General features: G+C 34.7%; 1 protein-coding gene across 3 annotated transcripts; it reads left to right on the top strand.

Moving 5' to 3' along the window:
* The first annotated feature begins 6,904 nt into the window (after positions 1–6,904).
* Positions 6,905–110,238, top strand: LOC138701815 (uncharacterized). 3 transcript variants are annotated; one of them, XM_069829091.1, is made up of 15 exons: positions 6,905–8,132; positions 45,423–45,592; positions 48,027–48,153; positions 66,919–67,151; positions 69,387–69,539; positions 71,355–71,440; positions 73,315–73,534; positions 76,835–77,143; positions 77,306–77,488; positions 80,177–80,329; positions 81,628–81,802; positions 83,481–83,599; positions 84,640–84,799; positions 87,716–89,539; positions 91,754–110,238. In XM_069829091.1, exons 2-15 carry the CDS (start codon positions 45,436–45,438, stop codon positions 92,823–92,825), a joined length of 4,971 nt encoding a protein of 1,656 aa, XP_069685192.1. In that variant the 5' UTR covers positions 6,905–8,132; positions 45,423–45,435; the 3' UTR covers positions 92,826–110,238. The 3 variants fall into 3 exon arrangements, with proteins under 3 accessions (XP_069685192.1, XP_069685193.1, XP_069685194.1); XM_069829092.1 differs by lacking the exon at positions 45,423–45,592; XM_069829093.1 differs by lacking the exons at positions 6,905–8,132; positions 45,423–45,592; positions 48,027–48,153 and adding an exon at positions 62,246–62,408.
* The last annotated feature ends 33,941 nt before the right edge of the window (positions 110,239–144,179 follow it).

Below are 144,179 nucleotides of genomic sequence, written 5' to 3' on the forward strand. Positions count from 1 at the left end.
GTCAGAAGGGATATTGAAACATATCAACATTATACATACGTAGGTCGATAAAGAATACAATTATGTCTACTTGAGTCAGATTTTGAAGTAGAATGTTTGTCTCAATTGTATTACACATCTAAAGAAAGGTAGCCTATTGTATGTATGTAGGACACTGTCCCTGAACTAATATTCGTTTTATAGATTATATTTACACAATACATAATTTCCAGTAAATTTTTTCTCCAGCAAATCTTGAAGTATTGCATTCAACTTCATGTGAATAGAATATTTAAATTCTGTCATCTTAAAAACCGCTCACTAAACTGCACAGCTCCACTGAGGATGTTAGCACGCAATGAAAGTGCTTCTCCACTGTGCATACTGCTGTATTGTAGTTACAAAAGTCATTCATTAACACTTGCTGATGTACTTTTGAGTTGTTATGTGATCAGAGTACAGTATAAACATAAGACAACTAGTGCAATAGAGGCGGCGTGATCTATATGCGTACCTGCACTTAACCTGAAAACTATGCTTTGGTATGAACTTCCTAGCCCTAATAATGACAAAATACCATTATGTTCAGCTCAGTTATTGAAAATTAAACTCCTATATTATGCCACAGGTTATTTTATTGTGCTACTTGATAAGGCGGGATCATTTCTCAAATACAAGTAATAACAGTGATTGAGTTAAAGAATGTTGTTCGTAACAGGATTTTATATACCACAAGATTTATGTTCTGGAGTGGGAATTCAAATTCAGGACGCTTAAACTGACATGCCCTCAAGACGTATAGTATCACGACAATAAGTATAGAACTTTTAGTAAGTGAACGGGGCTGGAACTCGAAGTTGGCCAGAGAAAGCTTCATACATTTATATTTTCATGCCATATAATTCTCGCAGGGAAACACCACAGGAAATGGCTTACATTCTTGTAAGAACGATTACTTGAAAACGTTGGCGTAAGTAGATCATATGTTTGGAAATATGTTGATAGCATCTGCGTAGAAGGGACGTCAGCTACCATGCTGGACCGGGTTCCTTTTTATTACATTAAGGACTTGCCACCGCTACACTGAACCCGTTCTCCCAGAGGAAGTGTCTCCTTTCTCAGAAACTTCAAGTATATTAATCAAATAATTTAATTATGCTTGAAGCTTTCTCGGCGAGAGACGTGTATTTACCTCCTTTCTGTATACTCTGCATGTATGTTCCTTGACTTTTACAAGTCATGTTTTCTCTTATGACGCCATTTCGACATAATAATTAGTATTGATACAGTATAATCCAACGATTACGATGAAATGGGCCAAAATATCAATTTTTACGACAAATTAACAGGCTAATTGTGACATAATGTATCAATTTTATTTGCTTTCTCACAACCAGTTTTCCTGTCTCTCGATGTGAATTCTGCAATGGCTTCTTAAATACTGTATATGTTGGCGGTCCTTCGTTGAGCCCCTTCCAGGTCACCAATTATAACTGGATAAAAGAACAAATATTGAATTCTGGAAAACGCAGTTCAATTCCATTCTCAATAAGAAACCGTATAGGCCTATTGTTATTTCCCACAGTTCACAAAAACACTTTTTTCTACAATCGTTTTGAAAAGTAAATTTTTCGATTGTCATTTTAGTTTCGAAATGACCCTTTCGCATTTCCGTAAAAATCTCGAATTTTTATTTTCAGCGTCAGAATATGTTCTCTTTATATTTCATAATAAAACAGTAAAAATGATTATTATAATACAATGTAGGTGTTAACGTACTATTAAGCTGAAAGTCAGAATTTATAAAACAGTTAGGCCTATATTATCGGTTGTTCTGTATGGTTGTGAAACTAGGACTCTCACTTTGAGAGAGGAACAGAGGTTAAGTGTTTGAGAATAAGATGCTTCGGAAAACATTTGGGGTTAAGAAGGATAAATTTACAGTAAAATGGAGAAAGTTACACAACGCAGAACTGCACGCATTGTATTCTTCACCTGACATTATTAGGAACATTAAATCCAGACGTTTGAGATGAGCAGGGCATGTAGCACGCATGGTCGAATCCAGAAATGCATATAGAGTGTTAGTTGGGAGGCCAGAGGCCGGGACTCTTTGTGGAGGCCGAGATGTAAATGGAAGGATAATATTAAAATGGATTTGATGGAGATGGAATATGATAGTAGGGACTGGATTAATCTTACTCAGGATAGGGACCGATGGCGGGCTTATGTGAGGGCGGCAGTGAACCTCCGGCTCCTCTAAAGCCATAAATATTTAGTATATATTTAGTTATTGTGGTACTGGTGATTTCTCTCCTTATTCTTGTACCTTCAAGAATTGGAGCATAGCCTATAGCTTATTATTGTACACATTCATGGTTGTGAACCAATATTATCAAACACTGATATAAAGGTCTAGGAACTCATGATCATGATATCAATATGGCCGAAGATCATCGCATAAGATAACAAGAGAGCTACTGGCGTAGCTCAGTTGGCTGGCGTGTTTGCCTGTCGATTCGTAGCTGCGCTCGGGCGTGGTTTCGATTCTTCTTTGGGTTTTTTTCCGACATTTTGCCCAACCGTAATGCTAATGCCAGGTATAAAGCTATGGGAATCCTTGACTTCATCTCGCGAAATACCATCTCGCTATCACCAATTTCATCGACGCTAAATAACCTAGTAGTTGATACAGCGTCGTTAAATAACTAACTAAAACGGATAAAATGACAAATTAGATAAAGAACACGCACATAGTAGTCCTCTTGAAAGCAGAATAAATGTCCACTTTCCTGCCAAGAACTGAATCCGGGTCCATAGGTTTTCTAGCCAGAAACTTCAGCAATAGCAAAGATAATAATTTTGGTAATTAATTAATTTTACTATTTTATGAATTAAACAATAGCGTTATATAATTACTTCTCAGTTAAATGGTATATATATTTTTTAATTAAAAAAATTATGGTGTCAATTATAGCATTTACCGAAAAGAACTCAGTGACTAGAGAAGATTTCTATGAAATTATGGTATAAATCTTAAAAATAAAAACAGGAAACTACTGGTTAGGATGTTTACGGACAAGTAGGGGTCTAGTAATAATTTATTTAAAATGCCTAATTGGTTTTGTTCCGGTATAACCATAAAAAATTATATGAGGCGTTTGTTACATTTCCAGGTTAGTCGGCGTCTTTCTCCATCATCCAGTATGTAAATGATGCTACAACATTCCTCTCCTAGGGTCAGCTTGCAATGTAGTCTTCTCTCGATAGAAATGAAAAGAAGTAACATTTAAAATATTAATATTTGGATAACATGGTAACTAGTTAGAATAAGATATTTATACTGGAAATACAAAAAATAAATATTGTTTTTTAAACTAACTTACTCCATAATAACACGCTTATCGTCACTTAGAATTTATGTCACTGAAAAGCTGTATTTGAAGTGCAATGAGTAACGAGTGCGTACATGCGTGTATTTACGTAATAAGGGTTTCGTTATACCTTCACTATTGCTGTTTTACATTAGTCCTTTAATATCTTCTGCTGTAATGTTAACGTTTAAGTTGATGCCAGTCTGTTCGCCGTTGTGAATAGTGTGGTTACGAATATGGTGCAAGCACTGTTGGGAAAAGGACTATTATCTGCCTTATGTAGGAGCTATCTCAAGTGACTACTTATTGTGCTGACATGTGAACAAGAAATTCTGAAACTTTGACGGGCGTCTTTCCCCGCACCGAGTTCCAGATCCGTGGTGAAACAAAAATGGCAGAACTTCAAATGATTACGGTAACAACACTATGAGACGCAGCCGTATGTTAATGCTATTAGCGGTGAGACCAATGTAATATGTGTAACCAAAGGAAGCATTTAATAGAAAAAAGAGCATCTTATGCGGATCTCTAAAAAATACTAAGGAAGAAGTTAGTGTTTTGTGTGGAGTGCAGCATTGTATGGGGAAGAAACATGGATACTACGACGAAGTAAAGAGAAACGACTAGAAGCATTTGAAATATGAATATGGAGAAGAATAGAGCGTATGAAATGGGCAGACAGAATAAGAACTGAAGCTGTGCTAGTAACTGAAACTAATCAGGAAGACAAAAAGAAATTGGCTGGCTCACTGGCTAAGAAGAAACTGCCTACTGAAGGATGCATTGGAAGGAATGGTGAACGGGAAAAAGTTCGGGGCAGAAGAAGACGTCAGATATATGAATCGTATGGGGAGATTAAGGGGAAGGCGGAAAATAGGAAAGATTGGAGAATGTTGTGTTTGCAGTGAAAGACCTGCGGTTGGGTAGAAAACTGTGAATGAATCATAGACCCATACTCTCCATGAAGTAAGTTCGAAATGGGTCAGGTGGCTCATAATTTCAAGGAATGTGAATATCGTCATCAACATCCAGGTATCGAATGCTTTCTTGTAATCAGTAAATAATATTGCGTTGATAGGTTATAATATTATTTATTTAATCTGACAGGATTAAGGCCATAAGGCCTTCTCTTCCATCCTACCTGATAGCACACATAAATACAAAAAATACAAACACTGATGAAAATAAAACAAATTAAATTAAAGCCCTATAGAGGGTCAACAGAGTCAAAAGAACACTATAGAGTCTCATCGAGCTAACACAAGAAAAAACGAACGAAAACAAAGATAGCAATGATGATAGTGATAACTGATGATGATGATGATAATAGTAATAATAATAATAATAATAATAATAATAGTAAATACATTACATACATATTAATTGCCAATTTTATAACAACATAGTTACAATATTTATATGTTATGGGTTAATCCGAAGTTGCGCAACCTGACAGGTGTTTAACAAGCAATTCCATGAACTGGAATGTGATTTTTTAATTTAAATTTGAATTCTGATATTGTCCGACAGTTTCTGACATAGTCAGGGAGAGAATTCCAGAGACGTGGAATCGATATTCCGAAAGATGATGAGTAGAAGGATGTTCTGTGCAGAGAAATAGAGAGAAGGGTACATGTTCCGGGTTCGAGGTAGTGAAAGGTAAACAAAACGAAATGGTAGGTAAGAGGGTGTGGAGGTGTGGATTTTATATTCCCTTCTCTTCTAAATACTATAAGTTCTTCCAAAACAAATATACAATCGGAGCAGGATAGGTTTTTCCTGAAGCCACATTACTCTTAGTTAACTATTGCTCAACAAATTACATTCAATCTTCTTTTATTTTAGAATAAATTTTGTACATTGTACTCAAAAGACTAATAACCCTACAACTATCGAATCATATGTTGTCGTTTCTTCAAAATGGAGTGCATTATTGCCAATTTCCATTTCTTAGGTATAGTTTTTGTTAACGAATACATATTAAATAAATCGACTGATTTTATTTTTATCTTAATGTTTTTTTTTACTTAATGTTTTCTATTTTCAAAACGTGAATGTAGAATTTTTAGTTCTTTAATAACGCTGTACCAACTACAAGATTATTTAGCGCCAATGTAATTGGTGATAGCGAGATGGTATTTGGCGACACGAGACCGAGGATTCACCATGTAATTACATGACATTCACTTTACTGTTGGGAAAAACCTCGGTAAAAACCTAACCAGGTAAACAACCCACGCAGGAATCGAACCCACGCCCGAGCGCAGCTCATGAATATAATGACGACTGTGTGAATTATTTTTTTAATACTTTCCTATTGGTCCTTTTTACTATTCCTACCATTAATGATGGTAAAACTCCGATATTACTGCACTACTACTGCTACTACTATTCTACTAAAACATATAGGCTATACATATCCTCGATACATCTATCCTTCCATTTGTTCGTGTCCATCCACCCACCCACCCACTCACCCGATGAAAGCAGCGGGACTTACTACAGAATGTGTTCAGTACGGTTCTATGTATGTCACTGCTTAATAAAACACAGGACAAACAATACAGGCGTATGCATTTGGTCTCCGTGGGAGAAAAATACTATGTATCTCCATTTTCGTCACGAATCGAAGCTAAGGCTGGATTGTAGATTTTATTTATAGAAGTGTTTCTGCTTGACTTACAGTTGGGAAACTGCCATAATATTTATTGAACGTAATTAATTTGCTGCGATACATAATTGAATTCTAGAAGCAAACATGTGACTATTTAAAGTGTTATTTCTGATTTTTAATGCTAGCTATCTTTCTTATACTTCTATGTTGGTGTTTATTGATACGACGAAGCATGGTGGCAAGCAGGGGAGTGTCTATATCTGGAACGCGTGAAACTACTTTCATATATTCATTTCATACTTCACGTACGCTTTGTGATGAGTTGCGAAAACTCTGTTGACTGACAGTCTCTTTCTATTCCGCAAGAGTTTAACAAATAATTCTCTCGCTGGAAATATTATTGCCATATATATTGTTTACAATGAGTCATCCTTCATCTGAACGTAACGGACAAAAGACGTGACTTTACAACACTCGAAGATTCTCTTTTATTGTAGCTAATAAAAAAGATGTTCATCAATAACGTTTTTTTACTTACCTGATTGGTTAAATCATTGAGGTGCATCGTAATTCCTTCCCCTACCACTTTGAGACCCTGAGAATGACACCCCTACCTCTCCCTTCCTGTTTCCCCTTCCATCTACCTTACTCCACCTCAAAGTTTGGCTTGTATTCATGTCCATTACTTTACCCTACTTTTGTGACCGAGTAACTTAGGATCTACATGGCGGTGGCATGGAGAGCAAGAGAGAGAGGCAATGTCCCACTGACTTACTTCCAGCTCATGCTCGAAGTGGGGAGGTATCACACACACCCCCGTCATAGATGATTACTCCTCCCCTCCAACATCCCTCTCTCTGGAACTTAAGATAGAAAAAATATTAAATGGATATCTCTCGAGGTGTAGAACCTAATATCTGAGTGGTGTATGGTGGGACAGTCGATCTTTAACGTCTCCCCCACTTTGCGTCTCTCTTTTGAAACTTTCCAAGTAGAAGACAGTGTGTTGGCCAATGTGTAGTAACCCAGGTTGTCTCTACCTTTAGTTTAGGGACTGACATCTTTCACATGACTTTACTACAGTGAAGGACCGAGATATAAAGGCCATTTGGAAGATTTGAGCATTTCGACGAAGAGCTGCACGTTGGTGGTTACGTCCATCTACTACGAACGTCAAGACAGGAAGATATATTCACAGAGGACATGGAAAACAGAAGAAATTTAGCTTCCTGAGAAACGGTAAATATAGTGAGGCAGAAAAATATTACAATGGTAAATGTACGCGCCATTAGCGATATATCATATAGTATAACACCACTTGTAAAGCATCATAAATTTGTGTTTTGAACTTTTAGTAAAAGAGACTACATTTTTTAATGGAGCTATAGAACTTTTCGCCAACTTCGAAGGTGCAATTGTGATATAAAAGGTGATGCAAAACCTGATTACGTAATTGATATGCTAAGGTAGCAGTGTTAGTAGAAAACTGAATGTACATGTGTAATATTAAAGTTGATACAAAAAAATTAAAAATCATATTAAAGGGCGTTTAACAGACCCAAAAACCTATGACTTGAAAATAAAATATATAACATAACTACCTGAAATGTTTATAAAAAAGAAAACTAACAAAGTGCCACTTTCATGAAGCCATAAATTTACTGAAACGTAAGTTCTGTGAATCACAAATCTCAGTTTTCTTAACTCTTTTTGCTCCGAATTTGTGCATTAAAGAAGACAAGCAAGTAAGTGAATAAGGAATTTGTTATTGAGAAGAATTTTTAATTTAGAACTTGTGTGCGCATGTGGGACTCACGTAGACCATCTGGTATTTCTTAGAAATACCGACGCAGCCTCTCCATTTCGGTTACACCTCTCGATCATCGTAATCGAAGGACGAGCGAGATGCCGGAAGGTTGCAAATCGTGCTTGTCTAGTGATGCCAATAATAACAGCAGTGGCGGTTCATATGGCCAGGGACAAGGCTTGGGCGGTGGAGGCGGTCAGGGACAGGGCATCTCTTCAGGGTACACCGGCGCCAGTGGCGGTTCGACTACACAGAGACGCGTTCAGGTCACAGCTAAGATCCTGTTCGGCTCAGTCAGCGCCATCTCCAATATGAAGAACGCAGAGAAGGCGAGTCGCAAGAGATCCCAGTAGCAAAGGTATGTGGGCAGAATAAACACAGCAAGTTGTTCCGCATGTACGCCTTGCAGGCACAAAGGGTTAAGGAGGCAGAGTTATCATGCTTCCATAACCTAGGCAATAGAAGGAATTTAAATAATCAGGATTATCCTGAAACTGCTTTACGCCCATAAAAGAATTTCAGCATTCACTAGGAAATTAGTGTTCTTTACAATCACACCGAAATTTAAGGCAAAGAAAATACTACCATTTTTTCTAAACCAGGATACCATCTTTCTTTCTAAATAATAATCAGCCGCTGGATAGAGATAACTCAGCTTGCCGGTTAGCATTATACTGTACCCAGGACCCAACTTTTTTAAAAAATTATGTTTCGTCCTCGTCAGCAAATCCTTGTGTTGCTATAATCTACCAAAACATATTTTTATTTATCTATTTATTTATGAACATAACAGACAAAGCCCAATAGACTTACAATTTACATAATTTATAAACCATAAACAAGGGAAACGAAACATATCCTTATTAAAAATAGAAACAAAATAGAAGAGAGAAAGGAAAAAAGAAATTGAAAATATGATGTGAAAATCCCATATAGAGTGAAAGTATTCAATAACTGAATAACTATTTGTCTTCGAATTTTTTGATTACATACATAGGGTAAAGGTTGGTAATATTGTGATATGAGTAATATTGTGATAGTTATTTTTGAGAATTTATTACAATTTTACTGAGCGAGAGAAAGATCGCTTTTTTTTGCGTCAACGTAGTAAGGGAATGTTCGTGAACAATTTCTGCACAAAACCGATCCTTCTCTCGCTCAGTAAAATTGTAATAAATTCTCAAAAAGAACTATCACAATATTACTCGTATCACAATATTACCAACCTTTACCCTATATGAAGTACGTTTTGTTTATCTCTAGGTATATATATTATTTGAAGATATTTCTTAAAAATATGAACTTGTTATATTTTCAGAACTATTGTACTAATGCCTGAGTAGAATTTTTAAAAAACCGTTAAAGTTGATTTTTAGTAAATTTAAGTCTAAAATAATATCATACTATGAGTTATACTGTCAATTTCCGAGGCCTCAACATTAAATTTTATTTGGGATATAGCCACTAATACTTAAACATAGGCTAAATTGACTCAGTTCAGGAGTATTCGACAAATACAGGTAAACAACATTCCAATGTTGAAAACACTCATGTCGTTCGTCAACAAATTGAGGAAAAATATTTTGATCATTAATAATTTCTCTTAAGTTATGTGAGTTAATAAACATAGTTATTAATAAATACAGCCTTATTGAAAATAAATTTAAATTGATATTTTTCATGTATATTTAAACTTCCGTTAATAGATGTCATTACAAGAACGCTTTACTTCATACAAATTGATAGACACTCGATTATGTTTTAGTGCAACCTTCCACGAATAGGATGCATTATTCTACTCTTCCACATCCACGAAACAAACTTCAAAACGTACAAGAACTGTTCTGCTCTTATAAACATGAATATTAAGTACAGCAATGTCGTAATTGGTTGCTAGCTTCTCAGTTCTCCATTGCAGCGATTTGAAATATGGCTTCACTTCAGTATGTCTCATTCATACAGAAAATGATAGTGTTAATTGCGGTAAAGTTGGTAACAATGTCGTATATTACTATTTATTATTATTATGACTGCAGATAAGATACAAATGAGAAACATTAAATGTATAAAATACGCTTATTAAAATTCACCATCTATATTAGAGAGAAATTGAGATTGGACCAATACTGAATCACATAACATCTCCCGATTAAACCATAATTTCTTTCTCCTGTTTTTTGAAGTAGCAATTTTTAATTTAAATTTATAGTCTATAATATCCAAAACTGAAAGAGATATGATTGACAGCTTACATAACATCACGATGGGGAAGAAATCAGATGAGTAGGCCTGCTGGAATCGACATAAGGTGAGAACTACGTCATTTCCAGTGTAGTCATTCTAGTTACCTCCTCATTAAATTTAATAAGATGAGACATATTAACATCTACACTGTACTGGACCTTGATGAAGAAGACTTCGCATAAGTACCTCGAATTCTGTCATCACAGTTATGACTTCAAGTTGTTTATAAGACAAGACAGCATAGTCATAATGAACAAACATAGATGCTTCAGACAAGATTCAACGAAAAATTAACGCTTGAGCGGCCTCGGAAGGCGGTATTTGAATATTCCACTATCATTTCACCGATTTTCTTTAACTTTTTAGTTCAAAGCGTCGTTAAATAAATTGATTAAAAGTAAATACATTTGAATAATCATATACTGATATTAAAATATGATGTTTGTAAATTACATTTTATCATATTTATATTCATCCTCCTGAGGTAGATAGAAAGCAAAGCATCGAAATTATAATTATAATTATAGACAAAATGACATTTCTTTTGAAACTGACAAACCGCAAAGTATTCAAGTTGAGAATCCAAGCTTTCAATTCTATGTTTAACCGATAATTCACTTCACTCTGTACCCAATTTACGTTCATATACATATAAATCATTAGTGAAAGTAAAACCATTAATTATTGTTCCGACAAGAATTTAACTCCGAATTTCACTAAAAGGAATTTAAGTTACTCAGGTAAAACATAGAGAATAAGTTATATAAAATAAGGTTATAGAAATAAATTACAATCTTCATTTTATTATCAACAAAATATTCACTTTCAGGATCTGTTAATGACCTGTTTATTGATTCAATATACACTGAAGGGGGAGTGTAAACTTTATCTCGAGCTATCATTCATACACAAAAATATCTTAAAATATCATTCAAGTAATAAAATAAGTTTTTATTTCCATGAACTTAGGCCGAAACTAAAGAACATAATTTGAGACATGATTGCATCAGGCAATAAATTTAAACTTGCTATGTTGCAACGCAATCCTCTCCAAGTTATGAGTAGCATAGCAGAGAGAATATGCATAGATCGTGTATAAATATCATCTCTACAGCTTATATTACAGATAATACTAATACTAAAATATGGTACTAAAAGTAAATTACATTAAAAACTCAATAAATTTGTGCTAAGTTTTGTCTTTATGTCCTTAATTATATTACGAGAGGGATACAAAAGCCATGATATCCAAGGCACGTATTATTTTCTACGGAGATTTCAACGCCGGTAACAAACACGAACAGGTAGTTACAAATCGTGGAGAAAGTGACGAAATAGGTTTTCTCAAGCTCTTCATGAGCTTAAATTACTCATCATAAAGACTTCGATGGAAAATAAATTTTTCTCTCAAGGAAGTTTGTTCTGGTATTTGTTACAATTCTCCAGACTTCATTAGAGTTAATTTACTTGGTGTTCACATTAATTTCTGACTTTACGTAAACAAACAACAAAATCTGAAAGTAGATACTGAAAGTTTCACGAGTGTTGAAATTATAGCCTAATATTTTTGGCTTAATGAGTAATATAAGTGTATATATGAATATGATTTATTTCAATATCATAAACAATTAACAACATTATTTTCTAAGTATTTTACCATTTCATTAGAATTGACATAAAGTATTCCAAGATTTATGTACGTGAAAACGCCATTGCGTCTGCTAAATTTTTTTTTTTTTTCAATTTTAACTATATTTGGAATGTTTACAAAGTTAATTTTTCTAAGACATTTCGATATACAAACTCTATGCAATATTGAATACTAATAAAATGAGCGAATATTCAATAGTAACATAAATTTAAACCCAGCAAAGATTCATTCAAATCTTGCGTCAGAAAGCAAAAGGAACTAAGCGCCAAAACATGGATATTCAGGTTATGGTTGATTCATACAAGTATATAGTATTTTGTGCTTGTTTTGATGTTGGTACTCCCGAATTATAGGGATGGAGAATTGCTTACATATATTTAGATATTGAAAGGAAGAAAGTCATGAAGCTGTATTAAAATGGAACATTCATTCAGCATATCTCAAAATGGAAATTTTGGACTTACTTCCTTCTGGCTTCTGAGGTAAGAATTAGTGATCTTTCAGCCTTTCACTAAAATAACAGAGATTTAATCTCTAGTCGGTCCGATGGCATTTGTGATCGTCAAAGAAACTGTGTAAGATAGTTTCACCATACCTATATCACATTTCTAGTACTGTTTCTGAGAAAATAAATTATCAAATTCAAATATATTCCTTAGCAGGAGGGTTGCTAGAATATCTGTGGGTTGTGAAAGAGAAACAATATTTAAAGACAACGCCCAGAAACCGATAAGGAATACAACGACACACATTTTCATGCCATGAATTGAAAGTAAAACAGGAACCTTAAGAAAATCGTAGAACTTATGAGTCACTAGAAACCTTACGAAGTTAAGAATTTTTATTATCTTTATCCAGGATGTAACTTGAATGCAAGTACCGTGTTCCAACGTACACGTCCCCGAAAAGATGAATTGCTCTCCACACAATGATGCGTGGGATATGAACTCTAACAAAGACTACAACCATCAACACACAACATACATTATGATGCCAGGTTAATTCATAGCTTCAACTCGGTGTAAGAAAAATGTGACCTGTTATGACCATGTCCGTACTTCCTGTCGACCTACCAAGCACCTAAACTGCTTGGAAACTACGCAGTAACTTGCGATGGCATGTGACAGACAGAAAAGATGCTGACACAAACAGGATGTTATTAAGCAAAATACTCATAAAAATAATAAGCATTAAATACGAGGGAGGTCAGATAATACTGCTAATAACTTCAATGTCATATTTTTATTTAAATGTATGCGAAAAATGTAACCCTTCCTGATAAGGAATTAAGACTGAAGTAAGACTTACTTAGGTATAACTCCACCATTAACCTACTACTGTAAGTTATACAGCGGTACAAGGAAACTTGTAGCGACTCATAAATATTGTTATGCAACTAATACACACCGGGTAAATGAGATCGAGGATACTCAAATAGAATATGAATTGAGCAATTTAACTCATAATTTCATTATAAGACATATTTAGTATGATCTCAGACTCTCACGATTTTCACCGAGGTTCCAAATTTTTGGATTTTTGCATAGTGTCATAGATGCAGAAACATCCAACTCAACGTTTCGGCGCAACATATATCGGCTTCATCATGTTTAGGACCGGTAATGGCTGCAATAAATAGATTCCCCTTTCCTTTCTTGCCTTCCCTGATAACGGAATTGATAAATAGCTCAAAAATTGAATGCGTCTACATCTATGGCACGGTGCAAAAACTAAAAAATCTCGCACAAAAGGTACGAATTCTTTAAAAATTGTTTGAACCAAAATGCAACACTGCTACAATATTTAATCATAATAGTAATTTAGGCCAAGAATATATAACAAATTTATATTTAAATATTATAATCTTGTCAATTCTAATAGTTCCAGTATTAAATTTAAAAAGTTATGTATGGATTTTATAAATAATGAAAAATTGTAAATTTAAATTTATATATTCTTATTGTGTAGCAGACATAAGACAAATTGTATTATATACTTCTTAATTTCAATTCAGGAATCCGCCTCTACTTTCAGGAATGAGCTAAAGTTTTATCTGTTTATAGCCTTTTATATTTTATGTTACAATTATTAACAAATTAGCAAAATAAATAAAATTAATTCTAAAACTGGAAAACCTATCTTAGAAGTACAATCCTTACATGGCGATAAACACGAAATTATGTTTCAATATAAAATGTTCAATGATGGTTGTAAAAATATATTATTAAAATTAATCATTACAGCAACATTTGTGACGCGCAGTTGCGTCGCGGTTAAGACGTAACACTGTAAGCCGGAAGATCGTAGGCTCGATTCCCATTGAGGTCATAGATTTTCCCCATTAATTCAATACTTCCGGCCTATTATGGCTCTGAGGTCTTGCTGCAAATGAGTGCCCTATTTAGGTCAATAATGTAACACCGTCAAACAGATCTGTGGACTACATCATAGCGAGATACATACGGTAACTAATTTACAAATTGTTTCTTTTGTTTAAGTCGATTGCCATAACCTTGCTCTATTGGTGATATTTTTTCAACTGTTTACGACTCTCTCAATTTAGTAAGTTGTAGACTTTCTATCAGATAAATATTTTCGTAACTCTGTCACATTTTCACAATACAATGAATGTTGAAATGTTTCATCCTGGTAATGGACAAACAATCGCGCTCTATGTAGGATCCGAACGAATGACAGTGCTGGTATTCATGCAGCGTTAGTCTCTGCTCACATGATGGTGAGCATTGTAAGTTCCTTCTGTGCCAAAATACGCTAAAGCATACAACGAATTTCTGCCCTAACACATATTAAATTTAAAGTGAAAAATATCCTACTTTTTATCAGAATCAACTTATCCTCTTCAATTCTGTAGCTTGTCGTTGATCCGACTGAACTCTATTAACTAGGCTACTAATTGTTCACAGTAGTAGGATGACTCTATTTACATTAAATTGTTCCTTTATTATGATTCACCAGAATTCAATATCCTTACGTCTTCATCATCATCATCATCATCATCATCATCATCATCATCATCATCATCATCATCATCATCATTCGGATTTTATAGCTATCGCTGCTTTCCTTCTCTTAAGGATACTGAGTAGTGCTGTTAACAGTATTTTCGCGTATAAATATGAATATATAAAGTATTTTTTCTCTGTTTCTATCAAACACAGACTAATATTCCTAAACAAATGTTGGTGAGTTGTGAGCTGGCCACAAAACAAATTATCTTTCATTGTTTTATTGCAGGAATGATAGAAAAAAAAGTATTAAAACTAATAATTTTTGTTGTTCTAAATTCAGGAACCATTTACTCAGAAACAACTTAAGATAAAGAGCTGAAATTTTATATGTTAATGTAAACTCTATATTTCTTCAAAATAAATGGACTATTATTCTAAAATATTTAATTCTAATAGTGAAAATATGGGGATTTGTCAGATTGTGCTTGTGAAATTGATAAAGTAGTATTTTTATTCTACTCATTTTCTCAAATAATATGTTTTTTTAAATGGAAGGAATGTTTTAAAAGTGTGATATTAAGTTTTTTTTTTTTGTAATAGGTGTACCTAACTGTTGACAATCGCAAATTTTCTTTTTTTCAATATACTCTTCTTTCTGCCATGTCTATATTAAAACAATGAAAGATAATTTGTTTCTGTGGCCAGCTTACAACTCACCAAAATGTGTTTATCACACGGTGCAAAGAACATTAGTCTGTGTTTGATGTAATCAGAGGAAACAAATATTTTATATATTCATATTTATACGCGAAAATACTGTAAACAGCTCTACATAGTGCCCTTAAGCATACTTTCTCATTCCATCCGATTTTCCCACTCTCCGTCTTTTAATCCTCATGTCATCATACTCATAATCTTTAACCCTACATGATCTTCTTTATCGTCCTCTTTTCGTTTTCTCATAGGATTCCACTCAGAGACTTCATTTATCCACCAGTTTCTATCTACTCTTCTGACGTGTCCGTACCACAGTCATCTCTTTTCTTCTATGTAAAATAAAACATTTTATCTGCTTGCATTTGCCTTCGAATTTCCTCGTTTCTCACTCTGTCCATTCTTGTTAGTACACATCTTCTTCCACAATCCATTCTGTCGCATTTATTTTTGGTGTATATTTTTTATAATCCAATTTCTGAACCATGTGTCATCTCATAATGATTCGTACCACCGTATTAAATATAATGGATTTTGTATGTTTGTAATATGCCTAACAAGACGAAGACCATGGTCATAGGAAGAAAAGTAAAGAAGATGAACTTGCAAATTCTAAATGAGGCAGTAGAGCAAGTGGACAGATTCAAATACTTGGGGTGTACTATAAGCAGTAACATGAGCTGCTGCTATGAAGTCAAAAGGAGGATAGCAATGGCAAAGGAAGTTTTTAATAGAAAAAAAGCGTCTTCTTGCGGACCTCTGGAGAAAGAACTAAGGAAGAGACTAGTGAAGTGCTTTGTGTGGAGTGTAGCACTGTACGGAGGCAGAAACATGGACATTACGACGAAGTGAAGAGAAGCTACTAGAAGCATTTGAAATGTGGATATGGAGAAGAATGAAGCGTGTGAAGTGGACAGACAGAATAAGAAATGAAGATGTGTTGGAAAGAGTGGATGAAGAAAGAATGATGCTGAAACTGATCACAAAGAGGAAAAGGAATTGGCTGGGTCACTGGTCGAGAAGAAACTGCCTTCTGAAGGCTGCACTGGAAGGAATGGTGAACGGGAGAAGAGTTCAGGTCAGAAGAAGATACCAGATGATAGACGACATTAAGATATATGGATCATATGAGTAGACAAAGAGGAAGGCAGAAAATAGAAAAGACTGGAGAATGCTGGGTCTACAGTGAAAGCCCTGCCCTTGGCTAGAACACTATGATTGAATGTACAGTAATATGCCTATTCCATAGAACTGAACAAAGTTGTTGGACACATGTTTTAGTTTGAGGATAGGGTTACGTAAAGATAATTTATCTTAATTTGCTTTGTAGTATTTTAGTAATTCATTGGCTGATATGAATATTTAAGGCCAAAATATGTATTTCCTCTTCGCATATGCACAAAACGCTGAGAAATTGTGAGATGCAACAAGCGCATCAAACGTGATAAGTTAAACCTGCTCATAAAGCTAACGAGGGGAGGACTGTTATTAACATGATGCTAATATGGTGAACCGTTCAGAATATACACAATGTCGAATTCCTGCAATGCGGTCAACTGCGGGTTCAAATCCCATTCGGGACACATACAAGTATGTTTGTATATGCGTTCTCCGAGTGTGTGGTGCCTGTTACCGCGACCCGTTCTGATGTTCTTTACTGACAATGAGTGGACTTCAGCATGGTCTCCTCCACACTTAAGAACTCCATTGTGTTGGACTCAGGATAAGGATGTGAACGATAATGGCGGCAATGTACTGAAGAGAACAACACAAAATTAATGTAGTCAAGAAGTGAAGTAATTAGCGAAGCTTCCGTAGACTTGAATAAGTGTGTCACATCGCTATGTCCATTGGAGTACGCAGGTCTACGTAAGTATATCTAGTTGATGGGTTAATATACTGTTGCGTCTACTGTTGATAATCAGATCCAAGATAGCAGTATTAGGCCTATTCTCGCATCATTTTATGAGTGATAATTCATCGTTCTAGGTTCGAAAAATCGAAAGAGAATTGGGAGGAAAAATTTTAAAAGGTACGCAAAACGCGTCCTTGCAAGGGGTTGGGGGCTGCACAAAACTAAATATGTGAGCTCCAAGCCTGTTGGCCACTAGTCTCACTCCGGGTTACGCTGCTCCACTGAAGGAACTCTAGAAAATTTTGAAGGGGAAGCCGAAATTGGACGTAACCTCTTAGGTACCACATACGCGAGGGGGGCTGAGATTCGATCAAGTGATCACGGAACGGGAAGAGGAAGAGCTGGCTGGTGTTTGCCGTTAGGATGGCAAGACGCTGTCATCTGTTGTTCGATGACAAAGCATGTGAAGGCCGTCGGAAGAAGCGCCGTGAAATCTAAATCTGCAATTTGAGAGGTCCCTGTCCTTTCAATTTGCGACTAATTGAGTGACCTCGTATATTTAATAGACAATTTATATGTTCTGAACTAGGGCATACGTCGTTTATAATAAAGGGGAATATATATGGGGAAGGGGATATAGGTCCGTGGCCCATTTCTTATAGGGCTCATCCCGACATTTGTCTTACGCCTGAGGAAAACCACGGAATACCTTCGTTCTAGGTTGTCTAATGCTTACTATATATACTTGTCATTAAAACCGAGGTTAATTCATTCATAATTTTCTATCCAAGGGCAGGTTTTTTACAGCAAACCCAGCGTTCCTCTTAGTCTTCGCATATGATCCATATATCTTAATGTTGTCTATCATCTGATATTTTCTTCTACCCATATATTTTCTCCCGTTCACCATTCCTTCCAGTGCATCCTTCAGTAGACAGTTTCTCCTTAGACAGTGTCTCAGCTAATTTCTTTTTCTCTTCCTGATCAGTTTCTGCATTATTCTTTCTTCACTCTCTCTTTCTAGCACAGTTTCATTTGTTATTTTGTTTCCATTTTACACGCTGAATCTCCTCCATATCCACAATCCACTTCACTTCGTCGTAATGCCCATGTTTCTACTCCATACAATGCCACTCATTAGTCCTTTTCTCAAAGATCTGCAAAAAATGCTCCTCTTTCTATTAAAGGCTTCCTTTCCCATTCCTACCTTTCTTTTGACATCCTGACAGCAGCTCCGAGGACTCTAAAAATCTTCAGCATGTTGTAGGCCTATATTAACGATAAGTATATAAAAGAAACTTGTTCCTAAATGATAGGGCTCGAGAAAAAATTATTGGTCATTTATCACCCATATTGAAAAGTGAAGGTAACCAAAGAAAGCGTACATTTTTCCAGCCTTTATTTACAACCCACACCATCCATAAATGATAATGAAAAAATGGTGGAGTTATAGAGGTCTCACTCAGAAACACTGCGCCGTCACAATCTTTAAGTACCATAAATTCCGTATGGACTCTTCGGGAATTGAACGCCGGATTAGAAAGGCCATGTTCCAGCTGTTCGTCTAACGGCACGTTCTCGAAAACGTACTAACTACATGCGCTTTGCTCTAATGCTGGAACCAGTAGATATATAGTCCCAAAAGTTGGAAATGTTAAATTCCAGCACAGGTGGAATACCCAAAAAGTCTGATTCTGATATACTAGGTCTGTTATTGTTCTATTATATAAATTGTTGTTTAAAGACAGTAGTGTATGCTTGTCTACCTTCTCATTTATAAGACACAGCCTGAGCCTTACTGGCTACTTATTAACAAAGAAAATGATTTCAGAGTAATGTGATGGAAAGCGATTATGAGACACCTTCTACCCGAGAAAATCAAGGTTTTTTCTGAATTCACATTCCACAATTGCATCATTGTTGCCATATTATCAACTCCTCCTCTCTGAAGGACCTGTTCACTTCAAAGAGACGTTACATTATTGATAAATGACCCTTCTAGAATTACGCTGAATATTTTCATATAGGTATTTTCACAACAACAAATAATAGACTTGTGAAATTACAATATAAATTCTCTTTGCACGAGTGTTTGTGCCAAGCGTGGGGTTGAATGGGTCGATTTCAATAATTCTACACTAGATCATTCTTTTATATTTAAACACAATACATCTCAGCAATTCCATACATTCATTCATTCATTCATAAGGGCAGGACCTTCACTGCAAACCAGTATTCTCCAATCTTCCCTATTTTCCGCCTTCCTCTTAATCTCCCATATGATCCCTATACCTTAATATTGTCCATCATCTGATATCTTAGCCACCGGCGTGGCTCAGTCGGTCAGGGCGCTTGCCTGCATGTCTGAAGTTGCGTTCGGGCGCGGGTTCGATCCCCGCTTGGGCTGATTACCTGGTTGGGTTTTTTTCCGAGGTTTTCCCCAACCGTAATGTGAATGCAAGATAATCTATGGCGAATCCTCGGCTTCATCTCGCCAAATATCATCTCGCTATCACCAATTTCATCGACGCTAAATAACCTAGTAGTTAATACAGCGTTGTTAAATAACCAACTAAAAATCTGATATCTTCTTCCGTTTCAAACTTTTCTTCCGTTCACCATTCCTCCCATTGCATCATTCAGTAGGCAGTTTCTTCTTAACTAGTGACTCAACCAATTTCTTCTTCTCTTCCAGATGAGTTTCAGCATCATTCTTTCTTCGCCCACTCTTTCCAGCATAACTTCATTTCTTATTTTATCTGTCCATATCATACGCGCCATTCTTCTCCATATCCACATTTCAAATGCATCCAGTAAATCTCACATAGGGAACATTAAAATGTATACGATCAGTAAAAGTGTACAGTGAAAAAAAAATTCGTTTCGTTTCAAAATATAATGCACCAGAGAAAAGTTTTTGACAGACAACATAGAACATCAGTTCTTTTACGTAAAGAATATTGTAGCAGCAGCAGCAGTACTAGTAGTAGTAGTAGTAGCAGTAGTAGTAGTAGTAGTAGTAGTAGCAATATTTTATGTAACGACAATCCCAATTTCCAATCGCAGAAGCTATTTAGAGTAAAAATCAGGGACAGGGTAGTAAATCTACGACACGGGATTCAAGCTTAAATATCCTCCCGGAGAAACCCTTGCTAAGAATTTTATTGCGCTGTGAACTCCATTACCCTTGGCCGGGTTTGAATCCGGATTCAAAATTGTAACCGCAAGACCACCGAGGAGACTCACCAAGAGTAAGCTATAATGAAATCAGTTTCGGTTTAGCACAAAGACTCTCAAATTCATTTTCCTCGCACAAAATGAAAACGTAGATGCTTTAGGCCTATCTGTGAGTAAAAAGGTCACTGGCGTCACTCAGACGGTAGCGCGTTTGCCTGCTCTTCCGGAGCTGGGTAGGATTTCCGCTTGGGTTCATGACCTGGTTGGGCTTTTCCGAAGTTTCCTCTAACTGTAAGGCGAATGTCAAGTAATCCCATGGCGAATCCTCGGCCAAATCTCGCTAAATGTCATCTCGCTATCACTAATCCCATCGTCGTTAAGTAACTAGTAGTTGGTACAGAGTCTTTAAATAACTGACTAAAAAATCTAGAAGACCTGGGAAGCTCGAATCGTTTTATGACGATTTAATGAAAAATATTTGGTCTTATTGGAACAGAAATTAACTTCCATATAGCGAAATGTGTCAGTTGTAGACTTATAACTAACCTATGTCAACGAGTTTGTAGCTATTGCCTGCAAAAAACGGTGAGAATGCCATCCACTTGACGGTCCTTCTAAATGAAAGGCTTTCAGAATTGCTGAATGGTTGAAATGACGGCAACAGTTCGAAGTCGGAATGAGAATATCAGAGAAAACTGACGTACTCAAAGGAATTTAAGTGAGCTAGGTCTGGGCTTTCAGTGTGGTTATGAAAGAACTCTCTCCATATTTTGTCTTACAAAGCTGCATAAAAGTTTTTAAACAGGTCAGACATAGAAAAGAAACTTGCGCACGTAATGCAAACTGATACAGTGTTTCATAAAATCACGTTTCCATGTATAGACAGCATATCTGAAAATAAAATTAAATCAGCCGCTTCTTACTTTGCTCGTGGGATGTAAGTGGTCACTGGCGACTTCTACCGGTCTGGGGCCCTCCCGGCAGATTCTTGAATGGGGTCGGTTTTATGCAGATAATGTCCTGACTGGTTGCTATCTCGTAATGCTAATCGTGTATTGAAGTTTATATAAAGGAGGTCACCGAGTCTGCTGTGTTGCCACATAACCGGGTCACCTACCACATCTCCCAGCAACCACCCCAGCCACTGCGGCTCCAGACAAAGAACTCAGTTCTAAGAAACTTAGGATGCACCTTTATAAACACATGACCTAGCATTTCTTGTGGATAAGTTCAAGTGAGAAGTAATTTAGACCAGGTTTATGGTTCGTATCTTCTTTTTAATTTCTCTTCAAGTAACTGGACAGATGTGAAACATGTACTTTTCCAAAAAGTATTTTTAAAAACGAAGATTACTTCGAGTCTCTAAAATGATGACATTATGATAATTCAACAGTAATGGAATGTAATAATGCGGGGAAATCAAAACACACGAAAGAAATTTGTCCCAGAACTGCACTAGATTTTTCCAGATATCGAATTCCGGTTCTCTTTATGAGAATTCATTAGCTGAGTGGATTGTGCCTACAATATGAAATCCTGTCATGAACTGGATTGATGTTAGCCAAAAGTCTAAGTCCATGGTGATGTAGATGAAAAATATTTGGTGGCCGGTCTCAGGGAAAACAAAAATGTTTTAAGACCACCTAATATTAAAGACTATTTTAATCCTTCATTTTCCAATGCTGTAACAACTGTGCTGTTATCTTGTCAGTGGAATTGTTGACAGCAAGATGAGACCGAAGATTCGTAATGTACTAGACCTAATTAAAATTTACCTTAGTGGAATAAAATCTAGGAAACCCCAACCGCGACTCGAACCCAAACCCGAAACCAGTCTCGGAACAGAGCTACGCTGTTCCTCTTAAAGATTCTTTCTCCACAGTATGTTCACCAAGACAGTGCCAGTTCCTGTCATTTGTCGGTTGTATATTGATATACAGGACGATCCGTTTGAGAAGATATAAAATAGAAACCCTGTAACATGAGAACTGTTAATCTTCATTTTTCAGTAGAACTTGTAGATAAGTTCTAAAAGGATGAGAGTTTTGTCCACTTTAGACTTCAACGTGTAACTATTGCGTATATAACACGATCTATATGGGTAGACTTTTTTTTAATTGGTTATTTAACGACGCTGTATCAACTACGAGGTTATTTAGCGTCGATGAGATTGGTGATAGCGAGATGGTATTTGGCGAGATGAGGCCGAGGATTCATTACATGGCTTTCACTTTACGGTTGGGGAAAACCTCGGAAAAAACCCAACCAGGTAATCAGCCCAAGCGGGGATCGAACCCGCGTCGGTGAGACTTATTTCTCCCATGTGTGATGTAACATCTCAGGAGTAGTTTTTTCCAAAAGCTGAGATAATCTTTGTTTTGGGAACATCAATATCCCTGGGTCGCAATGCGTAGATATAATTCTTCACAAGTCCCAAACAAAAAAATCGGGTGGCGCCAGGTCTGGAGAATTTGAACGCCATATAATTGACCACCACGACCTCATCAGGTGATGTCGAATGTTATTCACGAATGTCTTTACCTAATTGAGGTGATGCTCCATCCTGCTGGAACATTATGCCATGCTATTTTTTTTTTTTTTTGCAACTGCAATATGAAAAACAAAATACGTGATCCGCTTCTAGAGATCCACATTGCGTAATGCCTGAACACGTTGCAGGAGGTAAAGGCAAAGTTTCAGGTAACGTTGATAAGTTGTGTATGGAATAACTATCTCTGTGGACAGCCGTTAAGACTCTTCCTGGGATTTGCTGTCTACTAGCGCCAACGCAGCTTTGGTTTCGATAATACAGTTATAGCCACCAGTTAGCATGTTAAAAGACATCCACTTTCTTCAGATTATGATAATGCAATAGAGGGGGAAAGGAACTGGCCACCCTACCTTATTATATCCTGGCTTAGTTGCCTCATGAGTGATACCTTATTGGTGTTACTTTTGAGGTTCAAACCTGTTTTCGGACAGTTGACTAAAGCTAAACAACAAAAAATCTTATCGACTTGTAATTCAGAGCTTACCGAACATCATACTCACGGTTAAAACGGCGTTGAACTGATGTTACACTTTCAAATTTCGTAAATCGGAACACATTACCGCTAATCGCTCTGCAGTAAACAGCGTTTTGTTTATTCAGTCGTTGCTAAATGACAATCTGACTTCTATTGTTTATAAAACTAATGATACAAAACTCTCGTGTTTTAACGTTATATTGGACTAAGTAATTTGTGAATATACACAAAAGCCGCCCTAAATAAGGGTTCGATAGATCGGCCTACTAATCAATTCATAAAGAATAATAAGTAAACAAAGCAATTTTGTGACACTTGGAAAGAAAAAAAAACATTAAGATAAATGATAAGAAAACATAGGAAATCGTAGGAAACATAGGAAACTTTTGTGGGGCACTAGTCCATAATAATTTTATTGCTCAGTTTCTCCTTGGATACGATACACAGAGTTGGGCAGATAAAACGACCCGTCTCATCTCATGTGCTTATTCATAAAACAACTCTCTACATTGCAATAACAAACAGAACAGTTTATAAATAATTTGTAAGTTATACATGTAACAAGCAACAATGTAACTAAACATGTGGAAGAAAGGATAGTCAACATAATTTCAAATCAAATTAAATGAGACGGGCCGGTTTTATCTGCACAACTCTGAATGCAAGACAGCCCATTATACCTTTGCGGGCCTAAAATAACGTTTATGCTCGACCGTGCCGAAATGTAGTAATTATACACCTGGTAGCAGCCCTTTAATGGACCTCATTAAAATACACCTATTCATTAAAGTCCACCAATCAGAAAGCAATATGAAAGAGCAAGTATCGATTATTCTCGGATGTGCAATCGAAAGACAACTAGCGAAACGTCACGGAGGCTGGAAATCCAATACTGTCGCAGAAGGTTATGTTCTGTTACTATAATAATTAGCGTTAATTGTAAATAATATTCAAATAAATTCAATTTGTCATATCGTTTTTCAATGTCTAAATCAATTTCCAGGTTATATCAAGATTAATGTTCATTTTACTCTCTAGATTATATCAAGGTCAATGATATTTGTTCCTCGGAAAAAAGCAATACTTTCGCGTCTGCGCACATCTCACAATTTACGAGATTGCACAAGGTCACTTCCGCTCCCCAGTCAGATAAGAATAATATGAATACTTATGAATAATTTCAAGTTAGAAATATGGTCGAGTATAAAAAGTCGCATGAAACTTGCCTATAATGGTAATTAAGACGCTCGTATGAAAATTATGAAACTCGCTTGCGCTCGTTTCATAGACATACTCGCGTCTTAATTACTACCATTATAGGCTCGTTGCATAATGTACTATTATAGACCCTAGGGCCAAAAAATGTTGTTTGTTTACTTATATTTATTTAATTGGCAACAACTTATCTTCTGCTTGTTTGGCTTTAATAACAACTTCAGAAGGAATTTCGGGTTCAACAGGTCCCGACATCATTTCCAACATAACAGAACATTGTTTATTGAATTCAGAGATTGATAACTTAATAGTATCATGCATGGCCTCCCTCACGAATAATTTTTATTCTACGTATTTTTTTTCTAGTATACACAGTTCCTAGATACCAAAACAAAACACGCTAAACAAGTCATACAAACAAAAAGCGAATTTCTAACTTAAAACTCTTATCAAAAAAGTTTTAATGTATTCAACGGGCTAGTGCGCCACAAAATGATGTATGAACTTTTGGCGAAATTTCATGTTTAAACCTTGGGTCACTTGCTCCCTAGGGCCAGAGGCCCTCGGCAGCAACCCCGTAACTCTCGCTATAAACATATTCATTTCTCCCTTTATATATAAATTACTATCGTATCATTCCTGATAAAATTTTATAGGGATTTTATATCATGTTTTCCAAACGGATCAGGCTGTAGGCCTATATAAAATAATAATAAAATACTTTACAACTTTATGTTGTATTGACGTCCGCGAATTATACAACGGATAAGGTGCGTACGATCGTGAGCAGGAATCCCATTTAGTGTGTTAATATACGTTGTCAATATAATATTATGATCTTATAAAAGTAATTAAGAAGAGGTAATTTAATTATGGTGGAATTAATCGTGAGGAAAGTCAATAATAATTTCGGAAAACGTATTATGTGCCTTTCTTGTGTTAAATTTTATATTACCTTGTTAACATGTTTCAGCCTGCTATTGGCCATCTTCAGAGTTCAGAGTATGGCGTACAATTTTGCTTTCGCTATATTTAACTGTTACATTATAGTACATTATGCAACGAGCCTATAATGGTAGTAATTAAGACGCGAGTATGTTTGTTTATGAAACGAGCGCAAGTATTCATGTTATGGTTATCTAAGTGAGGAGCGGAACTGACCTTCTAAATTGTGAGATGTGCGCAGACGCGAAAGTATTGATTTTTTCCGAGGAACGAATATCATTGACCTTGATATAATCTAGAGAATAACATGAACATTAATCTTGATTATAACCTGGAAATTGATTTACAGTTGAAAAACGAGATGACAAATTGAATTTATTTGAATATTATTTACAATTAACGCTAATTATTATAGTAACAGAACATAACCTTCTGCGACAGTATTGGATTTCCAGCTTCCGTGACGTTTCGGTAGTTGTCTTTCGATTGCATATCCGAGAATAATCGATACTTGCGGTTTTATAATGCTACAATGGTGATTTCTCATTGGCTGAACAACTGAACTATAATGAATAGGTGTACTTTAATGAGGTGCATTAAAGGGCTACTACCAGGCGTATAATTACTATTTCGGCATGGTCGAGCATAAATTTATTTACCACATCTATTCTGTACCTTACTTTTCTTGCATGTTGTTTGCCTGGTTTCGGTTCCTGCTGCAATAAACAACAACATTCATTTTCAAAGTGTCAATGAAAATTACCGCCGAGTGTCGGATAGTATAACCAGCGAATAGGGATTATAAAGAATGGACACTTTGCGTCGGTACCTTTGATGTAGCCGGACTGATTTCAATGACCTTCAAGCCAGCTAAAGCGTGAGATTCTGCTTTCTCCCTAGAGTTGGCTCTGACATCACACCAGCTAGCAGTCGACACAGCGGAAATATAACACATATAATTAATACATATAGGTACATTATGTACTCAAATAAAATAAATTGGATCCATAAAATAATAAATCCGTCATTAACTGTAATGTCTAGACTCTAGAGTTCCTTTATAATGACAGTTGAGACGTTGACCCCACCAACAATTAAAATATGTAAAATATGTAATGATGTGATAGCACTGAAAATGGAAAAACAAAAACTCTTACGAGAAGTAAAACCATATGCCTATATTATATTATATACAAATATTAAACGAATTCGATACTTAATTTTATAATATATTATATTATTTTATAATATAATTTATTATATCTGAAATATAAAATATTATTATTACAACTAGTTTGTCACTGAGAAATAAGGAAAAGCCATTAACTAGAATTTATTTGAAGCAAAGCGTTACTGGGTTATGCAGTAAGGTAGGCTATGTTTGGATCCTGTGTCTTAACTCTATTCTCATTTATTATCTTAGCGTATGCTCGATTACACTAACCTCTAGCGCTTGAAAGTGGAACTATACGCTGGCGCACAGAGAAACAAAACACAGGAAATTTCGCTCAGTGTCCATTCTTTATAATCCCTATTCGCTGGTATAACCTTGTAATATGCGGATAAACTGCGTTCTACATCGGCTGAAACCAAGGGCGCACATGCAAAATATTTCACATCATCCATTTCTACATCAAATTTATAACAATCGCATTTGTAATCTGACAAAACTCTTGCAATTTTGCATAATGTATTGAAACCACAGTTTTTTTTGTATTACTGTGTTCATTTTCGCACACACCTTTTTTGCTTATATCGTCATAAGCCATATACGTTTTCGGCATTCCAAAACGAAAAACTCTAAATATAAAAAAAAACATCTTTTCAGACTTATGTTTTACCACATTTGTGACAATTTAAGTATGATTTCCAACAATTACTCCCAACCTTAACATTTTAGACCTTGCCGATGTTAACTCTTATACACAATGATTATATTGTCTTGATTTTATAATACGCAATAATCGTATACAAAACACGGAACGTGCTTGCTTAAATGTGTGTCAAATTCGCTTCCGCTGCCTGTACTTGAAACACGTCGACTACATTCTGTCCGGCGTCGTATGTTCACCTTCAAACTAATACAAATACACCGATGTCACGGCCCTAAAATAAAAAACTATGGTAACCACTAGGCTACCGGTGGTGACAAATGATTTGTGAGTATGGCAACGTAGATGCAAGCGCTTTAAAAATAGGTCGCCACTGCTTTCTATATGTTCTAGGGTTAAGTCACTTCGAGTTAGTGAAACCATGACATTCTATTATCTTTCCGCCGCTGAACAGCAACTGCTGTTGAAAGCGACTCGGAATAGGAAACACAAATAAATTAAATGTAAATGAAATCACTATCTTGTAGTACATAAAGAAACGAGTTACATGCGACGTTATTAACATTAGGCCTATTTTAATGTACATTCGGCACGGTGGGATCTCCATCATTCAAAAATACGTATATTTTCAAACATGTCACGGCACGGATTTTCAAACAACAAGGCGGGTGCCTCTGTGATACATTCCCACGTCAAGACAGCAATTAGTCGAGTTAAATAAACAAAGAAGGAAACAGACAAAGCGGAGGAGAAAGTCATCATACCAACACGGACACAACAAACTTCCCTCACCTCGAGTGTTCCACTTACAAGTGGGACAGTCTCTAATGTTAGTGTAGCAGTACGGACGTGTGTCTGTGGATACATCGCATTAACCCAGACGTGGACTACACAGCTGCGGGCAAATGACCCCACCATTCTTATTATTCTCCTGCCAGATATTGTGACTTCATTGCTGGGAACAGCGGCACAAGTACACAAACGGAACTCGTGGTCTGAGCTACCGAGAAGCGGATCTAAGGAACGACACAAAAAAACTAGTTTAGGTAGCTTTAAAATAATCACAAGCACAACCATCACCATTCCGACGATGTAAATTCCGGCCTCATTTATATAAGGATTTTGAATCAACATTAAACACTGAAAATTAATGACGTTCCAATGCCATGTGATCAGTAGGGCCGTGACATCGGTATATTTGTATTAATCTGAGGTGAACATACGACGCCGGACAGAATGTAATAGGCGTTTCAAGTACAGGCAGCGGAAGCGAATTTGACACACACCTAAGCAAGCACGTTCCGTGTTTTGTATACGATTATTGTCTATTATAAAATCAAGACAATACAATCATTGTATATAAGGGTTAATATCGGAAAGGTCTAAAATGCTAGTGAGGTAGAAAATAATTCTTAGAAATCATATTTATATGTCACAAAGTGGTAAAACGTAAGTCTGAAAAGATGTTTTTATTTTATTTTTTTATATTTAGAGTTTTGCATTACAGTTTTAGAATGCCGGTTATGAGTCCAGAAGTTATACAGGGCGTTCTTGTGTGTGACAAATTTTAAATGTGATAGGAGGTGTCAAATGGAACAATTTTTGCTTATAAACCAATATCCGGTGACACTCCAGTACGAAGCTACAGATCTTTGAAAGCAGCGAGTTTTTCCATGACAGTTTTGACTCATCCATTTTCTGTATTAAATATCTGTAATTACAGCAACCTGTTGAACGTATCTCCTTCTTTGGTTCGTAATACTAAAGAGTTTCAGTACTTTGTGTAAACATTACTGTATTTACTAGTTAGGTTTTACACGTACCATTAGGTTACGCTAAGGAAAAGCAATACGTATGTATTTTTGTATAAACATTCATTCACTTGTCTACAAAGTTGTTAAACTTGCTATTAGTTTTAAATGTTTTCATTTTCCTTTTTGTAAAGATGTACTGACATGTAACCATTTGTAATTTGTATAGTATATTTGTTATATGAAAACATGTACGCACTTGAGAAGTAAATAAAGGAGAGATGAAAAGAGTCACCTCAACAAAACAGTAACCTAGTTATTTCCTCGTTCCACTCATTCCACCCTGCAAACAAGAAAAAACTAATTTAATAATAACAATGGGTGAAACTGTTTTCAAGGTTATGTAGCTTCGTACTGGAGCGACGCAAGATAAGTAAAAGTTGTTTAATTTGACACCACCTATCTTATCTCCATGTTTGTCACACACTCACTTGAACACTCTGTATTTTTCTGTTTATATGGAAGACTAAAGCGCTAACCAAGGAACAACTAGCTTATAATTCGAAAATTATGGTAGGGTGATATTCTAAATTATTATACTGTTATTTTTTCAAATCATTTAAAATTCTTCAAATTACTCTATCAAATCATCAAACTTGATTAGACAACGAAGTTTGAATCACAAGCTAATACGGGTTAATATTGGAAGTACTACAGTTTAATATTAACTGCTTTAAGTTTAAATATACAGAAATTTGCAAGCCGTCAGTCATGTTGTAGATACACAATGTCTAACACGCGGCTTAAGTTCAGCGTGAAAACCACGGTTGGAGATGAGAATTTGTCCAACGTCAATAGAGTGCCTGCATTGTCATCGGTGAAAGTCCAGTGACGCTGTGTCAAGAGAGACCCACCATACGTCTGTTTAAATGTGAGGTAATTCATTCGGAGTAATAAAATACCAAAATCATAGAGAACTAAAATGTCTAAGATTTCAGAAAGGAGTTACATAAACACACACGTGCGCGCACACACATATACATACTGTATGTATGTTCCTCTTCGTACATAAAATTTAATGCAGGTTCGAATAATGTAAAAATGAATATAGGATGTAATTTTAAAATGTTGTCTTCACACGCTGTAGACATGAATATATACTTATAAAATACTAGACTAGTACCTATTACTTGATTTATTTCCAATAATTTTGTATATAATAACATTTTATGATAAAACTAATAATTAAGAAGTTAGAAATATCATTCCACAACTTTTACACTTTTTAAACAGTATGTTAAAATTAACTGCCTAGAGTCTAGAACAAAAGTTTTACATTCGTTAATTGATACAAGTTAAGTAAAGTTTGAACAAACGAATCTCAATGGACGATGCTTTCAGCGTCCAATATATATTCGATCTTATTATTCTGAACTTAAACAGAGTGTAACTTCTATAATTTATTTTTTATTGAAGGGAGTTTTGAAAAAAAGGACCATAGTCCAAAAAAATGCAAATTTGAGATAATAAGCATAAGGTGAGTGTATTGTAGCGGTCATCTACTGAATTAGTTAATGAAAGAAAAGAACACCATATACTTATGTTATAGGAGTGGAAATTTTCAGTGGTTTTCATAAAACAACCATAATCCAAAGACTTTTTTATGAAAAGAGTCATTGTCTAGTCAGGATGATGGTAGCATTTACAAAATAATATCCCATTCGTAACATCTTATGCACGCGGCAAAAGCCACCTAAGAAAACAATACAGTATTTTGGCACGTGAATTGTTGTATTAGTTATGAAGTCATTTTTAGGTGTAGAAGTAATCCCATGCAAGAAACGTAAGCAACGAAATGAGAAGAAACAGGATATAATAAGAAAATAAGATTAAAGGAGAAGCACACTTCAGCCACAACAGAAATTTTTTTCTTAGTAGAAAACCATTGTCCACAGTTACCAGCACTTACACTCGTATTTCTATGAGGCAATTTAAGTTATATAATATGTACTTCAGTTTTCCCACGTTTCTACAATACCTTAAGAAATGGCATGATGAATTTCATATTTGAAATGTCAACAACACCCATGCCAGATAGTTTTTGTTTCACCTGAAAATTTATGTTTTTAGACTATGGTTGTTTTTTCAAAAACCTTTCAATTGTGTAGATTTCTGAAGATTTTCACTGTTTCCTAAATGTAACGCCCGCTGGAGCGCCGTCAATTTACCTGCAAAACTCGAGACAGACGATTTTATACGCTAGCCTTATAATTATGGTTCTACCTGACAAGATTCCAATAAGAGTAATCTGACGAGGAAATCACTTTTAGAACGACCAATCTTCTTAAATTGAATTGTAGTTCGGTTACGATAGATGGATACTAGAAGCTACCTCTAAAGGATGTAATTAATTTATAGGACTAATCTTCTAATAAACTCCAAAATATAGTATAATGAGTGTACAAATAACATAATACACATTTTTCTCATGCAATAAAGGATAGTTCTGTTTAACTCAGTTATAAAAGGAAATGCCTACATTAATGATCAAATTAAGATATTCACAAACAAGTGATCACTTCTAATAGAGCAGAAATTATTGTTGGTTGCAGAAATATCTGGAAGAAACACGTGTCTGGCAGTAATAATACATTTAAATTAAATAAAAGACTAAGTGAAACGTGAGGAAACACAATGAAATGAGGTTTGTCTCAAAGCGATTAGATTAGATAGGCTATTGGTTTCACAAGCTTCTTACATGAACATATTTGTTTATAATATTTTAATTCTTTTTTAAATGTCACCAATCAATATTTCATAAAAGAAACACAAATTAAAGCTATTCAGATTTACTTCTTGAACATCCCTAACATTTTTAAATTTTTAAAACGCCATCAATTAAATTCATTTGCAAGTTGCAAATTAAACAACATAAATTTCAATACTTGTTTTAAAAATACCATAAACGTAAATTGACAATTTAAATTTGTGTTATGTACACAAAGAGAAACAATACTTAAGTTCACATTTTACTTTTAGACTACAGACTTCTATCCCACGGGGAATGTGCATACAGAAAAATAAAAATACATACACGTGTACGTAGATAACGTCTTCCCAATGAAATATATACAGTGCCACCCTTGATACATAATTTCGTGTTTTTCAGCTGCATAGATTATTCGTCGTCAGAGAGATAACATAGAAAGATCATGACGAAGCGTGGGAAGAGGACCTATAATAGGCAACAAACAGAAAATCTAACAACGGCCCATCTTGGGTTTTAAACACGAAACAGCCGAATACAAAATATCTTTCCTATCTCTTCGAAATTTTAGTAGATACATGGGATCAGTTCTATTCAGTTCCATGACTTCTTCTCTCTTAATATTTTACATTTGTTACGGTTCTACACTACTCTAACATAGTTTAGAGAATTCTACGTAAATAAAAACTTTACTTCATATTATTCGTGGTATTAGGACTTTGTCCTGTACCTGCTACATAAATCTGTCCGACCTCCTCTTGTTCTGTCTTCCAGCTCTGATTCTGTTTCTGAATTTGTATCTCGTAACCTCGTTTTGGATTCTTTCTGTTCATTAACTCTTTTAAAATATTGTTCAATTCATTCTTTATTCTATATTTTTCGTTTAGATAAATATTTTAAGTAGTTGTTCTCGGAAGTCCTTATTTATTACCATATCTCTTACAGATGCACAACTTTATTCAGTTGCCAACATTTGTATATCAATTATTTGACAATAAAGGCCTATTTGGTTTAACGTTGATTTCTCCTCAGATATTCGGCTTGATAGTTTTTGATAAACTCTGATACGTATGGCTTGAGTTTCTTTAACAGTAACTGGGAACTGAAGCTTGTATAATGTACTGAGCATAAGAGAAGAGTTAGTAATTTTTAATATAAATAAAAGATTAAAAGATTTTAAACAAAATTGGAAAGAACATGTCGATAGAATGCCAGATACCAGACTTACTAAACAAATAATGCAATATCATCCTAAAGGAAGAAGATCGGTGGGCAGACCCAGGAAACGATGGCTGGAGGACTTTGAAGACGGATCAGGCATTTGATTGCCTATGCCATGAAGAAGAAGAATAAGAAGAAGCATGTACTAAATGCATCATAGCTATTTTATAATTTTAATTTGCTTCTTTAGTTGAATACTGATGCTAGGATTGTTTCCGGAACGGACTGGCTTCGCTTAATGTTCATTTTGAAGTTACGTAGTTATATGAATACTACTTTCTACAATATTTTAACAGTTCTGGAAAAATTCGTCCTCTCTAATTTTTTTTCGAATTATTTAATGTAAAAATAATTTTTCGGCAAAATCGATCTCGCATTATAAAGCAATTTCGCACTATAAATGTTTATAAATGCGTATATGTAGGCCAACACTACATATTTTATAGAGAAATAAATGTGATAATTCCTTTTATTGATGTAAGGCCGTCCTATTTGTAATGCAGTAGGCCTACTGTTAAAAGCCATTTGTAAGTACAGTAAGTATGTATGCATAAATAATCAAAGTTCATGCAAACACACGAACTTTTCATTTAGAGAATACCAAAGTCATGAAAATATTCATTCAAATTAATGCGGCCATGTTATCTTCAGGTACCTTATATAGAAATTTCTTGTAGCTTGAAGGAGATAAGTACGGTATAGAGATAATCAACATGTAGATCTTCATGAAATTCCCTTCATGTAGGCCTATACTAGTCGCAAGGATGTATTATGCGGTGAGCCCGATTTTGCGTTGTTAGTAAGGTGATACGAGGTGCAAAAAGTAAGAGCTGGGGATCGGAATAATGAATAAATGTGAATGGTGCAAGGTGTGGCTTTGGCAGCAGAAGAGATGACTAAAGAATAAACACAAAGATCTAGTCGAAATCTTTGACATGAATGCCATCTAACGTGTACATAGTGAACTATTAGATATTTGTACAATTGTTTACATTTTCCTTTCGCAATTCTTATTTTCTCTTTATTTTCTTACTCCTCTTTATCACCATTATTGTCACCATCGTCGTCATTATCATCATAAACATTTTTATAAACGTCACTTTTATTAATGATTAATAGCTTTTTCCCGTTTCTTTCACGGCACCAATATCAGATATGTACTAATTGAGTTCTCTGATCGTGATGTACTACGTGCAAAGCCATCTTACAAATAATACAGTACGTACAATACTTTCAGTCCCGGTAGTAGGGAAATTAATTTTCTCAGAAATCGAATTACATTGATTGTCCTGATTTGATGGCAACAAGCGCTACGCTTGATATACAGTACAAACCGTAGTGTTCTGCTTGAAAGAATTCAAGGATTATTGATTGCTTTCCATGTTCGATGATATACTTAAGTGATAATTTAAAATGTTCCTCAATAAATAATCACAGTTTAATATTCTGAACAAAATGTCGGATTAAAAAACAGAGATTTACAAGATTTATACTCATACAAGACGAAAACAACTGAATAATTTCTGTAGCAATCTTAGCGCGAATGTTAACTTACTGAACTTTCTGGATAATAAAATTTCAGTGAAATCAGGTGCAAAGTTTGTGATGAACTGACGATACTTTGAAGTTTCATAAAAACTCTAAACATTTATTACGTTTTAATTACGGTTCACTAATTAGCAAAACAGCAGAATTATTGATCTTACTTTTTCCGCAACATGGAAGGGAACAGGTTTGATTCGTCCATGTTTTTTCGGTGTCAGTGAAATGATTTTACGATATTTTTTCGTCTTTCAGCTAATTACGATGCGATTACACTTGTTCCGGCTCCAACACCTCATTTCGGTGACTCACTCAATCTCAGAAAGTATGTCCTCTTGTAATAATCATGGAGTTGTGTATTATAATTTCGTTTTGCGTGTGGCTTTCCCGATAATGGACTTGCGTGTCTCTTGCAGACGACATGTGCGGGTGCGTCATGTGACCGGATGTGCGTTTTCAGTTAATTGTTGTGCTGGTAGCTATAGTAAGAGCAAAAAGTGACACATGTACGAAATGAATAGGGACATATTTCTTTTGGGTCAATGTCCTTAGTCAATGCGAAGAAAGATATTATAGCCTGTAAATATGTAATAACATTGCAAATGAAAGAAAGGTATAGCCTATGAATGTACAATAGTAAAATAAAAATTAACAATAGCTACTTTCACTTTATGCAGATTTTTTCGCGTGCAGTCTCACACAATATGAGCAGCAATAGATCCAATATGTACAGTAATCAAGAGCGCACCGACGGGGGGGAGGGCCCATCGGGTCCGGATTTCATTTCACCGAAATGATACACATACATGTACAGTATTGCCAAAAAACCGGACAGACCCTTATAGCTGATTTCAGAGCCTTGTTCACTCAGAGCACGATAGACTGGTAACTAAGACTTTCGTGGTTCGAATTCTGACTGGGAAGGAAACTTCCTTATTTAAATTTATTCTCAATACTTTTCGATTGGAGCGATATTTTACTACTTAATTAACTAGTGATAATAATAATAATAATAATAATAATAATAATAATAATAATAATAATAATAATAATAATAATAATAGTGCTGTAATGGCTACTGATCACACGAATAGGGGAATTCGTTCCGGTTTTATATTAATTGTTGTAGAAATGAAATTAACAGCTCCTAGAATTGAGGATACACCTGCTATGTGTATTCCCAGAACATGAATTTTACCAGCAATCGAAAATATTGGAAATAAATTTGAATAAGGAACAAAAAACAAGTTTCCTTTCCAGGCAGGATTCCAACCACGAAAGTCTTAGTTACCAGTCTATCGTGCTCTGAGTGAACAAGGCTCTGAAATCAGCTACAAGGGTCGGTCCGGTTTTTTTTTTTTTTTTTTTTTTTTGCCACTACTGTACATAACACTTATGATAAAAGCCAAGAAAACTGGACTTTGTTTTGTAAAAAAAAAATAGAAACATATATTTGTATGTGTGTACATTTATGTAACTTAATATCATTTTATTGAGCCACACTAATGAGAGATTCCTGGGTGCTCCATTGGCAGTAATGAAAATACAACAGAATAAGTGAAAGCAACAGCCGAATGTTAATAAAAATTTACATTAAGTTACTTGATACAGTTACAAAATAAAATAAATATAAACAATTATAGCAGTATTATGTAGAAGTACTGTGAAATAGTAATATGCGTTACAAGAGCGGTATGTTGAAGTTTTCATGTTCGAGGAAAAGTTTGAAAAAGCGAAATGTAGTTGAGCTTTTTTAATTTCCGAGAATTGAAAGAAAACATATCGCTCGTGTATCGTACATTATTTTGTGCGAAGATCGTTTATTACATACCTGAAGAGGAATTTCTAATTAGTTGCAATGAAATCTCCATCTTGGTTTCTGTTCAATGACGGCAAATTTGCAAAACAAAAATATCTATCGTCAACATTGTTGCTTTAAAATGTTTTCAGTGTTTACTATACTCCAGCAGGCTGTGATATACGTCTGTCTTTTTTTCCCCCAGTCTATGATGAGTCTGGAATCTTGTTGATTTTTTCACGGCTTCCTTAATGTTACTTGCATCACGAATGCAGTAACTTTAGTGGAGTTGTAGAGTTTCCTTAATTTTTGCAAATATTTAAAAACAATAATTAACAGTGCAATTTAGGTGAAATTGCAGTGGTAAGTTTCCAATTTATAATTATGACTATATTGAACGTCTATAAAAATGATATGTTAAAAGCCTAAAGCAGTAAAATCAGTATGTCACTTAAGCGGTAAGAAGAGGGAAATTGTTATGTGTGTTAGGTTGGGAATACTGAATGTGGAATTTTAGACTTACCGCGGATTGGTTTTGTGCGGAAACCAAGCAAATACGCACGATCTCGCACAAAATTATTTGTACATAAGTATCTTACAAATTTTTATTCTTTGTTGCCGCATTAAGCATTAGGCCTATCCTCCTGCGAACTGTCTTCTTGACATTTCTCAGCACTGCTGAATATGCCAGTGAAGTATGCTATCAGAATCACCACACTTAAAAAATGTAAACTCCCTATAGACACTAACTCACAAAGTTGGCAACCCTGATCATTGTTAACTCACTATCCAGGCACTCGATTTTTAATTAATGACTATTATATGCAGTTCAAATCTAGAATATTGTTACCGCTATTATTTCCAGAGTCTGGCAGCTCATCTAATCAGTCCCGTGTTCATTACAGTAACAGAGAAAAATGTACCTACTTAAGTTTGAAAAAAATCAACTTACGGAAAACTGCATTTAAAAAAAAAAGGAGGATGCTCGTATGAGTTACAGGCGCCACCTAATTTAAAGAGGCCATTTAAAGGGCTTATCTGCATTATATATATATATATATATATATATATATTGTTTTGTCGCCCTCGGTAGCGCAGTTGCTATAGCGCTGGTCTTCTATGCTCGAGGTTGCGGGTTCGATCCCGGCCAAGGTCGATGGCATTTAAGTGTGCTTAAATGCGACAGGCTCATGTCAGTAGATTTACTGGCATGTAAAATAACTCATGTGGGATAAAAATTCCGGCACACCGGCGACGCTGATATAACCTCTACAGTTGCGAGTGTCGTTAAAGAAACCATTTTTTTCTCCTATATTGTTTTAAAGAGCAAGTTTTATATTTTTTTAAACAAAAAATAAAAATCGGATTTTTGACCCCTAGTCACTACCGGTCCCCTTAAGTGAGACTAAACTTTCAGCCGTTTCAATCAAATACTGAATTAAACGTCTTAATCTTGACAATCGCATGTAACAATAGACTTGCCAACATACTAGAGGAGAAATGCGAATATTGAGAATTTAGTAGGGGTATCCGTTCTAATAATAATAATAATAATAATAATAATAATAATAATAATAATAATAATAGCAATGGTACGAAAACATAACATTAAACACGAAAGTTACGCCATCATCTCTAAATCCGGGTGATTATTGTGTCAATGCGGAATAGATTCAAACTCAGTCAAGGGCGATAGATTGTTAAGGATGATCGAAATCCTTACAACTAGTGTGGCTTTTGGGGAGAGGATATATTTTATGTAGTGGATTTAGTGCACAAAAAAAAACCGGCGTTTGAATGAAAGTGTTCCGGGCAAAATGTACCAGCCACGGCCAGGTATCTCTCACATCCAATTGTAGGTAGCTCAAAGAATCTGTATGACTTAGATTAATCCCTCCCTTCACCTACAATCCATACCATACCATTATAATAATATTTAATATCTCTTTCGTTTTAACATGGCACAGAGTATAAAATATCTTCCACAAATATTAAAGAAAGTAAAGTGGAATGAAAGAGAAGTAAATTACGCTGCTGTTCTATCTATAAGAACTCATACATGATTATTATGTTATGTACCTAGTTATTTGTAAATTGTAAGAAATGCAAAGGCTTCCAAGACATAAGGTGGATGGCCAGATAATTACAAAGCAAAAATCATGTTCTAAATGCCATTAGAATCATGTGTCAGTACCTATACACTCACGACCGCAGTAAAAATAAACATACAATCTGACCACAGTTCACACTGGCGCGAGGTAACAGCTCGATCCAATTAACTAGACTTCACTTTCTTTGCACGCGTAGTTACTTTCAAGAAAAACAGAAGAGAATGCAATTCTGAAACTAATCAAACTTTCTACAGTTACGACGATAGTATTGTTGTATCTTGCTTCAATAATTTAATATAATAGTTTTTATTTAAAATGTTCAAGGTTCCGTAATTTAAACAAGTCTTCAAACGTAGGCCTATATCTAAAAGTAAAAAGTCGCTTTCTACCATTTTTACAACTACTGTAGCTGCAAGAAGTAGGCCTAACCACTAGACAGGAACAAAGGGAAGCAAAAGGCTAGTGATGGCCTTTGTTGATTATTATTATTATTATTATTATTATTATTATTATTATTATTATTATTATTATTATTATTATTATTGGCAATTTAATAGAATTTTAATGTAGTTTCTATTGAGCTCTTTAAATAAATAATGAAGTATTTATCATGCCTGACCGTGAAATGAGCAGACCCGGGTTTAAATCCTGGTTGAGGTTCTTTCCGGGGGTTTCCCTCATCCCATTAAGAGCAAATCCTGGGTAACTTTGGGCTTGTTTCGCTGGCATTATCACCTTCATCTCATTCAGACGCTAGGTAACCACATCAGTTGATAAAGCGTCGTAAATAATCAATAAAAATTGAAGTGTTATAACATGATTTAAAACCGTTATATTCTTAGTTCATCTTGTCAATGCATTAGTGCAGTAGCTTTAAGATTATATTCCCTAAGAAATAAATAATGTCCTGAAATCATCAGAAGTAAGAACACGCAATCCGTCGCAGTATATGCTACGGCTAAGGCTCACATCTTTTCCCTTGCGAGAAAACCATGGACAAGGGTTCGAATTCCGCTTATAATATAGATATTTGTCCGTTGTCAATGTGTTGACCTTGTATTAGGAGTGATTCATTGCTGCTCTTATCTCATGATACTATAGTTTCACTATGTGATCGTGCAGACTAGGCTCAAAAAGGGCCCCAACTTCACTAGACATATGAAGAAGCTTCCATATTTAGAACGCTATCTCTTAGTCACAACGGAGGACTAATCTATGAATCAGAAAACCTCTACGTGGCTCAGTGCTAGCTTATAAGTCAGAGGGCCCGTGTTCAAATCCCGGTTGATCCATCCTGAGTGTAACTTAGCCTATATTGAGCAAGTCTTGGCCCAGGAAGCACAGGAAACTTCGCCGGATATTCCGGTTCTCCTGTGTTATCGCAACAATTCTCCATCACTATTCACTACGAGTGTAGATCCTAATGTAGATCCACTGCCTGTGCTGTATTCCGGATAGTCTCTGACGAAATAAATAGTCTACGTTTCTCGGCATTAACGACATCTATAAGCCATGCTTGCATAGTCGGGGTGAATGACAAGGGCCCTGTCATTGCATAAAAATATACAAGTGAACCGTAAGTAATGTCATTAATTTCAGAAGATTATTTTTTGTAATAATTCAAACATAAAAGTTTAATACAATAAAATGTTGTTCGGTTTGCTTCCTTTTCGAGGTAAAAATAGTTTTATATGAAACATTTCATAACATATTTTGGGAAAGTCATTGATTTAATTCCCAATATGCTCAGCCAGTTTAAGAGAGCAGTGTATTGTGATAATAAATATTTGAAAGAATTTCAGTTTTGTCCTCTAAATGTGCAGAAATTTAACCTGGACAAATGTAACATTGTAAAATTGCTTTGTAAAACGAAAAGTTACATTTGTTCGGATCTAATTTCTGCACATTTAAAGAACAAAATTAAAATTTTTTCAATAATTTATTATCATAATGCACTGTTATCTTAAACTGACTGCGCATATTGGGAATTAAATGAATGGTTTTTCTAGAATACGCTATGAAATGTTTCTAATAAAACAACTTTTATCTCGAACATGAAGAAAAAACGAGAAAAACTGTATCAAACTTTTTGTTTGAAATATATCAAAGAACAACCCCGTAAAATTAATAACATTACTTAGGTTTACCCCGTTTATTAATCGGATAAAATTGCTAAACCTGTTATGAAATGCTTATTGTTTGTTACCAATTATTTTCATGTACATGTACAAAAGTACTCTAGAATCGGCTTAGCTTGTTCATAGTAAGGTTGATTACGAGTCAGAGGATAAGGGCTCGATACTAATGGAGCTTTTTATCAATCCATACTGCATCAACTGAGGGATTGTATAGCTTCAATATAATTGATTATAACGAAGTGATCTGGTGAAATGAGTCCGAGGACTCGACAGAGGATTACATGAGATCGCCTTACACAGTTGTGAAAAACATAGGAAAAAACAATTAGACAGGCAGCTCGTGAGGGATTCGAACCCACACTCGTGTGCTCTTCCCCAGGGAACTAAGCACCCAGAACTGGAAGATGACCATGGAGTTCTATTCACTTTTCCTTTGTACTTCGTGATGTTTACACGCGAAACTTTTGAATTTATACTTCTCAATAATTAATCTCATCTCTCGAAACATTTTATTATAACTCGCAGGATGCTCAATGAGATGTCGGAATTAGAACTGGCATTCGGATTTCAGTAAAGCTGGGTGCAGGTTTCTTCGAGAAGCCACGACTGAAAAATAGTATAAAAGTAATTTAATAATGTGAACAGAGCTTGTATACTACAAATTTTGCCTGCCGGCATTTGTCACGACTAGAGCAAATGCAGTTTCCTATGTAATGCAGAATTCCGTTTTGCAGTCCAAACTCAATTACCACTGGGGTGGGGGGATGGGAGGAACTGATATGCAGTATGCTCAAATCAATATGACTAGAATTACTCTATAGAGGACTGTTTCACAGATTGAGCTCACTTCAAAGGCAAGAAGACGTCAAATCAATCCAACTGATATAAGATATTTGGTTTAAACAACGCAAGTAACATTATGAACAATGACATTGCTGCCACGAATATAATCAAGGACTGAAATCTCATTAAATGTGGTGGTAAAATTTGTCTGAACACCTAGATATAATTTAGTTACTATGGCACTAGATTTGCGTGGATATTGATTCTTACAGTATGTGTCCTTTCACTTAAAAAAATGAATCCGTCTGTAACAAATGTATACATTTTTAGGGCTATATAATACTGATACAAAAATGTCAATTCCCATCCACATAAAAGTTAAAATAAATAAATAACTAAAACTTAAAAAAGCTTCCAAATTCAAAATTTCTTTACTTTATATTATTAGTACGTATATTTTGGGTTGCTGCAAAGATAAAAAATGACTGTCACGAAGATAATACATAGCTTCTCAATATTAGTACATTTTACGTGTTTCATAACAATTCTTTCTCTTTATTATTTGTAAATGCTATTACTGTCTATAAGGAATATTTTCTTGAACCATCATTTCGAAAATCATAAGGACAGAAATGAAAGAATTTATTGTCCATCAAAATAAGAAGATAAGCTTTGGTTTCTTGGATTCTATACACACAAAAGACATTCTTAAAAAAATAAAATATATTTGACTTACTTTATAAACTGTACCGTTTAAGTTCCTATCCTCAGCAAGATTAATCCAGTCCCTAGCATCACATTCCACCTCCCTCAAATCCATTTTAACATTATTATCCCATCTACGTCGAGACCCAAAGGTCCCCCAAAGGTCTTTCTCCCTCAGGTTATCCAACTAATACTCCATATGCATTTCTGGATTCACCCATATGTGCCACATGCCCTGGATTTAATGTTCCTCATTATGTTAGGTGAAGAATACAATGTGTGCAGTTCTGCATTGTGTAGTTTTCTCCATTCTCCTGTAATTTCATCACTCTTAACCTCTGTTCCTCTCAAAGTAAGAGCTCAAGTTTCGAAAACACATAAAACAACCGGTAATATAACTGTTTTATAAATTCTAACTTTCAGTTTTTTGAAAGCAAACTGGATGACAAAAACGTCTCAACCGAATAATAGCAGGCATTTCCCATATTTATTCTGCGTTTAATTCCCTCTCGAGTGTCATTTATATTTGTTACTGTTGCTCCAAGGTACTAACGCTTGAAATTGCATTTCGATTACAACGGAGTAAAAGTAAAATCTATGCACATCAACTTGTCGGTTTTTGTGCGTCTCTGGACACTTTGCACTTTTGACCCAATTCTGCATCTTTCGCAATATTTAGAATTTAATTACATCTCTGATGATTTTTCAACAATGTTAGAATGTCATTTACATTTCCTCGATTGATTTGAGACACAAAGACGGTTACAATGTCAAAGGACTGCAGGAACATATTTGTCAGCAAAAAAGAAGTAGTTAAAGGGACATCCATACATTTGTTAAATGTTAACTGTTGGCTTTACTTATCTTCGTCACCCCTTAAAAATTCATTCTTCTCGGCGAAATTCGGATATAATAGGCAGAATCATGACAACTGCCAGACCAATGAGAGCGACAGTTACAAAGAAGAATGAGGATATACACGAAATTCTGTTTGGCATGAAAGAGTTTCTGCATAACTCTTTCCGCCATTAAGTGTAGAATGAAAACAAGTGCTGAAGTAGATGTGTAAAGAAAAGAATTCCAACATCGAAGGAAGAGGCTGAGCAGAAATTTTAGCAAGAGGATGAAGGCAGAGAGGTCATTATCATCAGGCAGGTCCCATAAGAGAACCCGTCTTGCAGGTACAACACTCGTTATCGTGAGGTGTACCGGGTCAGTCCTCTCTGCATTGAGCACGACGCCATGGCAACAACACAGTAGGTTTCAACAGTGCACTTCAATTTGTTTGTTGACACTGTGTGTGTGAGTTGTGTACAAAGTCTCGGAGTGGACATTACCGGGTGTTTGAAAGTTAGAGTCCATAACCAGCGCAATGTTGCTATAATTGTACTCGATGTTACAATTTTTTATTTTGTAAAGTATAAAAGACTTGTGAGTGGTTATTAAAATACATTCGGCGACATTGACATTATTAATTTCAATTTTTTGTACAAAAGGTAACATGTGGCCGCTATCGAATTTCTTGAATCCGAAGGATGTGGTTTCTGGGTATGTAAGTTTTTCTGTTGTGTCATGTTATATGGAACAAAATGGTGTGGAAAATTTCATTTGTAATAAGAGTTTCTAATATATGTGGCTATCACCATTATAATATGTTAGTTAAAATATATTTAAATATTTTATGTAGTTAATTGATTTAGATGAATACAACAAACAGTAATATATTATGGTAATTATGTGTTCATATTTAATTAATAATTCGTTGACTGACGCTCAAGTAGTGACGTATCCAGCAATAAGTCCAGTGTACCTGGGTTCGATTGTCGGCAGAGGGATGAGACCTATCTTCCTGATCTGAGAATGTGCCTTTATCTGGTGTTTGTTCTGTATTGTTTCAAACGTGGATTTGTATCATGTTGACTACATATAATCAGGGGGTTCCGTTTCTGGTTCAAAATTATCACAGGCGTAAGAAAGAAACAGAAAAAAGAGCTTAATTTTGAATTAGATATTGTGAAGATTTGTTAATTATTTTAATTGCATGTAAGTGCTAACATATGTACGAATTAAATTATTCAGAATATTTAACAAGAATGCAGACTAGATTTATTTTTTATTTTAGCTGGTTATTTAACGACGCTGTATCAACTACTAGGTTATTTAGCGTTGATTAGATTGGTGATAGCGAGATGATATTTGCCGAGATGAGGCCGAGGATTCGCCATAGATTACCTTGCATTCACATTACGGTTGGGGAAAACCTCGGAAAAAACCCAACCAGGTAATCAGCCCAAGCGGGGATCGAACCCGCGCCCGAACGCAACTTCAGACCGGCAGGCAAGCACCTGCCACGCCAGTGGCTTGCAGACTAGATGCGTATAGGCTACTATAATTTTCAGATGAAACTTTTAAAGTTTAGTGCTACGCTTCTTGATATAATAATCTCCATTACCATCCTTATCATCGATATTCAAAGATATGGTTCTTTGTCCCTACTCATCTGAAAACATGAACGAACACCAGGTATTCATAAACGCGTGGTCATCAAGGCACAAGGCCATCTCTTAAGAGAATGAAGGACAAACACAAGACAAGAAACATCTAGTCCGTAGGGGAAGTAGATAAATCTCCACTATTCTTTTACTATGATGTACTGAAGTACATATGATAATTCTGTGCAGGAATTCTCCATTATCATATGGTGAAGAATGGGTAGAACAGAGAAAAATCCTCTCCGGCACCGGGATTCGAACCCGGGGTTTCAGCTCTACGTAGAGACGCTTTATTCACTAAGCCACACCAGATTCAAATTCCGATGCCGGATTGAATCCTTCTCATGAGAGTAGGCCACCAAAGGGGAACAGAGAGGTAGAACTTAAACTGAGAAAAATTCAATCTGGCATCGGAATTTGAACCCGGTGTAGCTTAGTGGATAAAGCGTCAGCACTTAGAGCTGAAAATCCAGGTTCGAATCTAGGTGCCGTTTTACCTTCTCTTCACCACTATTCTGTCGGAAATCAACCCGGATTCGCAGAATTTGTAGAAATAAACACGACTTACTGAATCACAACGGCTCTTAAGGAAGTAAAATATCCTCACTACATGTCTAGTTCTTTTCGAGCAGCAAAGACATGCAACGAAACAATTGAATGGTTTAATGAAAATGAACAATTGACTAATAAGTGGTGGTGCTGTGTGTTTCAGTGCGGTGTTCGCAATGGCACTTCTCTGTACGGTGAAGGTGTGTAGTTCATTACACTGGCACGACGAAGAGCCTCCACTGAAACGAACGTATCTCGTCGAGGCTACGGACTACGGTCTGCAAAAAATGAACGAACTGGTCAACATTCGGGAACCGCACCTATATCAAATTGGTACAATTACGAGTACTAACCATCACACCCTCCTATGACAACGAACAATAGTGTTATTGTCACGACAACTGCTGTCTTTATGATTTTTTCGTCATCTTTGTTGCCTCCTCCACCTCTTCGCTTTTCCTCTTCTTTATTCTCTTCTTGGTTTTCTTTTGTTCATCTCTTGTGCTATCCGTTGCCTTCTTTCTCATCTTTTTCTGGGCCGCCTTCTATTCATTTTTCTTCTTCTTCTTCTTCATTGTCTTCTCCTTCATCCTGTTCTTGTTCATCGTTTTCTTCTTGAACTTCTGCAGCGTCTTATTTTCTTATCGTACTCTTCTTCGTCACCTTCTACATTTTCTTCTCAGCTCTATCTATTCCTTTTATACTTTCTTCGTCATCTTTTCACTCTTCCTTTTATCTGCTTATATTGTCCGCCATCTTTTATATCTTTTTCTTTGTTTTGTTCTCCGTTATTAATTTAGTTTGTAATGTATGATTCTGAATAAATATAAAGTTGTGCACTCTCAAAATGCATCGCAGTAGGCTAAGTACTTTTGAAACTATTGATTTCCTCTTCCTTGCGCTTGAATTTAGTCCTCTTATTATCTGGGTTCAGAAGCATTTACTGCATATACTTATATTCAACTACTAGAAGATTTAAACTTTCTTTTATGCTTTCGAAACATATACTTTTTTTAAAGCTTTTTAACTTTATTTAAGTTACCTTAAATGTTTCTTATTATGTGATTTATAATATTTCTCATCAGAAGTAATGCTAAATTACTATAATTTAGTTTAAGCGATCATTACTTGCTTTCAGTCATCTGAAGTGAAGTAGCTGTTCTTCAATTAAATGTCGTCATCTACAGAGAATCTGTAAGATGATGGTAATCTAACAATTGAGCAAAGACGAAAATAGCAAGTCGAAGATAACTCGACTCGCAATAGCTTTTAAGCACAACAAACCTCAAATTCCTATGTATGGATTAAATTATATTAAGTCGTGGTAATTACTGTATAGTAAGCTGTATGACGTCATCTGCCACGCGGTCGACCTGGTTGGCGAGTTGGTATAGCGCTGGCCTTCTATGCCCAGGGTTCCGGGTTCGATCCCGGGCCAGGTCGATGGCATTTAAGTGTGCTTAAATACGACAGGCTCATGTCAGTAGATTTACTGGCATGTAAAAGAACTCCTGCAGGACAAAATTCCGGCACATCCGGCGACGCTGATATAACATCTGCAGTTGCGAGCGTCGTTAAATAAAACATAACATTTTTTTTTCTGCCATGCGAGCAGTAAAAAATCGAGAAACAAATTTGCTATTAATGTATATATATATATATATATATATATATAGCTACAGAATAGATCTAGTATTTAAAAATAATTGCACAACAGTAGAGTTATCGTCTATTTCTACTGTCACGTACAATAGTTTTCACTTCGCTTTCAATTACGTAGGATATATACTTACAAAATCTAGTGTATAAATTTAATATTGTACATGAGACCTTGTAACATTACAAGTAACACATGTTGTGGAATATCGATTGGTTGTAGAATATGGCACCGAGTTTGTTAGACATTGTGAGAATTATGGTGGAAAAAAAAGAAGCTAAATTCTTTTCCCATTAATATATAACTCCCCTGACGATAAGCATTGTAACATATTTACAGAAGTGTAATTAATTCAATAAGAATTATATTAATAATTAAACAGACAATATCTTAATAGAAAATTCCTTAAAATAAAACAGAAATAAGGAATCAATTCGTATTTTACAATATTAAATCACTTTTCTGTAACTGCAAGTGAAGCAACGAAGTATGGAGGCTGAAAGTAATATGGGATAAAGTTTAAGTTTCAATGTTGGATACAACGTTTCATCATACCTCTTAAACTGCAATAATAAAAAGTAGGGTAACTTAGGGTCTTTTGGACAGTGGGGCTTATTGGACACTTTGTACTGTAAAGTGTTACCTCGCCACTTGAGGGCACCACATTCTGCTAGAAGTCAATGACGGAAGTTGCCACGAGTTGCCCTCAAGTGGCGAGGTAACACGTTAAAGTACAAAATGTCCAACAAGCCCAACTGCCCAAAAGACCCTAAGTTACCCTATATAATAAGTTGTAAAGAAAATTTTGGAAACTAATCGTTCCTAAAAAAAGGGTAAAATATTTGAGCATAAAATAAAATCTCTCTAAAGATACAAGAGTAGATTTTTCTGTGTTAAAGAATCCCAATCTCGGCCCCAAACACAAGAATATATACTTTTTTTTTCTTAATTTCGTATTCTCTCCGTTAAAGATCTTAATCATACTTAAACTGTATTTGGAATATAATACAATGCACAATCCATAAAACAAGAGCATTAGGCCGTGCACAGAAATTAAAATAACGCTGATTGCAAAAGTGTGTTCACACAACATTTCTGCTTGATTCACAGGAATGTGGCTGGAGAGGGACAATCCTGCGAGATACGTGGCCGCCTTCAACAGTCAGAGCGACATGGCGAAGCGCCTGGCCAAGTTTGGATACGCGTCCCTTCAGGCCACTTCCAAACTCGTACAACAGTAAGTCACACCATGGTCAGTGGGCCATGAACGCTTATTTCAAATTTTATGATTGGATCGAAATACACGATAAGTGTCCGTCTCCCAAGCAGTGAGCCAAACATGACCCAGTGACCCGATAATGCCATACAAAGCAAATTCATCTTCGTGTTTTAGCTTTCATTTCTCTCAGATTTAAGCTATGTTGTGCGGGAAGTATAAACCCTGGCGTAAAGCCGTATTCATGATTAATGGGTATTAGCTGAGTGGATGGACTTCTCCTCCCATACCTCACTCCTTACGACGCAATACACAGAGTCTTACAGAAGACTGGAATAATTTAAGCTGAACATATTTAGGACGAAACAGATTTATAGCCCTTTTGTGTATGCCAGACCTCTGATCACCTTTCTTGAAGCCCTTATTTACCAGACCTTTTTCATGTAATTTCATTTTCTTGCGGAAAGTAGCTATATATAAAAATTTGGACACCTCGCGGCGAGTTATTCTGTGCTTATTCGCGAATTCAACAAATAAATAAACACATAAAGAATAAAAGTAAACGATGGAATGAAGAAAGAAAACATCGTATCACAAAGATATCACATACTTTCTCATTAAACGTTTTACGTGTTTTACAATAATTGAGGTATTTTATTCGTATCATGTTGCGAATTACAATTTTATTATCATATATTGTTCATTTCCTTGAGATAATATTCAAAATACAAACATCAGTAATTAAACTATTTACTTTGGAAATCGAGAATTTTTCATCCTTTTTACATGTGATTTATATTTTCTGTCGGTAATAATAGCTTTCTGAAACTATATTTTTAACTTTTAATTTTGATATTATAACTTCATTCCTTTGACAATCTTGTTAATCCTAAGAACTAACGAAATAATTTCATTTGGGTTACCTTTCTTATAATGTAGCCTACATGTTTCGCTTTCGATGCTTTAAATTTGTTTGAGTAGGCCTATTATATTTTGTAGTTTAATTTGGGTCTCATTTAATATGTGTTTTCCAAAATTTCATCTTACTGTGTCATGTAGAAAATTATATTTATAAACATCACGAGTAATAATAACAGTAAACTGCCCCCCCCCCCCATTGAGGGTAGCCCTTACGGACTCAGTATATCCTCAAAAAAATTATTATACATATGTAAACATAGATATTAAATTTTAAAGAAGGGAAACGAAGAAAAGGGTGTGAAAAATTACAATTGTTATTAATGTGGCACCATGTGATTAATTAGGATTTGGCAGGATTTTTTTAACACAATTATCACAATGTCATCCCTCAGAGATGTTGGCAGAGCAAACTGCCGTCGAAATTCTTCGAAAAAAGCTGGTATAGTCCCTCGAGCACCTATGAGCAAGCCGAATACCTCAACGTGAATTAAGGCATACTTCAGCTTGAAATAGTTGACTGTAGGCTCATAGATCGACTACTTCTCAAGGTGGACCTAGGCTGACTGATGACATTCTACTTCAAAATGTATCGTGGGGTCCACAATGATGCCCTGTTTAGTGTCAGCATTGTACGCTAAAATATCTACTCGTCTCGTTGACCCATTTTCAGAAAGACAGGAGATTTCTTCTTCTACTATCCAGCCCTTATTTCTTAATGCGGCAGCAATTTTGGATCTTACAAGATGATGTCTAGAGTTCCTCAAGAGCAATCCCGTTCACAGAATCCCAAGACGTGTGCTAAAGTTTCAATTTCCGGGCAGCCATGTCTGCACCGGGTACCGTCGAGAGATCTGCCGGGAACGGAACGAACAGCTGCTAAATTTGCTGTCATTTTCAGGCTAGATATCCATTACTAGTCGAAAGTCCTTTCTTGTTTGCAATCCAACTGTTGGCGGCTGTTACTTTGCTATACATCTCAACACTTTTTCCCCGTCCTGAAAGGGTCTTCCATGATAATTAATAAATTAAGAATATACGAAATAAATCAAGAAAACAGATATAAAAAAAGAAAAAAGGAAGAATAGACGAAAGACAGAAAATTAAAAAGCAATGAGTGAACGATTTAAATAAAATGTGAAGAACGAAGTACGGCAAGGACAAAAAAGAGAAAGAAAGAACCAGGGAAACAAAGGAAATAAGACAGAATGGAACAAATAAATCATGAACACCAAAGAAAGAATAAAAACAAATAACATTCAAAGAACAAACCGAAAAAGGGAGAACAGAATTAAAGGGGGGGGGGGAAACAAAACAAAACGTAAGAGTTGTTCTAGAAGTAGTAACAAAGAGAAATATAGCCTATCTTGCTTTCCTCAAGGATTGGACACGCTGTCTTCGAATCAGTCACCAGTCACATAACGACTGAGCAAACACGGCTCATGCGTGTAATGATGCACGTAGCATAATTATAAGGTTCCTTTCGAGGAAACATCTGACTGACTGCATTTCAAAACCACTGCTTTAGAATTAAACATATATTACGTGAGTAAACGTAATTCTTTCTATAATATAATTACTCCGCATGGGGGCAAGTTTTTTCCATGATCATTAACCAGAGGGCATTAATAATTACACTCGTGCAAATATAATAGCATGCCAAAACTATGACAAAACACGCCGGGAGGCAAATAAAGATTAAAACTGCACGACTTCTATAAATCTAAAGGGCGGAGACAGTGGCACTTTACACATAGACCTATTATCACTAGATTCATTGAACCAAGGGATAACTATATCTCAATAATGAGTAACGTCATATATGTCGTAGATTATCATATCGTGGGCACATTGTGCGGACTATATGACTTTGCTTATCTATTTTTTTAGATGATGTCAATGAGGAAAAAAGTATAATTTGACAGCAGAAACAGGAGTACCAGTAGAAAATCTGCTTTAACACCTCTTTGTCCACTTAACTTAACTTACTGGCTTTTATGGAGCCCCGAGGTTCATTGCCGCCCTCACATAAGCCCGCCATTGGTCCCTATCCTGAGCAAGATTAATCCAGTCTCTATCATCATATCCCACCTCCCTCAAATCCATTTTAATATTATCTTCCCATCTACGTCTCGGCCTCTCCAAAGGTCTTCTTCCCTCCGGCCTCCCAACTAACACTCTAAATGCGTTTCTAGATTCGCCCATACGTGCTACATGCCCTACCCATCTCAAACGTCTGGATTTAATGTTCCTAATTATGTCAGGTGAAGAATACAATGCGTACAGTTCTGTGTTGTGTAATGTTTTCCATTCTCCTGTAACTTCATCCTTCTTAGCCCCAAATATTTTCTAAGCACCTTATTCTCAAACACTCTTAACCTATGTTCCTCTCTCAAAGTGAGAGGCCAAGTTTCACAACCCTAAAGAACAACCGGTAATATAACTGTTTTATAAATTCTAACTTTCAAATTTTTTTGACAGCAGACTAGATGTTAAAAGCATAAAAGCTTCTCAACCGAATAATAACAGGCATTTCCCATATTTATTCTGTCCACTACAAAGTTTAATTGTATTCGTCAGCATTTCAAGTTGGGTTTTCAGTGTGTAAAATGGATTAATGTCGCAGCTGCATATGATTGTGCGAAGAGGCAAGATTACTTCGTAAATAAGCACTAAATAAACTGCAAAAGAATTCTAGACAAAAGATGAGCTATATGTATCTAACTTTAATGTTTTGTAGCGTCTTCACGTGAAGTCATTTGTTTTCTTTTTTTTTTTGTTTTGTTTTGTTTTTTTTTTTCATAATGGCTAAAGATGTTATAAATATATAGGCTACTATCACGGTATGAGTTTTCTCAGTCATGGTCTTCCAAAGTTTCATCGTCCTTGAAGCATCGTAGGGAGTCTGCCCTTTTCTATGATGTCGCACGATGTCATACCACCATATGTTTCTATAGGCCTAATTACAATTTTTTCATATCTGTATATTTCATTCTGTTTCTAATTACTTCATTATATTGGTGCTCTTGAAGGGTAGCGCTGTCACTTATCAAAATTTCACTCCTACTTTTTAACACTTTTAATCCAGAACCAAATCTTCACCTAAAAGCCTTAAGTTGTAAATTACAGTAATATTGTTTTATAAAATTTCAACTTGGTTCCTTTGGTTGGTTGTCTTTTTTCTAAGATATATTTTAATTCTGCCAAACATTTGACTAAATTAATTTCTGTCACCCATATTTTTATATATTAATATGTTTTGTAGTTAAAGTATTTGACACTATTAATCTTACCTAATATTTTGAAGCCTATTTGTTACCTATTATACTGAGCATCTAAAAAGTCATTGCTTTAATTTCATCTATTTTTATTGTTTGTTGTTTTATATAGTTCATATGCAATTGGTCTTCAGAATTAGCTACAATTATTTGGTTATAAGAGGATAAAAATTACCATTGGAAAATTCTAAAAGTAAGATCATAATGTTTTAGAGGATATACTATGAATAATCTTGCTCTTATCAATAATAATTGAAGACCTTCTCGGAATAAGGGTGTAACCAACAAATCTATAATACACGTTACATGAGAAAGGAAAATAATTTCAGGGGCATATTTCGGTAGGACTACGCCCTAATTTTAGAAATTGCGGGAAGTTCTGAAGATCTTAAATTCCAGGACAAAGTGGAATCTCATCATTAAGGTTGTCATATTAATGGGAAAATAACTTATGTTCCTAAATCATATGATATTTTAGTCATTTCTGAGTCATCAACTCTCCGAAATGTAAACATTAAAGCATCTCTTTATTGCTTTTCTAGCAGTTTATATAGACTAGTGCGTTGATAAAGTGGCTAGAACTCGTCAGGTAATAATAATAATAATAATAATAATAATAATAATAATAATAATAATAATTATTATTATTATTATTATTATTATTATTATTATTATTATTATTATTATTGTCATTAATGAATTAGGCCATGTGATCTGTACTAATTCTGTGATTTCAGAATTGATCCGTGAAGCATTTATTTTTCTGGTCAATTTTTATTTTATATACTGAATTTCAACAACAATGTTATAAAGAATTCTGAATTCCTTGTGCGTATACACAATAATAATAATAATAATAATAATAATAATAATAATAATATACTTAATAAAATAAAACAAAATAAAATTCATATTACAAGAGTAAGATCAGTTCAATAATTGCAATTCAAAATTATTTAATTAAAAATGAGGTCATTTTTCACTCCAGGTCATTTTGCGGTTTTCAGTGACCCGCATCTGTGAAGCGTGTGATTCTAGCTCGTTCTGCATGATGAGGTAGGCCATGACAGATAAAATATATTTAATCGAACGCTCCATTTATCTTATGTTAGAAGCCAAGCGTGAAACCAAATCTGTGTGGTTAGTAGTTTACATGTGCTACATAGCCCTACACCTTCGGAGGTTTGTGAAAATATCAGGTTGTGTTCGACCTTGAATTTCCGATCAATCACAGCTCAAGCTTCCAATTAAAATGCTTGTATCGCTTTGTTATCGTTGGTACTTTAAATTACTGCAATTGGTTCTGTTGAGGTACCATTATATACGGTCAAGTGTACGCAGCGTCCCCAATCATTAATCCGATTTTAATGGAGTTTGCTCATTAAAAAGTGTAGAAAAATCTACAGAGTGTTCGAACAAACTCTAACTTGAATGAAAATCCTTTAGGTACCAAGAGGTTTTTTGCAAATATACAGGGTGATTCAGTAGGAGTTACCGCCACTTATGGAGCTTATATCCGAAGACATTTGAGAAAAAAAGTCACATAAATGTGGGTCCTATTCTCAATATTTTCAGAGATATGTTTGTGAAATACTTTTTTTCTTTAGTTTGAAGAGTAAAAGAATAGTATTACAAATAGAGAATGAACTCTTCAGAACTTCATTTTTTTTCATTGGCTAGCATTCTGACGCTAAAAATTTGTTGTGAATTCCTTAATTGCTTAGTACATATTTTTTTTATTTTTTTCAGTTTTGAATTATGAAATGATGTTATTCTTACGCACTTATCACAACAATTGTTACAAATCACACCGCGTCTAGCGACTTCATTCTTTACAGTTCAATTTTGCATCCTACTGTACAATCTTATAGAGTTTACAAAAGACTTGATTTGTAACAATTGTTGTGATAACTACATAAGAATAATGCAGTTTTGTAGTTAAAATTTTAAGGGTAAAAAAATATTACAAATAGAGAATGACATATTCAGAAGTATCATTTATTTCATTGGCTAGTAGTCTAAAGCTAAAAATTTATTGTGAATTTCTTAGTTACTTCGTACAGATATTTTTTCATTTTAACTACAAAAAACTCTCTGCGGTTCGATAACGTCATTCTCTCTAACAATGACATTTTCCAACAATAGCCATCGCAGCTTACATACAATCTGAAATAAATCATATTAAAATCGGAGTAATCATTTTGGGACACGTTGTACATAGTTACAGATTAAAAGAGAGAAACGGCACGAGTTCAGATGCAGAGAAGAATAAGTTCTGCGTGACTTGCAATAGTTCAATTAGTAAATGAATAATAACCGGCTATTAATCACTCTCGCAGTTGTTTTGTGAAGCTTGACGAACTTCTATTGTAAACAATTTCGTGCGCAACGAGAAGCTCGTAGCATCTTGTTCTGAGGAACGAACCGTGAAATTGTGACGTCGGAGGCTCTTGTCAATACCGCACAAAGCGTGTGAAACATGCAATAGTGAGAGCGCGTCCATCCATCCGTCATCCCATGGTCGGGGAGAGCGCCGGTCGGCACCAAATACACTTCCGGGGCTTTAAGACAGTAAAGGGCATAAGGAACATTCAGTGTTCTGTTTACGAGGATCTGGAACATAGTACCAAACACACTGCTGCAGTCACACAATACGTGTTTGTATAAATGCAAATTTGCTACGTGTAGAAACGCAAATGTCCAACGCGATATTTTGCTGGACTATTGAGATGATTACTGAATTCCAATGGATTAAGATAATACGATAATAAACTACATTCGCGATGAATATTAGATATCAAAATAACATGATCGAAATCTGGTGTTGCATGATAAGTACGTAATATTGATAGTATAATTAAGTAATTATTTTCGCTACTGTCATCACACATTAGAAAATATGAGGAAATCCGCATTCATATACAATACTTATGCATATCGTCGTAAGTCCAATTTTTCTCGAATGTTCAAATCTGTGTAGTATATTTTCAAAATGAGTCTGCAGATAACACCTCGTAAGCCTGGAAATGTTTCTATATATATTTTAAATAACAAGTGCATGACAGTTGTTAGTTAGGGTATAAAAACGATAAGAACCTATTTTGCTCTCCTGTACAATTTTCTTAAATGCAGTTACAAGGTTTTAGAAGTAAGTAAACAATATGCTGTCAATTCTATAGTTGCTTCGTACAGATTTTTTTTTTCGATTTTTAACTACAAAATTACATTTTTCTTACGCATTTATCACAACAATTATTACAAATCATATCACTCTTGTAAGTTATTCAAGACTGTAGCCTACATTAGGATGCATAATTAAACTGTAAAGAATCAACTTCCTAAAGTCGTATGATTTGCAACAATTTTTGTGATAAGTGTGTAAGAATAATGTAATTTTTAGTTAAAAATTGAAAAACAAAATCTGTAAAAGCAATTAACAACACATTTCTAGCTTCAGAACACTGACCAAGGAATGATAGTTTTGAATAGTTCATTCTCTATTTGTAATATTCTTTTATACTTAAAACTAAAGAAAAAAGGTATTTTACTAACGACTTCAAATTAGTGTAATTCTAAAAATACTGAGATTAGGACACATGTTTATTTGACATTTTTTTATCAGAATGTCTTCGGAAATAAGCTCCGTAAGTGGCGGTAAATCCTCGTGAATCACCCTGTATAAATACCAAAAGTAGAAGGTGATAAGCACTAACACAAGTAAAATAAGTCCAACCTAACCTGGGCTGTCTCACTCAAGGATTCTATTATCTCAATCATGCATTGTAATGAAATAATATCAGTCTGCACCTCAAATTATCAGTATTGCTATCACCATGGCGAATTATAAGACATATCACCATCAACGTAAATGTAATTGTTAGCAATCACAGAAAAGAACAATAGAACAAAAAAAAAATAAATGAACATACACAACTTCCTTCCTAGTAGTGTTGTAAAGCTACGGTGGATTACCTTAGAATACGAAATGGTATTGTTAATAGGCCTACGGTAGTTTTCCTAGCAGCATTCGCAGAATAAAATGCAACCTTAGACACACTGAAGTTCTGCTGGTTGCATATATAACAGGCGATCTTATAAATCAATGCTATTAAAAATGGCGATATAATAAACAAATGAACAGATTCTGTAACACACGGCTTCGTGGTCTCACGGTCAGTACTCCCAACTACAAATCATAAGATCCCGGGTTCGGCTCTTGAACTCAGCATGAAAGTTTCGTTTCTAGTTACCTGAGTGACTGAGTTTCTATAGGAAAAACACATTAGTGTTCCCTTAACAGAACTATATTTTGCTGGTATACAATGTTTCTCGAACTCGTAAAGATCTAAAAAGCTAAGTGAGTGTTTATAAAAAGTTTCTGTAGGCAGGAGCACCTCAGTGTTCAAGTAAAGGCCCTCAGAATGCTTCCTTGGTTTGACGTGTGGGAACTGTATAATACAAAAACCATCAACAACAAGAAGGAAGCCAAATGTAAATACGCACTGCGGATCGATTTGCCATAATGCAGTGACTACCCATAGGCCTATGAGAGAACATATTTTAAATATAACATATGTCTGCAATATGTCTAGCGAATGGTTTCGAAAATATTACATAATAATTATTGATAGAAAAATGTCAGTGATTGTTTCAGAGAAGTACCTAATACAAATTCTTTTCACACGTCTGGACTTAAGAGTTAAATATCTGTTTCATAACTTACACATACGCCCATATTACCATTCACACCAATTACAACACTTAATGCATAACCAGCTTTGAGTCCTAAATTACTAAGTTACGCTATTCCGAAAAGGCATTTAATCGGTTGTTATAGCTATGATTCTGTAACCCTTTATTTAAAAATACTTCGAATCCTATATATGCATTCAAGTTTATGTTTCTGACCAATGCTACCAATTTTACGACCATTTCTACCGTAGAATACCTGATTTGCGTATTCCACCAAAACTACCGGACCAGTATTCTACAAGGCCGCAACTCTACTTCCTAGTGAAAATGGGCGCCTGCAGAAACTCCATAATAATGGTACCGTAATAAAATGCTTCAGCTGTTATGTTATCTGAAGAGTAAATCCTGTGACAAGAAAATGAAAAACGCTAGTAACCAATAAGCAAACATCAAATTTAATGTTATTATTTATTGTTAACAATAGTATTTACAATGTTTTTAAGAACTTTCTCATCTTAATACAACAAAATGCATTCTATTCTACATTATTCGAATATAATTAGGTTTAAACATCAATATATGTGGATATTATGTTTAACACATCTTTTTTTAGTTTGTTATTTAACGACGCTGTATCAACTACTAGGTTATTTAGGTCGATGAGATTGGTGATAGCGAGATGGTATTTGGCGAGATGAGGCCGAGGATTCGCCATAGATTACCTGGCATTCACCTTACAGTTGGAGAAAATCTCGGAAAAAATCCAACCAAGTAATCAGCCCAAGCGGGGATCGAACCCGCGCCCGAGCGCAACTTCAGACCGGCAGGCAAGCGCCTTAACCGACTGAGCCACGCCGGCGTCTCACGTCTTCTTTAAAACCATGATTACAATATAACATAATTACCTTTACATTTAAACGAATTTCAATACATTAACTAGAGCATCTGCATATTAGCTCTTTAATATATATTTTGTTTTCTGTCATAGATACAAGATTTTTTTAATGTTATTATTGCAATTTTATGCGTTACGGTTAATTTTATGTTTATTTTGTATAATTGATTAGTTTTATTGAATAACACAGCAATAAACTTCTATGTGTACATTATGATTAGTCTATGGGTTATTTTTATTTCGGTTTACAAATTAATGGAGAGTATGGGTCTATGATAAGAGAAGGGGAAGCAATATAATATTTTCTTTTTATATGAAGCGACATTTCGAAATTAGTTACTGTTCACAACAAATTTTTCAATATGGTTCTCTCAAAGTGTACCATACATGTCTATTTTAACTTTAATATTGCAGAACTCGCGATTACAATTCAAACGAGTGTTTGCACAAGTATGTAGGCCTATCTGCTCTTGATGCCGAGATAGTACTGAGAGATGCCGCGAGGCGCGGCTAATTATACGCAACTTCGGCGACCTTATGTCCTTAGCGAGGGCAGGTGACGTCATTGGTCGTGGTCACACAAGTTATATTGGTTCATGTCTAACCATTAATAACATTAGCATTCGGTTGTGGCTCCTAGTGTTGTTGTACAGTAAGCATTTGAAATTCTTTTCATAATTTCAAAGAAATGTTTTTTTTTCGATATTACTAAATGAGAATGTAATAATATTTTATTCATTAGTAAAAGATAAGTTCATGACGGACTACCTTTATCCATTAATTTGAAATTCTGACCTTTCATCTTTCACTTTGGATATCGAAACGGATGCCCATACTTCGTGAGGGGAAGACATATTCTACATCAAAAATCATAGCCCTCGGCCGGACTTGAACGTGCGAACCTTATGTCCAATGGTAGATACTCGTAATAGGACTTAAAAAAACACTCATCTTTTGAGAGTACATTATAATTCTTGTAATACCTATAGAGACACACACACAACAAAATACGAAAGAAAGGTTTTATTGCTTATAAGTTTAAAGAGGTATCGATCACTTACAATTTGGATAACGACATTTAATTTTAATTGAATTATGGAAACAAAATTTCAATTATTCTCTCAGTCTTATAACTTAATAACAATGAATAAGTTTTTTTTTAACTTTAATGAGTTTACAATACAAAGAATTTAAAGGAAGTTTCGTAGTTATATTTGAAACAGATCAAAGCATGTATTGAGAAGTTGTTTCACTTGGAGTAACATCGCTCTTCCTCGCACAAGACAAATCAGTGAACTGGACAAAAGGCAGTGCGAATTGTGTGTACTGTCGCGCTCAGCTGACGAGAGATAATCGTTTCTTAACGCAATAACAGCAAACGGCTTGAAGGATTTTAGGAAGCATAAAGGCTAAAACTTTCTTGGTTCACAGACTGGCATGCTATAGGCCAGCCAAGTTCCGATTACCGACGGCAGGAGTACGAACTCGTTGCATGTTTCCTGTTTGCAGTGATAGCAGCGACTTCATCTCCAATGGGTAATAAGAAGTGGGTAGGTCTATATACACCAATATTTGAAACATTACACGTTCCATTCTGTTTCGACCTCACGAGTCAAAATTTTACGATATTTCAATTCAGTCTACTATAAAAACTTAGAGTATACTTTTCTTACAGCATTTATACTTTTTCGTGTGTCACAACAAATCAGTTCCTTTATAATGTTGTGGTTGATAACGTTTATATCAGTTCATTTTCTTGAACTACCGATTAAAAGACAAACAAATGAAATTATTTACTATGCACCCAGATAAGAAGACACACTAGTGTTTTGTGGATTGAAAACAAAAGGTATTCTGTAGGCCTATAATCACGAAAAGTAAAATATTTGACTTCTTTTATAACGTATATTGTTTAAATGTCCCGCACCGTGGCGTCGTGGTCTAAGGCATCCTGCCTAAGACTCGCATTACGGAATGCGCGCTGGTTCGAGAAGAAATTTTGTCATGAAGTTTTGGTCAGTGTATGGGACCGGTGTCCATCGAGCACCACGATGCACTTGGGGAGCTATGATAGGAAGCGGAATCCGGTTACGAAATCCAGCTATAATGGCTGGGGAGATCATCGTGCTAACCACAAGATAGGTACCTCCATTCTAGTTGGATGATCGTTCACCTCTGCTTCGGCATGTGAACGCGAGGCTAACAGCCGGCTGGTTGGTCTGGGCCCTTAAAGGACTGTAGTGCCACTGTTTATTTTTATTATTATTATTATTATTATTATTATTATTATTATTATTATTATTATTATTTTAAATAGATTATGTTGTTAGTAAATATCTACTCCTACTTTGTAATATTTTCCAATATTATTTTTGTATTTAGGAAAATCGACATTAAAAGTTATGTAAGTGATTCTAACAATATTTCTTTGTTTTTTTTTTCAAACCTTTGCAAGACTTTGCTTCTGTGAAAATTCATCCACGCATAACAAGAGAGATTTACAGTTAGTGACCATTAATCTTTTAAGAAAGAGGGACTATTCGTTATCGGTGCAGTTATCAGTTAGACTAAAATCATAACAAAGGTATAAATAGTTGTATATGTAAATAATAATTTTATCATTTAAAATCAATAAAACAATTTAAAAAGAAATCTTCTCTATGGGAATTTCAGCAGATACGCTAGCGTATAATTATGTTGCTTAGAATTAAGTTAAGTGACTGTTATTAGAGGATTTTGAGTATTTTGTTCTAAGGAACATTTGTTCACTCCTGTCCAGCGGCCTATCTTATTGATACCTACATCTACGTAGATATTTTTGCAAATATCGTCAAATCCAAACACAATTCTGTTGGCAATATAAAGCAGACCAAATTCTGTTTTAAGTGTTTTAGTTCATGATGAATACAACAATGCTCAGTCTTCCTTTGATATATCGTACATATTCGCTTAAGACTGGAGAATATGAGCTAATTCAAGACTCAACAATAAGAAAGTATGAAAAAAATGTAAAATTAATTTACTCATAATTATGAACTTTCAAAGTTAAGTCGTTCATTAGTAAAGAAATAATTCACTGTAAAACCACGACAGTGTTTGGTCCCGACATACTCATTCGAAACACTGGGACGTATACCTGGAATGCGGTATGATTTCGGAAAATTCGGACCGTATATAAGTCTTAGTATAGGGCCACTTTTCAGATATTTCATTGCCAGAGAAATCTTTTAGTTATTTTATTAAATGATGGAGGTCTGTGTGGAATTAATGACATAGCGTTAGCCAAACGCCTAAGCCCACAACGTCGGCTTTGCATTCTGAAAACCCGAGATAAAATCCTGGTGAGGTAGTAGACATAAACACAGTATTGAAATAGGTTTTCTCGGAGCACTATTTTCTTTCATCAAAATTTTCTCCATAATTCACTATCAGGGGGGAAAAGAACTGGTCACACTATCCCATTATCTCCTGGCCTAGTTGCCTCATTGTGAGGTTCAGATCTGTCTTCGGACAGTTGACTAAACAACAACAATTCACTATCATCTTTATTATCAATGCTGAGAGCAATGGAAACTATTGTACAATGTTCGCGGGATTCTGCGGAAAATTTTCTTTAATCGGTTATTTAACGACACTATATCATCTTCGTGGTTATCTACCGTACATGTAATTAGTAATTGGCGAGATGCTTTCAAGGATTCCCCATTAGGTTACCTGATATTGGACTTAGAGTTTGGAAAAATCTAACCAGGTAATAAGTCTAAGTGGGATTCGAACCCACATTCAAACGTAATTTCGGAGCACGATAGCCGCTCGCTAACCTCTAGACAACATCGGTGGCTGCATAAAATATTCCACAGGACAAGTAACCCTAGAAATTTCTGGAATGGTCCTCAGAGGAAATTTGAATCCCAGCACTTGTGCGGAAAATATCAAGGCAATTTTCTTTCATCCATAGCCACCTGTTCTGCTGAAAGTGAGCTACTTCAGCTTCGTAAGCTAAAGTCGTCATCATTCTGCCATCTATGTGTCATGAAGCATACAGAGGGACTTAACTTTCGTTTCCATGGAAACTGGGTTATATCCTGAACTTGTGTTAATTAATTCTGGGCACAGTTTATAAGAAGGTTTCAAAAACACACATTTAATGTCACCGCCCGTAGCTGTATTCACACGTCAGTTGTAAAACTGAAGATGACACTGTCACGTCTGTCAACAGAACGCAATAGCTGGAAGCAATCAAGCGTCAACGAGCAGCCCAGATGTGAAATGACCCGAGACACCATATAAATGAGACCACGTCACTGCGGTCCATCTCAGTTGTAGACAAGACTTCTCTGCGAGAGTAGAGAAATCATTGTGCAGTGTGCTTTATTTGAACACTATTGTAACGGAACACTGTTGTTACCGCTAGATCACTTTGTAGTTGTCAAACCTGTGGAATTGACAACTCTTTCAGAAGATGTTTGTTCTTGAAAAAAATGGACATTACGGTAAGATGCTAAATCAGTTTCAGTGATAATTAACGTACGATTCCAATTAGCTATGTTCTTAAGAAAGTTTCGGTAAGTTTAAATCAGTTCAACTATAGTTTCGTCTTCAATTAACATTTAATTTTGCATTGTTCCTATGCTTAAAATATTATTTGAACTATAAAGAATAGAAAGTCTACTTCTATTTAACAAATTAACATTCCTTGCACGCCATTAAGTTAATGTACACTGAGAGACAGTAAGAATTAGTCTAAAGATCATGAAATAAACACATGAAGGGTGCAAAGAAGTTCATAATAAAATAATTGTACAGATACTTTTTAGTTGTAAATAACATGTAAAATATATAGACAAACAAGTATTTTCAAATGAGGACGAGACCTAATAACACAGATAAGAAAACACTTAACTGTCAGATGCAGCCTGCGAAGAAGGCTGTTTCAACTCCAGTCACTAGAGCTAACAAAAAGTAACAATGGCTGGCTAGAGAGTCCATATTAGGATAGAGTGGCACATTTCCTTTGAAGTGCATAGAACCGATGTTTAATATCTTCTTACGTTAACGTGTTTAATTATGAGATTATATTGAAATAAATGATTCTACGCTACGGTCACATGAACATCTCTTGTGAAAAGTGAAATGTCATTCCGAAATTCTTATAAAATATTGCCGCGAAGAATTTAAGTGCAGTAAAAACAGTGAGCGATTAGTATATTCTCTCTGTAAAGACTTGCAGATGCTGAAAATGGCAAAAAAATGAGCTACTTAGTTATGTGACAGCAGACGTTTACGAGAATGCTGAGTAAAGGCTGGTTCACAATAAACCGGGAATGGAAACGCCAACGATAACGAGAACGAGAACGGGAATATGGTTAAAATAAATGTATTTAAATGTGAGGATTCACAATTAACTATTGTGTACGTTCACATTTAAATACATTTATTTTAACATTATTTCCGTTCTCGTTGCCGTTTTCGTTCCCGATTTATTGTGAACCAGCCTTAAGTTTCTTACAGACAACGATGTTTAAGTAATTAACAGTTACACTTCCAGCCTACAACATAAACTTATAAAAACTGCATAAAAACCGATTTTATGTCTATTTAATTAAGAATAAAACAACAAATTTAAATAATCAATATAATTATTAAGTTGCCTTTATGCTGTAGATGATACATGTGCATTTTAATTCAGTTTTATGTGTACAGTATGGTCTCCACGATACCCGATATAAGGATATATCAGGTGACGACATAAATTAAGATAGATAATTTTGTCGTAAATAAAGACAGTCGCTTAGATTTCGTAAATTTTCGCTGTTTTTTCTTTTCAGAATACGATGTATTACAAAGATATGTTAGAGTTATAGCAGTAACCCCAAGTAACACTAACTGCTAAGACCTGCAATACTTATCATAGAGTGAGATCCTACTGTACTGTTTACCAGCCATAACAACTGGAAAAGAATGCGAAAACAAGATGTTTATTATTATTATTATTATTATTATTATTATTATTATTATTATTATTATTATTATTATTATTATTATTAAAGAGGAATTGGACTCTGTGCCCCTGTTTCTTTCTTATTTATTAATTTACAAGTAGTGGAACTTTGGTCACGCAATCAGAATGTTGCAAGGCTATCGCTTGTATCAATATAAGACAAACAAAAGACAGTCTACCGAGCCACAGGAGGTGCACATGTGGAGGTTTATTGATCACCATAAAAAATTCGTAAATTTCTCTGTATTTTGCATCAAAAGGCATTTGGATAAATTCAATGGCGTAACCAGATTATGTCTCGTGACCAGAATATTGTACGAAATGGAAATATAAAAATTGGAGATTTATCCTTCGAAGAGGTGGAAAAATTCAAATATCTTGGAGCAACAGTAACAAATATAAATGACACTCGGGAGGAAATTAAACGCAGAATAAATATGGGAAATGCGTGTTATTATTCGGTTGAGAAGCTCTTATCATCCAGTCTGCTGTCCAAAAATCTGAAAGTTAGAATTTATAAAACAGTTATATTACCGGTTGTTCTGTATGGTTGTGAAACTTGGACTCTCACTCTGAGAGAGGAACATAGGTTAAGGGTGTTTGAGAATAAGGTGCTTAGGAAAATATTTGGGGCTAAGCGGGATGAAGTTACAGGAGAATGGAGAAAGTTACACAACACAGAACTGCACGCATTGTATTCTTCACCTGACATAATTAGGAACTTAAAATCCAGATGTTTGAGATGGGCAGGGCATGTAGCACGTATGGGTGAAACCAGAAATGCATATAGAGTGTTAGTTGGGAGACCGGAGGGAAAAAGACCTTTAGGGAGGCCGAGACGTAGATGGGAGGATAATATTAAAATGGATTGAGGGAGGTGGGGTATGATGATAGAGACTGGATTAATCTTGCACAGGATAGGGACCGATGGCGGGCTTATGTGAGGGCGGCAATGAACCTTCGGGTTCCTTAAAAGCCATTTGTAAGTAAGTAAAGTAAGTAACCAGACTAATTATTTTGGGTGGGCCAGATATGCAGAGTTTAGAAAGTATCTGTCTCATCTCATGACAATGCCGCTGCCGTCAACTCTTGAAACTCATTCTCGGAAGACTTATTTAATAACATGCAAAACTATGATAAACAATCATGCAAGGCATACCTATACAAACGCTTCACAAGGTGAACTGGAGCTGTTGAGATTTCCTAGCAAAGAATCTGTCGATCGCTGATGATAGGTCCTTCAACAAATCCCAACTTTTCTCTCTCTCAATGGAGAGAATTGCTAGATTACAAAGCCTTGTGCTTGACATGATTGTCGAATTTTTCTTTATAGACATCATTGTCTTACTGAAGAACGAACATTTACTAATATCCATTTTTGGAGACTGAGGTGCTTCCGATAATGAATTTGCAAGAGCAAGAATATCGTCTAAACATACCAAATACAATTTTTCCAGCCGATGTAACAATTCAATAGCCTCCACAGCTTCCTTCTTTTTGTCACTGCCAGACAATTTTTTTTAGGCCCAACCCAACACAGTTAAATTGGCTCTTGAAGAAATGAACGCATTTTTTACTTCTTACCTTAATACTATCGACTGTAACTATTGCTCTGGATCCATGGTTTAGTTTTAATGTTGAGTATTTTCCAAAAAAAAAAACCGCAAAAATTCGCAAATTTTTTGGGTGGGCCTGGGCCCACCTGGCCCACCCGCTGGCTACGCTACTGGATAAATTTGTTGGTTATTGAATTATAAAACTTTCTTATCAGTAGTGTTCGTCCGGGACACTCTGTAGGGTAAAGTTGCCTAATTCCGTGATACCCCTAATCCCGTGATACTTTTTTAAATTGAATGCCAGTCAAAGTTTGTGCGTTCAATCATAGCGCCAGACATCTTTCTCGAAAGAGTGCATCTTTCGCCTACTTTTGAGATATCGGTAAACTTCCTAGCAAGACACCCAAGCCCGTGACATTCGGTGAAGAATAACTATCACGGGATTAGGAGTGTCACGGAATTAGGTACCTTTACCCTATATAAGGTAGTGATTTCCAGTGGCGTAGCATCAATGTAAGTTAAAAAGCTCAGCTTCCCCAGTTAATAATGATTTCATAATAAACCTGCTGTTTATGAACAAAATTATTTATTAATTTTAATAGAATTTATATTTAATGCGTTAAATATTGTGATGCGGCAGCTCAGGATGATTTGTGATGCAGCAGTAAACAAGAAGCACACACCAGCTTCCAAGCAGACTGGTTTCTTTCACTCATTCTTCTATGTAACCCGCCCCGCAGATTTTCCATCCCTTTCTAATTAAACTACCCTGGTCTCAAGTTTGCAAGAAGCTAGCTTTTGCATTGAAAATAATTTAGTTTCCGAGTTATCCCTTTCGTGAGTTGTGTTCAGTTGAAGTGTTAGTGTGAACTGTGGCTGATATAATAAATAATGAGTGAAATAACAGTTCCTGACACCAATTTACTTGAATTTTTTAGGACAGTTCTATTATCAAGACTGACTTACGAACAAAAGTGTGATTTAGAAAACAAATGACCGACTCCCTTGTTGTCAATGAAGGACACAACCAAAACACAGACGCATACTTACGTAATGATACTGATACTGTATCTATTGACCGTTAATATTGTGATTTCTCTAAGTATGACAGGGACTGAGCTAATGTTATACTATACGTGTCTATTTGTTAGAGATATGAGTAAACCATGAAATCATATTTTACTACGTATCATTTGAGGTCATGCCTTATTGGTGTTACTTACGATGTTCCAACCAATCTTCGACTGCTGACTTGACACTGACTACTATTTATTTTAAGACTATATTTTTGTAATACGTTTTCTCATATGTACATGAAAGACAACTTGAGTTAGCTTCGCCTGCTCAAAATTTCATGCTACGCCACTGGTGATTTCTACATCAAATGTCTATGAGCTTCACAACTCGATAGCAATAAAATGCATTGTAATCATAATCTCATTGCAGACTGTACGCTGGGGCTGAGAGTCGCGCCGCTGTGGAAGGACTCAAACTGCCTACAATATCTCTGCTGCACACAGCCCTACACGACCAGTGTCCCTTGCGAGATCAAGCCCCATCCTGCCCTGAAACTAGCCGCTATCGGACTGCAGACGGCCGCTGTAACAACCCAGCACATCCCTGGTGGGGAGCTTCCATGATGCCCCTACACCGCTTTCTGCCACCAAACTATAGAGATGGTACGTAAGACGCAATCAGTTCGCTACCTTTACATGCCAGCACCAGAGACAACTTTGTAGTGTGAATTGCAAACGAAATTTGAACCTGTAATTGGCCTACATTGTTGATAAAAATGTGAATAACATAGTATAAACTATGAATTGTCTTCATTTATTAATTAATATTTGTTGTCTGTTACCATCAGCAATAATGCCACACCTTTGAGCGTTATATATCTATAAGCGGTAATGAAAATCAATGCTATTCAACCGAGAATGAATGAATGAATGAATGAATGAATGAATGAATGAATGAATGAATGAATGAATGAATGAATGAATGAATGAATGAATGAATGAATGAATGTAGGTCACAATTCGTTCCAGTGCATCATTTAGTAGGCAGTTTCTTTTTAGACAATGGTCCACCCAATTCTTTTTTCTAGTCCTGATCAGTTTCAGCATTATTCTTTCTTTATCCGTTCTTTCTAGCACAACTTCATTTCTTATTCTGCCCGTCCATTTTACACGCTCCATTCTTCTCCACAGCCACGTTTCAAGTTTTGGTTCTGAACTATTTAATTCTCTTGTTAAAAATAATCCTGAATTAACAAGTCTCAATAATAAAATAAAAATAAATAATAAATAAATAATAAAATATTTAAATGGAAAATTAAAGATTTAATATAACATTTAAGTAAAATAATACTTATTTTGTATATTCCTTCCTATTTTGTTTAATTTCACTTTTAAAAATGATTTTACACTAGCCTGTGTTTTTAGTCATACCGTCATTATATTAATATTACTAAATTGCTCCGACCACGAGTCCTGCTCATTAAGGCAGCGGTAGAATATAAGAGTGCTTTCCTTTCTTTATTTTGATTTTCTTTTCCTTTTGTAATTATTTTAAAAGCATTAATAACTAAGCTTCAATATGCCACCACAAGAAATTATACTTTAAAGGCACCGTCACCGACATGCCATTTAAAATCTTTTCCTTTTTTTTTTTCGCAATAAACAAAGCTAATGTTTTTTTTTTACTTGGTTATATAACGACGTTGTATCAATTACTAGATTGTTTAGCGTCGATGGGATTGGTGATAGCGAGATGGTATTTGGCGAGATGAGGCCGTGGATTCGCCGTAGATTACATGACATTTGGCTTACGGTTGGAGAAAACCTCGGAAAAAACCAACCAAGTAATTAGCCCAAGCGGGAATCGAACCCACGCTCGAGCCCAACTCTGGATCGGCAGGCAAGCGCCTCAGCCGACTGAGCTACGCCTGTGGTTACCAAAGTTAACGTTTATGAATGTAAGAAATAGGTACTGGAAGTTGCACTCCTTTTTATAAATGGAAAATAATATAATTTAAGGAGCAATAATGGAGTGTATAACAAATTTAAGAACAAATACTCCTGTAATCTTTTCTTTTTTTTTTAAATGTTTAATGTACGAAACTAGATCTCAAAATGTATTTATAGAATGGATGGCCACTGTAATTGAATACTTTCTAATTAATCTCGGAAACAAATTATTGATATATACTGAATGATACTGAAAATATATTTTGAGGAACTTTCACAGATAAATTGTCTTCTTTCTTAAATTATTGCAATCAAAAATCTTGTTTTTCATAAAACTTACAACAGACTATTATGATGTTATTGGTTTCATATACTGAAATCCTAATCCTGAAATTAGCGATTTTTTTATCATATCAAATTCATACAGTATAATTTTATTCATCATGGCATAGAATATATAAGACAATTTAAATTTCGTGATGAACTATGTGAAAATAGAATAGGCGCGAACCTAAAAATTCAGGGCTTGGTCGTGACCATAGATAACTAAGTATAGATACAATTATGCACACGCACATACGTACTTGTATGTGTATAAATAGCTTCAAAGAATTTACATCCACAAGATAGTGAAAGGTAAAGAAAGAAATATAAATTAAGAAAAATCTTACCACCCAACTGTGTAAACGCAATATACAGTGCATACATTTTATCTTTCGACACTCGAGGAAAGTAGAGTGGAAGAGGCAGTGTACAGCACAGCTAACCACGTGCGAACGTGGAAAGATAAAATGTAGATTACTATAGTGTGAAAACAACCAGTAACATTACTTGAAGTTGTTAAAGTGCGTATGTGGTAAGACTGCTTGCTTGAAATGTGTTAATTCAACAGAGAAATAGACTTTGATCGCTCTCAGGAAACGTACAAAACTGTGCATTAATTTTCAGGTTTGGAGCGTGTGAGAATGTCAGTATCTGGAGGACCATTACCCAGTGCTCGGTCAGTAAGCACGGCAATACACAGTGACAGAGACAATGATCTGAATACTATTACACATATGGTAATGCAGTGGGGGCAATTTCTGGACCATGATCTCACATGTAAGTTCATTTTAATTATTCAATAAACACAGATAAACTTTATTCAAATTCGAAATAAACTTTAAGGAGTAAATGGGAAGAAAAACTTCGAAGATACAAAGAGAACAGAGAGGAATAAATCTCTCTTTTCACTATTTCGATATAAGAGCGTGCATGCTAAGCATGACACTAGGATCACTTTACTTACACAAAAAAAATTCAGTATTCACTAACAGATAACAAACGAAACCCCAGAACTGTTGAAGTTATGGCGAAGAGAAACATGTCTTTTCTTCACCATAAAACAAACTTTCATTCTTCCTTATTATTATTATATTAATATTATTTCTCCTCAAATATTAATTGTTAATATTAATTTCACTCTTCCAGTTCGTAGCTAATCACTGTACCAACACTGAAAACTTACTTTTGTTATTATCAATAAATTTTTTATTTTAATATGAATTATTTAAAATTATGTAAGTTTAAAACACAACATATGATACATTTTTTTTATAATAATAGCTCTTTAAGGGGTTAGGTACAGCTTACAGCAGTAAAATTTTGGAAATATTGAAAAATTTTTCCTCCATAACTGTATCTTGTACAATAATGAAAATTAGTAGGCCAATGTGTAAAACAATGTCCTTCTGCTATATGAAAAAATATTTTTACGATTTAAAAAAATTATTTATATATATATATATATATTTTAATTCAAAATGGTGGCAGTTGACTGTGCAGTGATGAAATGTTTCCCTCATAACTCAAAAACTATCCAACATTCTGTGATGAAATTTTTTGTGTGTATATAGGCATGTCATATCTATAATATGGTGCAAAATCACTTCTCTACCTTTAATAGATTGTGTGATAAAAAATAAATTCATTTAAAAAATGGTCACATATCAGTATTTCCTTCTAACACAAAAAAAATTATTTAATAAGGAATGTAGTTGAAAGAGCATGGTATTGTAAACATGAGTTTCAGCAATAAAATAAAAGAGAGAGAACACGGAAAAGTTAAAAAGTTTATGAGTTATGACTGCACAGTGAAATGTCACCATTTTGAATTTTGAAAAAAATATATAACCAATTTTTTTTAAATCGTAAAAATATATTTTTTTTTTTTCATATAGAGAAGGATAGTGTTTCACACATATCAATTTTCGTTATTGTACAAGATACAGTAATGGAAAAAAATTTTGAATATTTCCAAAAAATTTACTGTTGTAAGCTATGCCTAACCCCTTAAGGACAGTTGGTAGAGACTTTCAGCTGTTTCGTATGCTTTACCTTATCTCGAAGGGAATTTAATTTTCTCAAGAACTGTAGTAGAGTGACAAACAATATTTTCACTAATCACAAAATCGACTCTGTTGAGTTGATTGATACCCACAGTAAGTAACAGGATTATTTTCTTTCAGTTGACAATAATTAAACACTGGAGTGAAAATTTCTGAATTTATTTTTTGTCTGTATCATTTTTTCATAAATTATTTGTCTGAGCGAATGTGAGACATTTTGAGCAACGAATGTGAGCTAAGTAAGTACAAATTCTGCAACTCTTATTGTAAGTTCCGTATCAGTGCCAGGGATATGGGCATGCGCCGCGCAGTAACCAAGCCATAAGTTGGCGGGATCTGGCACCGTCTGTCACCAGATCATGATCCTCACTGTAGATGTAAAGACTAAGGGATAACTCTTAAGAGACGAGGCATTTTCAACTGACTAATCATCCATGTTTAATTTGTTAATCATTGCTTGAAAATGTAAATAATAATTAAAAAAAACACAATATTTTACAAAGTAGTAATAATTTAACTTTCTTTACAGCTTCAGCGCAAACCCGTGGATTTAATGGATCAGTGCCAAAATGTTGTATTGATGGCGGTCGTGATTTCCAGCCAATAGAGCTTACAGTAAGATATCATTATTATTAACAGAATACATCTAAATATATTTATTTACTTAAAAACAATAAAATTAACTTTCTTGAATGATTCTCACTGTTTTCAATATTTATATAAATCTGTATCATATTTTAAGATCTAACAGTTTTATGAGACAAAAATACAATGCCGATTAATTTATTTTAAAACCAACGTAAAAACAAATGCATAATGTGATCATTACTTCCTAAAATATACTGAAATACCTTCGATTTAATTGTAAACAAGGGTAGGATTTACTGTAGTCTTTGATGATAAAATATTATAGTTTATTACTGATTCGCAGATGCAGACCACTAATTGAAACATTAATCTTACACGTTTCTCTTTAAAAAATTATATTTTGCAAATGAATATACTGCAGCATAGGCTCGAACTAGGTGATTCACGTAGTGACATAACATAATCAAAATAGAACTTGAAAACAACAACTCCGTAAATTTCCTAGACATCACCATAACAAAATTCGACATCAAACACACCTACAAAATATACAGAAAACCAACCACCACCACCACACACATACACAACACATCTAACCACCCCATACAACACAAACATGCTGCATTCAGGACAATGGTACACAGATTACTCAACATACCCATGAGCCAACAACACTATAATGAAGAAGTGAACACAATCAAATACATAGCACAAGAAAACGGATACAATCCAAACATAATAGACAACAACATAAGGAAGACAAAACAAAAACTTAACAAACACAAAAACACGCAAAACACAACACAAACACAAGAACACAAGAAATACATCACACTAACATATGAAAACAAAAGCACACATAAGATCGCATCTTCATTCAGAAAACAGAAATACAACATAACATACAGAACAGAAAACACACTACAAAGACATCTCAACACACAAAAAACACAAACAAATAAATACGACCACACAGGTGTATACAAACTCACATGTAATAGTTGCGATAAGTTCTACATAGGACAGACAGGCAGATCATTCCAAACACGCTACAAAGAACACATTAAAGCAATAACCAGAGAACACAATACATCCACATACGCAGATCACATAACCAATACTAACCATACATACAATAACATAAATACAGACATGGAAATCCTACACATACAACCCAAGAACCAAAAACTCAACACACTAGAACAATATGAAATATACAAACACACTAAAACACACCCTGATCAAATTCTCAACACACAGATCAACTTCAGTACACACACACTATTCAACTCCACTCTTCAACACATTTCAACAATAAAACACACTCACTTAACAGGCAGAGAAGTTCGAGATGACGCCGTGATCTAGTAGGCTCTGAGGATGGTGCGTGAAGCACTGAAACAGCTGTAAGCCGGACAAATCTTACATAATTAACACGAGTAAGTCCACTAGTAATCAATTAATTATAATCAAAATATCATGATGGATTAAAAATTAAATTATGTTTCATTTAACGACGCTCACAACTGCTGAGGTTATATCAGCATCACAAGTATGCTGGAATTTTGTCCCGCAGAAGTTCTTTCACATGCTAGTAAATCTACTGATATGAGCCTGTTGCATTTAAGCACCGATTTCACGAGGGACTGCTATTCCATAAATTTATTGTTTGTTTGCCACAAAATAAACTCATATTGCATTGTGACTATGACACATACAACCTGGAGAAATAATAAATTATATTACGGCGGGAAAAAAACTGTTGAGGCATTTGCTCTGGATTTTACTAAGATAAAAAGTTACTTTAACATCACTGTTACTGTACCATATTAACTCACGTTGTATGAGTCGGATCACTTGTCAATACATTTACTTGTATAATTTCTATGATTCTACTTCAGCATCCAGACTGCATGGCGATTCCTGTCCCACCTGATGACTGGTTCTATAAACACTATGGAATCCGCTGTCTAGAATTTGTTCGGAGTAGTCCAACTTCCAGAGTTGGATGTTCACTAGGACCACGTGATCAAATAAACCAAGTTACCGTCTTCATTGACGCTTCTGCAGTGTATGGCAGTTCACAGGATGAAGAGGATAATCTCAGAATGTTCAGGAATGGTATGGTATGGTAATGAAGTCAAAACATTCATTTACTTTTCTTAAGATTGTTATTTTTAACAATTATAAACGACTTTCTAAAGAATAACAAAATAATTCTTTCATGCAAGTTATTTCTATGTGAATCTGCTTAATATATTCTTCTGCAGTGAATAAATCATATGCTGAATGACATAAAACAAAACTTTGTAGCAGATATGTTCAGTCCACATAGGCCTATTTATGTGTCAATTTCGTAGAGAGAATGGAAAGCAGAAACAAAATTGATGCGCACTTAAGAATGCCAGTAGATCAGATATACAGTACCGTACTCTATAAAATAATATTGATTTAAAAACTAAAAAAAAGACATACATCAGATATCCCCTGGCTATATAAGAGAACGGATATACCTGAAGTTGGAAACAGGCTAATAATCCTAAATTCATGAAGTGGATAGCCTAATGATGATGATGATGATGATGATGATGATGATGATGATAGCATCACTTTATTTTGAACCATAACTGGACAGTCAGCCAATATCTATTTAAATTGTTATGATCAAGAAGATAGTTAAGCTACTGTAATTAATTATAATACTTTGTAAATACCGGTACATGTTCTACTAAGTTCCCCTCCCCTCTTCATAATTCCAAAGCTCACTTCAGATAATAAAATACGATCGTGGTATCATGAATCTGGCCCTTAAACAAGAACAGAAAGGAAGTGGCAAAGGAGTGACGTATTTAAGTTAAATAATAAATATCTTGGCATTCTACTATCAATTTTTGCAAAGAGGTTACATAATGTAGAACAATTAGTTGACATGATAAATAAGAATGTCATATTTCTAATACACTGTCATAAATATGAATTAACACACATGAATATTCTCTCACTCTTGCCTTATATATGGGACAAATTATCAATACAGATGGAACAAAAGTCACATAAGAAATTATTATTAAAACATATTACTTCCTACAAAGATTACAGAAATATGTTGCTTTGTACTCTTCATTGAAATCAGTATGTACAATCTGATGTGTCCACCTGTTCCACTTCTGACATCCAACCATTGTTAATACTCGTATCTCATTAGAAACAGTACATAAATAATAGTCTTTGCGATCGTCTTGCAATGAGTGTTTCTTCAATATTAAATTTCGTTCGATTATATAGACTTTTTGAAAAGTAAGAGGTAATTTTTTTCCAATTCACTGTGGGCTAAAGCAAGGAGATGCACATCACCTTTACTTCTTAACTTTGCTATAGAGTATGCCATTAGGAAAGTCCAGGGTAACAGAGAGGATTTGGAATTGAACGGATTACATCAGCTGCTTGTCTATGCAGATGACATGAATATGTTAGGAGAAAATCCACAAATTATTAGGGAAAACACGGGTATGTTACTTGAAGCAAGTAAGGAGATAGCCTAAGTTTGGAAGTCAATCCCGAAAAAACAAAGTATATGATTATGTCTCGTGACCAGAATATTGTACGAAATGGAAATATAAAAATTGAAAATTCATCCTTTGAAGAGATGGAAAAATTCAAATACCTTGGAGCAACAGTACAAACATAAATTACACTCGGGAGGAAATTAAACGCAGAATAAATATTGGAAATGTCTATTATTATTCGGTTGAGCAGTTTTGTCATCCAGTCTGCTCTCAAAAATGCTGAACATTAGAATTTATAAAACAGTTATATTACCAGTTGTTCTGTATGGTTGTGAAACTTGGACTCTCACTTTGAGAGAGGAACAGGGGTTAAGGATTTTCGAAAATAAGGTGCTTAGGAAAATATTTGGGGCTAAGAGGAATAAAGTTACAGGAGAATGGAGAAAGTTACACAACGCAGAAATGTAGGCATTGTATTCTTCACCTGACATAATTAGGAACATTAAGTCCAGCGACGTTGTAAAGCACCTCGACATTTCCCCTGTTAAAGTAAGTATACAGTGCATATCCCTCTTCAGTAAAAAAATCTTGGCATTCACATGGATAATAATCTCATCTGGGACTTGCAAATCACAGAAACCTGCAGAAAAGTATATTCTATTATCCATGTGCTAGAAAGGATAAATGTTCATCTCCCCTCTTGCTTAAAAAAAGTCCCTTGTGCAAACACTTGTATTTCCCTATTTTGACTATGCTGACATCTTACTGACTGACCTCTCCAGCGACAACAAAACGAAACTTCAACGTGCTCATAATTTGTGTGTACGTTTTGTAAGCAATGTTCGTAAATATGATCATATTACCCCATCCCTGGAAGCAATAGGTTGGCTTAAACTAGATAAGAAAAGAAATTTATATTCACTTCTCTTTCTCTTCGAAATCTTGAACTCTTTCATTCCTTCGTACCTGTCGTCTCACTTCACTTACCTTTCTTCCCACCATAATCTGAACACACGCTCTCGTCATGAAACAATACTAACAATACCATCCCATCGCACCTCCTCACACTCATCCTCTTTCACAATAGCCCTGCCAAGACTCTGGAATTCGCTACCTGCTAGCATCAGGGACTGTCGAAATAAAATTGAATTCAAATGCAACCTTACTAGGCATTTGGTCAGTAATTGATTTCTTGTAATTAGTTTCCTTAATCTATCACAAAATATTTCAATATCCAGTAATTTCATCACTATACAATTGTGTTATTCTAGGTTTAATTTGTAATTCAGTAAATATAAAATATTCTTTGTTTTTCTATGATAAATTAGCTAGCTTTAATTAGTCAAGTAATCTTTTCGTATTTTGATTTTTATTGTAATTGTAATTGTAAATTTAATACCTGACGGCCTTATCTCTACCAGGTTAAATAAATAAATAGGCCTACTAATAGTAAATACTTTTGAGATGAGCAAGGCATGTAGTATGTATGGTCGAGTCCAGAAATGCATATAATGTGTTAGTTGGGAGGCCAGAGGGAAAAAGACCTTTGGGGAGTACGAGGCATTGATGGGAAGATAACATTAAAATGGATTTAAGGGAGGTGGGATATGATAGTAGAGACTGGATTAATCTTGCTCAAGATACAGACCGATGGCGGACTTATGTGAGGGTGGTAATGAACCTCTTAGTTCCTTAAAACCCATAAGTAAATAAGTAAGTAAGAGGTAGCTTTTAATTGCTCATATTTTCTTAATTTTCTACTTAATCTTAAAATGTTTGATACTGGCTTATTATACAAGATGTGGCATTTTTTGCATCACCATGACGAGTTTATTTTCTCTGATTAACTTTTTCCATATGTTACTCAGTACTTCTAAAACGAACCTCATAGTAACAGAAAACTACCTACTTACAGGTCTACTAAAATACAGTCGTGTGCAATATAGACTGCCTTTGCTACCGGCTGCAACACACAAGGCAGATTTGTGCCGTGGTCAAGCAGGTCATCTTAGATGCTTTCACGCAGGAGACAAGCGCGTGAATGAGCAACCTGGACTCATAGCTCTTCATACCATCTGGCTGCGAGCCCATAACAAAATCGCTACTGAACTCAGTCACATCAACCCCCACTGGCGAGATGAGAAGCTGTACCAAGAAACTCGTAGAATCATAGGGGCCTTCATGCAACACATTACCTTCAAAGAGTTCCTACCCATTGTTCTTGGTGAGTCTAATTTGATTCTATCGAAATCAACAAAGTTATTTTAATTAATCTTAAAATTTGTTGGGCTCTGTCAACTGTAAAAGGCGCAAAGGAGACTTAATTAAAGTACATTTTTTGCTGAAGAATGTCACAGTTATTAACTGGATTTAACTTAATTTCCAGGACATGATGTAATGAAACTATTTGACCTGGAGCTCATGAGAAAAGGATATTTCAAAGGGTATGACATAAAAACAAATCCAACTGCAGCTAATGCCTTTGGAACAGCAGCATTTAGATTCGGGCACAGCCTTGTGCAGCACAGCCTCATGAGGTGTGATAGAAGTCATCGCAAGCTCCATACAAGTGAGTATAAAGTAATATATATTATTTAAATTAATTATTTTTATTAATAAACTTTACGGGATTAATTTTGTAGTTCCAGTGAAAAATAGAGTATGATGAATATGGCCTACATTAGGCAATAAAATTCTTACATGGGATTACATGATAGTGTAAAAAAAGTGCTCTATTTCTGTAAAAGTTAAGTAGAAAATATGTTTATTATAATAATTAGTACTGGTAAGTTCAAAAAAGTAATTTCTAACACACTAGTTAGAATCATCAGATCGAAATGATTTCATTCTTATCACATACTGTTACTGGTTACCGTACTTAAAGTGAAAATTTGTCTGTTGGAAGTTGATAGTATATTATACCTCAACATATTTAGAAATTTTACACAGACAAGTTTAAAATTACTATATATAGCTCTGAGAATTTTACATACTGTACATATCATTTGCTTGTGTAAGACACCACTGAAATGACACCATAACACCATTTCTGATAAAATTTTCACTTTCAAAAGTTACAGACATTAAATACCTTGTTATATTGTTTCATATATTTATATTCATACTTATTATTTGTGTTAAACTTAAGATTGGAATTGGTCCTCCGAGTCTATTAATTAACAATTTATAGTCAGCATCGTGAAGAAAAATATTTATTAATTAAAATATTGTTGGCAATCATCACTAACAAATAAACTGATGTGAACAACAAGTAAACACTTCAAAACAACTGACATATATTCAGTTCACGTTAACAAATAAACTGACATAAACATGTAAGACATTTACATGTTCAGTTTATACTAATATAATAAAAGTATATTAAGAACAGTTCCATACATCAACAAATCAAGTTATATGAACAGTATGAATGCTTCTACATATCAACTAATCGATTGTTGTTATATAATAATAATTAGATGGGTAACTTTCTAAGATGAAACTGCCTATACTGATGGATGTGCTCAAAGGAATGGTCAAAGGGAAAAAATTCGGGGCAGAAGAAGACCGTAGATGATAGATAACATTAAGATATACATGGAATGTATGCGGAGACTAAGAGGAAGGGAGAAAATAGGGAAGATTGGAGAATGCTGGATTTGGTGGACGATCTGCCCTTGGACAGAAAACTATGAATGAATAAATAATAATGACGACGTTCCTATGTAATTCACATCTACACTTCATACAAACTACTAACCTCAGAGCAATAGCAGTAGCACATTAGATCAGAGTTTGGAAAAGGGAATGAGTAGAACCATGACATACTTATTAATCCATGTTGAATCTTTCGTACACTACTTTTAACACTTGACTATAAATAAATGATTAAATGGCGATCTTACTCGTGGTAATTGTGTAAGCATGTGCGGCTTACAGCTATTTCCGTGCTTCTTCACACCATCCTCAGAGCCTACTAGATCTCGGCGTCATCTCGAACTTCGCTGCCTGTTGTGCGGGTGCGTTCGATTGTTGAAAAGTGTTGAAATGTGGAGTCAAATAATGTGTGTGTTCTGAAATTGATCTGTGTGTTGAGAATTTGATCAGGGTGTGTTTTAGTGTGTCTGTATATTTCATATAAAGAACACATTAAAGCAATAACCAGAGGACACAATACATCTACAAATGCCGAACACATAACTAATGCTAACCACACATACAATAACATAAATACAGACATGGAAATCCTACACATACAACCCAAAAACCAGAAACTCAACACACTAGAACAATATGAAATACACAGACACACTAAAACACACCCTGATCAAATTCTCAACACACAGATCATTTTCAGAACACACACACTATTTGACACCACATTTCAACACTTTTCAACAATTGAACGCACCCACACAACAGGCAGCGAAGTTCGAGATGACGCCGAGATCTAGTAGGCTCTGAGGAAGGTGTGAAGAAGCACCAAAACAGCTGTAAGCCGCACATGCTTACACAATTAACACGAATAAGATCGCCACTTAATCAATTATTTATACTTTAAATTAAAATAATATAATTTGCTATATTAGCATATTGTATAAGACAATAAAAGAAAATGTCTGAAGTGTTTGATACAGTAAAGTAAAAGTTTCTCATAGCTAAGTTAGAGGAGGCACTAGGCAACACATGGATACTTAGACTTGTCTCTAACATCTTAGCGAAAAACCACTTACAGATATCCAACAATACAGACCGATCAAAATAGAATAGCCAAGAAAACGGAGTGATGCAAGGGGACCCCCTTAGTTCCTCCTTTGCAACATATTGATCCATGTTGTTATTTGGTCAATGTCCGAAGACAGGTTTGAACCTCATTTTAAGCTACAGAAACTATTCAGAGTAGAAAATATGTACCGGTACATCAAGCTTAAGAGAGCTGTGACAGTATGGGACTACCAAGGAAGCCCAAGTATTTGGAGGAAACATGACTTCATGCCACAAATTTTACATACTTTGGCGAGAATTTAACTTCGGTCTCTGGTACTGGTAATCAGAGGCCATTTGAAGAACGATGTGGGCCATAGTGGAATGGTGCATGTGGCTCTGTGTGCACAATAGTTAACTGTGAATGCTCACATTTAAATACATTTATTTTAACAATATTTTCGTTCTCGTTCTCGTTGTGGTTTCCGTTCCCGGTTTATTGTGAACCAGCCTTTACTGGTTCAGTTCAACATTGTATTAAATTCTTTTGCAGATGTGTCTCTACATGAAGAACTGACAAATCCATCTAATCTATACAACATTGGATCTGTTGATCGACTGCTACTAGGACTGTGCCAACAACCAGCACAAAAACGAGATGAATTCATCACTATAGAACTTACAAACCGCCTGTTTCAAACTCCTAGTAAGTATTCAGTACAATTTCAAAAGTATTCAATTCATACCTATTGTATTGATTATTATCTTTATCTAGTTCTATCGTATTTCTCTTTTAACCGTCTAATACATAGAGAATGCTTTGATATACAAAGAAAATTAATTTGATTATATTAATAATACAGAAATGTTCGCATAGGATAATTCAGTTCTATGCCTTAAAATTAATTTCTCTTTTAACCATCTAAAATAGAGAGAATGCTTTGATATACAAAGAAAATTTATTTGATTATATAATAGAGAGTGTTCGCATAGGGTAAATTAGTTCTATACCATAAAATTAATTACCTATACACAGTGCTTTTTTTCTGGCAGAACAAGCCAGAATGGTGTTCTGGCCCCTTTTTGTTGTATTTTTCATCATGAAACCAAGAAATGTGTTAATAATTAATTTTTCTTTGAATTCGGCTTAGGCCTTGAAAGTCTTAAAGTTTGGCAAAAAGAAGGTTAAAAATGACAAAATTTCCGTGTGCTGGACATAAGCATCTCCCAGCCATTATCATATATTCTACACACAGTTCCACCACCTTTTTTCCCCCAGAAGAAAAGCACTGCCTATACATATTTACTGGTTTCTATGAATCATTACTCCATGATTCTGCTGTTCTTCTACATTGACCTTCTTCGTAAAATCATATCTTGTTCTTTTCTGACTTCATTTAGACTTCATGCCCACACATTACAATGTTGTTTTAAAACATTTCTGTGTCTTTTTTTTTTTATTTTTCTATTTATTGTTCCAAACTTAAAAACTTTGAACAAACTGTAATAAGATCAATTTCCTGCAGCAAACCTTATTTGTTATTCATTTATTTAATTTTTATTCGTTATCATGCTTCGCAGATGTTTAAACTTGCTGACATCGAATAAAATCTCTCAGAGTGAAGAAGAGTCTACCACAAAATATTTACTGCGTTCGGAAGTACAACATTTACACTGCGATAAAATTGTACTTTTTTCATTGCCCTTTCATTTCAAATTGTGCGCTTAGGTAGACAGACAGACAGATATTTTATTAACCGTTGGAATACAATTATTCATGGCATCATCAGTGTACATTCATCTAACACTGATACAATGGTTTTACAGTCATCTTAATCTATGGTAAGATAGAGTGGTTGATGGTTAGGACCAAAATCTTATAACGGTAACTGCCACTAGAGTACGGTTCATGTTCAATTTATGCTTTCAACAGTTACAAGTACTGGTACCATTAACAAAATCATAATTATAGTACTTTTTTTTTCTTTTTCTTACATATATCAGGTTATAGGTATGGAATGGATCTGGCAGCTTTGAATATTCAACGTGGACGTGATCATGGACTGGCCCCTTACAATGCTTGGCGTGAGCCTTGTGGTCTTGAACCATTTACCGATTGGCCACAGTTGCTTAAAGTGATGTCTGCAGAGACGCAGCGAAGACTCAAACGTGTGTACAGGTTAGAAAATCTGAATTTAAAAAAATTATCTTCTTTCGTGACCGAGTAGCATGAAAACTATGATGATTATAATGAAATATATTATGTTCTGGAAGATTTTCCAATTTAGATGCTAATTACACACATTGAGGTTGAATGACTGAGTAGGCCTAAATAAATGATTGTATGACTGGGTGTAGATTTCAAAAAGGCATATGACTCGGTTAAGAGAGAAGTTTTATATGATATTCTTATTGAATTTGGTATTCCCAAGAAACTAGTTTTATTAATTAAAATGTGTCTCAGTGGAATGTACAGCAGAGTTCGTATAGGTCAGTTTCTGTCAGATGCGTTTCCAATTCACTGTGGGCTGAAGCAAGGATATGCACTATCACCTTTACTTTTTAACTTTGCTCTAGAGTATGCCATTAGGAAAGTCTAGGATAACAGAGAGGGTTTGGAATTGAACTGGTTACATTAGCTGCTTGTCTATGCGGATGACGTGAATATGTTAGGAGAAAATCCACAAACAATTAGGGAAAACACGGAAATTTTACTGGAAGCAAGTAAAGAGATAGGTTTGGAAGTAAATCCCGAAAAGACTAAGTATATGATTATGTCTCGTGACCAGAATATTGTACGAAATGGAAATATAAAAATTGGAGATTTATCCTTCGAAGAGGTGGAAAAATTCAAATATCTTCGAGCAACAGTAACAAATATAAATGACACTCGGGAGGAAATTAAACGCAGAATAAATATGGGAAATGCGTGTTATTATTCGGTTGAGAAGCTCTTATCATCCAGTCTGCTGTCCAAAAATCTGAAAGTTAGAATTTATAAAACAGTTATATTACCGGTTGTTCTGTATGGTTGTGAAACTTGGACTCTCACTCTGAGAGAGGAACATAGGTTAAGGGTGTTTGAGAATAAGGTGCTTAGGAAAATATTTGGGGCTAAGTGGGATGAAGTTACAGGAGAATGGAGAAAGTTACACAACACAGAACTGCACGCATTGTATTCTTCACCTGACATAATTAGGAACATTAAATCCAGACGTTTGAGATGGGCAGGGCATGTAGCACGTATGGGCGAATCCAGAAATGCATATAGAATGTTAGTTGGGAGGCCGAAGGGAAAAAGACCTTTAGGGAGGCCGACGTAGATGGGAAGATGATATTAAAATGGATTTGAGGGAGGTGGGATATGATGATAGAGAATGGATTAATTTGCTCAGGATAGGGACCAATGGCGGGCTTATGTGAGGGCGGCAATGAACCTCCGGGTTCCTTAAAAGCCAGTAAGTAAGTAAGTAAGTATGACTGGGTGTGTGAGTGAGTGAGTGGGTGGGTGGCTGGGTAAGTGGGTGAGTGAGTGAGCAAGTACGCTAAAAAGGAAGGAAGAAACTGTGAGAGGGAGGAAAAGTGGGAGAGAACTACTATAATGTTATGAATTTTATGTTATTCCAGTATTATTTCAGGGATTTTATGTAATGGAATAAATAAAAATAATTTTCAGAAAATATTCATTATATTGACACGAAAAAAAATTTCTTTTGCTGTGCCTACTTATTAATTACCGGTGTCAGTAACTGATTATCATTCCTCTCTGTAATCTAACAATAGAATATTAATTTGAATAATAAGAGAAAATGTTTACTCCAATTTCACATTGTTACATACTTTTACTTAATTTTCAGAGATGTGGATGACATTGACTTGTTTCCTGGTGCAATGGCAGAACGTCCTGTATCTGGTGGACTAGTGGGTCCCACTTTTGCTTGCATCCTTGCACAACAATTTAGTAATCTGAGGAAAGGTAATATATCTCATTATTGTCAAGAGAGTTGTACTAATTTCTGACCTATGTGTGTAAATGAAAAAATTACTATTGTTAGATAACATATAAATAACATACAGCATATCTTCTATATTAATATTGCCCTTAAATCGAGAAAATCTATAAAAACTGAATCATATCACTTAGTGTACACAAAAATTTCAAGAAAACATAGAATATGTTATATATTTTAAGTTTCAACATAAAAGTTCACCTTAAATGACTGCCTATTCAGCATAATTCTAGAATGTAAACAACGAAGGTTGTAAGAGCCATTTTTGTCATCTTTTAAGTGACTGTCAACACAAGTTGCATGTGCGAAGCCAAATCATCTACAAAAGTCATTATGTTGAAATTCAAAGTGGAAATAGAAGCTAGTTAATGCACGCAATCACAAAATATGTCACCAATAGTGAATGATTTGGACAGAGAAAAATGTTTTTTTTTTTTTTCCTGAAAAATTTTATTCCGTGCACTTACAACCTTTGTCATTTAACTCTTTAATTTTCCTCATTAGTATGATGTGGATAAATTGTTTTCATTGTAACCAAGTGAAGGTAGGTATAATACTTTTAAGAATAGATGTTCTATCTATAGCAATCACCACTTAACATTTATCAGATTAACTTAGTAGACATTTTGAGCTTTTGTGTCTTTTTCTTTATTTATACTTAGAGATGGAATCATTTAAACATTGATATGACAAACTTATAACATGAAACTAAACGCTCAATTTTGCTTATCATTGTTCACTGCTTTTACTGGATTAATTTCTAAAACTGGAATTGGAAACTCACAAATTGTGAAGAAATTTACACAGTTGTCCTGTGTTTTTATTTTGGAAAGGTAAAACACTATTGTAAACCATTACAATATTATAATTCTTATGTTTAAATAGATCTCGTATTTATACGTAGTTTAAAGGCAAATAACTGTGCACGTCAAAAAATTGTTCACTTACTAATAACATTTAAATAAAAACTGTATAATTTAATTATATAAATTATGGATTATTTCAGGTGACAGATTTTGGTATGAAAATGGAGGTTTTGAGTCAAGTTTCACTTTGGCCCAGCTGCAACAAATAAGACGCATTACACTTGCAAGAATTCTGTGTGATAATCTAGATGGTATTGACACGTTACAACCTTTTGTGTTCCTGACTGTTGACGAAGACCGGTAAGTTCCTATAGTAGGATTCGATTTGTAGGAGGAATAAGAAGATTTTCACCCCATGCCAAAAGCATTCCCACCTGTGCTCATATATGCTTATCCCAATCAGAAATGATAATTCCCTTTCCCTTCTGCATTTTCCTGATTCTTGACGAAGATTGGTGAGTTTACTATAATAGAATTCTATTAGTAGGAGGGAATAAGGAGAATTTTACCACTACCAAACGCCAACATTTAAGAATTTAAACAAACTTTCTAAACTTTCCCCTTCCATTTATTATAACTAAGGTGTGCACTATTATAGACTACAAATGATTTTGTCTTCAAATTTTAATAGAGATTCTGAAGTGCAGTCTTTAGCTGAGTTTAATTTTATTAACTGTTTCAATATTATAATAATATATTTCTTTAATTTATAAAATACTTGAGGAAATAAAATTTCCACCACAAATGACCAATAGTGTAGACGGGGAGGGGGGTCCTTCACCAGGCTGAAGCCCCCACCCCCATTTCTCAAGAATAAAATTATATTAGATTTAAAGCTTAAAGAAACTATCCACCATTGGTTTTGGGAGTTCGACACTGAAAGAAAAATGTTTCACTGTTTCTACCGACAATGACCAATATTTAGAACAACAAATCCTTAGATTTTTGCTGACAAGTTGTTTCAATTTGAACGATGTTTTTTAAAGAAATGATGAAGCTACTGTTCTTGACACTAGATTAAGTAATTTATTTAAGTTGATTGTATTAAGCAATAATTATGATTACTGTATTGCCAAGTCCTACAAGGTTTTTTGGACCTATAGAAGGATGTTTGGTAAAACATGGAGTCTAAAACCTAGAATTATGTATTGGATATATACCACTGTGGTAAGACCTTTACTCTCTTATGACCCACTTATGTGGTGGCCAAGAGTTAAATTAAGGAACTGCAGGACTGAACTTAACAAATTGCAAAGGGCATTCTGCATAACAATAAAATAATGGGAGCATCGAGAACAACTCCCACTGCGACAGTGGAAATGCTGATAGGACTCACCCCATTACACATCTGAGTTGGGGCTGAGGCCCTCATGGCAGTCCACAGAATCTGCTGGCAGACGATGTTCAATATTGAATACTTGGATCACCTCAAACTCCCTTGGGACAGAGATGTTTATCAGATTCTCAATATGAGAACCGACATCTTGGAACCAAGAGTTTCGTTTGACAACAAATTCACTGTCATTTACCCAAAGCACAGTGAATGGGAGAGTCAGGTTAAACCTGAGAACAATAAGAGTCCAGTCTGGCAGACTGATGGTTCCAAAACCAAGTTAAGAACTGGTGCTGGATTATTCAGAAATAACATCTAGCTTTCTTTTAGCTTGGGCGGTCAATACATCTTTCAGGCTAAGATTTTTGCTATCTTAGCCAGCATCAAGGAAAGTATTAGGAAGGGTTACAATCGTAGACACAATTTTTTACTTTCAGATAGTCAAGCGGCACTTAAGGCACTTGAAGCATGTCTCGGAATGCTGCAAGTCCCTCATTATACTGACTGAACATAACACAGTTCAACAGAAATGAGTGCTGAGATATGCAGATATTCGTGGTAATGAGAGAGCAGTTGAGGCTGCTAAAGAGGGAACCGAGATTCCATCATAGGACCTGAGCCTGTGCTGGGACTATCTCTAAGACCAGTAAAGCAGGTTATCAGGGATTGGGCCTTAAGAAACAAAAACACTATTGGAACTCAAGTGAGGGCTGTAGACACTCCAAGGCTCTCACAAGAGATTTTGATAAAAGCAGGTCAAGTGACCTGTTAAAATTGATCAAGAAACAGCTCTGCTGGGCAGACAGATTCCTTACAGGACACTGTGCCCTGAAGAAGAACCTGCACAGGATGGGACATAACATCAACCCAATCTATGCTCGTTGTTCACATGTGTGAGACTGCAATGCACTCACTCATCAAAGAGCTCTCATTGTTGAAAAACATTTTCCAAAGTTTGATGAGCTATCAACTGTCCCAGTCCGTAGATTCAGTTCATCAAGAACATCAAACTATTGGAACTGATAGGATATTATGATGGAGAAGCGCAATAGATCTTTCAGGTCACAGTGCTAGGGCTGTCATAGTCCTCCCCATTTAAATTCAATTCAATTCAAATTCAAGCAATAATTGAAGCGTCAGCTGGAACAACATTGTAAGTTACAAAATTTTCATTCGGCGTGTTTCTGTGTAATAATGTTGTATGTCATGTTACCTTGCTATACTCTTTGGCTTGCAACTGTCCATCAACGCAGTACGTGAAATTTGTCCACTCAAAAGTTTGCTACCCTATAAGAACAACGTTGTACATGTACACATTTTTGCAGCTCCTGTAAATTTTACCAAATGTAACTTATAATGTTGTTCCAGCCGAAGCTTCAATTATTACTGTCTTTTAAATAAGTTACATGTAAGTTATGGGCAAATCTTCCAAGTGATATTCCCAAAACTTGGCCTCCCCCATCTTAAATTCCTGACTACGCCACTGAGTCCAGAACCATGATTATATCCTTCTATTAGATCTTTTTCTATATCAAGAATAAATCATTATACAAAATATTTTACAAACTCGTATAAGGTACAGTATACATTTAAAGTTCAAATTGACAGTTTTAATAAACAAATTTTATTTCCTAATCTTATTTCCGAGAAAGCTATCACTGATAAAGATTTAAAATTCATTTAGAATTCTCAAAAACAAATAATAATAATAATAATAATAATAATAATAATAATAATAATAATAATAATAATAATAATAATAATAATAATTTTTGAAAGTAGTACCATAGTGAATGACTTCTGAATTTAAACGTACTGTATGTATGTATGTATAATATACTTTATATATGTGTGTAATGCTATCAATGTGTGATCCCTTTCAGCAACTACAGGGTGCCTTGTGACAGTGATTACATCCCTCACTTTGACTTGAAACCATGGACAGAAAGTCACAAGGAAGAAACTTTTCATGAGGAACCACCAGATCAGCAGCATTCTCCATCACACCAGAAGCCGAGCTACCCAACATATGAGAAGCCTCCGAAAAAGCCAACACCCAGTTACCATCATACTACACAATCCTCATTTGAAGAGCACAAGCCAAGTTACCTTATTGACTTTGAATCAGGTCAAACTAAACCCAGTTATCTAATAGATAACAACTTTCAAGGTAAACCTACTAAACCTCAAAACACGTACACAACATCTAAGTATCCAAAGCCTCAAGAAGAACACAAACCAACATATCTGATAGAAGAAAACTTCCAATTAACAAGACCTACAAGTAAGAGGCCATATGGGGGATACAAACCAAGCGATTCAGCTGAACTTCCATTAGAACACAAGGGAACAAATCATCACACTCAGGACCAAAAATATGGTTCAGATCATCCCAATAAAGATTCAGATGGTCACCATCATAGCCTTAACCATCACAATCATCATCATCTTCCTCAGGGAGAAGGACCATATACTCCAGAACCATATGAAGAACATGATACACATAACAAATATCCAAGTCACCATCATGAACAACACAATTCCCACGACAGTTATCAGCCTGTTCACAAACCCCAGGGGCATCCTGTTCACAATCAGAAACCTCATACAGAGCGTCCAAATTATTCAAAGCCCTATTATGAATACACAACTTCCTCGAAACCATATCATGAACTACCAAATGACTCCAAACCGCATACCGGTACTGTATATACAACACATTCTAGACCATATGATGAACATCCAAGCCATTCTAAGCCTCATTATGAGTATACTACACATTCTAAACCTCATGGTGAATACCCAAGTCATTCTAAGCCTCATGGTGAATACCCAAGCCATTCTAAGCCAAATTATGAGTATTCAACCCATTCTAAGCCTCATGATGAATATCCGAGCTATTCTAAGCCTCATTATGAATACACAACCCACTCTAAACCTTATAATGAATATCCAAGTAGCTCTAATCCTCATTCTAAACCTTATGTCGAATACCCAAGCCATTCTAAGCCTCATTATGGCTATACAACTCAGTCTAAACCTTACGATAAATATCCAAGTACTTCCAAGCCACATTACGAGTACACAACACACACTAAACCTTATGGCGAATATCCAAGTTATTCTAAGCCTTATTACGAATACACAACACATTTTACACAATCAGCAACACATCAAACCAAACCATACGATGAACATACGACAAGATACTACAAGCCACAGTACATTTATACTTTAAATATTCCACATGCTACACCAAGCTCAAAGCCACACTACGAATATACTCATTTCACAGAATCATCACACAATGATGTTCCCAGTACTTTGGATTATAATAAATACAAACCTCGTCCGACTAAACCTGGGAATTATCACGAAGGAAGCTACATATATCCCACAAAACCTCCACACAAAGAACATCATTCAGGAAACTATCCTGAAGAAAGACCGAGTTACCAAAGACCATTCTCTTCAGGGTACCACCATGCTTCATATAGCTACATCAAATTGTTCAATGAGCCTAGTTACTACTATCTGGATGATGGTGAAAAAGGATTGGTTAATGCAACCAGAAATCGGATAAAGGAGACATCAAAATCAAGCATTCATACTGAAGAAGAGAAGAGCTCTATATTGCAATCTGATAATTTCAGTCTAGAACTTGAACCCAGAACTTCATTGAATGAAGAGATCATTTTAACTGACATGTAAGTATTACATTATTTCTACAATAATCAGCCTAGGCCTACTGAAATATATCTTAAGAACCATTTATGTGTGCGCATGTGTGGATGTCACCAGCATATCACACTGTTCATGAAATAGGTATCATTAACCTCTTCCAGTTCATTTTGCCAGTTTTCTAAGTTTGTATCATGGATGATAATTCCATAGGCCTACCGATTATGTAGTCCACTTCGTTTCTTTCTTTGGGTTAGTATTGATATGTGCTTCTTACCACACTCAAACTAAGCTTTTTTTAAATTCCTAATCCTAATAGAAGTCTGTGTCAAATCAAATAATGAACTGTATAATTTCACTGTATATAGAGTTTATATGAAATTTCCATTTCAAATAGGATTCCCAACTTTTGGTCGGTAAATTCCTAGACAACTTAAACAAGGCAGTGAAAAAAAGTTCTTAAACCAAAAACAATAAAAGAGAAATTTGCACAGTTTTTGTGGAGAGATGATACATTTGAATACAGTACAGCCCATCAAAATTAGTTGTTATGACCATTTTAATTTAACACTGTGTTGATTGCATTAGTCTACATGCTAATCACATTTCAAATTTTAAGTCAGACTAATTTATTCACAATTAAGAAACTGGTAAACAACAAATTAACAGTTAATATGCAAACAGACATAACCTCAATATTTTGATATTTTGTTTTGATAAGTTTGATATGAACTGGCACTAGTGATGGCAGACATCGCAATTGAATTTTCCAACATGCATTTATCTTAATATTTGCCTCTCTTTATCAGACCTGGTCTACTCTTTACATACCGGTAGTTGTAGAACTCATACATAGTGTTCTGCCAAATGGCAGGACTTTCACTGCAAACCCAGTTTTCTCCAATCTTTCCTATTTTCTGCCTTCCTCTTTGTCTCCTCATATGATCCATATATATCTTAATATCTTTTATCATCTGATATCTTCTTCTCCCCCGAACTCTTCTCCCATTCACCATTCCTTCCAGTGCATCCTTCAGTAGACAGTTTCTTCTCAGCCAGTGACCCAACCAATTCCTTTTTCTCTTTCTGATCAGCTTCAGCATCATTCTTTCTTCACACACTCTTTCCAACATAGCTTCATTTCTTATTCTATCTGTCCACTTCACATGCTCCATTCTTCTCCATATCCACATTTCAAATGCTCTCAATATTATGACATGTTGAAATTTAGTTTCACGTGCATTTCTGCTTTAAACTGATTATAAGTTAGTTCTTTTATAGTGTCCGTACACTGAAACTAGAACTAAGCATTGAAAACAGACTGATAAAACAAAGAAACTATTTTCAAATTCCTTATATTCTGGAGCTTCTTAAAAAAGAAATTCTATTTACATCATCTTCATTGAGAGTACCGGTATCTAGTGAAATTTTAAGAATGCAAATGTCTTTATGCAACTGATCTACCAGTACGTAAATATTGAATTGAAGACCATTAACTAAGATTTCTAGGTCAGTCCATGTGCATAGAGTTTTCAAAGATAAAACAGACAAAAAAAACTGGCAACTCAAAATTATACTAATTTGAAAGATATTAAGCTTTGTCAAAAAGAAGAGTTGCACTTAACTCAAACTTCTATCTACATCATCTGTGCTCAAAATGTGTTACTGATCGGTCTTGGTGAAGTAAAAACTTCCTCCAGGACACTGCATATGATTCCTGGTCAATCCCACCGAATCCTGGACCCTAATATCAAAAAATGTAAGAGACTTAATATATAGTTTTGATTATGTTATTCTTAACTTCACTGATGTTGACAAGAATAGTACATTAAGAAAGATCTGGTCTGTTCTATTTTATGTAGGTATAGATGAAAACATGTCATTATCTAGTCAAAAGTTGTAATATGGTTGCTTCTTTAATCCAAAACAAGTGATTTGATATTATATCGTTAGTATTACACAACTGTGCATGCATTAAAGCTGCTCTTGGCACAATATAAGGATACAAGAAGAAACCAGTATTTAAAAAAAAGTATTTTGCTACGCTACTTTTGGTTTTGACAGAAATTTTGGTTTTGGTTTTGGGTATAGGATTTTTAAGCACTTTCGAAAGAATCTGTGTTTATAGTATTTTAACAAATTTTACTTTATTCATATATGTAGAGAACATTTTATATTGATTTTTAAATATTAATTTTCTGAAGTGTTATATTAATAAATGTTCTATTTCCTATTTACAGTGACCACTCAAATATTGATATTTCTCACACCGCTGATATCTCAGTCAACAATGCAAGTATTGATAAAGTAACCATTGACGGTAATACTGTTAATATCATTAAAACTCCAGAAGAGAAGAAGAATATAATTGATATTGCTGAGAATACCAATGGCAATACTGCTGCTAGTAATATTAGTGACGTACCTGATGACAAAGAACATATAAATGAATCTGAAATGACAATTACTGAAAAAATGCTGACAGTAAGTACAATTAGTGGAAGTGGCATTAAAATCAGTGCCCCTGGACTCAGTAACATAACAGACATCTCTTTAAATTCAGATACTTCAATGAGCACTGTCAGCAACTTTACAGCTACATCTGACGATGATCTTATTTCATCCACAAACGAAGACCACAAAGCCACAGATGCCACAAATACAAACTCCGACATCACTAAGAGGGTAGGTAATGATAAAATGAATTCTACTCTTACAAAACATAACACTACGCTAACTCACAACACTGTAACCAGTAATACAAATTCAAAAATGCCAACCAACACTACCAGTAAATATATGCAGTCTTCTACTACAAGTAGCAATACAGATGATGACATCATAATTCCAAACTCAACCCAAGAAAGTATTACAAACAGCATGGTCACAGTCACGAATACGTATTCCACTGCTAGTGAGCAGGTTGTTACACTAACGACTGTAACTGAAGAGGAAATGGATTTAGACACATTTTTTGAGACCAGTACAGCGTCTACTGAACAAAGTAACAGAGTGACAACTCTAACTGAGAGTGAATTTCAGTTTAATACCGAATTCACAGAAGAAACGAGTGCAGAAAGTGATAGTACAACAGTCTATAGTACAGTATCTGATATAACTTCCACAGAACCCTTCTTAATCAGTAGCAGTAGTGCTGACAGCGATGACGATTGGATATTCACTGAGGAAGAGGAAGATGATGCTACTTTCATTCCAGAGATGCCATCAATAGAAAGCGATCCAATGGCGTTAAAAGAACTTCCCAGGCCCATGGTGTTTGAAGATGATGAAACAAGCAGGCATTTGATGTAACATATCAACAGTGGTAAGTTAAGTAAAGTGAAAATATGTATTAAAGTCTTACTTGATAAATATGTTTAAATTGGGAAACAAAATGGTGAAGAATAGGTACATCATGTACTCCAGTACCTATATCATACGAGTAGTAATGAGAAACAAAAGTTTTGTAAGATAAATGGAAGTGCTCATAAATAAATGGATCAAAATAAGATTCATCAGAAGAATGCTTACGTATGATTAGTGAATAGTATACTATTAACAGTAACTCAAGTACGAATGCTAAAGTATGGTAGGTATAGGTCTTACATAAGACATAAGAAGTTGGCCTATAGGAACTCTTATTTCTTCTCTTGTACGAAATATTAAGTAGTCTTTCATGATCAAGTCTCAGAATTCAGTGTTTATTAAATTGAAGAGTGTGATCCCAAAACACGTTGAGTCCATTTTTAGCCACCGGTCTAGGAACTAAGCAAATTTTCAACTGACATGCACAATAACACAAACTTTTAGACAAGGATTGGCGTTGTTTTGGAAGAAAATAAGCTTAAAATACAATGGAAGAGGTCTCAAACACAATCATATATATGTATAAATCATAAAAATGGCTAAATGCTGTGTAATTAATAACTCTTGCTGTTAGTGTTTCTGTGAAATGTGGTAAAAACATTCTTTGTAGCAGTGAGAAGTATTTTCAGAACTGTTCACAATTTTGGGTAGACTTCCATGTTTGTGCGTGCTTAGGTAGTTATAAATTGAATTAGGAGCAACAAGAGAAGAAATAAAGAGTTACGAAAACATGCATCATTTGAACCTGTAATTATATTGTTAAATAGAACATTTTCACAGTGCTGGTCACTGTCCAACAAACAATGTATATATAATTACTGTTGGAATATTATTGCCTAACGAAATTTTAATGTGAGAAATATATAATTAAATGAGTATAAGCATTTCATAATGTTATACACTGTTTTATTCTACAAATGATCTCATATTTATTATTTTTATTGGGTATCTTTAAATGTGACAATACTTATTTTTCCTGTCCACACTTTAAAAAATGTGCAAGGATATTAAACGTGAAATATATTAAATAAATTATGGTGTAAAATTTCAGTCTGAACAATTCACGATTCGTTCTATAACTATCTTATATTTAAACGAAGATCACATTCTTTTATTAAACATAGGAGATATAAGAATTTGAAATAATAATTTAACTTCTAAATTTTATTTGGTATATAATTTTAGATTCCATATCCCTTAATAAAACATTACAATAGTTGTTTTCACAGGACATTACAAAGTACAATAATGATCATACAAATGTATTTCTTGTTTTATGTAGAAGCATAAGATATACAATTTATTTGCCTGCTTCAGTTACTACTGTTTTAATTATAAAGTGTAGTACCCGTAAGTGGAATGCGACTTCTGTGGTAATAACATAACATATCTGGCTGTGAAATACTTTGTCCTACTATTCATCAAATTTATAATAAGGAATACAAATTAAGTCCCACCGAATACACTTTAATTACACCGGAATGTCTTTCAACTTTGTTTATAACAGAGAAGCAATGAGATCTCATAATGCAAATTATTATTGCAAATAGGAATATGAAAATTATTTATATGATAATTCATATAAATATTACTGCTGCTTATCATATACTAGTTGAGTGCTTTTTAAAATTTCGTTTTAAATTAAAATAATTTATTGTGATTACTGAACCAACACAAAATATTTTTTATTATGGCATGCATATTGCATTTTCATTATAAGTGGAACTCTGTAGAAATAAGGGTTTGCAATTACTCTGTTATTAATGATGTGATCCTTCTAATATTTTATGACTAATTTATAAATTATATTCGTCAACTTAGTAGAATCGTCCATTATATATATACCTGATAATGTATTATAGTCATTAAGACTACTTAATTCAGAAAGTACAGTATTTTTTTAATTTTAAATGTAACCAGTACATGGCTCTGTATGTGAATGTTTGTATTTCCTTTAGGAATATATAGATGGGAAAGGGGTAGTTCCAAATCAAACTTTTAGCCAATAACATCAACTTAGCTTTACCATTAAAGAATAAAGGAACGTCAGTAAAATTTGTGCCCTTTGAAAAACAAGTTTATTATCATTACAATATGAGACAACTATCTGCTTAATATGTAATTAAACTTGTGATCCAGAGCATACATGAATGACAATATTTTTATTCAAAGTTTTGGAGAAACAAGATAAGTTTTACACTAATAGAAGGTTCATCAGTGCAAAGGTGATGGCAATGAATTACTTCGTATTAAACAAAACAATCAGTCTCCAATCATATTTATCATATAATCTCTGGAATAGCAGTACAGTAAACAATAGACATTCTGTCATAACATGTTATTCACACATCAGCTTTAATTTATTTAACATAGTTTATCAGAAGTAATATGAAATTTCATACTCGAGGACAACGAGAAAGAAAATTAAATAGGTACCTATTTTGTGGAAATATGAGGAAAAAAAAAAAAGAGAGAAAATGTGAAATCAAAAGACTCTCAATCTGACATAATTCTCAAAGCAAATAAAGTTTGATTCTTACAAAATTCATAAAAGGCCCTAAACAGTCTCAACAAACAAAATTTACGTATTAGCTACTCACGAGGAAAATGTGGTAGGTCACGAGGACAAAAAGTACTATGTTACAAACTAAATAAGTCACGTGACGTAATTTGACATAACACAAAAATAATACAAGGACACCATAAGTACCCAAAGCACAAATGACTCACTGAGACTCCATTTAAGACCTAACTACGAAACACGCGTGAAGGTTAAGACATAATTGTTGACTAAAAAAGATGCAACAAATTTAGTACAAAGACTGAGGAGTTATTTCCAGGACAAGATACTCTAACTGTCGTAACAATGTCTACATTCACAGATCATTTCTAGTAACAATACCGTACTAGCAAAGTAACAAATAATGGATCATAAATAATAATAATAATAATAATAATAATAATAATAATAATAATAATAATAATAATAATAATAATAACAACAACAACAACAACAACAACCATAATCCCGTGGGCGACAGTCCATAGAGGACCAAAGCCGACTCGCTGATTTCTACCTCCCGTCTGCCTAGGTGAAAGATCATCCAACCAGTAGGGAGGTAACATGTGGTTAGCATGATGATCCACTCAATCATTGTAGCTGGCTTGCACAATCGGATTTTGCTACCTCATACTGTAGCTCCCCCAATTCATAACGATGCTAGGTGGGCACTGGTCCCATACACTAGCAGATATTTTCTCCTTGCCCTCGAAGACTTGTACCAGAGCTCATTCCATAACTCAGTCCAAGGTGGACTACAGCGCTTTGGCGCAGAACGCTATTTAGCATAACAATGTTAAAAATATGTTACAAAAATATTGAACTTCCCGGTGTTACAAATATTATATCAATGGCTAATTAATATGTATTGTAAAGATTACTCAAAGTGTTTCTCTAAAAGTGATAATAGGCTGTAAGTGACAATTTATAAGACAAATCTCAATATTTGAAATAATGGACAGTGGACACGATCAAATGACTGTGAAATAAATACTAATTGCGTAATAACTTGAATATTAAAATAATATAGAGGAAAAAGGAATAACTAACAATAGAAGTTATTTAACGACGATTTCAAATACATCAGTCTGACATGAGGCAGATTTTTCGTATACCAACTACTAACGATGACAATAAGCTACTATTTATTCAAAGAGAAATAACTATTTTAAATAAGTAGAAAAACTGAAGACTTATTGACTTAATATAAGTACTACATAGTATAAATATGTTCAAAATAAGACTAACAGTTATTAAAGTGAGACTAACTTAAGTTAAGAGAGAGACTTAATTTGATAATATTTATTAAACATTGAGGCTGTTTTCGGACAGTTCTCTAAACAACAAACATGTTCTGAAAACATGAATGAGTAAAACATTCAAGTGGACCTAATATTAGAGACTACTACTACTACTACTACTACTACTACTACTACTACTACTACTACTACTACTACTACTACTACTACTACTACTACTACCACTACTACCACCACTACCACTACTACTATTACTACCAACACCAATACTATTATTACACCAAGATCGCCAATAATACCATTATTATGGTAATATACTGTAAGTTAACGACATTACACATGTGAGTTAATAAGTCATTGCATTGGAACAAATTGGAAAGCTAAAAAGTGTTGGTATAAGTAACATATTAACTTAAATAACTGACATTAAATTCAGACGCGATTTTATTGTGAAACGTTTTTACAAACTATATCATCAGACGTGATAATGTTGTAAGAATTTTTATTTTTTTAACGACTATTTCCAGACGTGATTATATTGTGACAATTTTTAATTGACAATTTGAGACGTGTTTATATTGTGACAACATTTTATATTGTCAGACATAATTACATTGTGGCAAAACTTTAAAACTACTTAAGTCAACGCGATTGAAATCTGACAAAAGTTAAAACTATTTACGTCAAATGTGAGTGTGTTTTGTCAATATTTAAACAAGTAAAGTCCGACGTAATTATATTGTAATAAATATGTAGTGTTGGACGAGATTATATTGCGACAAAAATTTAAGCGACTAACTTCAGACGTAATTATGTTGTGACGGTATTTTTAAGGAAGTAACGTAAGACGTAACTAGGCCCTATATACTGTATTATAATGACAAAATTTTACACAACTACTGCGATACGTGATTATATTATTTTGACAAAAGCTTAAAGACCTAACTTCTTACGTGATTAAGTTCTGACGTCAACATAGTTACATAGTAACACATTTGTAACATATTAACATGAAATATTATTGTGTTGTGACAATGTTTTAAGAAACTAACGGCAACATGATTATATTGTGACAAAATTTTAAACTGACGTCAAACATGATGACAAAGTGTTAATTAATATCAGATGTGATCATATTGTGGCAGAATTTTAACAACTAACGGTAAGACGTGATTATATTGTGACAATTTTAAACTGCAGTTTTTCATAACATCAACGTGACTACATTGTGACAAAGCTTCATGCTATTAACGTCATTGGTTGACTTGAGACAATTTTAAGTACGGTACTAGACATGACGACGGGGTGAATTTTAAACATCTAACGTGAGACATAATTATATAAGAACAAACATTCTAACTAATAAAGTCTGACGAGATTTTATTATGACATTTTAAACTTGCAATATCAACTCATTACACTGTGACAATATTTTTAACAGGTAATGCTACACGTGATTATACTGTAAAACATTTTACACAACAAACATCAGACTGGTTATACCGTGACAACATTTTAAACGACTAACAATAGACGTGATTTTGTTGTGACAAAATTTTAAACCATTAATGTAAAAAAAAAAAAAATGTAAAGCAAATTAAACTACTGACGTAAAACGTGATTATACGTATTGCAAATAAATTAAACTGCTAACATCATAAGTAATTATATTTCGAAAAAGAAACTGAAGAATTAACCTCAAACGTAATTACATTGCGACAAAATTTCAAACGACTAAGTTCAGCTTTTCTTGCAGCAATAGTTTAAATAATTAATGTAAGACGAGACAATATTGTAACGCAATTTAAACTAATAACTTAAACATGGTTATATTTTGACAAATTTTTAACTAGTAACGACAGATGTGATTGTGTTATGACAATATTTCAAACTACTAATTTCAGAAGCCGAACGAGATTATATTATTGTGACACAATTTTAAGCAAATACTTTCAGATTTGATTATATTGCCACACAATTTTAAACGACAAACGTCAGAGATAACCATGTTGTGATAACATTAAAAAAAAGTAAGGTAAGAAGGGGTTACATAATGACAAAAAATTAAACGTATGACGTAATGTTGTGACAACCTAATTGAAATCAGATGTGTTGACAAAATCTTGAACATCTCACGTTAACGTAATTCAATTGAAGACCTGAATTGACAAACATCCTAAGTCCATTGAAGAAAAGTTTTCAGGAGAGCATAAAAACTATGTAGGTTTGCCATATTATATGAGTATTAAAATAAATATTCGTATAATTAAAAAACACAGGCTTAGAGTTGGAATTGGGATATTTATTTTACGGGATAGTAGCAAAACACAATATACGTCAGCTAAAAAGTCAAATTAGGCTAATATTGGACTCAGGAATTTTGGTCAATTCAGGTCTTCAATTATATTGTGACAAAAAATCTTTGAGCTGTTAGGATTAACGTCAAACGTGATTGTATTATGAAAATATTTTGAGCACCTACTTTATCAAACGTGATTATATTTTGAAAAATTGTAATCAACTAACGTCAGATATGATTATATTGTGACAAATTTTTAAATTAATAACTTCAGACATATTTACATTGTGGAAATATTTTTAATTAACAACATATTGTGACAAAACTTTAAGCTACTTATGTCTACTTGATTATAATCTGGCAAAATTTTAAGATCTTAACATTAGATGTGATTGTCTTGCAGCAATAGTTTTAAGTAACTAACGTCAGACATGATTACATTGTGACAATTACGTCGGACCTAATTACATCGTAACAAAATTTCAAACTACTAACTTTAGACTTGATTCAAATTCAAAATTTCAAATTTATTTACAATTTACATTTGAATTGAATACATATGAATAGATACCCGAAATGAGCATATACTCGTGATTACTTGGTAACAATACTTTAAACACGTAGTGTTGGGCGAGATTATATTGTGACATAATTTCAAGCAACTAATTTGAGACGTGACAAAAAAAAGCTTGAGACGTGGTTATATTTTGACTAACATCTGACGTAATCATGTTGTAAAATATCTTAAACAAACATCAGATCTTATGACGAAACTTTAAACTATCGTAGTATAATAAAAGGTGATATTTGACTAAAGCTTAACTGATTATGACGTGATTACGTTCTAATAAAATTTTAATCTACTAACATCTACGAGATTATAGCTATTGTGATAAGAAACTTTCAACTATTAACAACAGACGTGACTGTGTTGTGACAATAATAAAAACTATCGCTAGACGTGATTACGTTGCGACATTTTAAACTATCAACGTTAGACGTGATTTTAAACTAACAGGTCTAACTTCAGACGTACTTATATTATGACAAATTTAAAACCACTAATATCAGACATGTTTATAACCTATTGTGATCAAATTTGAACAACTACTTTCAGCTGTGTTTGTGTTGTGAAAGTATTTTAAATAACTAATATTAGAGGTGACTGTGTGACATAATTTCAAACAACTAATGTCGGACGTGATTACTTTGTGACAATATTCTGAATACATAACATCAGACGTGATTCTAATGAGACAAATTTTTAAATGATTAACGTCAGGCGAATTTATATTTTGACAGAAACTCAAATTAATAACTTGATACATTATACTGTTACAAAATTTTAACTATTGACGGCAGATGTGACTGTACAACGACAATATTTTAATAATAAACGTCGGACGAGATTATACTGTGACAAAATTTTAAACGACTAAGACCAGATGTAATTATTTAGTGACGATATTTTAAAGAAGTAACGTAAGACATGAATATAATTATGAAAACATTTTAAACAACTAATGTAGGACATAGTAATATTGTGACAACTTTAAACAAGTGAAGTGAAACGTATTTTGTTGCGACAACATTTTAAACCAATGACGTCAACGTTATATTGTGACAAAAGACTGTAATCTACTAATGTCAGACGTGTTAGTGTAATGACATTATTTTGAATAACTAACGAAAGACTTCATTGTATTGTTAAATAATCCATCTCATGATAATTTAAAGTTAACTTCAAGAGTATTTAGCCTATTTGTAACATTTTAAAGTAACGTCAGACGTAATTATATTGTCACAATTTTAAACTGTATATGTCAGCGTAATCAAAGTATGACAACATTTTGAACTACTAACATCATATGAAAGTGTTGTGACAATGCTGTAAACAACTAACGTCGACATAATTACATTGTGGCAATATTTTAAACATCTAAAGTCGGATATGATTATATTGTGATAAAATTTTAAATACTAACTTTAGACGCTATTACTTTGTGACATTATTTTAAACATGTAGAATTCGACGAGATTATATTGTAGCAAAAAATTTAAGCAACTAACTTCTGACGTGACTAAACTCTAACAAAATTTTAAACGACTGATGTTAGACACAATTATTATGTTATGAAAATATTTTAAAGAAATATCGTAAGATGTGACTATATTATGACAAAATTTTAAACAACTATCGTAAGACGTAATTACATTTTGACAAGTGTATAAAAACTATGTCACCGTAATTGCACTGTGACAAGAAAATTTAAATTATTAATATCAGACGGAATTGTGTTGCGACAGTACTTTGAAATACTAAAGTCAGACGTGGTTATGTTGTGACAGATTAAACGCTAACAAGAGACGTTATTGTGACAAAATTTTGAGACTAAATTAAAGCTAACATGAGACATTATATTGTGACAAAATTTGAAGTCACTAACGACAGACGTGATTGTGTTCTGAAAAATTTTAGACAACTAACGATAGTCATATTGTGACATGATCTTAAACGACTAATATCTGACGTGATTATATTTTGGCAAAATTTAGAACTATTAAAGAATGCAGTTATATTGTGACAAAAATTTGAAAAACTAACCCCAGACGTGATTATACTGCGACAGAATGTTAAACCACTAACTTCAGAGGCGATTTTCTTAGAACAATAGTTTACTGTCTTCGGACAGTTGACTAAACAGCAACAAGATCGATTATAATTCAAATGTGAGAAACTCGGAATGACTGTATCACTAACACAAAATATGATTCTAATGTGACAATTCTGTACGAAACTAACTGCAGACATCATTGTAATGCCAAATATTTTATCACTAGTATTGGACATAATTCTGATGTGACTCTGATGTGACAACACTTACACCGATATTAAAATTTTAACGTGACATCACTCTGAATTACTAACATTGGACACGATTTTTATGCAACTGCACTTTAAATTGCTAACGTTGGGCATAAGTTTGATGTGACATTTTAATTGACTAATATTGGACATGACTATTGCATTGCAACACTTTAATTTATTACAGTCTGACATGATTTTAGTGTGACAACGCTTCAAATCATTAACAGGAACATGACTATAATGTAACAATACTTCAATCACTAACATAGTCATCTTTAGGATGTGTCAACTCCCAACAAGACTAACGTCAGACATAATTCTAATGTGACTCGAGGTTGATAATAATGGACATGATTCGTATATCAAACATTTAAAGTATTAATATTGGACATGACTCTGAGGTGACGAAATTTGATATCACTAATATCAAACACTATTCTTATATCACAAAACTTCAAAATACAAACATCAGACATGATTTCAATATGATAAGTAAAAGCGTAATATCACAGATAATTCTAGTAAGGCGACATTTTAAACCACTGACATCAGACATTATTGTGATATGTAACTTTAAATTTTTAATCACGAAAACTAATTTATTACTTTCTGGTAATTTTTGTTTATTTTCTCATACAATTAGAGTTAATTAATAATTCTTAAATATTGTTGAGTAAAGAAAATTAAATGCAACACCAATTTTGATTCTGATTTGAAACTACTTCAACGTTCTAGACATGATTATACTGTATTAGCATCTTAAATTACTAAATTTAGATATGACTGTAATTCGACAACATCTGAAAACGTAAAACATCAATTCGAAGAATAAATTATTTTATTGTGACAATGTGACAATATTTAAATCATTAACTTCAGACATGACTCTACACAAATGCTATGTTAGACCACTAATAAGACATGTACAATGTGTCAACACTTCAAATGACTAAAATAACGTATATCCCTGACATGGAAACACTTTATAACTAGTATGAGACAGGATTACAATTTCAGAAAACTTCAAAATCATTAATTAATATGAGACACGGCTTTGATGCGACATCACTTCAACTATAACTCATTTATAGACACTGTTATAATATATGAACACTAATGTACATGATTTTGTGTCATTATCATCAATCAGATAAGTGCGTATGTGACAATAATATAAGTGACAAATATTAGACATGACTATAATATAATAATGCTTTGCATCGTAACGTCAGATATGATTTTTTAGTAACAACTATTTATAAGTTGTTATTAGACATAATTCATTTGTGACAATATTTTAAACCACTAGCTACAGTTTAGACGACTAGTATTAGACATGAATCCGACGAGTTAACACATTTTATAATTAACTTCGGACATGATTTTTATGTGACAACACATGAAACAATTTACAATGACTCTGATGAGAAAACATTTAAGCAGCCAATGTCACATACGATTTTGATTTCAGAATTTTTCAAATCAGTACTAGATATATCACGGTATTAGGTTACTTTAGATCACCATCAGACGTGACTGTCATTAGTAGTCTATTAAATCCTCCAACGTAAGACATAATTCTGTTGTGACAACTATAGAACATTTACGTCAGATTACGACTCACTGACGTCATATAGCCTATATTAACTTATGAACAGTACTACACATTACTGACATAGGACATGATTATGTAAAAATTTAAAGTAAATGAATTCTCATTTTAAATCACTAATATCAGATATAATTATATTATTGCATAACGAAGTATATCAAACAGAGAAGTATGGCCATTTCTGCATAAGAAATAAGCTTAGACCAGTAACTTCAGACACAATTCTGACGCTGAAAACTTTTAAATTAGTAATATCGTACCGTACTTCACTGTTATGTGACAATATTTACCGTATTTACTCGAATCTAATGCGCACCTCAATTTTTTAATGTTTATTGGTGAATGTAATGCGCAGCTGTAAAGCTGGTATTAAATTTAATTTTACTTTATCCCTCTACCTGTCTACACTTGCCTTGATATGCTACGGGCCGCAGCCACCTCATTAGCTTTACCGGTACTTCTAATTGTATCACTAGTCACAAGGAGCCCACTGGATTTCAAAACCTCTACCTCAGAATAAAAGGAGCATCTCCTGCGGACCTCTGGAAAAAGAACTAGGGAAGAGACTAGTGAAGTGCTTTGTATGGAGTGTGGCATTGTATGGGGCAGAAACATGGACATTACGACGAAGTGAAGAGAAGCGAATAGAAGCATTTGAAATGTGGATATGGAGAAGAATGGAATGTGTGAAGTGCACAGACAGAATAAGAAATGAAGCTGTGTTGGAAAGAGTGGGTGAAGAAAGAATTAGGCTATGCTGAAACTGATCAGAAGAGGAAAGGGAATTGGTTGGGTCACTGCCTGAGAAGAAACTGCCTACTGAAGGATGCACTGGAAGGAATGGTGAATGGAGAAGAGTTCGTGGCAGAAGAAATCAGATGATAGAAAACATTAAGATATATGGATCATATGAGAAAACAAAGAGGAAGGCAGAAAATAGGAAAGATTGGAGAAAGCTGGGTTTGCAGTGAAACACCTGCCCTTGGGCAGAACATTAAATGAAATGAATACATAAGAATGTCTTCCTTTTCGTGGGTCGGTGAACTTCTTCCTCGTCGCTTTAGAAGCAAATGTCGCCATTCTGTGTTGGCACCATAAGCGAATGTTGCTCTCTGCTGCACCGAATTCTTTTGCAGCCTGCCTGTTTTCATGACTTTCAGCATAAAATATAACCTTTCGTTTGAAGTTTGCTTCATAAGACACCCTTCGCTTTTTGTCTTCCATCTCTTGATCAAGTACAATTCACTTTGGAGTTTAACCGGTTTTAACAACAATGCCTACAAAAATACGGAAAGCCACCGGCGTAGCTCAGTCGGCTAAGGCGCTTGCCTGCAGATCCGGAGTTGCGCTCGGACGTAGGTTCGATTCCCGTTTGAGCTGATTACATGGTTGGGTTTTTTACGAGGTTTTACCCAACCGTAAGGCAAATGTCAGGTAATCTATGGCTAAACCTCGGTCTCATCTCGCTGTCACCAATCCCAGCGACGCTAAATAACCTAGTAGTTGATACAGCGTCGTTAAATAACCAAGTAAACAAAATATGGAAGCGCATAAAGTGTGGACGTTGAGGAACTACGAGCAACGAGGTAACCCGAACATAATCGATGCACACGCAGAATCTAAGCAGAGCGATAAGAAGAATTTTCGATTCTAATGCGCACCCCGATTTTGGAGACTAAATTCAGCTCAAAAAAGTGCGTATTAGATTCGAGTAAATACAGTAGCCTACATCATTGATATCGGACATGACTGTAATGTAGCAGCACTGTTTTAATGTATTACATACACTTATAATGTAACAACAACTTTAGATCACCATTAATGATTTTAACCTGGATTTACTTAAAATCAATAAGAACAACATACGTGATCTTGAGCTGACAGTGCTAACTGAGGAATGACTGAATTACAAATGCTGAAGTTGATATGACTCGACAATTTACTTGTGCACTGCATTTCATTTCTGAACATGGATTTTTACCTTCTGACAATATTATATTGTTGAAATACATAACGGACTACTACGACATGACAATAGGTGAACTGAAGAACACGTAGTGAAACTTCTGAGAAGAGTCAGATCATGAACTAGATAACGCAAGACAACACACAGAAAACTGACATATGCTAGTATTAAGTTTATTTGCAGAGAGATAAACGAAATACAAAGACATAATTATTGTATTAACATTTTTCTACTGTTCCAATAACTTACATAAAACAACATTAAGACATGACAAAGATAACGGACAATGCAATTTCCTTAAAATGAACTCTTAACAACTTGCCTTGTTACTTCGAAGTTACATCTTAGGTGACTGCATAATATAAATTACAATGACATTTGTTTTACTTTAATTTCACAAGTGATCGCTCGAACGATGGTTATTCTAGTGATCAGCCAAAACACAAAGAAGTACAGATTGAACATTAACTGACCAAATACCTGCATGGAAATTAGGGAAATACAAAGGCTGAAATACGTAACTTCATTATCATCTGAACAAACTGGTCCATTCCTTTTCCATTTAAATGGAGACTGCGTACCACCCTAAATGCACGAATGAGAGAATACTTGAACGAAGATGCTAACACACTCCTCTAGTATTTATGACTACTACAGCTATAGACACATAAATGTACTTATTAATTAATACCATCTGACATTACGACTTCAAACGTGACTTGAAACTCCGAAGTTAATTACGACTTTACAAAAGGTGGTCTTGACTGAAAATGTAATAGCAAGAATGATAGACGCAACAGAAAATGACTTGGAAGCAGTAGATGGCATAAGGATAATAACAAGGTGGCAATAAAACTAAACATTAAATTTAATAAATAATCATGAAAGTTTGACTGTATTCTATTATAGTACTCAAACGTTCCACAAAGAAGCTCGTCAAAATTTTTGTTAATAATAATATAATGCATCTCATTTGTGTTTCACTCTTATAAACATTAATAACATTAAGTATTAATATTTTTCCACTACTTACATATAAAGAGGGCTTTGTCCAGTCGCTCATAGCAACCTAAACAATGACTTTATTCACTACTGATATTCTATTCACTCCTAGAAATGCATTTAAAATGTAAAACAATTATTAGACTAAACACACAATAAAACCAACTAGACCACAAGCAAGAGTCCTTACATCCTTTTCAATTTTTCTGAAAGGTACGCCAATATGATTTCTTCGTTAACGCCTTTCACGTTCCTATTTTCTCACTCACAAAATAACTTACATTCTTTCTGATAAATAGATGCAGATTTTTGTGGAATTAACGTGGACACAGCCGCTTTGGCGACATTAAGGACTTAGTCCGGTAAGAAAATTTCTTTATGCGACATTTTGCTTCCGAAGAAAAAAAAATTAATTTATTTATTCTGTATCCGACATTGTTGTCTTCATTACTATTCTTTAAAATTTAAATCATGGCCAACTGTATATAATATTTAATTGAACTAACCATGGACAACAGTTGGCTTTGAATCAAATTATAAAAAAATGAGCCTAATATTTAATTTAAATTAAAAATTATTTTCACAGAAATATTACTTTCGTATTAGTAGTGGAAAAAATATTGTATGCAACACGAGATTTAATAGATTTTATTCACGCGTGGAAATTTTCTGCTGAGGAGATAAACTTTCCACTCTTGTATAAAATGTTACTTAAGTCTCTTGTCACATAAATTACTATTATAGTAGGGCTTCCTATTATAATATAAATAAATGACAGACGATAACTTCATACGTTGTTGAGAAGACAAACCAAAAGGCCTGTAATATAGTCAAATCATAACTCTAGTTAAAGGCAAGAAAAGAAATTGACGCGAAGAACTCCATATTGACAAATCATATCGAGGCAAGAGACACAGACATAGGGAATAATAATTTAACGACTGACGTCTTTGATAGTGTTAAACCATGACGATACACACTTAGTTACCTCAGCATGTCATTACTGTTATACGTGACGTTACTTTGGAGTGAACCTCAACGAATGACGTTAAATATAAATTTAATACTGAATAGTTTTATAATTTTAAAATAGGCCTATAACATTAAGTAACAAAAACCACTACACTGCAGCGAATTTATAAAAAGAATGGGACTTAATACGTATGATGCAGGACGAGAAGACAGGCATCCTAACAAAGAAAGAAGAAAAAGTCACAATAACGTATGAACAGTAACGTTTCTGACACGACGAAAATACACGATTGACTACGATGAATAACGTGAAAACGGGTCTTGAAGGACTTTTTAAATATAGGCCTACTGTTGCTATAACAACTGTAGAATATTTTCTGTCTTGTAATTAAAAGTATCGCTAATTATATCACTTTACGACGTTATTGCATTTTGGGAAGGTTGTGAAACTGTTCGTTAAAGAAGTCATTATTATAAAAAACATGGTCAAATTCGAATTTTATCTCAAAAATAACTTCTGTTCAATTAAAGTGTACAATTAGAAACACAGAGGCGAAAGTATACATAAACATTAAAACGATTCTTTCACAAAACGATCGACAGCTTGAAAATTCATAAGCATATTATTTTGAAACACATGGATTATGAATTTATATAGAATTACTAAAAATTAATGGTGCATAGCATTGTTTCTACATCATTTTAAAACATTCGTGAATTTGATTCAAAATTAATTAGTTTACGTATAATTAAGCCTCAGAGGTTACTTACTGAGTGCTATACTATGATACTGAACTAATATTAATATCAGAATAGGATTCATTCCTTCTTTCTGCGTTTATTTTACTTGTCCATTTTAATTACTGACTAGAATTCGATGCGATGTAGGAGAGGATTTATGTACGTGATTGAAGAGAAGCTCATATAGCGGTTCTCTCTGGTCGTGTGGTCAGCATGGCACAGGGCCACCGCTGAAGCGACGCAGGACAATATATGGCAATATTCAAACATCCAGTTCCAATGACAGAAGATACATTTTTCCATTGCCCACGACAGAAATCGAACCGCAAACCACTTGGATGGGAAACACGTAAGCTGTTCATAGAGCTAAGGAGGCGGAATTCATTACTTATACGCGGGAAAAACAGAATTTAAAAGCTCTTTTTCTTTACAGGACAAAACAATAACTTAACTACATATTGTCCCTAATGTCTTAGATACATGTATGTGTGGAGAGTTTTTCACAGGCCCTACCTCTGTCGGTGTTTGCCTTCATCCATTTTTGAGGCCTCTGCGACTTGACATTAGAAGACAGACACACGGAGAGACACCAGTGACGTGGGTAAGCACAACGCCAGGTCTTCATCTGAAACAATAGGCTAATATTGACATTGGACAAGTATGTACGCCCTAGACGTGATTCGATCTCAAGACTATGACGCATTTTATAGGCTACGTCACAGAAGCGTCTTATATTATAAACAGACTACTTAAAAACATACTATCGACCAATTTACAACTACTAATGACGGACAATAGTTAAGGAAAGATGTAAAATTAAGGTAAGAATATTTGAAGTACAGCAATGTTTTACTAAGTAAAAAAGAAGATACTGAAACGAACTGTTGTTACTATTGTTATATAGATATACTTAGGTATATTGCTGCCTATTATAATGTCTTATATGTCCTTTACTTTAAAAAATCATGATAAATCTGACCATACTTAGAGTTGGAAATAATTGATGGTTATAATATTTCGAACAAGCGGTAAGATAAGCATTATGGCTACAACTAATGCTCTAACTAATTTCTTAATAAACATAAACCAATAATATTACTGCACTATAATATTCCACCATGATCTCAACATTATAAATACATGAAATACCCAAGTTGGTCATTCAGACTTCTAATTTAATTTAAATATACAAATACTTTAATATATTTATGTGTAAACAAATTTTGACACGATTAAAATGAACACCATGAAGGGTTCACGGGAAAGCACTGTAGGATTTTACAGATAATGCTTACTGACCTTTTTCCAAGAAAACAATTAATTGGAGGAATTACTGTACTTTGTACTGAGGTGCAGTAAAAATCTCCTTAAGACACAAGGGCTTAATGTCTATTCGTATAATGAGAGAATTACACACGATACATTGAAAACAGCTCTTTGTTAGTTATCATTATCCTAGTATACTTTTATACTGTCTCTCTTGCAGACAATTTGGCATTTTTTCTTAATATTCTACAAACAAATTACGAAGATTTTTATAAAATTTATTGGCCAAAAATAACTATAAGTGATTTGTACGCAATTGCTACGATGAAGCTCAAATAATATTATCATAGCATCTACTCTTTTAAGCAGTTGTTAACATTGTACAGAATAAGAAATTACAGTTGTCAATGATAAGCCTACCTGTAGTGAGCACATTCAATACAAATAAGCATTTTATATAATATTAATAAACTATATTTTAACTTAACGAAATTGTTTATAACTGAGTTCAATTTTGACAAAGTGTTATTATATCTGTGCCTTGATGCAAAATATCTGTGCCAAAGACAATGGCGTTTTACACAATATTATTGATATGAATACAAATACATAAATAACTTATAAAATATAAGGTGTAAATTACTTTTTAAAGTTAAAATATATACAAATATTAAATATAATTATTCCATAATACTTTGAGACACTTGCAACAGTGCACAGATATTTGTGATTATCAATTGTAAAACAGAAGAAAAATATGAAATTTAATGTAACTCGTCAGATGAATGAATAAAATGTTAATCAATTTTAAAACTGTTCGAGTATATTTTTATATTAAAACAGCAATCACCATTACATTTCACAATTCCTTCATTACTCTACTTTTCTCCTGCCAGGAAAGTAAAATAACCTTAAGAGATAATATTGCATTACTTTGTGTGTGTTTTCCTTAACAATAATAATCTTTGAGTCCATAGGTAATAACATCATGAACATTTTTCCACTCTCACTGCCGTAAGTATGCTATTATTACCTTGTTTTTAGGGAAATATGGATTTTACCGTGATAGTGTTGGTTGCTATTGACGACGGGACGTAAGTCACATTGCTTCTCTACATGGCTACGGCTTCTCTAGGGAAGTAAGTGAAAATAATATGTTTCATTCAACAGCAACATAACAACAAATAGAAGAATACGCAAAACTCGATCCTCCCAACAGATCTGATATTAAATAATGTAAAATGAAGAAATATTAAGTAAAATGTGGGAGTGGAAAAAACATTATACGCAATTCCTGAGTTAAGCAGAATTTGTAGTCTCGTGCTACTTAATTGCTACCCTCGCTGTCGATTAGCATAAAAACTACTTACATAAATAACTATATTAAAGTCGTTTTTATAAGATGAAAACTATGGTGTTTGGGTAAAGAGAGGTAAGTTATAAAAATTAGTTTTGAGAAAAATGAAAATTAAACTTCGGACTCTTATTGCAAATAATTTTCTACACAAATAAAACACGTCATATTCAGATACTACAACGACATTGAAACCTTAGCACACGTCCTAGGACCCTGCCAACATGGAGAACTAATGAAAAATTCATGCCAGCATAACATCCGAAAACTAACAGAAGAAGGTCCTTCGAGGTCCATGAAGAAGTGCACTGCAAAGGCGGCGGAATTAGAAGAGCGGACATCGTGGCTCTAGACAAGACTAATAGTAAAGGTTTTATACTGGATCCAACTGTTAGATTTGAGATGAGTCAGACCCAAACATCTGAGGTCAACAAAGAGAAACAACAAATTTACGAGCCTAATATTCCGTATTTTCGAGAAAAATACCAGATGGAAGGCACCTGGGTTTAAAGATCGGAGCGAGGGGCAACATCCCACAAGTAGCTGTTAACCCACTCAAAACATTTGGAATCCATGGCATCATTCCTAAAACAATCACTTCAACCATTAAAGGGTCTGTAGCAATTCTGAAAAACCATTTATACCGAATATCATAATTCCCCCAATTTTTTTCGTTAGTGTGTGATTGTTATAAATATACGTATAAATTATATTATTTCTAAAATTCAAGTTCTAAGTTCACATTTAATTTGACTCGTCTATTTACTGTAATTCGTTATTATTCTTGTACATGTAATATTATTCTGTGTTTTTGGCAATCCAGGATGCCTGGGCAGACGATTTCTTGGAAATACATTATATATTTTGTTTTTTGTACACTCACTTGTGTATTCAATTGGGGAATAAAACTCCAGAGTTCTGGCCCAAAACATTTGGTGAAATTTGTGGTTTACAAAACTACTGCGAAGTACGCTTTTTCCGACCAGTACTTTGCATTATACAGTTTTTTCATTCTACCAATTCGTAACTCTGAACAGTCTCTGTAGTTACGAGGATCTCTACTAGCTGCCTGCAATTTTTATTTATTTTCCATTTTATTTATTGTATTCCATAGATCTTATATCAGCATGGTAGCTTTGAGTTGTGGAACAAGTCAAAATTTATTTTAAAAAATATACAATACATGGCAAGCAGATTAATTCAATTTACAAGCATAGCCTAAGCAATTCATCAGTTAAGTAGGAGGTACGAGTATGCAGAAATGTTGTTAATAATTTTGTTCTGAATCTTTTTTCTTTGCCCTTAAAAACTTTATGAAAATTAGGTAGTGCACTGAAAACTGTAATACATGAATAGTGCACTTTCTTGTAACAGCAGAGACTAACAGAGGAAAGACGGAGGCTTGATTTGAGACAAACAGAGGGTAGATTTGTGTTTTTTTTTTAATTCAAGTCTGACTCAGGGTAAATGGAGATTTGATTTGAGAAAAACAGAGGATAGATTTGTGTCTTTTTTAATTCAAGTCTGACTCAGGGTAAATAGAGGTTTGATTTGAGACAAGCAGAGGGTAGATTTTTTTTAATTCAAGTCTGACTCAGGGTAAATGGAGGTTTGATTTGAAACAAGCAGAGGGTAGATTTGTGTCTTTTTAAATTCAAGTCTGACTCAGGGTAAATGAAGGTTTGATTTGAGACAAACAGAGGGTGGATTTATGTCTTTTTTAATTCACGTCTGACTCAGGGTAAATGGAGGTTTGATTTGAGCCAGAGGGTAGATTTGTCTTTTTTTAATTCATGTCTGACTCAGGGTAAATGGAGGCTTGATTTGAGACAAACAGAGGGTAGATTTATGTCTTTTTTAATTCAATGCATAACACAGCATAGTAAAAGAAGAATACATACATTAAAATATTAAGAATATCAAGATTAATACATGGAATATAATGAATGTGGTTATTTCAATACTACGATTTTTCAAACGAGTTCTCGTTTTAGTAATACTGTACAACAATTTTTTTTTCATTTCCGTACATTTATTTAGAGAAATGTGATTACATTACAGAGTCTACGTAAAGTCATACAGAATTGATCTGTTTTGGTAACAATGATCATTAGAGGAGAAAAATATGTCAACATATATGACGAACATGGAGTAAGACCACAAAGGGAAAAACACTAGAGGAGAAGGATTCGATCCGGTGCTGTGGAGTGAACTTCGGAGTAGCTTAGTGTACGTAGAACCAAGGACACGGGTTCGATCCACGGCCCCGGAGCGAATTTTTCTCCTGTATTAACCATAGTTACTTTAAAGAGATTTATGTGCTACTAATGTTGTAGATAAGATTTTTAAAAATTTATACCGAATACTGGATAACACTATTTCGCCCTGCATAGTTAGTCATTTTGTATTTAATTTGCCAATTCACAAAGAATTTTGGCATTGTTCCTCCTGAATCTAAAAAGAGACCTGCGACTGAACTATTTTTGAGTTTATAACAACGTAAAAATATAGTATTGTTGGCTGATAGATTTTCTTCTTCTCCAACACCAACTTCTATTCTTTGCTCAATGCCACTGGACATTAAATCCACGAGAAAGAAAGAATTCAATTATTTCAACCAACATATTTCCTTTCTTTTACACAAGCCTGTGACTTTCCCATGATATATGGTAACCCTAGCGTTGCAGTTAAAACGTAACGCTGCGGGTTCGATTCCCGATGGGGTCATGGATTTTCTCCAATGATCTAATCCTTCCGGCCGCAGTATGGCAATGCGGTTTACTCAGCCTCAAATAGAAATGAGTACCAGGGGTATTCCCTTAGGATTAAAGACTCGGGCACGTAGGACTGACATCCCTACTGCCATTAATGCCGATTGTCTCTACAGGTGGAGTCTTATCCTCATGTTCCTCTGTGGAACGCCATGGCTTGTAATGGGGACAACTTATTTTTACAGATACCATAAAAGTATGACGTGAAATGATATTTAATTTCAAAAAATTAAATAACGTGAGAATAAATAGATTGTCTATTGTTTATGCCTACCTTTCTTTTCTGAATGGATTTTGTTCTATTCACGAAGAACTCCTGTTGTTATTTGTAATGCTTGCGTTTACTATGATCCATCCTAGGAATCTGTAGAGTAACTTCGCGCATATGGGGGCGGAGTCTATCTGTGCCGGCGTGTATTGCGGGCAGCATCAACTAGAGTCCGCTAAAGTGTAAGATGTTCGTGGTAGAACATAGAGTTCAGCAAGCGATTGCTCGCTTCGTTCAAGCACCAGAGGTCACTGGCCCTAGCCCTCCCACATACAACTTGCCCAGAGGTCTTGTTTCGTCTTTCTACTTCACAGATTCCTGGCACGGACCATAAATTTATTTCAAAAGTCTTGTACGCCTGTCCTTTTTACATTCCTTTAAGTATTTCTTTTTAAATTGAGTTATAATTTCCTTGCTTTTCAAAATTCTAGTTACTTCACACCGAAGTACTGTTGACTGTGATAAAGAACTCAGATTATAGAACTGAAATTATTACGTTTGTAAAGTACGACAAATGTAGTACAATTAGCAGTCTCGAGGTTAGATTCGTTACTTCTTCTATTCACTGATGTGATTTTTTTCCAGATTTCTTTTAAATTTATAGAGAAATGATTCTCATCTTTGAAACACACCACATAATTTGTTACAAGAAACAGAGCATTAAAGACAGCAATGCTTGAGCTTAACACAAAATGAAAGAAATATATACAAAAAATTAATCAGCAAATTCAAGGCAATGGAAAATCATCGAGTTTTAATAGCTACAACTACAGTCTAGTATATACAGTCACGAAGCATGAGTTTATGAGGGTACTAGGAACAACAGACTGTGCAGGTACTATTTCGCATTATCTGTAATGAGGCGATAGTAGCGTTCCTAGTGGTTAGCAACTATCTATGGATGCATATTTGCTACGTATTGAGCTTCGTGACTGTATATACTAGACTGTGCTACAACTGTTTACATTTCATAATAAGCAGTTGGGTTCATGAAAATATAATAAAAGCTTTAATTTTATGAGAAAACACATACACAAAGATTGTAACACAATCATAATTCCATGACGAGCACTGTTACAAGCATTTGTCTCACGACAGGAGAGAATTATGACAGATTACTCTTTCAGTGACACATATTCTCATGAAAATATTGTCTATGGCAGAAAGATTTCGAAGTGACAGCTGCACGAAGAATGACGACACCTGACTACAATCAACAAAAGACCTGAGAAGAGAAGTCTCACCAATATGAAACTACTAAACTGTTAATTGTTAAAGTGACAAACTCTACTAGCGAAAGACACAATACGTCATTAAAGATGTTTGTTATACACTTACAGTCTTACAGTATGAATTCCTTGTAAACAGTGAAGAAAACAAACGCCGAGATAGGAGAATAAGAAGAGGAACATATGTTCTGAAAAAAAATATATATATATGTTTACCAAGTTTGTTAAAGCTCACTCAATTGGGACGGATATTTTCATAAGAACGGACAGATGAACAAACTCAAAATAGTAGTAAGACTAGAATCTGAAAATCAAGATTAGAATGACACCACATATCTAGCAATAATAAGCTTCTCTAAGGGTGTAGTTGCACTTCGTTTTCAATTGAATACAGTGAGAAGGGTCGTTGGGGTCGTTAAAATGTTTCAATTCACGTGATTGATCCATGGATAAAGCCATTTGTAACAACGCCACCGAATTGAATAGATGCTTTCTCAACCTTTCGATCAAATAAAGATAATGGTAGATCCAAACATCGAAAAGTTTCTTGCGTACTTCACCAGCAATGCAAGTTACACTTCTTATAAATAATAATAATAATAATAATAATAATAATAATAATAATAATATAATTAATAATTATTATTACTTTTTATTAAACCGGCATATCTCTATGGAGCAGAAACGTTAATTTTGTATAGAAAAGCAGATATCGAAAACACTGAGAAAAAAAATGCAAAATCATAAGGAAAATTTTAGACCCAAAAGTCATAAGGTACACGTACCAAATAACGCCACCTTAACACTTCAGTCACTTTTGCTCTGGAAATAAGTTATGTACAAACACAAAAATTATGAAATAGAAACTGTAATCTTATCTTTACAAAATAGCACAATGAAAATGGATATATTATATACCGAAGAAGAATTAGAACTCAAATAGTAAAACTTTGTAAACTGGCATTGTTAGGAACAGGTTGTCCAATTAACGCCACCTATTTTCTAGTAACCTATACACTTATAATTGTTAATGAATTATTTTTCCTAAGCAACACAAATTGAACTAAGCGACTAAATTTGAGTTTCTGTTAATAAAAGATACAAAATCACTCAATACTAATGAAAGAATCTTGATCTGAAACTGAAACGCCAGATGGATTAGGAAAATATGTTTTCCAGTGACTCCGTACTTTAAAAAAAGAGACAATGCGACAAAGTAGAAAGTTATTAAACACAAAAGCATTTACCTTAATTTAATATGTTTTCCAATAAGTAAAACAAAAAAATTAAGTTATGTAAAATAAAAAAAAAATTAAGAGTTCGATAAGCAATTGAACCAATATCGTCACTGCACATTCTGAACATTTGTACTGTAAGTTGAAAGCTTAATGATTTTCCTGATGTTTTCACACTGATGCTGTACTGTCAGCCTTAGTACTAACATAACCTAAAATTTTGTCTGTAGACCTTTAACGCCACATGGCGTTAAAGCGCTACTGAGTACTTGATAACATGACATGCCTGTTTCTCTAACATTTTCAAATTTTATAGATAGCAAATACTTTCTATACATAGAAGAATGTTTAAGGATCACGAAAATATATAGTTTAATATAGTTATTATTTGCTCAACACAAAATAAAATATTGCCTCTTACCTTGATATAAGAACAGCCATTCACTATCAACACAAACAGGAAAATGATGGAATATAATGTCACTCGTAAATGTCAGCGGACAGCTAGTAACTCATTTCATCACTAGATTGCAAGCGAATGCAGGCTACAGTAGTGCACTAGCGAAAACTTGTGTCATTAACAAATTTTAATATGGTGGCGTTAAAGGTATATATGGCGTTATTTGGCTCAGGAACCTTAAATGAAAAATACAGACTCAGAAGTACACCAGAAAGAAAAAAATATATACACAGTTATTCATAGAGACATCAGAAAACGAAGGTTAAAATTTTACGGACACATTGAAAGAATAAATCCCGACAGACTCACAAAACAAATAGTTAAATTTTATGGAAATAGGAATAAAGTATAAACATATAGGCCTACTATAAAATTGATTGGCGAAATAAAAGATAACTTATAACTGGCAGGTATCACACAAGAAGACATCTTAAACAGAAAGGTCTTTAGAAGCAAAGTTGATAAATGACAAGTTGACAGAGAGGAAAAACCAAAGAAAAATACTGGATCAACGTGGACTGAAGAGAGGATTGAAGCCCACAGCCAAAGAATGAGAGAACTATGGGCAAAAAGAAAGAAAAGAACGCCTCTAAGTATTTTACGTAGTCTTAAATAGGCTTATTCGCAACTATAATAATAATAATAATAATAATAATAATAATAATAATAATAATAATAATAATAATAATAATAATAATAACAATAATCTTTCTTAACAAGGTAATGGATATTGATTTCCCCATTCCGAACAACAGCTTAGAATGTGCGATTCTAGAGAGTCTATCTTCGTTCATTCTATGCAATAATTTGGTTTTAATAATAATAATAATAATAATAATAATAATAATAATAATAATAATAATAATAATAATAATTCCGGTAGGAAAAACGGGAGTACCCGCTAAAACTTTCTACCAGGCACCGTCTTTGCCTACCACAAATTCCACTTTTATACGCCGGGATTCGTATCCGGGTTACCAGCGTGGAAAGCCGACGGTCTAGCCGTTCGGCTAACGGTGCGCAAATAAATTATGATCATGATGATCATGATAATAATAATAATAATAATAATAATAATAATAATAATAATAATAATAATAATAACAATAATCTTTCTTAACAAGGTAATGGATATTGATTTCCCCATTCCGAACAACAGCTTAGAATGTGCGATTCTAGAGAGTCTATCTTCTTTCATTCTATGCAATAATTTGGTTTTAATAATAATAATAATAATAATAATAATAATAATAATAATAATAATAATAATAATAATAATAATTCTGGTAGGAAAAACGGGAGTACCCGCTAAAACTTTCTACCAGGCACCGTCTTTGCCTACCACAAATTCCACTTTTATACGCCGGGATTCGAATCCGGGTTACCAGCGTGGAAAGCCGACAGTCTAGCCGTTCGGCTAACGGTGCGCAAATAAATTATGATTATGGTGATCATGATAATAATAATAAAACCGCTATGGTGGCTCAGTACCCGCTCCACATTTAATTTAGAATTGTGTTGAGCAAGGGTTCCTCCGGGTACTTTTATTCCCTGTTGCATCCCAACTATACTCCCTCATCATTGATTATGAATGCAACGTAGTCCCACCGACTGTGATACACTCTGGATAGTCTTTGAAGGACTACACGGTCTATGCTTATCAGCACGTTTGAAGGTTCGGAGTGAGTAACAAGTTAAGAGCCCTGCTATTGAACAAAATTAAATAAAATTTAGTAGGCTATAACAATAATAATCATAATAGTAATAATAATTATTTTAATAATAATCACCGTTATCTCAAGGACAGACAATTAATTCCTGATATATGCTACGGAAAAAATAGAGATATCGATTCTTAGTTTATTAATACTGTATAAGAGAGTGACTGCATCTGTTATAGGTCGATTCCTATAATTTAAATGTAACTAATATTATTATTATTTTGTTAATCCTATAAATAATGAATAGTAATCTACTTGAAAAAAAAAACGTTACTTGATACGAGATATTGGACCTATATTAACAATATATGTAGGAATATTTCAGTTCATCGACTGAAAACCGCAGGCTTATAGTCTTCGTTAGAGTTTCTTCGCACATGATAATAAATTACTACTTCGTCCAAGAGTGTCACCGAACGGAAGCAGCGTAACCAGGAGCGATACATCTTCTAATGACAGCAGTTATATGTTTACTTTCCTTGTTCTATTCACTGACGCCTGCAAATTTTTGTTTCTTAGCGTTAAACATGCAACAGGAAAAAGTAAGTATTCCCAAGGGTCACAAATTACCTCGTAAAATAGTTACTCACAAACCGCTCCTGACATGAAAATATGTTAATTCCCGTAAGTGACAAATAATATCACGTTTATTCGCTCTTGACTACAGGAGAAAACATGAATGTCTTATCTTTTCTGCCCGTAACGTTCAATCGATTCTGTCAATTGACAATACCACTCGAGAACAAATATATAACTATTTCTTAAGTCCCGCGCCATAGTTGCATGGACTAGTGGTATGGAATGAGCGCTGCTTCGAGTCCTCAAGAGAGAAAACATTTTTTCATGAAATTTCGACTGGTGCTCACCAAGCATCGTCATTAATTTGGGGAGCTACAGTGAGTAGCGAAAACCGGTTTCGTAAGTCAGTTATAACGGCTGGGGGAGATCGTCGTGCTTACCACACCTTTTCCTATGCTCGTTAGATGATCGTTCACCTCTGCTAATGCGTGTGGGCGTTAGGCGGTAGTTGGCTGGACGACATTGGCCCTTCATAAACTGTCACGCTATGAATTATTATTATTATTATTATTATTATTATTATTATTATTATTATTATTATTATTATTATCATTATTATTATTATTATTATTATTGTTATTAATATAAAAATGGATTTAAGGAAGGTGGGATACGATGCTAGGGACTGGATTAATCTTGCTCAGGACAGGGACCAATGGCGGGCTTATGTGAGAGCGGCAATGAATCTCCGGGTTCCTTAAAAACCATCTGTATGTTGTATTATTATTATTAATATTATTATTATTATTATGATTATTATTTACATAATATTTCTTATTCTAAGTGCTCCAATTTTCTTAAAATTTTGCTATTTATTTGAAAATATATTGTTTATTTACGTTTAAATTAGAATTGTGAGTCGTTAGGCTGGTCATAATCGGAAATGTGTCATTTAGAAAGCGAAAAAATATAAAGTAATATTGACTATAGCTAGCAATTAACTGGATGCTTCATCACCTTTGTTAACCACCACCCCTACATCACAATCACTATCATAATACTCTCATATACTAAGCCCTATTGTTGTCCATAGCATGAGGCTATCCTACTTCAGTTCTGAGACATTCATACAGATTGGCGTGTCATCATCTCCATAAACATTCTTTTTTACAATTCTATACATAACTTAATTTTAAAATATTTCAGAGGTCGTTTGATATTACGTAACGCGTAACACACACTATTGTTATTCTAAATTTAGATTCCTTATAGCCTTCAGTAATAGCACAATCACTACTCACAATAAGTACATAGACAACAATGGAGTATTATCCAGTGTCTTGAGTGGGAAAATAGCTAGCAATGCTCATTCTGTTTTGCACTAAGTATGCGAAATTGTCTTGCTTTCGTGTTTTACAAGTATGGTAATGCCTGTGATATAATCTTTACGTCGGAGAGAAACCCACGATGAAATGATACTTTGGATGAAGTTAATTTCAAGTTCCATCTTCGCAATTGTGTACGGACGCCCATCCGACGACAGTGACTTTCAGAACGATACTTAATTTTCTCACAAGAGATGTATACGACCCGGAAGCGTGGGCTCAGGATACAAACTAATCACTGAACATTATTATAGGGCTGACGGCTGCCACCGCTCGGAGCGCTGCTATTAAGAACTAACAACAATCGAGACCCTAGACTGCCTCCACCAGTCGCTTTATGACATCGAGAGCAAGGAAATGCTTCGGGGTAGAATAAAAATTAAAGTCTTACGAGAGAGAGGCGTAAAAAAGGACCGAAAATATAAACATGTTATTCATCTAACGTAAAGTGATGACCGTGAAATGAAAATAAGTGTAAAATATTTATTTCATGACGGTATTAATATTCTACAACAAAAACTCGCTAAGTACTATGGGGTTCAGCTACAAGTATGCCATTTCATTTATAATACGAAATAAGAATATCGCATTATATGTTGCATGTAGCGTGAAAACCAGTCTTCCATATACAACGATAAATACTCTGGAGTTCGCAAATAACACCCTTCAACGTAATTTTCTTCAATGAAGACTTTATAAGCTCCTAAAATAAGGCTTAATTAAATACCGAAGTCCAATTAATATCTATATTTTATGCTAATAAATAATTTATTACCAATAAATTGTCATGTTCATACAGCATCAGTTCAATAATTTTTGCTGTTTTGCATGCAACTTATTTATTTATAACTGTTGTAATCAACGAACGAAACTTATACTGATCTGGTGTAATTAACATAAGTGAAGGAAAATCTCTTTTTTGTCTTAGTTGATGTGATTAATAATGGAGTTCATTAGATACGCATCATCATAAAGTTCATTGCTTTACTGAAAACAACGAGAAAACAAAAAGAGTGGTGGGCACTCATAAACTCATCTCGTAACCGGATGCATTCTTAAGTATTAACACGACTTCTTTATCGCCTATCCAAGATATCAATTACGTCGTATAAATCATTAATGGCGAAGATGCCACTATTATGGCTCTGCGTTTAAGAATAAGCACCCATAGATATAGAAAACAAGAACTCCGGTTGAGAATACATGTTCATACTACAGACAAATGAAGGGGGGAGAGTATTCATGTTTTAATTAACTCGTTTTGAAATGCTGGACCGTAACTTGTCATCCATACTTCATAACTAATAGCAATATGTTTGTTCATATACAGAGTGATTCATATAAAACTCATGATTTTAATTACAGTAAAACCTCTATTATCCGTGGTAATCAAGGGGGTAATCGAAAAAATCGGATAATCCGTATTATAAAAGATTTTCGTAAATTTAGTGAATAATGCTTACACTTTAGTAATTTCATCTATGGTCTTGTATTCAACACGCAGGTAGTGGATTAGAAATTCTGATTGTTAACGATGGGTTTTTAAGGGGCAATTGAAACTTCTTGTAATGGCTGTCTGTGGTAAGATAGGGTTAGTGGAGGTCTCGTGTTATAGATTTACGTACTTTATACCTTTTATCCTTGATTTTTATTAAATTGCACACAGTTGTGATTCCAATCTCATATTCTAAGATGAGCTACAGTTTCTCATTCCCAAAATCACTCAGTTATTTGCACTTTTTATCCTTAGAATAACACGATTTATTTTCATTCTCCAAGAAGACATTTTATATAGAAGTTATATAGTACGACAACTCGAACATCAGACCATACTGTGTAAAGGTAAAGTCTTGTAACAGCCTTCTCTAGAAAAAAATAACATGCTAATAATGCACAGTACTGCATATATTTCTGTAGCACAAAAAAATTCCCGTGAGAGGACAGTCGGATAATCCGCCAATCGGTTAATAGGGAGACGGATAAGAGGGGTTCTACTGCATGCGTTTATTTTAACAAGAAGGATGCTAGTAACACTGTTTCGCGTCTTACAGAATCTCTGGGAGATTAGTTTACCTTTACATTAAATGCTGAAAATGCTCTTCGTCCGCCTCAAGGCACAGCTGAACACGTCGTCCCATGTTTATGACCGTTCGCTGAAACATTGTGTTGTCAATATCGTTGATTTCGCGTGTGATGTTCGACTTCAGATCGTTCAAAGTCGAGGGCGTGTAGCGTAGACTCTTCCCTTCAGTAATCCCACAGGAAAAAGTCTGGTGAGGTCAAGTCCAGTGATCTTGATGGCCATAAGTTCCTGGAGAAGATGCGGTCATCAAAGAAACTTTGGATCAGCGCCATGGTCTCATTTGATGTATGACAAGTGGCACCGACCTGTTGAAAGTAGGCTTACCCTTGACGCAGCTCAATATCATCCAGTTGCTCAACGAATTCCATAAAAATGCGTCGGTACTGTGCAGTGTTCATTGTTCCGTGGAAAAAAATTGGACCCATTATTCTCTCTGCTGATAGTGCGCACCAAACTCCGACTTTCAACGAGTGCACAGGCGTTTCATGAATACCATCCGGATGTTGTGCGGCCCAAATGCGTGTGTTCTGTGAGTTTACGTAGCCGCATAAGTGAAACTATACCTCATCTGTGAAGCATGTAATGGACAGTATGCCAGGATTTTGAATAATTATTCAACACTATAACTTTCGAAAGCCGAAAACTATTTGAATTTGCTTGAGTGAAAACTTCTTAGGCTAATACGAGTCATTTGTGTCCAACGAATACCATTAAAATTATATGACGGGAAAGGATTATAAAAATGATGCCTAAAGAAGTTTTGATTTTATAGATAAATTCGCGAGAAAATCAATAATTTCATGATTCATGTCTTTGTTCCTGTTAATCAATCTTCAAGCACTTATGAAAAACCAGACATGATTTTCAAATTGCATAACTTACTTACGAAGAAAAATTTGTAGTGATAAAGCAAAACCGATAATAATTTAAAGTGATAATATTCCAGTAATAATATTGTAATTGTGATTAGTCGATAATTAACGGATTTTTACACTCTAGGTAGGTACATGAGTGAAATAGTCTTTAGACTTAAACTGTGAGTATGGAGGTTAGTTCTTTCAAAATATGACGACCACGAGCTATGATAAAGTAAGGATGACACAGTAAAGCTAAATATTTTGAAGAAATATAGGCCTACCTCGCAGTCGCTTTATCTGTCTTAAATCTCAGAGTACATTCTGAAAACATCCATATTTTTATTTTCTCATTCGTATCTGCGACCACTTTGCTGAGTAAGGACCAGATCTTCAACTCTTTAAAATTCCAACTTAAATAGATAACAGAGCGTAAAAACGCTCGAGTATAACAGAGCAGCAGCAGAGATATATGTTAAAAAAATCAGAGTATTGGACGCATTCATGCGGATACACTATTCTATCTCATTTTAACATCGTGTTTGCTTGCGGAGTACTTATCCAGCTTTTAGAAGGCGGCACAGAATGGCGCAGGCAAAAACGTTACATAAGGCGCGTCATCCCTTCTGGCTGTAATTTGCCACGATACTAACCTGCAAAGGAATCTTCTAACTCTAGACTACACAAAAACACAAATTGACAATCCTGAAATTATACAAAACAAGTCCTCAGTAAACTAATTTCTTCGGTTCAAGTCTTCTTTTTGTTTTATTTAGCGTATTTAATTCTATTTGCAACCATCCTACATGACTGCAATTACAAAAGACCTGTGCCTCAAGATATTGTTTTACATGCCAATAGACTGATTAGCTTCCAACGAAAAGTGGCTTGATAAAGTCAGCCGATTCCCTTTACGAAGCATCATTAATATTTTAAGAACAACAATGTATGAGACATTGAATGTAAAATATTTAAGAAGTCATTCAGAAGTATCGGTATTGAAAGTTTATAATTTTAAAAAACAAAATGTATATGTTATTATGTGTTATGTATTAATCTTTCGTCGTGAACATTTTAAATGTACAACACTTCTAATTTTACAAGGTTATTTGCAAAAACATGCAACACATATTGTTGTCATATAATTAATCATGTTAGTTTATATTGCTGTGGCACGTGAAGTTATTTAAATGGTATCTTAAGAGAGATAACATAAATTTGAGTATCAAAGTCTTAACAAATTTAAAAACAGGGAATTCAGGTTTTCACGAAATAAAGTTATTTTAATAAATGATGTTGAATTTAATTTCTTTTAAATTAGAAGTAACAATAATTAACTCCCAATTATTGTGAACAATTTATATTACCGGCAGTGAAAGAATATAGGCCTACACAAACTTCAGAGTGTACTGAAAGGACGTTAAGATAAACGGCCATTAGGAAAAGCTAATGAAAGTGGAATGCAACGGTAACAGGCCATCAAAGTCTAACACATGCCAGGAAGATGTAGAAAGATATGAAGATAAATAGTGTACTTACATTAATAGTACGCATAATAAGACATCTTCTGAGGCCATTCACTAGTTGTTTTAGCCACTTACTTTAAATACGAAGAGTTCGAGGGAAAAACGATGAATGTCACATTTCTGTTAAGGATTAGAAAATGATCTAATCGAGTCTATAACTGCAAGATGTTGTGCTGTTTCTATAGAAAATAAAGGAAAGGATTACTGTATTCGTGGTGATAATTCTCCTTTTTACCATTTTTCATAAGAACAACATTACATTTCGTAGTGATCCATTGAATTAGATAATGACATCAACCTTAACAAAACTGTGACATTCATCGTTTTTCCCGCGAACTCTTCATATGTGAAATACAAATGATTTGTGACAGAGCTGAAAAAGTCATTAGTACTCACTGGTATCGAAATTTGCTTTTTCTGATTGGGTCAACCACACGAAAAACTGAATACCAGCTTATTTTCTTGAACTATTACTTGTAAGCTATTACCTCGATTCCTGAAGTAAAGGTAATTATATCTGGAAGTCAATACAAACCCATACCCTGTGTTTCATACAGAAGGAAGCTTCCCGCTGAAATTTCAAATGCTCTGACCACCTCCACTTTGAGGTCAAGCTACTGTATAGGATGTTTCAGAACTACGTCGACAAAAACAACTAAAGGAATATGTTAACGCAAGATACAGAACTACACTAAAACTAATTTCATTAAAAAATAATATAGGCCTTTCTAATTCTCTCATTTTTTAAATTATTCTTAAAAATTCATTGCGACGGGCAACAATATCGCACGTTCCATTAACTATTTCTTATTGTTCTCGTTTTTTCTGTACTGAAATCAAATAGCTTTTAGTACTTTTCGCAATGAGGAACGTAAAATTTTGATTTGTAGTGTTTTGTGTCTTGCTAGTTTTCGGCGAAATATCGTCTAAACTGAATATAAAACTTTCTTTATATAAACCTGTCCACACCTGTGGAGTAACGGTCAACGCATCTGGCCGCGAAACCAGGTGGCCCGGATTCGAATCCCGGTCGGGACAAGTTACCTGGTTGAGGTTTTTTCCGGGGTTTTCCCCTCAACCCAATATGAGCAAATGCTGGGTAACTTTCGGTGCTGGATCCCGGACTCATTTCACCGGCATTATCACCTTCATTTCATTCAGACGCTAAATAACCTAGATGTTGATACAGCGTCGTAAAATAACCAAATAAAAAAACCTTACAGCTTCATGATTAAATATGTGAAGTGTGTCCAGTCATGTAACAGGAGAGTCGCGAACACATTTTTTATAAGAACTTTTTAAAATTTTATTCCGCTTCATTTTTTTTTCTCATTTAACTATATACCGTCACTTTAAGTGTTCTCTTCAAAACATGACTAATGTAAATTGATTATCTTCCATTCCTTGCATTGTCATGTTTGCTCTGGAAATGCATACAAACATGACACATGGGTTCTTTGGTATAGGAGTTTATCTAATTTCCGCTACCGCCTATTAAATAGAAAGTAACTACCAAGTACACCAACACCAGCACACCAATATCCGTCATCCTGAATTAAAAATAATTGTAAATGACGTGTTTAAAGGCTGAACTTAACTAGCTTACAAACAGGTCTATACTGAAGGAGGATAACAAATAACGTTAACATATTGTAGGAACATCCTGTCGAACAGGTATATGCGGTAGTAAGTAGCACATCCACAACTCATCTTGTTACTGAGAGCGTATTCCGAATCTCAGCGCTGAGCAATCTGATGGCATCACTGTGTTTCGAATATCAACGATGACGTCACTGATGCTCCACCGGTGTCGCACCGGTTCCATCAGCTTGCAGAGGTGGTGGCAGTCTCTATCAGCAGCCATCAGTGAATCTGATTGGTTCTTGTATAGGGCGGGAATTAGCAGACGAATGACATTGTGCACTGTTGTGTCATGGCGGTGTGTTCTGCTTTGATTCTGCTATGTTTTTGTAATGAGCACAACGTAAAAACAATATTTTAATGGCTTATGAGCGAACATGTCAACGGACCAGTTATTACTACCGGTTCAAGAAATAAATTGTTTAAGCTCTCTTTTCTTTGAACGAGATGACAGTACGGAAATTTCTCAAAATCTTGCTAGCATAGCACAGACAACAACTTGTACAGCCGCCATGACAGCCATCGAACCTTCAAGCAGTTCTGTTCCTATTTCGCTGCAGCGTGACGTCATTGTTATCCACCGGCCCGGTGTGATTCGAAATACGCTGATAGACAAGGTTCGTCTTAACGTTTAAACTCAACGGTGGGAAGCACATGTGTATAAAAACAGAGTATAGAAAATTCCGAAAAAATAGAGATAATTCGGAGGTCGAGCATCTATGAAATACCTTAAAACTCAGAGACTGGCATCAACTGCACGAATTTACAGGGTTAATTTCTGACTGAAATGTTTGCAGTAAAATTTGTATAAGTTTATCTTCTGAGAGAAAAAAATCGGATAGTAGGTTCAAAGGGAACGAAGTAAGAATCATAAACCAAATGTACGAAAGTGCTAGTCCTTGCGAGGAGTCTTGAGGGTGGGGTAAGAAACTACGCACGTGACCACGAAACCTGCTGATTATCTGTCTTACTCCGCGAGTCACTGTTTCACTGTGCACTTGAAAAAAATAAGGAATTAATGTATATCACCTGTCACGTTAACAAGTTTGGGGGATGAAAGTTACGGATATTAGGAAGCCGGACGTACCAAACTGTAAGATCCACAGTTGCGGAAAAACGAAAAACTTACTCCGAGATTGGATAAAAAGTGAGAACATACGCCGAGAACAATTAAATGTAATAACTATGCTAAAAGAGATCAGTCAATATCGATCAAATTGGTTAGAACACCTCGATAGAATGGATGACTGCCGTATTCCGAAGACACTACTACACTACAATCTAGCATCGTACATTACAGGCGCTATGCTCGGTATGGCGAAGTTCGATATTCGCCAATGTTCGCCCCACAGAAGGAGGCCTGTCGTGTTTGTTTCACCTTGTTATAAAAATACTCTCTGTTCTCCACTCGTGTTTTAGTCGCTTAAGGATTTTAACAGAGATCTTGCGATTAGTTTTTCATATGAAACAAGACTAAGTTTTTAATGGCTTGATTGCCTCTCTCATGTTCGAACATTGCAGGACACTACTACAAGCCAACAGAACGAAGAAATGCCGAACTTCCGAAGAAGAGCTGAAGTGACCAATTTTAGACATTTCTAAGATCGAAACAAACATGGTTTAATGCGCGAAGTTGATGATGTAACAAAGCACTGCTAGAGGCGATCTTAGCAGTAGCAGCAGCAGAATAGGGTCGCCTGAACAGGCATATGTTTTAGGAAGTGATACGATAGAGTATTTTGTCAAAATTTCCTGAAATATCAATGGTGGCTTGATTGCAGAGAAGATGGAAATGATCAGAGAAAATATGTCCCAACATCACCTTCGTCCATCACAAATTATACTTGGACTCACTGGCATATGAACCCGAGTCTCCAACGCGAAAAACTGATGATCTACCCGTTGGCCTAATGCCATTCATACATTGTGCGACGCGATTCAGTTTTGATTGTAACAAATTTTCTGAGATTAAGTGGAAAGTTTCTGATACGTAGGCCTACAAGTACAGATAGGGAATTAAAATAACGAGTCTTGAAGGGAGTCCACCTGTATGTAGGCAACAATTTCGCACGACTGCACAAATAGCATATATACTGAGATTCTTGGTTACTGCACATGCGCAATGTATTGTTAGCGAAACATAATAAGGGAGCTCCAAATTGTATTTCCGTATCTGTACATTCACAAGGCGCCCCTAGTATGCAACGAGACAACGACGCCTCTCCAACAAGTTGCGTCCTAGTTGTTGTGTCGGACTGACTTGCAATACTCATACATTATGAAGACGTTACAATATTGGCGTCCTCAGTGGCCAGAAAGAACTAAACATTAAGCTTGTCCAAGTAATGGAAAAGTGCCTCTGCATGTACAAATATAAAATTACTGGAACATTCAAGGAAGGACATCTATTTTATTTAACTTCAGCTTGACATTTTAATTTGTTCGCGGCAAGAGCCCGCGCACACCAATAATATACAGTGTGTCTCAAAATGTTTGCTCCTAGTTTCATACGGTTTATTTCGGAGAGTATGTAAACTGTAAAAATGCAGTTAGCCTCAATAGGCAGCTAATATTTCCTAGTTAATTAAGTATACGGCTATCATTGTTATAAAATAGCGCTATTGGAATCTCAGAGAGTTTTTGTGTCTTGAATTTCGCAGCTCATCGTTCTGTTGTGACCACAGGAAGAGGAAGACGAGTTTATTATTCAACAAGACGCTGCACCAACTCACTTCCACCGTCACGTGCGTGAGTACCTCAACGTCGAATTGGCCGTTGCACTGCCGAAGAACAAAGTTTGATGAGGTGGCCCCGTACTCACCTGACCTAACCACCTGTGATTTTTTTCCTGTAGGGATAGGTAAAGGAGAATGTTTATGTCCGTTCTTTGGCCAACAACCTGCAGGAGCTGTGGCGACAGATGTGATACGCTGCACAGAGTGTGCCTAGATATGTGCCGTATGATCGGAAGTCCACATATCGAGAATTTGTAAGATACAAAAAAAAAAAAAAAAAAAAAAAAACTTGGCGAGATTTCCTCTCTACTGACACTTATTACGTTGCTGTAGCATTCATTCATTCGGAGCAATTTTGGGTCACGGTGTAGGTGCTTTAATTTGAGTCCTGACTGCGTACCTTCGTGTATGAAGAGGCAGTTTGCGATTGAATTCGCACTAGAGGTTCTTTCGAGTTTTATTACGATTCCTTCACGACATGTGTGAACGGTCTCAAATTACGTACGTCAAGAGGCACATAAATACGAGATTTTTGGATTTGTGTGCCGTGTGTAAGCATCTGATTTCTGGAGCTACGTATCAGGGAAGACAGGGAAAGGAGCATGCATCTCCGATTCAGTCCAATCTTGATAACGGAAGGTCCCCGCTTTCTTACCTTTTCTTCATGATGGCGTCGAAACGTAGCCTCTAATAGTTGGATGGTTCGCATCTAAGATACGATGATAAACCTCAAAAATCTCGTACGGCTTGAATAGCATGAAAGTCAGACTTAATACACATACAATTCAGATACTTAACGCAAAGAGAACTCTGCCGGAACAGTCAATCTTCACAAGCTATAGTTTGGCGTAAAATTATTAAGTTCGTCATAGAAAGATTAAAAGCGTTCAATTTATGCAGGAATAGATAAACAGGCTGCTATGAATATTGTGTGGTACGAGACGCAACTTTCGAGACACTCTCTGGCTACGGTCTTTGCTTTTTCTTTGCTTCTAGAGTCGTTCACTTTTATGTGTTTTTACTCGTCACAAAACGAAATACTCACAGCTGGATGACAAATTACTTTAAACCCATAAAAAAATGTGGTTCTCTTGAATTCAGAATATTTCAGAGTGTGACAAAACTGTGACATTCACATAAATTCATGCTCGGTTGCTACAAATCTTGACTAGTTTCTATAAAATGTAATATAAAAAAACGAGAATAGTTCCATGTTCTTATATTAAAGAACGTTTAAATGTTTATTCTTGAAGTATTCTATCGCTGTATCTTCTGCAAGTATAAATCTACCATTGTATTGTATAACTGTACATGTTAATCCTTTCATCACGCACCAGGGAAACTTACTTTCTGGGGCGACCTCGTAATTGCTCTCGAGTGGCCAAAATTAGTATAAGCATTAGTTTTGACATTATTAACATGATGGAAGGAAAAATAACTTTTGTGCGAGATCGTGCGTATTTGCTTGCTTTCCGCACACAACCAATACGCGGTATGTGTGAAATACCACATTCAGTATTCCCAACGTAACACACATAACAATTTCCCTATTCTTACCGTTTAAGCGTCATATTCATTTTACTGCTTTAGGCGTTTAACATATTATTTTTAAAGACGTTCAATATAGTAATAATTATAAATTGGAAACTTACCACTGCAATTTCAACTAAATTGCACTGTTAATTATTGCTTTTAAATATTTGCAAAAATTAAGTAAACTCTACAACACCACAAAAGTTACTGCATTTGTAATGCAAGTAACATTAAGAAAGCCGTGAAAAAATAACAAGATTCCAGACTCATCATAGACTGGGGGAAAAAAAGACGTATATCACGGCCTGCTGCAGTATAGTAAACACAGAAAACATTTTATAGGAACAATGTTGAAGATAGATATATTTGTTTTCCAAAGTTGCCGTCATTGAACAGAAACAAATATGGAGATTTCATTGCAACTAATTAGAAATTCCTCTTTCAGGTATGTAATAAACGATCTTCGCACAAAATAATGTACGATACACGAGCGGTATGTTTGCTTTCATGTTCTCAGAAATTAAAAAAGCTCAACTACGTTTCGCTTTTTCAATGTTTTCCTCGAACATGAAAACGTCAACATACCGCTCTTGTAACGCATATTACTATTTTATCTGCCCCCTGGGAATGTTTACTGTGAATTTTTATAACTATACCAACAATGGAAAAGTCCAAGCTACATCTTTTCGAATAATCCACCAATGCTTTCTCGCTCATACAGAACGATCCTTAAGAAACACCCTATACGTAAGATAGCAGTCCAGTCAATTTGCTTAATGGCTGTCGTACAGCAGTTGTTATATGCACAGAGATGTATCTGTTTTAAAATGACGTGAAGAACGGTACTCGCATGGGGCATTGACATGCCGTGACGTGTTGCGAATTGGTACGCGACGTCCTCGTGCAGGACACGCCCTCCGGGATCGAGAAATAATCATTCCGTTATTAATGTTTAGCCATTTCAAGTACTTCTATTTCGAACAATAGCAGCGGGATTTTAATCGAGTCCGTATGCCACATATCATGCAAGGTAATGCGGGGAAGTCTCAACCGAATGGACGGTTCTGACTTAGAGCTGGGTGGAACCGGGTTCCGCAGGCTCAAGAGAGGCATATTTACCTGTGTTCAAATAATATGCAAATCTTGTAAAGTACCATCTGCGGCGACTAATGAGTTGGGATTAGAGGTCGTGCTGTTGGGCCTAAACGCTCTTGTGCACGTGGTTTGCCTTTGCAACCAGTTATTAACTCGTTGGCATGCTAATTACAGAGAAACAAGCCCAAACGAACTGAAAAAATATGAAATACTATTCCTCAAAGCAAAAACAGCTTTACTGCCCTCATCTTTCAGGACAGCTATATTTGCTACTATGTCACTTGCTATTCAAAGAAAGATTTATCAACCATTAATCCGTAAATAATCACATTCTATGTAATAGTTTTAATTTTAAGCTAAAACAAATATTTCCAGATAAATTAGCTGCCCTATTTTCAATTGGGACTAGCTAAAGAGAAATTACGAATCTAACAAGCAAACATTCTGATGGGGGCAGATAAATTTGTTTCTTCTTCCACTGTGTTAATAATGTCAAAATAAATGATTATACAGATTTTGGGTACTCGACTGCAATTATGAGGGCCGTAAAAAATAAGTGCGCCAAGGGCCGTTAACAGAAAGAAAACATAATTTCATACGAAAAATTTGTTGGAACAGACACAGCAATTCTTGAGCTATTTTTCAACATATTCCGCACCGGAATTGAGACATTTGTCATTATCATGGGATCGACAGAGAGGTGCAGAAGCTAGTTCCGATCCCAGGCGGCTGACTTCTACGACATAAGAATACAAAAACTGATCCCAGGTATGACAAATATCTCAATTCCAATCGGGGATATGTTGACAAATAGCGCAACAATTATTGCTGTATTTGTTTTAATAAATCTTCCCATGTAATTGTGCTACGGCCCCAGGGAAAATCACTTTCTGGACGGCCTCGTAATTGCGTCGAGTGGTCAAAATTTGTATAATCACTTGTTTTGACATTAAAAATATGAAATGCTATTCCTTACAGCAAAAACAGCATTATTGTCCTCATCTTTCAAGACAGCTAAATTTGCTACTATGTAACTTGCTACTCAAAGAAAAATTTATCAACTATTAATCCGTAAATAATCACATTATAAGTAATAGTTTTAATTTTAAGTTAAGACAAGTATTTCCAGATAAATTAGCTGCCTTATTTTCAATTGGGAATAGCTAAAGAGAAATGTAGTGATTCAATAAAATCACGAATCTAACAAGCAAACATTCTGAGGGGGGCAGATAAAAATTTGTTTTTTCTTCCACTATGTTAATAATGTCAAAAGAAATGATTATACAAATTTTGGGTAATCGACTGCAATTATGAGGGCCGTAAAAAAATAAGTGCGCCAAGGGCCGTTAACAGAATGAAAATCTAATTTCATAGGAAAAATTTGTTGGAACAGACACAGCAATTCTTGAGCTATTTTTCAACATATTCCCCACAGGAATTGAGACATTTGTCATTATCATGGGATCGACAGAGAGGTACAGAAGCTAGTTCCGATCCCAGGCGTCTGACTTTTACGACATAAGAATACAAAAACTGATTCCAGGTATGACAAATATCTCAATTCCAATCGGGGATATGTTGACAAATAGCGCAACAATTGCTGTATCTGTTTCAATAAATTTTTCCATGTAATTGTGCTACGGCCCTAGGAAAAATCATTTTCTGGACGGCCTCGTAATTGCGGTTGAGTGGTCAACATTTGTATAAGCACTTGTTTTGATATTATTAACATGGTGGAAGAAAAAATTTTAACTTTTTTATTTGCTCCCATCAGCGGAATAGTGAGGTTTCCAGCGAAGTAGACCTATGTGTGTGCAAAGAGGAGAGCCGACGAAAGTCCTTTTGCGTGTACATCTTCGAGGTAGGCCTATGTCCTTTATGCACATAACTCCCAGGAGAAATGGGTGAGATGAATAGGAGACCTTTCCAGAAGCTTTTGATCTCCGAATATACAGCACAGATAGCTCAAAAAGGTTCATAGCGGTCATCAGTTCACATACAGTACCAGAATAACAGTGAAATACCACTAGGTGGTTTCCGATTGGCGTGATCATCATCCTTCAGATAGGCTACTAGTGAGACTTACTGTAAGACGTCCCTTATCTATCACTGAGATCATAATCCTTATGCCAGCGAGTATTGCCCAATTGAGCATATCCGTCTGGCACTGACTTAGAGTAGTAAAGTTTAGAACGAAGCAGCAGTTTGACTTGTCACCTTCAACCTGCAATACCAAAACTCGCACATCTAACCATATTTTTATGGCATGAAAATACATGAAATGAAGAGAAAAGTATGATTAAATAGTGTTGGTGGAATGAATATTTTAATGTTGACGGAGATCGAGGAAAAACCCTCATTCTTCGATGTTGATCATTACAAGTATGCATAAATTGTCACCACTGGGGAGTGAATCCGATTTGCAGAATAAGATCGTCGAGATAAGTAAATATATGTAGGCGATGATAATGGTGGTGGTGGCATCCTCATTGTTGACAAAAACGACGATGGTAACTTGCTTAGCCTTGGCACCGAACTACGTCTTTCTCCTCACAAGATATGGAGGAGATAACTTAGCAATTCACCGTCATATAAAAATGCAACCCCTTTGTTCTCCTTGCCTTCAAATTCTTCTTCTTGTATTCCCCTTGTTCTTATTTTATTAACCTTGTACCATTGTTCTCTTTATATTTCCATTGTTCTCCTTGTATTCCCCTTATTTTCCTTGTATTCTTTTGCTCTCCTTCTTCTTCTCCTCCTCCCCTTATTTTCCTTGTATTCCCTTGTTCTTATTGTATTTCCACTGCTCTGTTTTTTATTTCCTTTATTCTCCCTGTAATTCACTTTTCTCCTTGTATTCTTCTTCTTCTTTCTTTATTTCCCCCTTTTCCATGTATTCCTCTTATATTCCTTCTGCTATCCTTGTATTTCCCTCGTTATCATTGTATTCCTATTGTTGTCCTTATATTTCCCTTCTTATTGTCTCGTCCTTGCTCTCCTTATCTTTCTGTTGTACTTTCTGTGTTTCCTGTCAGCAAGTAATTGCACTCACACATAGTTCTATGTAAAGATATGCAGCAGCAGCAGCAGCTGCTGCAGCAGTAGCAGTAGTAGTAGTAAAATTATTCACCTGTCGAGTTTTTAGTTGGGATTAATTTATTACTCGTATAAATGTCACTCCATTTTCAAAATTTGTTATTTAGTTATTCTGTACCAACTGCACGGTTATACATAATATAGCGTGGATGAAATTGATCGTAGTGGGATGACAAGTTTTACCTTGATGAGTAAAAGTTGATATTAAGGTAAAATATATATATATATATATATATATATATATATATATATATATATATATATATATATATATATATCGTCGTTGATTTTATGAAACCTCCTATGTGACAGCATAAAGCATAAATTTTTCAGGAGTAAGAAAAAGGTAATTAAATATCAATAGGCCCTCATAAGAATATTAGACAATTTGATAGAAAACGTTGGTGAATATGATGGACATCAATGACATCAGTGTAGGCCTATTCATATTTAGTTAATTTTTTTTCTTCCTCCTGAAAAATTATGCTCTGTACTGTCACATAGGAAATTTAATAAAATCAACGTCGATATATAGGCCTACATAATTTTGGCAGATCTCCTAGAAATTATTTTGCTTCTCATGTCAGCTATCTGTTATTTATTCATAGTAGTAGTATTTTGAGAACACCAATATCAACGGGGCATTTGTAAAAAAAAGTTTATTTTTCTGTCTTGGACTTGGACTTAACTACAAGCACTTTTTCGACTTTCATGTTCTAGACTGAAACAGTACAGAACATAATACACGAGCAGAACAGAAAAAAAAAATTGAAGCCTCAGGTATCTAGGATCTAGGTGATCCGACTATGAAATCACAAATCACCAAGACTATTGAATCGGGTTAGAGACCAACAGTAAAATAATAGTACATTATGCAACGAGCCTATAATGATAGTAATTAAGACGCGAGTTTGTTTGTTTATGAAACGAGCGCAAGCGAGTTTCATAATTTTCATACGAGCGTCTTAATTACCATTATAAGCAAGTTTCATACGACTTTTTATGCTCGACCATATTTCTAACTTGAAATTATTCTGAAGTATTAATTTTATTTGTATCTGACAGAAGATCGGAAGTGACCTTATTCATAGCTCGTCAATTGTGAGATGTGCGCAGACGCGAAAGTATTGATTTTTTCCGAGGAACAATAATGTCATTGACCTTGATGTAATGTAACATGAACTAATTTTGATATAACCTGGAAATCGATTTAGAATTGAAAAACGAGACGACAAATTGAATTTATTTGAATATTATTTACAATTAACGCTAATTATTATGGTAACAGAACATAACCTTCTGCGACAGTATTGGATTTCCAGTCTCCGTGACGTTTCCCTCGTTGTCTTTCGATTGAATATCCGAGAATAATCGAAAAGCTGAACTTTAATGAATAGGTGTACTTTAATGACATGTATTAAAGGACTGCTACCAGGTGTATAATTACTACATTTCGGCATGGTCGAGCATAAAATATGTTAATGTTTATTGTGTGTGACTTTCGAAAGAATTATACCAAAGGAACGCGGGATTTATTGAGCGGTTCGTATAAAGTCAAGTAAGAGAAGGGTAAGTTATTCATTTGAACCTATGGCAACACATTTTGGGTTCATAAAAATGTAAACCATAACCTACAGCACCAATGTTTATGACACTCCTTTTATGTTAACTTGACCTTTAAAATTCTTGTTTGTACTCGTTCCGCGAGACACGTGCGCCACAGGTGTCTAATCCACAATGCGTTGGGTGATTATGTAATAAAGTCATTAGTATAGCTTCACTTTATATCGTTTGTGTCTATTTTCATGCCTGTCTACTCAACAGATTAAGTTGGAATATTGGATATGATCCTTAACTAGAGCTAGAGCAAGAGTCAGTCCATTGTCAGTGTAATATCCTGTGTCTTGAGGGGAAGGCCCGGCATTATGTTGACGATGCTGTCATATAATATAGCTATATCACAAAGAGCTCGAAATATGGGCTTGGAGTAAACACCTCTAGCGGTATAAGAAATCTCTTCATGTAGTTTAATTTTGATTAAGATAGGCCTATAAGTTGACTCACTAAGGCTCTTATAGTGGAGGGATATTAAGACTTCCACTTCACGAGACAATCGGTACTGAGTAGCAGTAGGGATGTGACTAAGATACAGGTATTGAGAAAATAATTATGTAATATGTACAGTAGTGGCAAAAAAACCGGATCGACCCTTGTAGCTCATTTCAGAGTCACAGATTCAGATTTTGCTAGTCACAAAACGCATCCATCTTGTATAATTAATTGTAACAATGAAATTTATTGCATTTGTTCGATTCTTACCGTCTTTTGTTTCCTTCAGTGCCTCAAACTTACAGACGAAAAAACTCTGAGAGTTTTATTTTCATCTGGCATCAATATTACATTTCTATCTCTATTCGGCAAAGATAACTGCGTATTTTTACATTAAATAGCAGTACATACGTCTGGCTTCACTATCCATATTGAAATTACCACAGTTTGACACAATACACAGCACAGGATTGTTTTGTATCAGCTACAAGGGTCGGTCAGGTTTTGTTGCCACTACTGTACTTGTATAAAGTAGACGGAAGAATATCCTTCCGTATATAGACAATACACGCTGGACCATTAAACAAATAATCCCCAGGGACCAGGAATGACATGAATGTGTGACCGTACGGGTGGGTTATCAGTCCCGAAGGTACCGCAGAGATAACATAGATAGATTCTAATGGCACCAGATAACACAGACCGTTCCCCGAACACCAGCGGAACGCAGAACAGCCGACTTCTGACCGGCATCATTCCACGGACACAAGGGCACTTTTGAGGGACGTCATAAACTTCCCTCATCAGCAGCGTCAATAGTCAGGAATATGGGAATGCGGCGGTAGTTAACACCAACGAGAGGCTTTTCCGGTGCCCTGCGTAACCGCGAACGTTGCAAAGAGAAGCAGTAACTATCTAGTTTCTACACTAGGCATTACCGAAGCTCGTACACTTTAGCTTGAAACCATAAATTCATGTTAAAATGAGATTGTATAAGGTGAAGGGAACAGTAGGGAGAAATGGAGTGTGTTCGTGAAATGAAATTTGTAATATCGAGGAACCCGGAAAAACTCCTCCAATAAACCCTTCTTTTCCGATCTAGTCCACCACAAACATCATTATAGTCAACTCCGGAGATCGAAACCCAGCCCACAGAATAAACTGTAGGTCTTCTATTAAGCTATGCTACATAATCCTAATAATAATAATAATAATAATAATAATAATAATAACCATCATCATCATCATCTTCCTAACAGGTGATAGTCCTAGAAGGACTGTTCTGGTCTACAAAAGTTTTCCCGCCATCTCTTCACAGGGAGACCCAGTGTTTAATATAATAATAATAATAATAATAATAATAATAATAATAATAATAATAATAATAATAATAATAATATAATTTATAATAATTTAAGATCACTATTGGGCATAACGAGACTGGACCATCATAGAAATACAACTATCCCAGAAAAACTATAGGCCTAAATCTCTTGTTGAACCGAATAAATCCAAAATTATCAACAACTGGAAGAACCATATACCCAGAATGGTGAAAAAAGTTGCTTTCAGAATTAGCCTATATAAACGAAGAGGATACAGATACCGGAGAAGACCAAGATACCCGTGGAGGTAACAAGGCCATCCTTCTTAGATTGTCATTAGAGACCACATGGAAAATTCACGAAGGTGATAATAAAATAATAATAATAATAATAATAATAATAATAATAATAATAATAATATTATTATTATTATTATTATTATTATTATTATCATCATCAAGAACACCTTAATGGTAGCTCCAGTCCCATTTCGATTTTAGCGTACGAATTCTGATGTAAACGATTTTCTCTCATTGCTCATTCTACTTAAATGACTTTGATATTGTATTGTACATAAGACATGTCTAACTATTTTTTATTTATTAATTTCTTATTTTATCCATTTTTAACATTTCTTGACTCTTTCTAAAGATTTCATTTCTAATGACGTGAATTAAAAATGTCGAAAATTGAATTACGTCCATCTGTTTGAATAGTCTCAAACGCCACCAAAGAAATACGAAGGAGGTCTTTTTCCTCTTCCCACAAACGAAACTGGATCGTATTAATTTTGTTGTAAATGTATCATAAAATCATCAAAAACATATTTCCTTGAGAACAAATCCTTCTCTGTCTTAACCGCAGGCAAACGGTAGGTGCAGCCGAGTCAATGCACACATTTAACCTAAAACAACCAAGAAAGACATACAGAAACTTACAAATATCCAAACTCCAGCGAGATTCGAACAGACGAGAGTGAATTCCATGCTGATACAACGGTAAATTATACACTTACATATCACCGTTGGCGAAAACGAGTTTTTATTAACACAACAAACAAACTGATGGAATGCCGAAACACTATTTGGTTATCTGATACAAAGATGATGAAATTCATGATATTAGAAAGAGAATTGACCACCGGCGTAAAATCGTGCTCGGTCATTGCTTCTAATCCTGTTTGGGCTGATTACCCAGCTGAGTTTTTCCGAGATTTTTCCCAAATGTAATACCGTGACGAATCCTCGTACGGTTCCCGCCAAAACATCTTGCTACGACCAATTCCATTGACGCTATATAACCGTTTATTTGATATAACATCGTTAAATAAATATGCAGGGAGATGACAATGAAATTCAAGGACCGTAAGTGCAATGTTTCCTGAAAGTGAGGTCAGGGGTCAAATGTTAATTTTTAATTGAAAATTTGTTTTCTGTGCAAATAATTATTTGCACTTTTCTGCGTATTTCGATATACAATAATTTATTCAACAATTCAAATTGTAAGCGCTTTTAATTACGTAATACGTTATGTGCCAAACTACTTTTTTTTTCTCATTTCGAAATAATTCCATAATAGGAATTTACAATAGGGTAGGCTACAAGAAAGTAAAATTATATTTTATCCGCGAGTGGAAAGTTCAGCGCCCGAGATGAAGCCGAGAGTGATAATTTCCACGAGCGCATAAAACCTGTTTATTCTCATGTGGTATAAAATATTTAATCCATTACTGGTATCTAAATTTAATTTAATATTGTAGGTCTTTTCTTTGAAACTTATCACGAAGAGAAAAAGGGATTGATTGGGTTACTGGCTGAGAAGAAACTGCCTACTGAAGGTTTCACTGGAAGGAATGGTGAACGGGAGAACAGTTCGGGGCAGAAGAAATCAGATGATAGACGACATTAAGATAATTATATGGATCGTATGCGGAGACTAAGAGGTAGATATAAAATAGGAAACATAGAAGAATGTTGAGTTTGCGGTGAAAGACCTACCTTTGGTCAGAAAATCATGAATGAATGAATTCTTTACAATTTATTGTTTGCGAATAAATTATCAATAAATGAATACTACTTGCCCAAGTTAAATCTGCGCCCGGAAAGAATGTGAATCATCGTTCCCTCTCCCTCTGCCCTTTGTGACCTATGGGTAAATACTAAAACTGATAAGAAGCGTTTACTGTTCGTGTTAGCGAACTGATTGAGATAGTGGTGAATACAAGTGTACAGAATATGCTAAAAGTGTTGTACCCGTATAAATACTGTGAAAGTGTTAATATTATGAACCGTATTTCTTACATGCATTATATACATTACCTCACTCATTGCATTATCTCTTGTAACATGACTTCACTCACAGACGAAACAGTAGGTTGTATACTAACAACTAGAGCAATTAAAGCTACTAGCGCTCGTCTCTTGCATTCACGGGACGAAAATATAACTTGGGTGCGTAATGTGTGTATGTATTTTATTCTTGCTAATATGTTTGTCATGGAGTTATTAAAAAAATAATCTACTCCTGTCAAGTTAAAAACGTATAATTCAATGCTGAGAAATGTGAATAAAGCCATGATTTAGGTTGCTAAGAACGGTGAAATAAAGACCACTTTAGATACCAGTCATTAATAAAATTATAATTATCTCTGAAACTATTTGGTATAAAAGGTTGTGGTTTGGCGTGTTTTGTGAATTTTCAAAACAAATTTAGTGTTATGTGCTTTTGAAAATATAAATTTTTCTAATGTTTACTTTGTCGCTCATTTTATCAGAAGTTATAAATTCACACCATAATATGTGCCTTTTCGTCAGAAACTGAGATAGCTAGAAGCATGAAATTTTTACAGCTTATGTAAGTATTACACTGATTGCTGCGCTCTATTTCAGATCGTTTAGACAAAAAAAAAACTGTGCATGAATATTAATAATAATTTTATTTTTCACAAAAAGCAGTGGGTTACAAAAATCAAAACTTATTTCCTCAAAGTACACCTTTTAAAACATGGACTCAGCACTTATAAGATAATAAAGAAAACGTACCAAAATTTTCACAGAGATGCCTATAACATTTTATGAGATAAGGGACTTAAAGATTAATTATTATTAATTTAACACTGGTAATATAGGACCTCTGATCTCACCTTAAGTATGAGCATGAAAAAATAAAACGAAATAAAGAATTAAATAAGTTTGATGTTATGTAATACAGCTGCTATGAAAGGATCAGAATTCGATACTCAATTAATTTGTATAGTATAGGTACTAATAGACAGAATGGTAAATAAGAAGTCCGTCATTTTTTTATGTTTTCATTTTTTTTGCAAGTATTAGTGCTTGTAACTGTTTAATAAAGCAATATGTCAATCAAAGTTCAGGTTATAAGAAATACCAAAGAACGTGAGGTAATACTATGAGTTTTTTTCCACAGATCAGACGAGGTAGATAGGCCTAAATACATTTCTTCAAGTAGATAATTCTAAGATTCACCAGGAAGTCGTTGAAAAGTAAACGAGTTTCATGTGTGGGAACCCTTAAACCTGCACACTTTAAATACAACCCTGATAGCAAATAAGAAATGGAGGTCATCTCATTCATGAAAAGACTCGCCTGGCTCCATCTCTTCTTATCATCGCCGCCAGAAAACACCGGATGTGTGAAGGGAACGAAATAAAAGAGAAGTAGCGCTCGCTAATATAATCAGCTTCAAGTGATCGGCATATTTTAAACTAGTTTTTTTGTGCCTTCTGCTGCAATAAAGTTTACAGCACTGCCCCGCAGTGACAGGCGCAACGCAACAATTAACTTTATTACAGAGATATAATTACAAGGGACACGTGACGTTTTTCCGGATGATCCTTACAATGCTACGTCATGATGGAAATTCTCCTGCGTGAATTGCTCTATCAGGACCTCTTCCATATAAGAACGAGTTCACGAATAAATTAATCTCATTATACTGTGTAAGCACTAAGGCTGAGTGAGAAAGATGTTCATAGTTCATGTTATTAATTAATTGATGAAGGTCTCTATACTAATTAACATTTTTTATTCTTTTATCCTCTGAAAGAAAGCTAATTGTAGCCAAACCATGCGAAGACAAGGGGAAAATTGCGATAAATTTTACTCTTACTAATGTAACATTAAGGGGAGAGGACGACATTTTTTGGTGAAAAATGAGTAAATTAAAAAAAAATTCTTTAGAATACGCTGTGATATGTGTGGAATGCACTGCATAACATTTTGTACGAGATCGTGCATATTTGCTTGTTTTCCGCACAGAACCAATACGCGGTAAGTGTGAAATACCACATTCAGTATTCCCAACGTAACAAACATAACAATTTCCCTCTTCTTACCGCTTAAGCGCGACATTCATTTTACTGCTTTAGGCTTTTAACATATTATTTTTAGAGACGTTTAACATAGTAGTAATTATAAATTGGAAACTTACCACTGCAATTTCACCTAAATTGCAATGTTAATTATTGTTTTTAAATATTTGCAAAAATTAAGTAAAGTCTACTACTCCACGAAACTTATTGCATTCCTGATACAAGTAACATTAAGGAAGCCGTGAAAAAATCAACAAGATTCCAGATGCGGATGTTATTACTGCAATATGTTATATAAATAATATTGTTAAAATATTAAAATGAAAAATAAATCATTACATAACCTTACCGTTTGTTTTAAGTTCGCATTTATAGACTGGGGGGGGGGGGAAGACAGACGTATATCACGGCCTGCTGGAGTATAGTAAACACAGAAAACATTTTATAGTAACAATGTTTGTTTGAGCGGTATGTTTGTTTTCATGTTCTCGGAAATTAAAAAAGCTCAACTACGTTTCGCTTTTTCAATCTTTTCCTCGACCATGAAAACGTCAACATACCGTTCTTGTAACGTATATTACTATTGTGGGTATTTGTGCCTTTAGCGGATGTTGAGACGCCATTTTTAAACGTCCTGCGCTATGAATTTTTAAATCACACGTCTCCTTTCATTGTTGTTTCCGGTAAATTAAATTTTCAAAAAAATAAAAATCTTTAAAATACTCTTTGATATGTGTGGAATGCATTGCATAACATTTTATGGGTATTTGTGCCCTTATCAGATGTTGAGACGCCATTTTTAAACTTCCTGCGCTATGGACTTTTAAATCACACGACCCCTTTATCGCTGTTTCCGGTAACTTTATTTTTTTGCTACATTGCGAGATAAAAATGGATATAATTTCTAAACTATTAAAGATACATGCATAAAATTTAGAACACATTCTTTAGACTATTAGGAAACTTTTCTCTGTAACAGAATGTTGTTAATAGATTTCATTTTTAAAATATGCCCGTTTGTTTGCGAAAAAGGAAATAAAAAAGTGTTATTAAATTTTAATTGTTAATTTTACAAACGTAGGGACTAATATCAAAATTCTGTTACAGACAGATTGTAGAGCATGCTTTTGCAAGTACATTGCAAAAAACTGTTTGAATCGCTATTTAAAAATGGTTTAGATATATCGGTTTTAGTAAAATCCTGCAATGGGTATATTTTTTTCAAATTTGGGCCCCCAAATATATATATATATTTTTTTTTCAAAATATTTATATTTGGTTGAGTTGCTAAAGCTATGAGCTCTCTACATACAAAAAATTAATATTTTACATCAAATAGGAAAAAAGGTTGTAAAAATACCATCCTTTCCCCTTAAGCATGACTTAAAATTTTCAGTATTTAAAGCGATGCAAAATTTTTAAACTTTTGCGTCTGTAGATTTAGTGATAGCGAGATTGTGTTTGATGAGATGAGGCGAAGGATTAGCCATCTGATTACTAGACATTAACCTTACAGTTTATGAAATATTGGTAAAACCCCAA

Source organism: Periplaneta americana, chromosome 6 (genome assembly GCF_040183065.1).
Source record: "Periplaneta americana isolate PAMFEO1 chromosome 6, P.americana_PAMFEO1_priV1, whole genome shotgun sequence".
NCBI classification, from domain to species: domain Eukaryota; kingdom Metazoa; phylum Arthropoda; class Insecta; order Blattodea; family Blattidae; genus Periplaneta; species Periplaneta americana.

Bases quoted from the DNA above. Each gene is read 5' to 3' on its own strand.
- LOC138701815 (XM_069829091.1), top strand. From the start codon at position 45,436: ATGGCACTTCTCTGTACGGTGAAGGTGTGTAGTTCATTACACTGGCAC. The intron at 77,144-77,305 runs GTGAGTCTAATT...CTTAATTTCCAG, and splicing joins GTTCCTACCCATTGTTCTTG to GACATGATGTAATGAAACTA. The intron at 80,330-81,627 runs GTAAGTATTCAG...TACATATATCAG, and splicing joins CCGCCTGTTTCAAACTCCTA to GTTATAGGTATGGAATGGAT.